Source organism: Neoarius graeffei, chromosome 15, assembly GCF_027579695.1.
Source record: "Neoarius graeffei isolate fNeoGra1 chromosome 15, fNeoGra1.pri, whole genome shotgun sequence".
Lineage (NCBI taxonomy): Eukaryota > Metazoa > Chordata > Actinopteri > Siluriformes > Ariidae > Neoarius > Neoarius graeffei.
The window spans coordinates 23,364,286-23,508,464 of record NC_083583.1 but is presented as its reverse complement, the minus strand read 5'-3'; the positions used below and the strand labels follow the sequence as shown (position 1 = coordinate 23,508,464).

Sequence of the window (144,179 nt, the reverse complement as noted above, 5' to 3'; positions counted from 1 at the left end):
CTTGTCCCAACTTTGAGATGTGTTGTTGTCATTAAATTTAAAATCACCTAATTTTTCTCTTTAAATGATACATTTTCTCAGTTTAAACATTTGATATGTCATCTATGTTCTATTCTGAATAAAATATGGAATTTTGAAACTTCCACATCATTGCATTCCGTTTTTATTTACAATTTGTACTTTGTCCCAACTTTTTTGGAATCGGGATTGTGTGAATACACACACACACATATAAAATACAGCACATGCAGTGCACAATATAAGGTTTTGGGGTTTTTTCTTGTTCTAGTTTTAGCCAAGATATCTTTTTCATCTCTGACCCAGACACAGCACTGTAAATTTTCAATAATCTGTTGCTGTTAAAAGCAGAATAACTTTAACATTTAAGCAAGGACATTTTATCATATCTAGAAATATTGAGGTCAGTTAAGCCAGACCTGTGTACTTCATCTGAGTTGTAGAGTTAAACAAAGGGAGGGAAAAAACAGCAGGAGGCTGCTCTGTAAAAGTGCTGCTTCAGATCAGTGGCACTGTGCCTTTGTTATTGATATAATTTAACATTTTACACAAGCTAGTTGGTGGCTGAGTGCTTCCCTGTATGTGCCTTATTGATAGTTACAGTTCAGCAGTTCACACAGATACGCTGAATCTTTCAGCTTGTAGAGTAAGTGTGTAAATAATATCTGAGTACAAACTAGTAACACGTTCCTGATAAATTTTAATTTTGGCCAATCTCCTGTATTTAATATCCCATATTATTCTCCATGGAAATTACCCCAAAATGTTCATCCCTCTGCAACCTTACACTCAGCAGGCCACAAAGTGCTGACAGCAAAGTCAAGCGTCACTGAAGTGTTATGAAATGCTGAGCACAGGGATTCATAACAAGCTAAACTGCACGGCTAGAGAAAGGCCAAAAAAGTGCTTTCCTCTCTAAATCGTGCATTTGTAAGGTAATGACGTGGACTTGTCTTTCGCGATGAATTTGATGGCACCAGCCCAGCGCAGATGACAGCATTCATGCAGCGCTGTGCCGTCCGCGCCTCAACACTGAAGTGGTGGCAGGTTTAGCATTCCTCAGGGAGGGGTGATAATTGGCAAGGAACATGAAATCTGGCAACCCTGACAGCTGCGCTCTGTCACACTGGCGCGAACAGAAGAGTGGAACTGGGTTCTCGTGACTCTCTTAATGAGGCCATTACACACTTATTATCTCCAAGGGCAGGATGCTGCAGCATGAACATGAATTTTAGAGTCTAGAACAAGAACTGGGTGTGCCTGCGTAACTGCCGTAGTGTTGAACGCGCACAGAGAGAATATTCGCACATGTCTGTTTTTACAAAGTAGGGTTTAGAGTCATAGTTAGGCCAACAATGAGCATTATCAAACATTTAAACTTTCCTTTAACCTGTAAAGGTTCTGTGATGGCACCAGAAACATGAAACATCATGGCTTAGATTTTGCCTAATAATGGGGATCCACTGTGATCTCATTTGATCTCTTGTAGATCTGGTTATTGAGTGATGATTTGCTCTTTAAAGGGGTACCAAATATAATATATACAGTTGCTGATGTGACAAAGTAACGTATTCTTAAGTATTCTATCAAATTTATATACTAGAAAGCAACGAAATATCTTGGTAATTGTAAATATAATAGTCGGTACGCTAAACGGCACAAGAGTCGCCATTTTTAAAAGACCGTGATGTCAGCCCTACCCACTGCACTAGGAGAGAAGCGTGTAATCATGGCGTCGGGCGCATCAAGTGAAAGCAACAGCTTTGTCGAATCATACGAAGAGATCCCGCAAGACACACTGCAAGCAGGCTATGGCTTAGAAGGGTACCAGTTTGAACCTAGGAGAGGTACTCTCGACTCCGGTGATGACGAAAGAAGAGAAGAAAGCTCGAACTCGCTTGGTGTTTTTCAGCGGAAACGAGTGAAAAGACACGTCTGGAGGATCGTTATGCTTTCCATCGGTCCTGTTATTACACCCGAAAGCAACACACTGTGGCATCGTGTAGCCGATCACTTACAATTCATCCTACTTTCCGATTCACACGTGCTATTCCCAACCTCAATGAGCCAACACAACTGGGCACATACATACGTCATGAGTGTTACGCAGAGAAAATGAACGTGCATTCTGATTGGATAAAATTAATATCATGGCGGGCTGTTCAAACTGCGGAAATAGTTTGCTCGAGCTACTTTCAAAACACTATAACTTTCCAACCTTAGAACAAAAAACTTTTGTAAGTCTTGAATAAGGTTCGTTAATGTGTGTTTTATTGTTATATTTACTCTATATATTGCCCTCTGTTCCCCTTTAAGTGATATTTTGAGGTCCTTGAGCACTAAGTCCTAATAGCACCTTTTTTTTGTTGTTGTTGTTGTGCTCTGTTATAGGTGACCTTCACTAAGAGGAAGTTTGGCTTGATGAAGAAAGCGTATGAGCTGAGTGTACTGTGTGACTGTGAGATCGCACTCATTATCTTCAACAGCTCCAATAAGCTCTTCCAGTACGCCAGCACAGACATGGACAAAGTTTTACTCAAGTACACTGAGTACAACGAGCCTCATGAGAGCCGGACTAACTCGGACATTGTCGAGGTGAAGGGCTGCATGTTACACAGAGCTATAAAGTATCAGTTTCAAATATGTTCAGTATGTTCAGTGTGATATCACCTTCCCACTTGGTCATGGCGTCAAAGAAGCAGAAGGTTGGCTAAGACACTAAGGTTTGGACACATGTCCTTTAGATCAGTAGCCCAAAGTCTTAATCTCTGCGACACCAGTGCCTCAGAAATTATATATATATATTTACTCAGTCATCACTGTATCGTCTGCTCAACGGTTTTCGTCTTTCTCTGTTTTTAAACAAAATTGGCTGCTTGAAAAATGTTAACATTTATGTTTTGTCTACAGCGATAAGTGAGTATTTGAGACCACAAAACTTTGTTGGCCTATGACACAAAAAATTATACGGTATGCCTGCCACATTGTACTTTCCATGATGCACCGACTCGGCTTTTCTGTTACGCGAGTTGAAAAACACTGAAATATGACTTGAGCTTTAACTGAAATAGATAAACATATTAGGATGAAGCAGACAGAACTGCAGTGTGTGGGCTTGCAGAATGTTTTCGCTGCTGCTGCAGTATATTTTCTGCACAGTCCGTGCTCCCATTTAGCCCTGATCCTTCAGTAATTAAAGATCAGTCTGTCAGTCAGACTAGTATCACGTCGTTGCATTTCTCTGGCCATCCTGACCTTCACAAGCATTTGCTATTAGCAAATTATCTTGTCCATTACCGTTTGTCCTTGCGAGTGCGGTTTCGTGAGCCAGTCCGCTCTGTGGTTCTTATGCTATTGCTGCTGCTTGTTAAATCGAATAAATTTCACTTACAAGGATGTTTCATTGATCTCTTTTGGAGAAGGAAAACAGTTAAAGTTTGGCATCAGCATCATGAGACCTGTTAATTATTAGCAAAGGACCAAATATTGCCAAGACTGTGTTAGGATCCAGAAGAACTTCAGAAGAGTAGTTTGATTCTGTGCCTTTTTTTTGACCAGTCACAGAGATCATCTGAAGGCTGAATCTGGCAGAAATCAATATGTACACAAAATCAATATGTACTTTTTGTAACGCCTGTTGGGACTTGTGACCAAGACGAGTAAACGGCATCTCTTACCATAAGTCATGTGTTGACAAACACATCGAAAGGAAGTGCTTCTAATTGGTTGACTCTAAAAATAAAGGCGTAGTGCTGTCCCAAATACACACACGGAAACCTGAGCTGCGTTCAGCCAAGAGAACTTGGCGTGCGATTTTGGCAGACCCGCCATGTGCTTGCCCACTGCTAATGGCGCATTTAAAAAAAAAAAAAGGAAAAAAGAGTGACTTATGAAGGCTTTGCAGTTTATCTGTTGCCTTTATTTTCTGTATTTTATTTTAATACTTCAAGTAGAGATTCAATTGATTAAAAAAAAAAAATCACACCAAAGATGATAGAATACAACCGCAATTCCAAAAAAGTTGTGACGCTGTGTAAACTGTAAATAAAAACAGAATGTGATAATTTGCAAATCATGGAAACCCTATATTTCATTGAAAGTAGTACTAAAACAACAAATGGTGAAAGTGAGAATTTTTTTTTGTTTTTTGAAAGATATATGCCCATTTTGGGCGGCACGGTGGTGTAGTGGTTAGCGCTGTCGCCTCACAGCAAGAAGGTCCTGGGTTCGAGCCCCGTGGCCGGCGAGGGCCTTTCTGTGTGGAGTTTGCATGTTCTCCCCGTGTCCGCGTGGGTTTCCTCCGGGTGCTCCGGTTTCCCTCACAGTCCAAAGACATGCAGGTTAGGTTAACTGGTGACTCTAAATTGACCATAGGTATGAGTGTGAATGGTTGTCTGTGTCTATGTGTCAGCCCTGTGATGACCTGGCGACTTGTCCAGGGTGTACCCCGCCTTTCGCCCGTAGTCAGCTGGGATAGGCTCCAGCTTGCCTGCGACCCTGTAGAAGGATAAAGCGGCTAGAGATAATGAGATGAGATGAGATATGCCCATTTTGAATTTGATGTCAGCAACGTTTCAAAAAAGTTGGGATGGGCATGTTTACCACTGTGTTGCATCTCGTCTACTTTTAACAATAATCTGTAAACGTTTGGAACCTGAGGAGACCAATTGGTGTAGTTTTGAAAGAGAAATGTTGTCCCATTCTTGCCTGATATACAACTTCAGTTACTCAACACTTTGGGGTCTCCTTTGTTGTATTTTGCACTTTATGTGCTTCATTTTGCACCAAATGTTTTAAAAAGGAGATCGGTCTGGACTGCAGGCAGGCCAGTTTAGCACCCGGTCTCTTTTACTACAGAGCCATGCAGTTTTAATATGTGCAGAAAGTGGTTTGGCGTTGTCTTGCTGAATGAAGGAAGGCCTTCTCTGAAAAAGATTTTGTCTGGATGGCAGCATATTGCTCTGAAACGTGTATATATCATTCAGCGTTAATGATGCCTTCCCCGTGTCATGTGCACTAATGCACCCTCATACCATCACAGATGCTGGCTTTTGAACCATGCACTGATAATAAGCCAGATGGTCCCTCTCCTCTTTAGCCTGGAGGACATGGTGTCCATGATTTCTAAAAAGAATTTCTACTTTTGATTCGTCAGACCTCGGGACAGTTTTCCACTTCGCCTCAGTCCATCGTAAAAGAGTTCAGGCCCAGAGAAGGTGGCGGTGTTTCTGGATATTGTTTATATCTGGTTTTAACTTGCATTTGTGGATGCAGTAATGAACTGTTTTCACAGACGATGGTTTTCTGAAGTGTTCCTGAGCCCATACAGTGATTTCCACTACAGACACACGTCTGCTTTTAATGCAGTGTCTCCTGAGGGCCTGAAGATCACAGGCATCCAATGTCAGTTTTCAGCCTTGTCTCTTGCATACAGAGATTTCTCCAGATTCTCTGAATCTTTTAATGATATTATGGACCATAGATGATGTGATCCCCAAATTCTTTGCAGTTTTACATTGAGGACCGTTATTCTTAAATTGTTGCACTGTTTGCCCACGCAGTCTTTCACAGAGCGGTGAACCCCTCCCCATCTTTACTTCTGAGAGACTCCACCTTTCTGGTATGCTCTTTTTATACCCAATCATGTTACTGGCCTGTTGCCAATTAACCAAATTAGTTTATTTAATATTGCACAACTTTTTCAGTCTTTTGTTGCCCCGTCCCAATTTTTCTGAAACGTGTTGCTGACATCAAATTCAAGATGAGCATATATTTTTCAAAAAACAAAAAAATTTCTTAGTTTCAACATTTGATATGTTGTCTTTGTACCATTTTCAGTGAAATATAGGGTTTCCATGATTTGCAAATCTTCACATTCTGTTTTTATTTGTTTTACACAGCGTCCCAGCTTTTTGGAATTAGGGTTGTATGACCAATAGTAGAGTGGGTACTCCTAGAACAAAAGGTCCAGGAAGTAATGCCAAAAATTATATCTTAGCAAGTGAAAATATCATAAATATAGGCAAATGCGTCTAATATTTCTAAATTGTGAGATTATTATGCAACAAATACAGTTTAATATCAGTATACGTCATATAAATTGTCTTATTCTATTGCCATATAATTTTTCTTATGCCACAATGTTGTTGAATTCTCGATTCTGTTTGGTCAGAAGGTGCCAATTCATTTTAGCAGCACTGCACAGCAACTCACAGGTTTATATTACTGCACTCGTTCTAATATGTTATTTCTATACTAACAACTTACAGAAGGATTTGTGTGGCAGACACTCCGCATAAACGGATTTCAAAAAGTATGCAACTGATAATATGGTGATGTTTTATGTCCCATTTTTGGAAGGAGTCTCCAGTGTCAGATCTTTGTTAAAGCTGGGAAAAGTTTTCAGGAAGGAGAACTTTGTGGATTTTCAGTAACAAGACAAACTACATTTTTTTTGTCGTTTTAATTTCAAGAAGAGGAAAAGAGCGAGGTTGGTAAGGGAAAGTTCACAGGTACAGATCGGTATGGATGTAGAGGTGGAGAGTCAGAAGGAAACATGATGTTCCAAGTGAAATGAAATTGATGATGTTTGTAAATAATGGTGCATTTGTAATAAGATGATGATAAAGAGATGTACAGATCAGTTCAGTAGTGTTCACTCCTGATACACTCGCTGCTTTTAATTGGTGCCAGCATTTTGTAAATATTGGACCTACTTGCACTGAGTCGTGATAACTCCTACTGTTCATGATTTATTTATTTTTCTTTTTTTCTGCTTTCTTTTTTTTTCTCCAGGCCCTGAACAAGAAGGAGCAGCGTGGCTCTGAGAGCCCAGAAGTGGACACATGCTCGTATGTTCTCACCCCACACACTGAGGAGAAATACCAGAAGATTAATGAAGAGTTCGATAACATGATGCGCAATCATAAAATGGTATGTTCTCTTAGAGAAACCATGTTTCTGAATGATATATTTTGCTCAATTTCATTACGTGGACTAGGAAGCATTTTACAAATCAATAAATGGCACAAGTTGCTAATGATACCACAGCATTATTGAATTCTACAGTACAGTATGGAGCAGAAAGGAGTTGGAGCAGTTTTGCGTTGAGAAATGGGCAAAAATCCCAGTGGCTAGAGGTGCTAAGCGAATAGAGACATAGTCCAAGATACTTGCAGCTGTAATTGCAGCAAAAGGTGGCTCTACAAAGTATTGACATTGGGGGGTGAATATCTATGCACACTCCAGATTTCTGTTTTTTCATTTTAATTATTGTTTGTGTCACAATAAAAAATTCACCTTTAAAGTGGTAGCCATGTTGTGTAAATCAAATTATGCAACCTCCCCAAAAATCATTTTAATTCCAGCCTGTAATGCGACAAAACAGGACAAACACCAAAGGGGATGAATACTTTTGCAAGACACTGTAGTTCCAGCTGCAAGACAGTTACCGTTTCTTTAGTAACAGCTTATACGGGGACTTATATGATGGACACTCGACATAATCTAAGCCTAATAATAATAAACACGTTTTAAAAACATATTGGTTTTATCAAAGAAAAATGGAGATTCGTTGATGGGGAAGCTTTTGTAAGGAGATATTTAATTAATATCTTGTGAAGGAGGCTCCAGGAAGTCTTCAGGACACACGACTAAGCACCGTCTGATTTCTTAGTAACATGACAAGAAGTGTTTTTTTTTTTTTTAAATTAATTTCAAAAGAGAGCAAAAAGGGGCTGGTGATGGAACGACTAATTGAATATGTGCTGTAATGTAAAAATGATAAAAGGAACCAACTTGTACGAGGTGTCATTGTGTAATAAATAAAAATTGTAATTGTTGACAAATTGCTGTTGTATAAAATGACTTTGGGATCTGCTGTTGTAGGAAAATAATCAATCTCAGGATGGTATCAGCAGCTCTGCTTCACTTCAGGCCACATCATACTAACCACGTTGTTGATTATTTTCCTATAAGAGCACACCCTGTCATGTTTATAACTTCCATAGCTTGTTCCAACTGAAATTCTCCATGCCGGTTGTCTGGTAGCCGGCGGTTTTGTCTCAGCAGAGCTTCTCCATGCCTGTGGCACTGCCAGTCTCTGAGCACGGTGTCCACTCCTACAGCAGCATCGGAGCTCTGGGTGAAGCCGGCATGCTGTCTCCATCCTCCAGTACCCTGCAGAGATCTCCAAACACACGACTAACAGGTCAGCTCTACATGAGAGAAAATCTGACTTTGCATAATTTCCTGCTCACTTCAAAGGTAGGCAATGAATCAAAGGCATGTTCAGCGTTTCTTCAGATTTACATGCGGAAACTAAGAGAATGCTAATGTCTTCTCTGAATGTAACAAGTACAAGAAGTTTATAAGCTTTACTTTAACAACTTGCCTCAAACTGTGTCGAGTTGTTCAGTATCATAAAGATTTGCTCATGTGGGTTCTGATACAGGATGACATCTATAAAAATATGAATTAATCTGTAAAGCTGGACTAAAGGATATCACAGAGCTAAAAACAGTAGCCATCTTGAAGCCGAATCGCTTTAGTTCTCAGCACAACGTTTGCAAAGTGCGAAACTGGTGGCTATAATTGTTAGCAACATTAGTCTCATTGCTTCAGTGAAAAACTACTTTTGGACACCAAGTATGTCTTCACTAGCAAACTCCATTTAAGTGAGAAATTGATTCTGTTGTTGTTGTTTGGCTGAATCATTTCTTTAACTTTCTTAAAAACTGTGTAAGTATACAGTAGTGCTTGAAAGTTGGTGAACCCTTTAGAATTTTTCTGCATAAATATGACCTAAAACATCGTCAAATTTATACACAAGTCCTAAAAGTAGATAAAGAGAACCCAGTTAAACAAATGAGACAAAAATATTATACTTGGTTGTTTATTTATTGAGGAAAATGATCCAATATTACATATCTGTGAGTGGCAAAAGTATGTGAACCTTTGCTTTCAGTATCTGGTGTGACCCCCTTGTGCAACAATAACTGCAACTAAACGTTTGCGGTAACTGTTGATCAGTCCTGCACACCGGCTTGGAGGAATTTTAGCCCGTTCCTCCGTACAGAACAGCTTCAACTCTGGGATGTTGGTGGGTTTCCTCAGATGAACTGCTCGCTTCAGGTCCTTCCACAACATTTCCATTGGATTAAGGTCAGGACTTTGACTTGGCCATTCCAAAACATTAACTTTATTCTTCTTTAACCATTCTTTGGTAGAACGACTTGTGTGCTTAGGGTCGTTGTCTTGCTGCATGACCCACCTTCTCTTGAGGTTCAGTTCATGGACAGATGTCCTGACATTTTCCTTTAGAATTTGCTGGTATAATTCAGAATTCATTGTTCCATCAACGATGGCAAGCCGTCCTGGCCCAGATGCAGCAAAACAGGCCCAAACCATGATACTACTGCCACCATGTTTCACAGATGGGATAAGGTTCTTATGCTGGAATGCAGTGTTTTCCTTTCTCCAACCATAATGCTTCTCATTTAAACCAAAAAGTTCTATTTTGGTCTCATCCATTCACAAAACATTTTTCCCATAGCCTTCTGGCTTGTCCACGTGATCTTTAGCAAACTGCAGACGAGCAGCAATGTTCTTTTTGGAGAGCAGTGGCTTTCTCCTTGCAACCCTGCCATGCACACCATTGTTGTTCAGTGTTTTCCTGATGGTGGACTCATGAACATTAACATTAGCCAATGTGAGAGAGGCCTTCAGTTGCTTAGAAGTAACCCTGGGGTCCTTTGTGACCTCGCCAACTATTACACGCCTTGCTCTTGGAGTGATCTTTGTTGGTCGACCACTCCTGGGGAGGGTAACAATGGTCTTGAATTTCCTCCATTTGTACACAATCTGTCTGACTGTGGATTGGTGGAGTCCAAACTCTTTAGAGATGGTTTTGTAACCTTTTCCAGCCTGATGAGCATCAACAACGCTTTTTCTGAGGTGCTCAGAAATCTCCTTTGTTCGTGCCATGATACACTTCCACAAACATGTGTTGTGAAGATCAGACTTTGATAGATCCCTGTTCTTTAAATAAAACAGGGTGCCCACTCACACCTGATTGTCATCCCATTGATTGAAAACACCTGACTCTAATTTCACCTTCAAATTAACTGATCATCTTGGAGGTTCACATACTTTTGCCACTCACAGATATGCAATATTGGATCATTTTCTTCAATAAATAAATGACCAAGTATAATATTTTCATCTCATTTGTTTAACTGGGTTCTCTTTGTCTACTTTTAGGACTTGTGTGAAAATCTGATGTTTTTGGTCATATGTATGCAGAAATATAGAAAATTCTAAAGGGTTCACAAACTTTCAAGCACTACTGTAATGCGTCATTGTGTTCTTGTCGTTTTCTTTATAGCACTTGGAGACCTATTCGTAATTATTTATGTGAGCCAAGTAGAAGAAGATTAAATAATTAATATATCAACACAGCATTTAAATGTGCCAATATACCAACGCAACAGTCTTGCTGGGCGGCACGGTGGTGTAGTGGTTAGCGCTGTTGCCTCACAGCAAGAAGGTCTGGGTTCGAGCCCCGTGGCCGGCAAGGGCCTTTCTGTGTGGAGTTTGCATGTTCTCCCCGTGTTCGTGTGGGTTTCCTCCGGGTGCTCCGGTTTCCCCCACAGTCCAAAGACATGCAGGTTAGGTTAACTGGTGACTCTAAATTGACCGTAGGTGTGAATGTGAGTGTGAATGGTTGTCTGTGTCTATGTGTCAGCCCTGTGATGACCTGGCGACTTGTCCAGGGTGTACCCCGCCTTTCACCCGTAGTCAGCTGGGATAGGCTCCAGCTCGCCTGCGACCCTGTAGAACAGGATAAAGCGGCTAGAGATAATGAGATGAGATGAGACAGTCTTGCTATCTTGTAACCCAAATACAGTGGAAAACGGGCATTTGTTTTATGTTTGTGATCCTGTTTTATGTGTGTTTTTAGCTGGTGGACACCCTTCTTCAGATCACACCCCCAATGGTGTGCACTCCGCTTCAGTAGGTGAGTTCTTTCTTGCCACACTTTGATTGTAAGTGACGTTTTTCATGCGTAGTCATGTATAGTCTTTTTCAGCAGACTTCAACCCAGTTTTAATTTCATGCTCATAATTGACAAGCTGAAATTAATACTTGATAGACAAGATACAGTCATTTTTATGTTTTAACACTTTTGGAAGCCGAAGACCAAAACACAAACAGATGATACTGTTGTAACATTTCATCTTTTGGTAAGGAAACGCCCAACATTAGGCATTACTCAACTTTACATCAATGCGTATCTCAACTATCAGATTAAGCCTAAAGGCCAAGTTATGCTGACAACGCAGTCCTCGCAGACGGCATCGCAGATGGCGTCTGCGTAGCCCCCCCACCTTTGCAGACGCTCTGCGCGCACCTCCCAAAAATTGTGACCACCCCAGAAGCCTCGCAGACAAGAGGGATCTGATTGGTCCACTCTACATCCGCTGTACACGCACTTCCGCTTCCCTACTTTCCCGGTTTGTTTTGTTTTCACGACCGCCATTTTTAAAAACACGAGCGAAGATGGAGCAGCACGAAGAGCGGTTGATCGAGGAAGTGAGGAAGTACGGACATCTATACGACTCCAGTTCTAGTCATTATAAGTAACCGGAGGATAAACACTCCACTAACCACACCCACCAACTACTCCTAGCGATTTCGCGACTTCGCGCCCCCTTGCGTTGTGGCGGTGAATAACATCGCGCACGCCTATTACTCCCTGCTCAACGATAAATTACAATGTCTGCGAAAAGCTGTCTGCGAAAGCCTTGTCGCAAGAGCATGCAGAGGCCCTAAGTGGTGTTCAGTGTACAGCAATGAATGTTATAAAAATTTGCATTTTTCTAAACTCTAAAAATTACATATAGCAGCTTTAATGCTACAACACTGTGGTTGAATACAGCACATACACATAGAATATGCTTATATGCAAGCAGGTACTTTTAGGACAATCTCTTTACATGTGTTAGTCTTGACGCTCAGGGACTCTGAGATTCTAGCAGCCTGTAATGCCACTCAAAATTGTTTCCATTTATTTCATAAAGAGTTGATCTGCACTGCTGTATTTTTGTTCCAGTTGTATTTATTATTAAAGATGTACTGCACAATTAATTGTGATTTTTTTATTTATTTTTGGTTTGTTTGGTTTTTTTTTTAGCTGTAAACTAACTAATATGACTGTACTGTGATGAAACCCATCAATGCTGGTGTTTGATATTGACAAAATGACCATTTCTTTAAATAAAAATCAGTATTTATGGGTTGGGCGGCATGGTGGTATAGTGGTTAGCACTGTCGCCTCACAGCAAGAAGGTTCTGGGTTTGAGCCCAATGGCCGACGAGGGCCTTTCTGTGTGGAGTTTGCATGTTCTCCCCATATCTGCGTGGGTTTCCTCCGGGTGCTCTGGTTTCCCCCACAGTCCAAAGACATGCAGGTTAGGTTAACTGGTGACTCTAAATTGACCGTAGGTGTGAATGTGAGTGTGAATGGTTGTCTGTGTCTATGTGTCAGCCCTGTGATGACCTGATGACTTGTCCAGGGTGTACCCCGCCGTTTGCCCGTAGTCAGCTGGGATAGGCTCCAGCTTGCCTGCGACTCTGCACAGGATAAGCGGCTACAGATAATGGATGGACGGATTTTATGGGTTGAAAATGGCTCAAAACACCATTTAGTGGTTTAAATCATCCTGAACCTTGCAAGGCTGATGTTGATGTAGAGCTGACAATTTGAGACATATCTACGTCATGAATTTTTTTTCTTTTAAACAAGAATGTTGATGCCCTTGTAATCAGAGGTGGGTGGCCCACCTCCCCCAGCCCCACCCTTGAGCGAGCATCTGTGAAACACTCATTTTCAAATATGTGTTGATCGAGACTCAAAGTCGTTATCATCATCATCCCCCCCATAGTCAGTGTGTGTTTTTGAGTGTGCATAATACCCAGTAGTGTGTAATTCAGGGTGTATTCCCATCATGCTCCCAGTGTTCCTTGGACAGGCTCTAGATCCACCATGACTCTGACCAGGATAAAGCAGTTACTGAAGATGAATGAATGAATCATGGTGTATTGGATCACACGCAGGCCATTTATGTGTTTAATTGTATTTGGTCATATACAGTGGTGGCATATTTCTTTCATCTATCCATCCATCCATTATCTGTAACCGCTTATCTTGTGCAGGGTTACAGGCAAGCTGGAGCCTATCCCAGCTGAGTATGGGCAAGAGGCGGGATACACCCTGGACAAGTCGCCAGATCATCGCAGGGCCGACACATAGAGACATACAACCATTCACACTCACAGTCACTTTAGAGTCCCCAGTTAACGTAACCTGCATGTCTTTGGACTGTGGGGGAAACCGGAGCACCCGGAGAAAACCCACGCAGACATGGGGAGAACATGCAAACTCTGCACAGAAAGGCCCCCATCGGCCACTGGGCTCGAACCCAGAATATTTCTTTCACTTTAGCCTAATATTATTTTTATTTCACAGTTATTAGACACACTCGATTAATCTGATTAAGAAGCAGGCTTACGGATTTGACAGTTTATAATGTACAACATGAAATAAAATGCTCTTTTTTGTTGATTAAACTAATTTATATATATACTATTTTGGTCGGGGGGGGCGGCACAGTGGTGTAGTGGTTAGCGCTGTTGCCTCACAGCAAGAAGGTCCGGGTTCGAGCCCCGTGGCCGGCGAGGGCCTTCTGTGCGGAGTTTGCATGTTCTCCCCGTGTCCACGTGGGTTTCCTCCGGGTGCTCCGGTTTCCCCCACAGTCCAAGGACATGCAGGTTAGGTTAACTGGTGACTCTAAATTGACCGTAGGTGTGAATGTGAGTGTGAATGGTTGTCTGTGTCTATGTGTCGGCCCTGTGATGACCTGGCGACTTGTCCAGGGTGTACCCCGCCTTTCGCCCGTAGTCAGCTGGGATAGGCTCCAGCTTGCCTGCGACCCTGTAGAACAGGATAAAGCGGCTACAGATGATGAGATGAGACTATTTTGGTAATAGACTGATTTAAATAATTGTCTTACTCCTGTCCTGCTGCTCTAATGTGTGTTTTCTCTGTGGGTCCTCTCAGTGAATGGTTACATCAGTGCTCAGGGAGAGAACAGCATGGGAAGAGGACCGACAGTGAAATCTGCAGCACCCCCTACAGGAAACCTCGCAACCATTGGACATAAACCAGAGCTCCGAGTGCTCATTCCACCATCCTGTAAAATCTCATCAGCTCTGGTGAGATCCCTAGTGGTTTTGTTTTTGTTTTTTTTCGTTTCTCATGAGAAATCATCCTCCGGAAACCTACCTGCACATCATAAGATTTCCAGAAATCTCTTTGAATTGTGCACAGTTTCTACTTGAACAATGACCAGCAAGTCTTACAATATAGCAGTACATTCTGTAAGGCTGTGCATGATTGCAGCTGAAGAATTATACCCATTTTCTCAGTTAATGTGGAGTGCATTGTATGTAAATGAAAATTAGTTACTGGTTGCTTAGTACAGAACCAAACATAAGATAAGGTCGTCTAGTAAACCGCATTCTTTTCATTTCTTTAAAATATTTGACTCTGTCTTGCAAGCAGCCAGAGGAGGATGAGGGAAATTTGGTAAGTTAAAACGTAATTGGCTTTAACTTATTTTCTCATTAAAATATCTAGAGGTCACAATCGGTCCAGCTTATGTCCTGATCATTAATTTCAGTTTGGTACTTTAGAGCACAAAGAACGTTAAACTGTGCAGTGTAGGGTAATGTCAGGAAAACGACTGGGTCACCGCTTTGCTTTATTCAAGGGGTGTGTAAAGCTTTTCTTCGAGCTATCAGATGAAGGAAAAACACTTTAAAATAAGGAAATAAATAATAGGCATGCTTGATTGCAATTATTGGTCTCCATTAAGTTTAATTTAAGTGAACAGCTTAATAGGTGAGTTTTAAATACTTTCGGCTGCACGCTTGAACAGAAAGATTGTACAGATTTCACTTAATCCAGAGTCCTGGTAAATTAAACACACAAACTTTCTTCTGAATGCGGAACAAAAGACATTTTACCAGCATGACTGAAATCTTTGTTCACTTTGTATTTTTAGGGTGGTTTTTTTTTGTGCCATTGTATGTACCCAAAGGATTGGTACTATTATTGTAAGCTTGTAGAATTAATCTTAATTAATGTTCGGAAAAAGGAAATAGGATGAAAACAGGCGCCGAGCTGTTTTCAGATTTGGTTCTATGTGATGGTGACACCCAGGGACCTTATTTAAACTTTTTTTTAAAGCAGGATGGCTATTTTTATTTTAAAATAACTCACAGTACAGCTTGTACGCCCCTGGTTTATTGTAAAGTGGTCTTTTTTGTTTGTTTGTTTGTTTGTTTGTTTGTTTGTTTGTTTTTGACTAAAAGGGCTCCTAAAGCCCAACAGTGACTGTAATTAATGAGTGTATTTAAGGAACTATTTGGAAAAGTTTCCATGTTGTCAGAAATGACGAACGTGCTTTGTCTCAATAACCTGCACCCTAAACTGCTCTGTTGGCTCTGTAAAATTTATAACCAGCACTGAAAACTTTATTCATCAGTAGCAATTTTCTCATCCAGAGACTTCTTTGTTTTATGTACATTTCAGAGGATAAACAGCCCACCATCTAGCCAATCAATGAGCGCGCAGGTGGTGTCCATGACAACACCCAGTATGCACCCCCATGGCCTGTCGTACCCCACTATGACATCAGCATACAGCTCAGGTGTGTGTACATTCGGCGCCTTTAAGTATTATTGCTTGCCCATGCTCCATGGAGTTCTCTGTACTGACGCCACTGAAGTCAAACAGCTGTTTTTTTTTTTTTTGTGTGTATTTATGTCTAAGCACGAATGTCTTTCAGATTATGGCTTAAACAGCTCAGAGCTCAGTAACATACATGGCTTCAGCATGCCAGACAGCCTGACTTTGGCTTCAGGGTCACCATGGCAACATAGTCAAACATCAATTACTTCTCAGGGGTGAGTGAGTTTCTGTCATTCCATCTCACCCACCCACCCATTCATCCATCTGCCATCAATCCATCCTGACATTCTTCTTTTGGTGTATCCATTATTCATCTATCCAGTTCAATTCTTCATACAGTCATCCATTCATCTGTACTTTTATTCATTCCTCCCTCATCAGTCCATCCACCCATTCACTCATCCATAAATCTATTTAGATGTTCATCCAGCTTCCATTTATTCCTCTCTCCATCTGTCCATTCTTCCTCTGTTCACCCACCCACACAGTTCATTCATTCCTCCAAATAATAAATGCTTGGATGGACAATTGCATGTATACCTGCACTCATCCATCCATCCACAGGGGTGATAGCGTTCCGGCGCCGCGCCGGATTTCCGGCGTACCGTGGCTGGGAAAAAAAAAAAAAAAATCTAGTTCGCCCATTGTCCTGTGTCATTCTGAGATGCGCAGATAGACAGTAAAGGGAATTCCGAATTTTTTTTCCCCAGCCACGGTACGCCGGAAATCCGGCGCGGCGCCGGAACGCTATCACCCCTGCATCCATTCATTCATTCACCCTCCAACCTTCTATTCATGTGTCCATTATTCATCCATCCAACCTTACCATCAGTTATTCCTCCAGTCATCCATCCATGCATATCTATATCAATGTATATTCATTACTCCATCATCATCACCCCAGTCATCCATGGAGCCATCCATTTACCCCTCCATTTATTAATTCACTTATATATTCAGTCATCCATTCATCCTCTTTCCAGCCATCCATGAATTATCCACTGATCAATACACTTGCTCATCCATCCAAAGAATAGATGTTTGCAAGTCATGCAAACACTTCTATCCATCTTTCCATTTGCACATGTATGTATTTATTCTTTCATCTATTCACCATACATCTGTTTATTCATCCTTTCTTCATCTATCAATCCATTCACACATCTGTACATCCATTTATTTAGTCTTACTGTTGCTCCACCATCCATCCATCCATCCATCCATCCATCACTCATCCACCCATCCTTTGATCTTTCCATCATCCATTCATCACATATCCATCGATCCATCAATTCTGTCGTAGTAACAAGACTAATCACAAAAAAATATCCCCATCTTTTCTTTCCTACAGAGTCCCTCGTTCCTTATCCCATGTCTCTGAGCCGTCCTCCAGGTCTTCTCCAGTCATGGATATAAAAGCTGAACCTGTGTCTCCACCAATGGCTTTCCTCTCTGCCCCTCCGTCCTCCTCTCTCCACTCTCCAGCTGAAAGCCTCGCCTCCTCCTGCAGCTCATATGAAGGCAGTGAGCGTGAGGAGCAGCACAGAGACACCCATCCCTCTGTGCCCACCCTGGCTCAGGGCAGTGGGCCATCAGAGGGCATCAGGGGTCCATCACTCAAACGGCTGCGCACAGAGAGCTGGGTAACATAGCACTCAATAGGAATGAGCTGTTGGAAGGAAAGTAAGCAGGGAGCAAACCGTCTGGTCACTATTTATTGCAAGTAACAGTATTGCTGTTGTCCCTTTTTAGTATATGTAGCAAGAACTATAGGGACATAGGATACAGGAAAAGGGTGCGTCCTGAAGGAAAAATCTTCTTACAGGGTTGTACAGGGATGACTAATGGTCAGGTTATTCCTTTTTATCAGCAGAAAATCAAATTTATAAAAGTCTGTAGGATTTTTTTTTTTTAAATCAGGGAATGAAGTTTTGCTTTCAGTGATATTTGTAGTATGACATCAAGCCAAAAGGGTTTGGTATTTATAAATGTTTCTACAGTTTTCTTTCTGGGTCTTCAAACTGAAGCATGAACTTGAGCCAATAATTGCCTGCTTCAAAATATACTCTAGTGCTCTGGGCATAGATTATTTGCAAGAAAGGGCATTTTCATTCTTTTTTGTCATGCTAGCATATGCAAACAAACATGAACATTATTTAAAAAAATCATTGCTCTTTGGAATTTAGAATGAATAAGCTGTAAATGCATGTTGTAATCAAATTTTAGTGCAGGGGAGTCAAACTCAGTATTCAGTTACTCTGCCCTTCCTGAGGTTCAAGTGCAATAAGGAGTTAAGAGTGTTATTGTTCCGTGATCACATCTGTCCCTAATGATGCCATCAGCCATGCTGAACTCATCTAATCTACGCTCTGGTGAAGCGGAAGGAAAGACGAAGCATTTCGGACGCAGTGTTATCACTAACTGAGTGTGACATTACATAGTCGGATGCTTAGAGAAAGTGCCGTCACTATATACTGTATATATAATTATATCAGCTGCTTTAGCAACATTTATATCCATAACATTTTTTTTCTCCTCATTGTTTTGCACAAGAGATCGCTGTTGGGTTTGCATCAGTGTGGCCAAAGGGTGTATTAATGACTCAAAGAGTGTGCACATGAGTACACTTCTGAACCCTAAAATAAGAAAAGGGACATCCTGCAACCTTGTGGATTTCATGGACACACAAAGAAAGTCAAAAAGACCTCAAGTGTGCCATTTGTGACAGAAGGCTGTATCGCAGGAGTTCAGCTCAGGTCAGTTACCTTGTCAGACCATCCACCATCCAGCGTGAGCTCAGTAGGACTGTTTCAGCATCCAAATATTCAGTTACATACTCTATATGGCTAAAAGTTTGTGGACACACAACCATCACACCTGTGCGTGCTTGTAGAACATCCCGTTCTAGATTTAGTCCACATTTGCTGTTATTATAGCTTCCATTGTTCAGGTGTCCACAAATGTATGGCCATACCGTGTAACTTCAGGTCTGCTTTATGATCTTCACATCAGGTTTTTCATTGTTGGAAATTATTTGCATTATTTACCAGTAGACCTCCTTTTTAAAAAAAAAACACATCATGGACATTAGTAATCGTTCACTGAGGCTCTATTTATTAAACTAGACATAATGTATTTGGAATACTGTTTATACAGTGGTGTATATAATGTACATATCGTTACCCTTAGGGTGCTGAATATGATCCATTAAAATATATATATATATATACCATTTAAACCATGGTTGGGTTGTTTTTTTGTTTGTTTGTTTTTTTGGTGTGTTTTTTTTTGTCCTGCACAACCTACCGTGTATTATTACTGATGTACGCTTTTAAGGACTGCTGTTTGCCAAATATTGACTTAAGGTACAGCATTCATTCAGCCGTTTCACCTTGTGATTGCTGCTTATCTTCCCTGCAATTAAACACTCACAGTCTCTCGGTCTCTCTCTGTATGAGTGAGTGTGAGTAAAGGTCTTTCACCACACAAGGAAGTTAGTGAGTGCAGATTAAAATATGACCTATTTAATATTGACTTAAAGTTCAGACAAATAGAAAAGTCAGTTCAATTCACAGCACACCTACACTCATGTGCCGTCAGACGCCCAGCTTGCGAACAGGCAAGGCAGGCAACTGCTTGGGCCGAGAGTCGGGCCTGAGGGCTTATTTACAGTGGGGCAAAAAAGTATTTAGTCAGTCACCAATTGTGCAAGTTCTCCCACTTGAAAAGATGAGAGAGACCTGTAATTTTCATCATAGGTATACCTCAACTATGAGAGACAGAATGAGGGAAAAAAAAAAAAATCCAGAAAATCACATTGTCTGATTTTTAAAGAATTTATTTGCAAATTATGGTGGAAAATAAGTATTTGGTCAATAACAAAAGCTCATATCAATACTTTGTTATATACCCTTTGTTGGCAATGACGGAGGTCAAACGTTTTCTGTAAGTCTTCACAAGGTTTTCACACACTGTTGCTGGTATTTTGGCCCATTCCTCCATGCAGATCTCCTCTAGAGCAGTGATGTTTTGGGGCTGTCGCTGGGCAACACGGACTTTCAACTCCCTCCAAAGATTTTCTATGGGGTTGAGATCTGGAGACTGGCTAGGCCACTCCAGGACCTTGAAATGCTTCTTACGAAGCCACGCCTTCGTTGCCCGGACGGTGTGTTTGGGATCATTGTCATGCTGAAAGACCCAGCCATGTTTCATCTTCAATGCCCTTGCTGATGGAAGGAGGTTTTCACTCAAAATCTCACGATACATGGCCCCATTCATTCTTTCCTTTACACGGATCAGTCGTCCTGGTCCCTTTGCAGAAAAACAGCCCCAAAGCATGATGTTTCCACCCCCATGCTTCACAGTAGGTATGGTGTTCTTTGGATGCAACTCAGCATTCTTTCTCCTCCAAACACGACAAGTTGAGTTTTTACCAAAAAGTTCTATTTTGGTTTCATCTGACCATATGACCTTCTCCCAATCCTCTTCTGGATCATCCAAATGCTCTCTAGCAAACTTCAGACGGGCCTGGACATGTACTGGCTTAAGCAGGGGGACACGTCTGGCACTGCAGGATTTGAGTCCCTGGCGGCGTAGTGTGTTACTGATGGTAGCCTTTGTTACTTTGGTCCCAGCTCTCTGCAGGTCATTCACTAGGTCCCCCCGTGTGGTTCTGGGATTTTTGCTCACTGTTCTTGTGATCATTTTGACCCCACGGGGTGAGATCTTGCGTGGAGCCCCAGATCGAGGGAGATTATCAGTGGCCTTGTATGTCTTCCATTTTCTAATAATTGCTCCCACAGTTGATTTCTTCACACCAAGCTGCTTACCTATTGCAGATTCAGTCTTCCCAGCCTGGCGCAGGTCTACAATTTTGTTTCTGGTGTCCTTTGACAGCTCTTTGGTCTTGGCCATAGTGGAGTTTGGAGTGTGACTGTTTGAGGTTGTGGACAGGTGTCTTTTATACTGATAACGAGTTCAAACAGGTGCCATTAATACAGGTAACGAGTGGAGGACAGAGGAGCCTCTTAAAGAAGTTGTTACAGGTCTGTGAGAGCCAGAAATCTCCCTTGTTTGTAGGTGACCAAATACTTATTTTACCGAGGAATTTACCAATTAATTCATTAAAAATCCTATAATGTGATTTCCTGGATTATTTCCCCTCATTCTGTCTCTCATAGTTGAAGTGTACCTATGATGAAAATTACAGGCCTCTCTCATCTTTTTAAGTGGGAGAACTTGCACAATTGGTGGCTGACTAAATACTTTTTTGCCCCACTGTATTTTGTTTTTTATTGTTTTTATTGTTCTTTACCATTGTATTTTCACATTTGGAATTTAAAAAACTTTGGTTTCATACATTTTTCGTTGGTGTCAGATTATTTATAACATATTGGTGATGAACACTGGTCAGAAGGGCCCCCTGGAAATTTTTGCTTGGGGCCACAACAGATTCTAGAATCGCCTCTGTGTGCCGTGTGGTGGAAGTGTGATCTGACACTGAAGACATGCAACAAAGATGATTTTCATGGTTTTGGTGAATTGCAAATCTCCTCCAAAACTGATCTCAGATATGCATACTTTATTTATCCTCAAGGGCAAATTTGGGTTGGAAAATATACAGGATTAATGAGCAATCTATTTTTGCTGAATGGATCAAATGAAAATAAGGAAAATGACATTAACATACAGCACATTCATAACATTTCTTTCTTAACTGAACTATTTGTTGCTTAATTCTTACCTGTGCTCCTCCAGTTATTTATTGACAGTTGTAATGCTCCAACCAGGAGAATCCGGATTCATGCAGTTTTATATTTCAGCCAGCAGGGGGCAGCGAAGACGTGAGCAAGACACAAAACGCGCCTGCATTACAGTCGATGGGCGTGAGATGATTTCTGAAGGGGCCTTGTGGGAAACTGATTTGACTTAATTAGTAAATTATTAGCTTATATGGCTCATGGGGAAAGTCAGAGAAGAAGCTACATGTGCAAATGAATTCAGCAAAGGCTCCATATGATGACATGTGAACGAGCGACTGTAACATGGGGCTGGTGGATTTACAGTCAAATTTTCAGCTAAAATATTAGTAAAGCAGAATTCACTCAAAGCATAGAACTTTATTAGGAGCCAAATGCCCAACTCTCTCTCTTTCTCACACACACACACACACACACACACACACACACAATTTCATACAAGCTATTGCCAAATACTGATCAAGAAAATTCCTGATAAGTAGAAGTGCTGTGTTTAATATCACTGGGTTCAGTATCACTGAGTTCATGTCACTGGGTTCAGTATCATTGTGTTCAGTATTGTATTCAGTAGCACTGAGTTCAGTAGCACTGTAGTCAGTATTGTTGGGTTCAGTAGTGCTAGGTTCAGTAGTGCTGGGTTCAGTATTGTCGGGTTCAGTATTACTGGAGTCAGTATTGTTGGGTTCGGTATTGTTGTGTATAGTATCACTGGGTTCAGTATCACTGTGGTCAGTATTGTTGGGTTCAGTATTGCTGTGCTCAGTATCGCTGGGTTCAGTATTGTATTCAGTATCGCTGGGTTCAGTAGCACTGTGTTCAGTATCACTGTGGTCAGTATTGTTGGGTTCAGTATCGTTGTGTATAGTATCACTAGGCTCAGTATTGTGTTCAGTATCGCTGGGTTCAGTAGTGCTGTGTATAGTATCACTGGGTTCAGTATTGTTGTGTATAGTATCACTGGATTCAGTAGTGCTGTGTTCAGGATCACTGGGTTCAGTATCGTTGTGTATAGTATCACTAGGCTCAGTATTGTGTTCAGTATCGCTGGGTTCAGTAGTGCTGTGTATAGTATCACTGGGTTCAGTATTGTTGTGTATAGTATCACTGGATTCAGTAGTGCTGTGTTCAGGATCACTGGGTTCAGTATCACTGTGGTCAGTATTGTTGGGTTCAGTATCATTGTGTATAGTATCACTGGGTTCAGTATCGTTGTGTATAGTATCACTGGGTTCAGTATCACTGTGGTCAGTATTGTTGGGTTCAGTATCATTGTGTATAGTATCATTGGGTTCAGTGTTGTTGTGTATAGTATCATTGGGTTCAGTATTGTGTAAAGTATCATTGGGTTCAGTATTGTTGTGTATATTATCACTGGGTTCAGTATTGTGTATAGTATCATTGGGTTCAGTATCATTGGGTTCAGTATTGTTGTGTATAGTATCATTGGGTTCAGTATCGTTGTGTATAGTATCATTGGGTTCAGTATCATTGGGTTCAGTATTGTTGTGTATAGTATCATTGGGTTCAGTATTGTTGTGTATAGTATCATTGGGTTCAGTATCATTGGGTTCAGTATTGTTGTGTATAGTATCATTGGGTTCAGTATTGTTGTGTATAGTATCATTGGGTTCAGTATTGTTGTGTATAGTATCATTGGGTTCAGTATCATTGGGTTCAGTATTGTTGTGTATAGTATCATTGGGTTCAGTATTGTTGTGTATAGTATCATTGGGTTCAGTATCATTGGGTTCAGTATTGTTGTGTATAGTATCATTGGGTTCAGTATTGTTGTGTATAGTATCATTGGGTTCAGTATCATTGGGTTCAGTATTGTTGTGTATAGTATCATTGGGTTCAGTATCATTGGGTTCAGTATTGTTGTGTATAGTATCATTGGGTTCAGTATTGTTGTGTATAGTATCATTGGGTTCAGTATTGTTGTGTATAGTATCATTGAGTTCAGTATTGTTGTGTATAGTATCATTGGGTTCAGTATTGTGTATAGTATCATTGAGTTCAGTATTGTTGTGTATAGTATCATTGGGTTCAGTATTGTTGTGTATAGTATCATTGAGTTCAGTATTGTTGTGTATAGTATCATTGGGTTCAGTATCATTGGGTTCAGTATTGTTGTGTATAGTATAATTGGGTTCAGTATTGTTGTGTATAGTATCATTGAGTTCAGTATTGTTGTGTATAGTATCATTGGGTTCAGTATCATTGGGTTCAGTATTGTTGTGTATAGTATCATTGGGTTCAGTATTGTTGTGTATAGTATCATTGAGTTCAGTATTGTTGTGTATAGTATCATTGGGTTCAGTATCATTGGGTTCAGTATTGTTGTGTATAGTATCATTGGGTTCAGTATTGTTGTGTATAGTATCATTGGGTTCAGTATCATTGGGTTCAGTATTGTTGTGTATAGTATCATTGGGTTCAGTATTGTTGTGTATAGTATAATTGGGTTCAGTATTGTTGTGTATAGTATCATTGGGTTCAGTATTGTTGTGTATAGTATAATTGGGTTCAGTATTGCTCCTCCTGTAGCTTAACACGGAAGTTTCTGCCTTTCCTCGTTGCTCTCTCAACTCTCGGTCTCTCTCTCTCTCTCCTCTGCGTGTGTTTGCACATGTTTATCTGCGGATTTCGCTCACCGCGCAAACACACACACGCGACCAGCATGACTCTGAAGCAGCTGTAAAGGCTGGACCTCACGGAGGCGACATTTAATCCTCTCATACAGACATGAAGGTAAGAGTCGGCTATTTTCTTCCTTTTCTCAAGTCCCCTGTTCGTTCTCTCTCTCTCTCTCTCACCTGGAGGCGGCTGCTCTCGGACCATAAACTTTCCCTCTTCTTTCTTTCTCCTTTCACCCCGATGCCGTTTGTTTTTCTGCTTCTTCTCCAGCTGTGCTGCTCCTGCGCGCTCATCGGCGGTTTGTCTCACAGGCTTTCAGACGAACTTAGCACAAGACAAAAACAACTTTAAATCCCCAGCTGTGGAGTAAAAACTTTAGCTGACCCTTAATTTGTTTTTCACATGCAGAGACCCATACAACCATGTGCTGTCTCCAGAAAACCAACAAACACACACACTTGATCTCCATCTACTGTTCTGTCTCAGACTGTGATCGACAGACAGGTTTATTGGTTTGAGACCCAACAGACAGACAGACAAGTCGTTAAAATTCACAGCCTGCATGACGTCACATTCAGGACCCTGAGAGAGCAGAGGAACTTTTTCAATCATCAGACAGCATCAGTGCAAAAAACCTTGTTCAGGCACTGAAACACTTAGTAAGATAATATGGGATAAATCAGAACAGCAAGCTTTTTTGAGATTTAAGTTCCTGTTTGTGTGTCTGCATTTTTAAGAAACAAAGCACAACTTTATTCATCACACACTTGTGAAATTTCCTCTTGGCATTTAGCCCATCTGAAGCAGTGAACACACACGTGAGCAATGAGCACACACACACACCCAGAGCAGTGGGCAGCCATGCTGGGAGCAGTCGGGAGTGAGGTGCCTTGCTCAAGGGCACCTCAGCCCAAGGCCGTCCCATATTAACCTAACCACATGTCTTTGAGGGAAACAGACACAGGGAGAACATGCAAACTCCACAGCAGCTGGGCTCGAACCCAGAACCTTCTTGCTGTGAGGCGACCGTGCTAACCTCTTACACCACCGTGCCACCCGTACAACCTAAAAGACAGATCATTTACTTACATGTTATTGTACTACTGTGGTATCAAACCAGCAGACAAAACAATTAAAATATTTTTTTTTTTTTAAAAGAACAATTTGTCATAATTGAGACAGAACTGCTGTGCACAGGAGCTGAGATTTCTCCACTACGTTTACTCATTAAGGTGGAACACTGTTCATGACTCAGGACTTTGCCATGCTTTTGAACATGATAGTCCTGTGGAGTTGCTCTTACAGACAGCGAGCCAGCCTGCATTCCTCTCTCACTGTTGTAACCGTGGCTCGTTCCTGTAAACGCAGCCAAACAATGAAACCTCAACCCTGTGTGTGTGTGTGTGTGTGTGTGTGTTGTTGTTGTTCTCTTTCCTGAGGAAATCGGAGGAAAAAACCATCGAGCCATTCATGGAGCACAAGCATGAAGTTTGTTATAAGTGTGCAGATTAGTATGTAATGGATTGTAGTGGATACATCCCAGTGCTTATAAGCATCAACTATTGCAAACAAATGGAAAGGAAACGTAACTGTTCATTTCTGAATATACGGTAAGATAGTCTTTTATTATCCCACAAGGGGAAAGTTTACATCGGGGTCACCAAACTTTTTTCTCTGGGGGCCACATTGTCGTTCCTGACTGTGATGGGGGCCGGGGTCGGGTCAGCTATATCACATAGAATTGTATGACCCAGACAAATACGACCACCAGCAGGCCTCATTGTGTAGTAGAGATTACTAGCCTGGCACAGCCATCCCCAATACTATATCCACACTACTATATCAACACTTGATTCCTGGCACATATTTGTTTATCTTTACTAGTGGTTTGCAAAAGTAGTAATCAAGTCTTCACACTTTGTTTTAATTTGAAATACCACAGATATTCCATTTATTTATTTTCTAATAAAAATAATATCAAAGCTGTCAAGGTAAGAAACATCTGCCTAGTTGAGGTGATTGACACTGGCAAAGGTGAGTGGAAAATTATAAATTGTAGGTAGGCCTGTTGATATTATTAATAATATAAATAATAATTGTATGCAGCACTTAATAAAGGTCAAATAAATAGGCCTATAAAATAAATACATTTTAAAAAACAGTGAAATTATAATAATATGAGCAATAGATCAATAGATCACAGCAGTTGTGCTGTGTCCTGCACGTCATTGCTCTCATCCATGGCCAAAGCAAAAAACTCGAATTCTGACGCTTTCTCATTCAGCTGGTCATACACGTTGTCCCCCAAATCTTCGGTTCGCCTGGTCATAGTAGGTGCGGAGAGACTCACCGCATTGAGCGCATCCTTCTTGTCGGGACACGCCTCCTCGGCCACAGCAAGCATGCATACTTTAACAAAGTCCCCATCAGTAAACGGCTTTCCATGGGTAGCTAGTAGGTGAGCTACCTTATAGCTAGCTCGGACAGCAGCCTGGTTGATCTGGGTTTGGCGAAGGAATACATTCTGTTGTGCAGCCAGTCCGCATTTCATCCTCCGAATCCTGTCTTCTCTTGTTTGCCCTCGCAAACTAGCATACTCTTTGTGGTGGGTTTTGTAGTGACGACGCAGATTATATTCTTTGAAAACCGGCACACTTTCTTTACATACAAGATAAACTGCACGGTCCTTACACTGAACGAAAAAATAATCAGTGGTCCACTGTTCTTTAAAAACTCTGCACTCTCTGTCAGCTTTTCGCTTACCGCTAGCCATTTTGCTGTCCTGAACACTGACAGTTCTCTGCGCATGCGCTGCCTGTCACTGCTTGATCGCGAGCATATGACGAAAATTCGGAAAATATGAATAGTTCATTTTATAACTAAATATCAATTTTAATTGATAAAATCAACAAAATACAAGATGCAGACATGTTATTATTTGCCAAAAAGCAATTTAAAAAAATAGGCCATGACCACTTTTGGGGATTGCCTCATAGGGCCGGTTCAAGTGATGGGGGGCAGAGGGGCTGGGGGGCCGGTCAAAGGGGGGTGGCGGGCCGGATCTGGCCTGCGGGCCATAGTTTGGTGACCCCTGGTTTACATTGTTACTGCAGCAAACTATGGACCCTTTTCACATGACGTCACGACAAACGCGGCCGGCATTTTGGACATGTACTACCAGTAGTTTACCACAGCCAACATTGAGGAATGGCAGCAAAGAAAGTTTTTACTTTCAGCAAGACTTCCATCATGCCACTATATTATTGTGCACCTGGATGTAGTAACCATCAACAAACAAGGCAAGGTTTATCATTTTATCGGATCCCGACGGAGAAGATGGATAGCGGCCATAAACAGGAAAGATTGGCAGCCCTCGGCATACCAACACTTGTGTAGTGACCACTTTGTTGGAGGTAAGACGAATAAAATTAGCCAGAAAAGGCATTACATTGCTGTTAACATTCTGTGGCGGCGAGTGTGTAACCAAATAGGTTAAAATAACCCATTGTAACCTCTTTGTTCTTCTGTAGTAGCTATTGTTGACTAGCTAATGTCAACAACATAGTAGTATGTTACTGTAGCAATGTTTACGTTCAGTCATTTGGATGACTGTTAAAACCTTTCAGTCTCAAGTTTTTCCTTTACTGTATTTACTAGTTTACTGTAATTATGATCCGGCAGCTATTTACACCGGATCCAGTGTAAATAGCTGCCGGAGCCAACGTCCGAGGTTCCGGAGCGCGCTCCGGCTTGCTCCCCCTCAAATTAAGCAGCGCGCTCCGGCTTGCTCCCCCTCAAATTAAGCAGCGCGCTCCGGCTTGCTCCCGGAGTGCTCCGGCCGAGGTTCCGGAGCGCGCTCCGGCCGAGGTTCCCCTCAAATTAAGCAGCGCGCTCCAGCTTGCTCCCGGAGTGCTCCGGCCGAGGTTCCGGAGCGCGCTCCGGCCGAGGTTCCCCTCAAATTAAGCGGCTTGCTCCAGAGCAAGTCAGAGCGCGCTGCTTAATTTGAGGGGGAGCAAGCCGGAGCGCGCTCCGGAACCTTGGCCGGAGCACTTCTGGAGCAAGCCGGAGCGCTCTCCGGAACCTCGGACGTTGGCGTGTATGTGTATGCCGATGGGTTTTTAACGACATAGGTATACAGATCATGTGGGCCGAAGTCAGGTAAAGACGAGGGCTTCGTGTACTTCCGTACGTCAGTGAACAATCCTGGTGGAAGCAGGTAAACGTCGTTCTCTAAGCCTGCTAACCTCAATTTTTGCAAATACCTCTCCCTCTGCTCGCCCTGTAAATGCCCTACGTCGCTGGATAGTGAAGGTGTTTTCTGCATCTCGCTCCTTTTTCTTTTATGTTTTTCGTTTGTCGCCTTCCTCGCATTCAAACTGATTCGAGCCGAAGTCCGCTACATGTCCAAAATGGCGGTCGCGTTTACGAAGGTCACGTGACTGAAAAGGGTCTATAGAAAGAAAAAAGATAAGGCAGTGAAGGAGTAGTGCAAAAAGTACTAAGTATACAAAAAAAGCTATATATAAAAAGAAATAAGCTATAAATTTAAAGATAAAAATGAACAAATTTGCATAAATTAACAGGTTTGCAGATGTACAGTTAACGTAAGTGTATTACACAGGTGGTATTGCACAAGTAAGTCGGTATATTGCACAGGAGCCATTTTAACAGTGTGTAGCTAGCAGTATGTTGTAATGTACTGATGCTGATGGTCAGTGAACACAGTATACGTTCAGAAGGGTCTCTATGGATGTAGAAGTGATCTGGACAGTATTGTTCATTATTGTGAGGTGTCTGGTGCTGTGCTTGGTGAGGTGCCGGCTATACAGTCTCAGAGGAGGAAGGAGCTGCTGTATCTCTCCTTAACACAGCGCAGATGGAGGAGCCGGTTGCTGAAGGAGCTGCCCAGTGCTGCTACTGTCTCCTGCAGTGGATGAGAGGTGTTTGCCATTAAGGATGATCACTTGGCTAACATCTTCCTCTCCAAACAACAGGCTTAAATGAGCCTGTTGATTGGACTTTAATAAAAAATGAAGGTTTTTTTTTTTTCGAGTGATGGCCTGATTAGATTAGATTAGATTAAATTAGATAAAACTTTATTGACCCCTTTGGGAGGGTTCCCTCAGGGAAATTAAGATTCCAGCAGCATCATTACAGATGAACAGAGAAAAGAAATAGCGAAAACTTCTAGATAAATTAAAATAAATTAAGTATTTACATATACAAATATAAAAAGAATAAGATATGGGGAAGGGGAGAAGGGGGGGGGGCGGTATTGCTTGTTGTTAGGCTAGGCTACTGCTCCTTCCCATCCTCCCCCCCAGAGAGGAGTTGTACAGTCTGATGGCGTGAGGGACAAAGGAGTTTTTGAGTCTGTTCGTCCTGCGCTTGGGAAGGAGCATTCTGTCACTGAACAGGCTCCTCTGGTTGCCGATGACAGTGTGCAGAGGATGACTGGCATCGTCCATGATGTTCAATATTTTGTCCATAGACCTCTTCTCTGCCACCGTCACCAGAGAGTCCAGCTTCAAGCCGACCACAGAGCCGGCCCGCCTGATCAGTTTGTCCAGCTTGGATGTGTCCTCCTTGGATGTGCTGCCCCCCCAGCACACCACGGTGTAAAACAGGACACTGGCGACCACAGACTGATAGAACATCCACAGGAGTTTCCTGCAGATGTTAAAGGACCGCAGCCTTCCTAAGGAAGTATAGCCTGCTCTGTCCCTTCCTGTACAAGTGTTTGATGGGACTCCGTTGGTGAGTGATGACCATGGGTAATGCATCCTAGTTGTCTTGGTTGTTTCCTTGGCTGGACCAGCATCGTTTGTGACTGAAGAGACCAATGCGAGAATCAGAGCCGGCCCGTGGCATAGGCAATATAGGCAAATGCTAAGGGCGCTGCGTCCATCCGGGGCGCAGAAACGGGGGGAGAAAAATTATGACTTCCACTATTCTGAAAACGAGTCAGCATTATAATGTCTTAGCCTAATTTAATTGTACAGCAAAGCATGTAGTCAGGGTGCGATTTGTCAAAAAAAGCGGGGTGTGGTGGTGGTTGTTAATCATGAAACAATAAGCGCTCAACAGTGGTTCGCCCTGTCTGTAGTGTGTCTTCGGGCACGCAAGTGCGCATCCGCGGCTATTCTCTGTTTTGGCCATGTAATAGCCTAAGTGTTGTTGGCTAAAGAGTGTTTTTGCATAACGTAGATAACTGACATAGATCTGTTGCTTGTTTTGAATATGGCTGCACTTGGAGCAGTCTGTCGGTGTCGTTGAGCAGTCTGGGCTGAAGTAAAGGTCTTTTATGCACCGAACACGTTTCGCAGCGAGATATTCCAATGGTGCCTGGCACGTTTTTTTTTTTTTTTTTTAATAAAACAAAGTTGCTTTGTTGATGTGTTCTCATTAAAATGACAGTTTAGCAGCTCATTCAAGCAACCATGTTGCGAAGAGCTTCCTGGAGGAAAATATAATAAACGCGTTGAAAACAAGAAACAATCTCAGTGCGTCAAGACTGCAGGGAAACAAAACAAGCACTCAGATGCATAGTCGGCGATTGCTATAGGCAACCTAGGCAATTGCCTAGAGCGCAGTGTGCCCAGGGGCGCCAAGGGCGACCAAAACCCCACCAAAAAGGAGGGATGGAGTTATTGAATGGAGATATTACCAAGTGCATCAGTGGTGTACAGTGTTTTCAACCACTGTGCTGCCGAACTCTAGTACCGCGGAACACTAGTGTGCCGTGAGAGATCACCAAGTGTACCGTGGAAAATTGTAGAATGACTGTATATTGTAAATATTGGCAACAGCGTTTTAGTTTCAGTCAACATTTTCTATTGGTGATGTGCCTTGAGATTTTTTTCATTGAAAAAGGTGCGCCCTGGCTCAAAAAGGTTGAAAAACAAGTGTAGCCTACACAGTAGTGGTCGGTGATTTCCTTATGCCTACTAAAAATGCACAATGATAGGTTATAAGGGGGGCGGGGGGAGCGGTGTTCATCGGGGAATGAGAATGGCTATCCACTGCAAAAAGTAGCCCAGACTACAAGTGCTTAAATGAAGAAATCCAAACTCTCGGGTGGGCAAGGGCGCAAACGAAGGCTACAGGAAGAAACAAATAGAGCCAAGTATAGAGGTAAGTCTGATCTAATCTCTCATATCAACCATTATAGTGGCAAATTAATATTTTAGACGCCTGAATCAATGTCTGCCTAGCTAACTAGATGCAAACAGCAATAGACTTCAATAACAAAGTACCCATAATAGCACTTTTGTTTGAAAATACAGCCCACTGATGTCCTAACAGGGTGCTTAAGTTTGCACAATTTAGAATTGTAGAATTTTTTATTCATTTAATTTGTTAATTCTTCAGAGATGACTTAACTTTTAATAGCAAAAAAGAAACTAAAAATAATTTCTTGTTTATTGTCCATGCACTACACTTTGAACAGGGTGCGGAAGGAAGAGTTTTTGCCCATTATATGGAGATATGTATTGAATTTGTGTGGTCATTTTACTTTGTGACACTTTATGTTAATAATGATAACAATAATAACAATAATGAAAAAGATAAAAATGACTTCTTGTTTATTGTCCATGCACTGTACATTGTTTAATAGTAATAGAATAGAGTGATTAGATTAAAGTGTTGTTTAGATGTTATTAGAGGGTTTTTTTCCTTTTGGGGGGGGCGCCAAAACTCAATCTCGCCTAGGGCAGCCAAAGACCTAGAGCCGGCCCTGGCGAGAATGATGGTCTCTGTTGCAAAGGTCGCAGTTGTATGTATTCTCTGGTAGAGGGGAACCGTCAGGGCCTTCTTGGCCTTCAGAGAAGGCGCAAACATATCAGCGTTTCAAATGTTATATTTAATTTCTTTCATTCTTTAATTTCTTTTATAATTATTCTCTTCTAATTCTAATTTGGCCTCATTTTTTGTCAAATTTGCTTCAGAAATGAAAGGGTTACTGTCCTGGAAACATTAAATTAGAGTTATCCGATGAGATTTTATTTATTTATTTATTTATTTTGTCTCTAGGCTGAGAAAAGTTTAGAGCTGGCTCACTCATTGATTAGGACTTCATTGCCAGGACAGAAGGCCATGGCAGTGTATGCTTATCTAGGAAGTGACAGATGACTTAACCAATCAGATTTTGATTTATAGTGGGAGGGATCAGTGCTGTCGCCTCACAGCAAGAAGGTCCGGGTTCGAGCCCCGTGGCCGGCGAGGGCCTTTCTGTGTGGAGTTTGCATGTTCTCCCCGTGTCCGCGTGGGTTTCCTCCGGGTGCTCCGGTTTCCCCCACAGTCCAAAGACATGCAGGTTAGGTTAACTGGTGACTCTAAATTGACCGTAGGTGTGAATGTGAGTGTGAATGGTTGTCTGTGTCTATGTGTCAGCCCTGTGATGACCTGGCGACTTGTCCAGGGTGTACCCCGCCTTTCGCCCGTAGTCAGCTGGGATAGGCTCCAGCTTGCCTGCGACCCTGTAGAACAGGATAAAGCGGCTAGAGATAATGAGATGAGATGAGTGGGAGGGACCAAAAATGTATCGCCCTAGGCCTTCTCGAAGGCCAACGCTAGCTTATCCATGAGTCAGCGCAGCAGTAAAGTCATCTTTCAGCCAGTGTAGCGCTCATCAGTATCGTTAGCGAATGCTAATAAAGTGGTCAAACCAGTGCTCTCGAGAGCAAGTAGCACAGGTTAACAACCGAGAATCTAAGATTTCTGTCTCCAGACTCTTCTTCCACACACACTCATCACAGTATTCTTCACTCAGATGAAAAACTTTAAGTTTTCATTTCTCTCTGTAATTTACTTGGTTACTTTTAAAATCAACATCAACAACTACACACAACGGAGTGACCTGGCAGCCTACCGCTAATCCCTTGCAAAATCCTTTGCCCCATTGCTTTTTTGGTGTCTGGCTAAGTTTTGGCTGAGCTCAAGTCCCAGCTCTAATAGTAACGGTTCGCCACTGCTCTCTGGTCTATTGAAATTGCTGTGCTCCTTTCTGCGTGCCTGTTTTTCTGCTGCTGCGTTCCTGAGTTTCTCTTCCCTTGTCTTGAGATGTTGGCTCAGGGTTTTTCTTCACCTTGTGCGATCGGCTGCAAGGTCCTCCCAGAACTCCGTGTTAATGTCAAGCGTCTTCATGTCTCTTTTGCAGACATTCTTATAGCACAGTGGTCCTCCTTCCAGATGGCAGTTCTTCATAGAGTTTTTTTTTTTAAATATATATATATAAAGTGGTCAACCTGCTGAATTAAATGTTATTTATCGTCTGATTTGTCATGTTGCCCCGGATGAATAATTGCACAGAATGATGGGGTTTATTGGTCTGGTTGTTGCACTGTGTGCGGTATTGTCAGGTGAAGTGTGTAATATGAGCCACACCATCTATTTACTCCTGTTTAATCAGGCTTTGTGTTTGTTTGACTGCTGAGTTAATGATTGTACATTATGAGCTTCATATAAGTGAAGGTTTTTGACATTTCTATATGTGATCTTGTTTGACTGAAACACTACTAAGTTGTTATTGCACGTATCCCAACTTTCTGTTGACCATACAATAAATCTTCAGCTATTCAGTTTTATTGAGCCTGTACCCACTCTACCTCAGATTGCTGTTTTTGTCTGACAGGAGCAGAACCCAATGTGATGATCTCTGGTTGTATCCCATCCACTCAAGGTTTGGCGTGCTGTGCATTCTGAGATGCTTTTCTGCTCACCACAGTTGTATAGAGTTGTATCAGTCTGGTCATTCTCCTGAGGCCTCTCTCACTAACAAGGCATTTCTGCCTATTCTGGGGTGGAAGCGTTCTTTGTAAACTCTAGGGACTTGTGTGTGTGTGTGTGTGTGTGTGTGTGTGTGTGTGTGTGTGTGTGTGTGTGTGTGTGTGTGTGTGTGCGTGTGTGTGTGAAAATCTCAGGAAATCAGTAGTTTCTGAAATGCTCAGACCAGTCCATCTGGCACCAACATCCATTCCATAGTCAAAGTCACTGAGGTCACTTTTTTTTCCATTCTGATGTTTTGATGTGAATGTTAACTGAAGCTCTTGACCTGTATCTGCATAATTACCTTCACCGACTTTGTTGGAAGAGGTTATTTTTTTCACCTTAATTTGTTTGCTTGACTTTTTCCAAGGTAGCTCAAAAAGTAGTGAACAGATTTTGATGAAAGTTTGAGGAAAGGTGAGCCGTGGGCAAAGGAACAATTGATTAGATTTTGATGCAAATCTGGGTATGCATGCGGATCCAGGATTTTTTGTCTGTTCCCAATGTAACTCAAAAAGTAGTGAACGGATTTGGATGAAATTTGGTGGACAGCTTTAGTATTACCCTAGGTTCAAGTGATTTGATTTTGATGTTGATATGTGGTTTGGCAGAGGTATACACACTACCGAGTGCACTTCTAGTTTTTATCCCCTGCTGGCCGAAAGGCCCAAAGGGGGATTATGTCATGGCGATGTCCATGTTATGGCATAGTTGCCAGCGGGGGATATTGTGCTCTCAGAGCACTCTTACATATGTATTCCACTGGTGCCACAAAGTTGGCTGATTGTAAAATTACATATGTGCTTGTTGAACATCCATTCCAGATTTGGTCCCCTTTGCTGTTATAATAACTTTCAGTCTTCTGTGAAGGCTTTGCATTAGATTTTGGAGTGTGGCTGTGGGGATTTGTGCTCATTCAGCCAAAAGGACATTAGTGATATTAGGCATTGATGTTGGGTGCAGACCACTTGAGTTATTTTATACCAACCTTGGCAAATCATGTCTTCTTCATTGACTTTGTTTTGTGCTATCTATCTGTCTAAACCAAGCAAATCTCCAAACTGCACCAAATATTGCATGTTGAAGGAACCATAGTACCTCCTGTTTTTATGGGTTTAACCACATGTTTACCCCAGAATCATCTGCCCAGCAACACACGTCAGGTGAGCTAATTATCAAAGCATGCATTTCTCCTGTTGATTTTACTGAATGGATTGCTAGCAAAAAGACAGTTTTAAAAGACTTCCATTTCAGTTCAGCATCTTGTGTAGCCTCAGAAGGAAGGATCTCAAGGGACTTCAGCTCAAAGAGGAAATCCTATGCTGGTCTCTTGTGGAAACTGTGTTGGATGAAGGTTTTTTAGTGTAGAGAGGACTTGCCACTATCCAGCAGTTTCTGAAAAAAGTTAGTATTTTGTGAATCAGATCCAGTCAATGAGGTGCACACTTCACTGAACAGCTTCCATTTAAGGGCATAGAAGATCTGTATACTAGCAGCTCAGCTCAGGCCAAACAAAAAACTTTGTTTCCGGTTACCCGGAAACATTCAAATAGAGTGCTGGGTGGGTGGATATTTTATTGTGAAATGGGGGGAAAAGAGTGGTGATAGCCATGGAAACATTTTTTTAAAAAAAAATCCCTACTGACCTACCCTAATTTTTCAAGACATGTAATAGGAAACAAACAATTGTTTTTGTTTGGCCTCAGTAGTGTTTCCTGGACTACTAGATCACAATCGGTGGTGTACAACCCCAATTCCCAAAAAGTTGGGACAAAGTACAAATTGTAAATAAAAACGGAATGCAATGACGTGGAAGTTTCAAAATTCCATATTTTATTCAGAATAGAACATAGATGACGTGTCAAATGTTTAAACTGAGAAAATGTATCATTTAAAGAGAAAAATTAGGTGATTTTAAATTTCATGACAACAACACATCTCAAAAAAGTTGGGACAAGGCCATGTTTACCACTGTGAGACATCCCCTTTTCTCTTTACAACAGTCTGTAAACGTCTGGGGACTGAGGAGACAAGTTGCTCAAGTTTAGGGATAGGAATGTTAACCTATTTTTGTCTAATGTAGGATTCTAGTTGCTCAACTGTCTTAGGTCTTTTTTGTCGTATCTTCCGTTTTATGATGCGCCAAATGTTTTCTAAGGGTGAAAGATCTGGACTGCAGGCTGGCCAGTTCAGTACCCGGACCCTTCTTCTACGCAGCCATGATGCTGTAATTGATGCAGTATGTGGTTTGACATTGTCATGTTGGAAAATGCAAGGTCTTCCCTGAAAGAGACGTCGTCTGGATGGGAGCATACGTTGCTCTAGAACCTGGATATACCTTTCAGCATTGATGGTGTCTTTCCAGATGTGTAAGCTGCCCATGCCACACGCACTAATGCAACCTCATACCATCAGAGATGCAGGCTTCTGAACTGAGCGCTGATAACAACTTGGGTCGTCCTTCTCCTCTTTAGTCCGAATGACACGGCGTCCCTGATTTCCATAAAGAACTTCAAATTTTGATTCGTCTGACCACAGAACAGTTTTCCACTTTGCCACAGTCCATTTTAAATGAGCCTTGGCCCAGAGAAGACGTCTGCGCTTCTGGATCATGTTTAGATACGGCTTCTTCTTTGAACTATAGAGTTTTAGCTGGCAACGGTGGATGGCACGGTGAATTGTGTTCACAAGTAATGTTCTCTGGAAATATTCCTGAGCCCATTTTGTGATTTCCAATACAGAAGCATGCCTGTATGTGATGCAGTGCCGTCTAAGGGCCCGAAGATCACGGGCACCCAGTATGGTTTTCCGGCCTTGACCCTTACGCACAGAGATTCTTCCAGATTCTCTGAATCTTTTGATGATATTATGCACTGTAGATGATGATCTGTTCAAACTCTTTGCAATTTTACACTGTTGAACTCCTTTCTGATATTGCTCCACTATTTGTCGGTGCAGAATTAGGGGGATTGGTGATCCTCTTCCCATCTTTACTTCTGAGAGCCGCTGCCACTCCAAGATGCTCTTTTTATACCCAGTCATGTTAATGACCTATTGCCAATTGACCTAATGAGTTGCAATTTGGTCCTCCAGCTGTTCCTTTTTTGTACCTTTAACTTTTCCAGCCTCTTATTGCCCCATCCCAACTTTTTTGAGATGTGTTGCTGTCATGAAATTTCAAATGAGCCAATATTTGGCATGAAATTTCAAAATGTCTCACTTTCGACATTTGATATGTTGTCTATGTTCTATTGTGAATACAATATCAGTTTTTGAGATTTGGAAATTATTGCATTCCATTTTTATTTACAATTTGTACTTTGTCCCAACCTTTTTTGGAATCGGGGTTGTAGTATGGTAGTGTAGTTGTTAGCACTGGCGCCTCACAGCAAGAAGGTTCTGGGTTCGAGCCCAGCGGCCGGCGAGGGCCTTTCTGTGTGGAGTTTATATGTTGTCCCCGTGTCTGCGTGGGTTTCCTCCAGGTGCTCCAGTTTCCCCCACAGTTCAAAGACATGCAGTTAGGTTAACGTGGGGCGACCTTGGGCTGAAGTGCCCTTGAGCAAGGTACCTAACCCCTGACTGCTCCCTGGGCGCTGTAGTATGGCTGCCCACTGCTCTGGGTCTGTGTGCATGTGTTCGCTGCTTCAGATGGGTTAAATGCAGAGGACGAATACCGCTGTGCTTGAAGTGTGCATGTGACAAATAAAGGTTTCTTCTTTCTTTTCCTTAGTCTGCACTTTGTCTTGTGGAGCCCAACACAGGTCCAGGTGACCTAGCTATGGAAATATGTTCCATCCATCCATCCACATTTAGGATAGCAGATCTGCTTGAGGAAGAAGCCTGCAGGGTTTTCCAACCACTAGAGAAAGTGATGGGAGAAGAGTGTGCAAAGGAGAATTGACCTCAACAACACAGAGCAGTAGTACAGTAGCGCTGTTCTACAGAAAATGTGATAGGACTGAAGAAAAAATATCCTCTCACCATGGCAGAAGAGGTGAGATGACTGGATACTAGCTTTGGAGACCAGGATACCTGGAGCTCTGTAGTCTCAGTATTTCACAGATAGATCCGTATGGTGTAAATGTAGTCTGCCGTGTGTACAAGGAGAGAAGAAGAAAGGGAAAGATGGCTGTATGACAATAATATTTATTGCAAATATTGTACTGTGTCATGCATGACTTCCTGACTTTGCTGGAAGTTTTCGGCATGCCAAAGATATCCAGGCAGATAGGAGGTATGTCTTCTGAAAACATCTCTGGAAGAACATCTCTTGAAGAACCTAAGACCAGTTCCAGTGCTTGGAACATCTCCAGTTCTTGGAACATCATCCCCAAGAACATCTCTTGAAGAACCCAAGAACAGTTCCAGTAATTTCTCTTTATGATAAACTGGTTGTGGAATAAACCACACAGAAAATATGCTAACTGGCTAACGTAAACTCTAGAGCTACCCTCAATCATGGGGAGCAAGTGACCTTTAGTCAGCCTGATCTTGAGAAGGCTTTGAGAAAAGGGATTTAATCTAAAATAAATAAATAAATAAATACTTTTAGTAAACTAATTTTTGTTTTTATCTCACATTCATAATATCATACTTCAAAGGACAAGCTGTGGGTAATCACTATAATCAGCATAAATGGTTCAGGATATTCCATCCATTATCCGTAACTGCTTATCCTGTGCAGGGTCGCGGGCAAGCTGGAGCCTATCCCAGCTGACTACGGGTGAAAGGCGGGGTACACCCTGGACAAGTTGCCAGATCATCGCAGGGCTGATACATAGAGACAAACAACCATTCACGCTCACATTCACACCTACGGTCAATTTAGAGTCACCAGTTAACCTAACCTGCATGTCTTTGGACTGTGGGGGAAACCGGAGCACCCGGAGGAAACCCACACAGACATGGGGAGAACATGCAAACTCCACACAGAAAGGCCCCCATTGACCACTGGGCTCAAACCCAGAACCTTCTTGCTGTGAGGCGACAGTGCTAACCGCTACGCCACCGTGCCGCTTGGTTCAGGATACCATTAACATAATTACAACCAGCTTTTTGTGTTAGCACTGCAATACCGAACAGCAGAAACTCTGTTGCAAATATCAGTATCACTTTAACACTTCCAGCTTGGACCTTCTTGTTGCCGTAAATTGTGTTATCTTTATTTTTACACGTTAAATGGTTTTTATTCAGTCCTTATTTGGGTCATCCTGAAAACAGCTGAATTGGTAGATTTTGAAGTTTGAGAGTCATCCAGAAACATTGTGGCAGCGGGGGCGTGGCCGAGCATCAGTCTGTGAATGGAGGGCAGAGTCAGGGAAGGTGAGTGGTCGTGTCACTACACCTGTTGTCAATAAACGTGTGTTTGTGTGTCTCCTCCAGTGACCGCGCCCTATAAAAGGAGAGTGAGAAAGGGGAGGTTGGCGCCGAGGGCTCGATAATAGCCTGTGTGTGTGAGAGTGAGTTTGAGCTGTGTGCTGAAAAGCAGCAATAAAGAAAAGAATTCAGAATGCAAATAACCGCCTGCCGTGCTTCTGCGCTCCACCTACATCAGGGTCTCATGACAAACATGTTTACCGCTTTGCAGAGACCATTTCCAGCTCTTTGAATTAAAAAAAAAGTAGCATCTCCTGTTTCTCCTTATCATGGCTCATCTACAGGTCCTTCTCAAAAAATTAGCATATTGTGATAAAGTTCATTATTTTCTGTAATGTACTCATAAACATTAGACTTTAATATATTTTAGATTCATTACACACAACTGAAGTAGTTCAAGCCTTTTATTGTTTTAATATTGATGATTTTGGCAAAAAAGTAAAGGAAAACCAAAAATCCCTATCTCAAAAAATTAGCATATTTCATCTGACCAATAAAAAAAAGTGTTTTTAAAACAAAAAAAGTCAACCTTCAAATAATTATGTTCAGTTATGAACTCAATACTTGGTCGGGAATCCTTTGGCAGAAATGACTGCTTCAATGCGACGTGGCATGGAGGCGATCAGCCTGTGGCACTGCTGAGGTGTTATGGAGGCCCAGGATGCTTCGATAGCGGCCTTAAGCTCATCCACAGTGTTGGGTCTGGTGTCTCTCAACTTCCTCTTCACAATACCCCACAGATTCTCTATGGGGTTGAGGTCAGGAGAGTTGGCAGGCCAATTGAGCACAGTAATACCATGGTCAGTAAACCATTTACCAGTGGTTTTGGCACTGTGAGCAGGTGCCAGGTCGTGCTGAAAAATGAAATCATCTCCATAAAGCTTTTCAGCAGATGGAAGCATGAAGTGCTCCAAAATCTCCTGATAGATAGCTGCATTGACCCTGCCTTTGATAAAACACAGTGGACCAACACCAGCAGCTGACATGGCACCCCAGACCATCACTGACTGTGGGTACTTGACATTGGACTTCAGGCATTTTGGCATTTCCTTCTCCCCAGTCTTCCTCCAGACTCTGGCACCTTGATTTCCGAATGACATGCAAAATTTGCTTTCATCCGAAAAAAGTACTTTGGACCACTGAGCAACAGTCCAGTGCTGCTTCTCTGTAGCCCATTTCCTGCACACGCCTGTGCACGGTGGCTCTGGATGTTTCTACTCCAGACTCAGTCCACTGCTTCCACAGGTCCCCCAAGGTCTGTAATCGGCCATTCTCCACAATCTTCCTCAGGGTCCGGTCACCTCTTCTGGTTGTGCAGCGTTTTCTGCCACACTTTTTCCTTCCCACAGACGTCCCACTGAGGTGCCTTGATACAGCACTCTGGGAACAGCCTATTCGCTCAGAGATTTCTTTCTGTGTCTTACCCTCTTGCTTGAGGGTGTCAATGATGACCTTCTGGACAGCAGTCAGGTCGGCAGTCTTACCCATGATTGCGGTTTTGAGTAATGAACCAGACTGGGAGTTTTTAAAAGCCTCAGGAATCTTTTGCAGGTGTTTAGAGTTAAGTCGTTGATTCAGATGATTAGGTTAATAGCTCGTTTAGAGTACCTTTTCATGATATGCTAATTTTTTGAGATAGGAATTTTGGGTTTTCATGAGCTGTATGCCAAAATAATCAGTATTAAAACAATAAAAGACCTGAAATATTTCAGTTGGTGTGCAATGAATCTAAAATATATGAAAGTTTAATTTTTATCATTACATTATGGAAAATAATGAACTTTATCACAATATGCTAATTTTTTGAGAAGGACCTGTATATACACACACAGAGCCAACACCCTGTGTGCCAGTTCACCATAAGCAGGGCTGCCAACTTTTCGAAATTCCTTGGAGTGAGATTTTTTTTGGGGGGGGGGGGTCGATGGCAAAATTTTTCCGCACACCATGCAATAAGTGTGAATTTTGTATTCAGTTTGATATTCACTTGTCCCCCTGCATTCTGGTGTTTTGTTTGTGGGTCGTCCAGCTGGAGATGGACAATGGGGGGGTTGAGATTTTGGATTTAGTAGATGTTCCTGCATTCTGGTGGATTTTTGGAGTGGCCTGCTGTGCCATACCTACATTCTTACACACCCTGACTTGCCAGGCCTTCAGCTTGTGGCCAACAAAAGCGCCAAGTTTTGGCTTAAAAGCCCCCACACTAGAAAACTACAGATGACTGCCAATGTTCCTGTAGCCCTATAGACCTGTGTTTCAGATTTAAAGGCAAGTTCATGTTTGAAAATATTTCATCAGCTAAGCCTAAACACCTTCTGAATTGAAACTAAATGTTAAGTTTTTAATAACTGTTGCAAAAAATAAGATTGTCCCTCACTGACTATTCATTATGCATTTAAGGGCTTTCCCCACCACTGGGTTCAGCAGAAGATTGGCATGGGGGAAAATATCAACAGCAAAAGAACAAATAAAATGCTTAAACAGTAAGCAAAATGTGCATGTGCTACAAGAAACATTAAAATGATTAAGTTTGAACAGTATTGAAACACAAAAAGCTGAACCTTGGCCATAGGTGGGAATGTGCACACAAAGTTGGGCTTAAAAATTTTGGTCATACTTAAATAAGCTATATTGATATATTTCTTATTAATTTATTTCTTATCTATGTTTCTTATTAGTAATAGAGCATTCGTCAGGGCCTGTTATCTGACAAATATTCTCTACCTGTCTTGCCCGCTTTGAAACCCTGTCTCCTCAGTATATTGTTCTCTGTCTTTTTTTTAAATTATTCACAGGTTCAAGTTCTTTGATATTACAGGTGACCATGCTTTATTTACTTTAACTGAGCAATTATATACATCATAAATAATTAAAAATAAATACCCTGTAAATAAACAATAGGTATGGTGGCTAATGGCTCTTCTTGCATTTGTAATATCTCTTACTTGCTTTATTTTACAACATTTCCAGTATGGCTTCAAATAAAGTCATAAAGTATGATAACATACAGTAAACAAACTAAAAATGCTCCTTAATAAACGTGTGCTAAGGAGGTGCTCTCCCGTGCTGCTTGTTGGGGAAGATAGAGGCTGTGGCACGGCAGGAGGCCTATAATGATTTAGCATGCCTAGTACACAGCTCTCGATATGGCATTAAATATTCTCACAACACACATAGGCTAAAACGATTAAGAAACTTTATATAAGTTCATACAACCCCGATTCCAAAAAAGTTGGGACAAAGTACAAATTGTAAATAAAAACGGAATGCAATAATTTCCAAATCTCAAAAACTGATATTGTATTCACAATAGAACATAGACAACAAGCCAAATGTCGAAAGTGAGACATTTTGAAATTTCATGCCAAATATTGTCTCATTTGAAATTTCATGACAGCAACACATCTCAAAAAAGTTGGGACAGGGGCAATAAGAGGCTGGAAAAGTTAAAGGTACAAAAAAGGAACAGCTGGAGGACCAAATTGCAACTCATTAGGTCAATTGGCAATAGGTCATTAACATGACTGGGTATAAAAAGAGCATCTAGGGGGGCGTCGTAGCTCAGGTGGTTAAGGCGCCATACCATGAATGCGGGCGACCCGGGTTCGATTCCGGCCCGAGGTCATTTCCCGATCCCTTCCCGTCTCTCTCTCTCCCGCTCATTTCCTGTCTCTACACTGTCCTATCCAATAAAGGTGCAAAAAGCCCAAAAAAATATCTTTAAAAAAAAAAAAAAAAAAAAAGAGCATCTAGGAGTGGCAGCAGCTCTCAGAAGTAAAGATGGGAAGAGGATCACCAATCCCCCTAATTCTGCGCTGACAAATAGTGGAGCAATATCAGAAAGGAGTTCAACAGTGTAAAATTGCAAAGAGTTTCAACATATCATCATCTACAGTGCATAATATCATCAAAAGATTCAGAGAATCTGGAAGAATCTCTGTGCATAAGGGTCAAGGCTGGAAAACCATACTGGGTGCCCGTGATCTTCGGGCCCTTAGACGGCACTGCATCACATACAGGCATGCTTCTGTATTGGAAATCACAAAATGGGCTCAGGAATATTTCCAGAGAACATTATCTGTGAACACAATTCACCGTGCCATCCGCCGTTGCCAGCTAAAACTCTATAGTTCAAAGAAGAAGCTGTATCTAAACATGACCCAGAAGCACAGACGTCTTCTCTGGGCCAAGGCTCATTTAAAATGGACTGTGGCAAAGTGGAAAACTGTTCTGTGGTCAGACGAATCAAAATTTGAAGTTCTTTATGGAAATCAGGGACGCCATGTCATTCGGACTAAAGAGGAGAAGGACGACCCGAGTTGTTATCAGCGCTCAGTTCAGAAGCCTGCATCTCTGATGGTATGGGGTTGCATTAGTGCGTGTGGCATGGGCAGCTTACACATCTGGAAAGACACCATCAATGCTGAAAGGTATATCCAGGTTCTAGAGCAGCATATGCTCCCATCCAGACGACGTCTCTTTCAGGGAAGACCTTGCATTTTCCAACATGACAATGCCAAACCACATACTGCATCAATTACAGCATCATGGCTGCGTAGAAGAAGGGTCCGGGTACTGAACTGGCCAGCCTGCAGTCCAGATCTTTCACCCATAGAAAACATTTGGCGCATCATAAAACGGAAGATATGACAAAAAAGACCTAAGACAGTTGAGCAACTAGAATCCTACATTAGACAAGAATGGGTTAACATTCCTATCCCTAAACTTGAGCAACTTGTCTCCTCAGTCCCCAGACGTTTACAGACTGTTGTAAAGAGAAAAGGGGATGTCTCACAGTGGGAAACATGGCCTTGTCCCAACTTTTTTGAGATGTGTTGTTGTCATGAAATTTAAAATCACCTAATTTTTCTCTTTAAATGATACATTTTCTCAGTTCAAACATTTAATATGTCATCTATGTTCTATTCTGAATAAAATATGGAATTTTGAAACTTCCAGATCATTGCATTCCGTTTTTATTTACAATTTGTACTTTGTCCCAACTTTTTTGGAATCGGGGTTGTAATTACGCCAGTAACGCCACACATTGGCGTGCATATGTACAAACCTGTCTGAGACACCCGTCTTCAACTCGGATACCTTCTTCTCTCTCCTCTTCCTCTAAATTGACGGTAGGCAATTATCCAACTTCCGGCAAGTGCAGCATCATTAGATGCGCCACCTACCATAGGGGAGTGTGTACAGAAGGGAACACCTCTCTGCCTGTTTAGCCGTGCGTAAGGCGTAATTGATCAATCGCAAGTGGTTGGCGCGACGCAATGGGTAGCCTAGATTAGATAGATAAACTAGATTTTTTTTCTAGCGTGAGAAATCGGAGGTATGGTGTGTGAGCGTGTGAAGACAATCAAATGCGTATGTCTCACGCTCATTGCGTGAGAGTTGGCAGCCCAGCCATAAGTGCTGAATGTTGTGCTTCACTTGCTTCCCGTCATGGACACATCAGCAGGGTTTAAAGCCATAAGAAGCTTAGGCATCATCATTCTCTCTTTTAAATGGACAGAGATGTGAAAAGCATTTCCACTCCGAAATGATGGGCCAGGTGTTACACTGGCATTATGATAATCCAAAACTGTATTCCCCCTGCCCTTAATACCCAGACACCCCTCTCCGCCCTCATGTTTTTAAATGTTAGTAATCTACAGTGGGATGGATTATTGCCAGGAACAGGGCAGGGTGGCACAGCGTACTTGCTTCTGTGGTTTTTAGTGTGTTTTTATATCTGTTAAGATCTTTTGGATACAGTTTATTTTGGTATCAGTTTTGTTAGTCAGCCTTTCTCACATTTCTCACAGTCTCACATTCTATCCAGGACAGAATGAGGAAAACGTGCGGAATCCTACGTCACGCAGCGCCGTTCTCACTTTTGTCTCCTAATACATCAATACATCTGGCTAATCTAGTACGGCCACGCCCGGGGAAATGGCCCAACGGACCGATGTTACAATTTTAACATGTTTTATAAGCTAAACTCCGCTTAATATTTTTCATCTAGAACATCTTGTATTAATGTATAATGATGACATTTCATAACTCTGTAATTTCAAAATTTCTAGGTTAATCGCTTTAAAGGGTTCATTTAATTAATTAGAGTCAAGTGTCCAGGCCTTAAAGGTTCAGTTTGTTAATTTTGGCTTTTGCATTACATCATTTTAATCAGTACTATTATGGGATCTTATTAGGTGTGATGATTTATTATTATTATTATTATTATTATTATTATTATTATTATTGAATAAATTTGAGATTAAAGCTTCCTAATTAATTCGAAACCTGGATGAAAGTAAAGATTTTTATGGCATCTTAAAACTGTTAAGACTGAAAAAAAGCAAGTCTGAGAACAGAGCTGTTAGTGTTACAGTGTGAGAAAAATCTGGCACATATAATGAGCTTCATTAAAATATCCAAGGACTAATTGGCTAAGATAAAACCATAGAGAAGCTTCAGTAGGAAAGATGAAGTTCTTATTGTGTGTGAAATGCTGACACATTTCCATTCACACTATGAATGTACTCAAGGGCTAACTTTGCGGCGGAATGGTGGTGTAGTGGTCAGCACTGTCGCCTCACAGTAAGAAGGTTTTGAGTTCGAGCCCAGCGGCCGACGGGGGCCTTTCTGTGCGGAGTTTTGCATGTTCTCCCCGTGTCTGTTTGGGTTTCCTCTGGGTGCTCCGGTTTCCCACACAGTCCAAATATTCCCTCCCTTCCCCATATCTTATTCTTTTTATATTTCTCATCTCATTATCTCTAGCCGCTTTATCCTGTTGTACAGGGTCGCAGGCAAGCTGGAGCCTATCCCAGCTGACTACGGGCGAAAGGCGGGGTACACCCTGGACAAGTCGCCAGGTCATCACAGGGCTGACTCATAGACACAGACAACCATTCACACTCACATTCACACCTACGGTCAATTTAGAGTCACCAGTTAACCTAACCTGCATGTCTTTGGACTGTGGGGGAAACCGGAGCACCCGGAGGAAACCCACGCGGACACGGGGAGAACATGCAAACTCCGCACAAAAAGGCCCTCGCCGGCCACGGGGCTCGAACTCAAAATCTTCTTACTGTGAGGCGACAGCGCTAACCACTACACCACCATTCCTTCTTTTCAAAACACTGACACTGGAGACTCCTTTCCAAAAGGATAAATAATCATCTCATAAACACACGTTTTTAAATCTGTTATATAGACAATCCACCATACAAGTCCCTGTGAACGAGCTGTTACGAGAGAAATGATAATGAGTACATTAATGGAGTATAAACATGTGATCTGCTAGCAGCGCTGCAGTGTGATCATGACTAATGAGCTGTATTTGTGTCCTGCGTTTCTTACTGTTCGTGAACAAAAACTAGAAGGTTCCAATAATACAAACTAATCGATACAAAGCCAAATCAAAACAATGTAAAATAAGTTATTCGGCGGTGGTGTCTGCTTTCTTCTGTATGCAGACATGTCTGTATTTTAATCTGAAAGCATTTCGTGTCAGGATGCTTCTTGAAAATCATCATTCTGCATGGCACCGGATTGTTAACTGTTTGACTTGTGATCTGTTTTGTCTGAACGCCTGATCAGGACTAGGAGACATTTGTCTGGTGTTTGACTCATTACTTTTTCCACTGAGTAACTTCTGCACTGAATAACCTGAAGCGAAAGGTCCTAGTGCTTTTCCATTGTAATGGCTCTGTCACTAATGTCAATAACGTCACACCTGCAAATACAGGAACAAGTTATGATGTAATGTTTTCGGATTCGATGCGTTAAACAATCCTGGTTCAGAGAGTGATGTTCATGCTGCTTATTGCTGATTTATGAGAATTTTTAAAGGCAAAAATCACAGGAATATTAACTGTTTTTTTTTAAACTGCTTTATAGAGTTGCTGAAGACTTTTATCCCCCCCCCCCATGTAAAGCGACCTTGGGTTTGTGAATATATAAATGTAACTTATTATTTTTTCATATTTTATCAACTTGGATGTTTCTGATTGTTTCTGCATCTGCCCGTATCAAGTTTCTTTTTGCCTCTCACACTCCAGAACTGTCTGACGTCAGTCTTCTTTTCCATTTTTCATGCCAGAAACGCATGAATGAAAGGAAATCAGGAGGAGAAAAAAAACAATCATTATGAAACCTTAGTACAGTAATCACCTGCCATGACATGTAATGCTACAGCTTAGAGATTTTGCTCTCAGAGCTTGAAAGAGCTTATTCTGGTGATTGAATTCCTGGTTCAGCCCTGTTTATATCAAACCCAGTCCAGCTGAAGGATTCCTGGCATTGGAGTAGACTTGCTGTAAACAGGGCGAAACCACAAAACAGGAGGTTTAGCTTGAAGGGAAAAGGAGGCAACTTAAAAAAGGGGTAAACAATATGAGCTACAATACATATCATAATATTTTCCACTATGCACATAATAATAATAATAATAATAATAGGCATCCTTTTTATCATGACGCTACCATGATGGTAGCGCCATGGTAAAAAGTCAGTCCTGTGGAGAGCAGCGTTTGGAATGACTCGGTAGTCCAATTCTTGCATGACAGTCCTTTCCGCACAAGTTACAGGTGAACTTGGAGTGCGGGTTGGGGACCTGGGATTGCTCTCTCTGTTTCCTCCATTGTCTTCTTTCCTCTGACTGTTGGTAAAGCTTTTCTTCACCCCTTTTGAGACCTTCAAATACAGTGGTGTGGAAAAGTGTTTGCCCCCTTCCTGATTTTTTTTTTTTGCATGTTTGTCACACTTAAATGTTTCAGATTATCAAACAAATTTAAATATTAGACAAAGATAGCACAAGTAAACACAAAATGCAGTTTTTAAATGAAGGTTTTTATTATTAAGGGAAAAAAATCCAAACCTATATGATCCTGTGTGAAAAAGTGATTCCCCCCCCTTTGAGAAACAAAGTAATTGAGATCTATCAGTCTGGAAAAGGTTATAAAGCCATTTCCAAAGCTTTGGGACTCCAGCGAACCACATTGAGAGCCATTATCCACAAATGGCGACAACATAGAACAGTGGTGAACCTTCCCAGGAGTGGCCGGCCGATCAAAATTACCCCAAGAGCGTAGTGACGACTCATCCAAGAGGTCACAAAAGACCCCACAACAACATCCAAAGAACTGCAGGCCTCACTTGCCTCAGTTAAGGTCAGTGTTCATGACTCTACCATAAGAAAGAGACTGGGCAAAAATGGCCTACATGGCACAGTTCCAAGACGAAAACCACTGCTGAGCAAAAAGAACATAAAGGCTCGTCTCAGTTTTGCCAGAAAACATCTTGATGATCGCCAAGACTTTTGGGAAAATACTCTGTGGACTGACGAGACAAAAGTTGAACTTTTTGGAAGGTGTATGTCCCATTACATGTACATCTGGCGTAAAAGTAACACAACATTTCAGAAAAGGAACATCATACCAACAGTAAAATATGGTGGTGGTAGTGTGATGGTCTGGAGCTGTTTTGCTGCTTCAGGACCTGGAAGACTTGCTGTGGTAAATGGAACCATGAATTCTGCTGTCTACCAAAAAATCTTGAAGGAGAATATCCGGCCATCTGTTTGTGACCTCAAGCTGAAGCGCACTTGGGTTCTGCAGTAGGACAATGATCCAAAACACACCAGCAAGTCCACTTCTGAATGGCTTAAGAAAAACAAAATGAAGACTTTGGCATGGCCTAGTCAAAGTCCTGATCTGAATCCAATTGAGATGCTGTGGCATGACCTTAAAAAGGGGTTTTTTAGTTTTTTGGAAAAAAATTGTGTGCTCCAAAGTGGCTGAATTACAACAATTCTGCAAAGATGAGTGGGCCAAAATTCCTCCACAGCGCTGTAAAAGACTCATTGTCAGTTATCGCAAACGCTTGATTGCAGTTATTGCTGCTAAGGGTGGCCCAACCAGTTATTAGGTTTAGGGGGCAATCACTTTTTCACACAGGGTCATGTAGGTTTGGATTTTTTTTCCCTTAATAATAAAAACCTTCATTTAAAAACTGCATTTTGTGTTTACTTGTGTAATCTTTGTCTAATATTTAAATTTGTTTGATCTGAAACATTTAAATGTGACAAACATGCAAAACAAAAAAAAGAAATCAGGAAGGGGGCAAACACTTTTTCACACCACTATATGGCATGCCACCAGCAACTGCAATCTTCAGCAAGTAACTCCCAGTTATTTGGGTCAGTTCCTGTGAGTTTCATATCGCGCTTGCAGACATCTTTGTAGCGCAGTGCTGGGTGGCCTGCTGGGCGGTGTCCTGTGGCCAGCTCTCCGTATATGATGTCTTTTGGAATGCAGCCATCCTGCATACAATACACATGCCCCAGCCAGCATAAACAGCGCTGGTAAAGGAGGAGATGTATACTCCAGGAACCAACTTCTTGCAACACGGTAGTGTTGGTGACTTTGTTTCGCCATGTAATGCCAAGAATCCATTGTAGGCATCGAAGGTGGAAGCTTTCAAGACGTTTCTCCTGTCTAGCATAAGTAGTCCAGGTTTCGCAACCATAAAGCGTGGTACTCAGAATGTCTCATCTCATCTCATTATCTCTAGCCGCTTTATCCTTCTACAGGGTCGCAGGCAAGCTGGAGCCTATCCCAGCTGACTACGGGCGAAAGGCAGGGTACACCCTGGACAAGTCGCCAGGTCATCACAGGGCTGACACATAGACACAGACAACCATTCACACTCACATTCACACCTACGGTCAATTTAGAGTCACCAGTTAACCTAACCTGCATGTCTTTGGACTGTGGGGGAAACCGGAGCACCCCCACGCGGACACGGGGAGAACATGCAAACTCCGCACAGAAAGGCCCTCACTGGCCACGGGGCTCGAACCCAGACCTTCTTGCTGTGAGGCGACAGCGCTAACCACTACACCACCGTGCCGCCTGAATGTATGCCTGATAAACTTTGAGTTTGGTGTTTTAATGTTAATTGGTTGTTTTCCCATACTCTTGCTCAGTTTTGCCAACATGCTTGCGGTTTTTGCAATGCGTTTGTCAATTTCTCTGTCAAGGGACAGATTGTTGGCGATGATGGAGCCCAGATAAGTGAAGTGATCAGTGACTTCAAGCACTTAATAATAATAATAATAATAATAATAATAATAATAGCGTTTACAATATCATTTAGAACCAAATCAACAGGTTAATAAGAAACAAAGTCTGCATCCACTATATGGCCAAAATATTGGAGACACCTGACCATCACACCCACATCTCATTCCAGATTTAGTTCCCCTTTACTCTTTTATTAACCTCCACTCTTCTGGGAAGGCTTTCCACTAGATTTGGGAGCATGGCTGTGTGGATTTGTGCACATTCAGCCATAAGAGCATTAGTGAGGCCAGGCGCTGATGGTGGGCGATGAGGCCTGGGGTGCAGACAGTGTTTCAGTGGGCTTGAGGTCAGGGCTTTGTGCAGGACACGCAAGTTCTTCCACTCCTTGCTCCAGCCTCAGCAAACCATGTCTTCATGGAGCTCACTTTGTGCGCAGGGGCATTGTCATACTGGAACATGTTTGAGCGTCTTGGTTGCAGTGAAGCGAAAATTTAATGCTAGTGCATACAAAGACATTTGAGACAGTTGTGTGCTTCCAACTTTGTGCTAACAGTTTGGGGAAGAATCACGTGTGGTGCGATGGTCAGGTGTCCACAAACTTTTGGCCATATAGTGTATTTACTGTATTACTTTTTAATCTGTGTGTGTGTGTTGCCAGAAAATGATTTCACTGGTATTTGAAGCTGTCAGCATGTGTGTGTGTGTGTGTGTGTGTGTATATATATATATACACACACACACACACACACACACACACACACACACACAGACTGGGGCAACACCCAGAGGCAAGTTCCTCTACAAATATACACAGGTCTGTTCAGGTTGATCACACCAGTACACTCCACTGTAAATATTGTGTACATGTGGGTGTATTTTTTTCCAAACTCTGAGCATGGCAAACACCATGATATGCAAACATATTACCAGGACGCAAAAGACACCAACAGGATCCATAGCCACATGTGCATGTACGTACTGCATATACAACTCCCGTCAACTCAGCCAGTTGACCTAATCCACGTATTTGGATTGCGGGAGAAAACCGGAGCACCTGAAGGAAACCCGCACAGGGAGAACATGCAAACTCTACACGGAAAGGCCCAAGTCAGCCGCGAGCTTCGAACCCAGAACCTTCTTGCTATGAGGCGACAGTGCTATATTGTAGTTCAATATGTCTAAACTTTTTATTTATAGACTATTTCAATATAATAATTAAAATTTGATAAAAGTTCCTGAAATGTTATCATGTCTATGAAAATAAAATATACAGTGGTGCTTGAAAGTTTGTGAACCCTTTAGAATTTTCTATATTTCTGCATAAATGTGACCTAAAACATCATCAGATTTTCACAGAAGTCCTAAAAGTACATAAAGAGAACCCAGTTAAACAAATGAGACAAAAAAATATTTTACTCGGTCATTTATTTATTGAGGAAAATTATCCAATATTACATAACTATGAGTGGCAAAAGTGTGTGAACCTCTAGGATTAGCAGTTAACTTGAAGGTGAAATTAGAGTCAGGTGTTTTCAATCAATGGGATGACAATCAGGTGTGAGTGGGCACCCTGTTTTATTTAAAGAACAGGGATCTATCAAAGTCTGATCTTCACAATACACGTTTGTGGGAGTGTATCATGGCACGAACAAAGGAGATTTCTGAGGACCTCCGAAAAAGCGTTGTTGATGCTCATCAGACTGGAAAAGGTTACAAAACCATCTCTAAAGAGTTTGGACTCCACCAATCCACAGTCAGACAGATTGTGTACAAATGGAGGAAATTCAAGACCATTGTTACCCTCCCCAGGAGTAGTTGACCAACAAAGATCACTCCAAGAGCAAGGCGTGTAATAGTCGGCGAGGTCACAAAGGACCCCAGGGTAACTTCTAAGCAACTGAAGGTCTCTCTCACATTGGCTAATGTTAATGTTCATGAGTCCACCATCAGGAGAACACTGAACAACAATGGTGTGCATGGCAGGGTTGCAAGGAGAAAGCCACTGCTCTCCAAAAAGAACATTAACAAACTGCAGATGAGCAGCAAAGATCACATGGACAACCCAGAAGGCTATTGGAAAAAAATTTTGTAGACAGATGAGACCAAAATAGAACTTTTTGGTTTAAATGAGAAGCGTTATGTTTGGAGAAAGGAAAACATTGCTTTCCAACATAAGAACCTTATCCCATCTGTGAAACATGGTGGTGGTAGTATCATGGTTTGGGCCTGTTTTGCTGCATCTGGGCCAGGACGGCTTGCCATCATTGATGGAACAATGAATTCTGTATTATACCAGTGAATTCTAAAGGAAAATGCCAGGACATCTGTCCATGAACTGAATCTCAAGAGAAGGTGGGTCATGCAGCAAGACAACAAACCTAATCACACAAGTCATTCTACCAAAGAATGGTTAAAGAAGAAGAAAGTTAATGTTTTGGAATGGCCAAGTCAAAGTCCTGACCTTAATCCCATCGAAATGTTGTGGAAGGACCTGAAGCGAGCAGTTCATGTGAGGAAACCCACCAACATCCCATATGTAGATATTGCACCAAAAAACAGACATTTGCAGCTAGAATAGTCATTTACCACATTAGCAATGTATAGAGTGTATTTCTGATTAGTTTAAAGTGATCTTCATTGAAAAGAACAGTACTTTTCTTTCAAAAATAAGGAAATTTCAAAGTGACCCCAAACTTTTGAACGGTAGTATAAGCTCTTCACGTTCATTTGTCTCGTGTTTCTTATTCACTGTTTTTGGGCTTATCACAATATCCACAGCATGGTAACATCCCAGCCGTACTCCAAAATAATTTGTTGTTTCTTTTTAAAGAATTTGCTAAAACAGAGACTGTAAAAAAAAGTTTGAAGGTGTATTATGTATAAATTTTGCTTGTGACCTTGCAAAGTAAGGCCCTGTCCACACGGCAACGGATTCAGGTGACTCCGATACAATTGCTTATCGTTTAGGCCTGGCGTCCACACGGCACCGGCGTTTTGGGTGCCCAAAACGCAATCTTTTTGAGAACGGGTTCCAGAGTGGAAAGATCTGGCAACGTTGCCGTTGTGAAGTCGTCTGGATGAGTAAAACGGATTTGTTTACGATGACGTCACAACCACATGACTGTGAGTGCTTCACGCCGGGTAGAAGTGTAACGAATATCACCAGGATAAAGCCTTACAGAGCACTAGTGAGAGTGAAACACGAGCTTGGATATTATTATTATTATTATTATTATTATTATGTTCAGTGTTAGTTCACAATAGTAATGCAAGAAGCAGAATAGTGACAGTAATAGTGAAGCAAAAACATGCAATTGTACAAACACTGCAGCTCTACAGCAAAATATTCATTTATGAAATGGTCTGATTCTTAACACCAGTAGTGCCAATGATCTCATTGCGATGCGATGCGAGTTGTCAACAAATCCTATAACTTGGTTCATGAAACGCGCTTACAAAATATTTTCACTGTGAATATTTATTGTGTAATGGTGCAAAGTGAGAGAGAGAGAGAGAGAGAGAGAGAGAGAGAATAGCCCTTAGGGCAGAGTCAATCCCACCAGCAAAACTAGGGGGAAAAAAGAGCGATCTCACCTCTTCAGATGATGGTTTAAGTCCTAGAATACATTCCTCAAAAAAGCAAATTAATCCATCAACGTGTATATCATTCAATTTATTCCGGACCATTAAAGACGCCGCCTTCCGCGTACGTCATCCTCGCCGCCATATTGGAAAGGTCAAAGTGGAGAATAAAGATTAGCTGCGTTTAACTATACCAACAGGTTTACCGTCCAAACGAGATCACATGGGATTACCTTTCACAGGTGAGAAACAACAAATTAATCCATCAACGTGTAGTATTCAATTTATTCCGGACCATTAAAGACGCCGCCTTCCGCGTAGAATCATACGTCATCCTCGCCGCCATATTGGAAAGGTCAAAGCGGAGAATAAAGATTAGCTGCGTTTAACTGTACCAACAGGTTTACCGTCCAAACGAGATCACATGGGATTACCTTACAGGTGAGACTGGAAAAATACTTTTCATTGTATTTGGTCATTATAATGTAATTTTCCGAACAGATTTTCCTGACTTTGTGGCTAATATGAAGTCTCGCGCATAATAGTTTATGCGCATGCGTCCTTACTTCTTCTATTCCCATACGAAAAAGAACAGTAAAGAACTTATAAGAGTTTACCACTCTCTTAGTAGTAAATCCTTATAAATATAAGGATAAATCCTTATAAGGATTTATAAATAAATATATATGCCATGTATGATTTACTCCTGAAAGTGGCCCATTTTGCATTTTCCTCATACAAATTTTTTATGAAAATCTAGTATGTATGAAGTGAACATTGTGCATGGTTTTTACAGATAATGTGTATGATGAATTACACCGTCTTTGTATGCTTCACGTAATGTTTGTAGTTTTAAATTATATTTTACAGTTTAAAATGTATATGCCTTTTATATGTAAACATATAAAAGGCATATACATTTTAAACTGTAAAATATAATTTAAAACTACAAACATTACGTGAAGCATACAAAGACGGTGTAATTCATCATACACATTATCTGTAAAAAACATGCACAATGTTCACTTCATACATACTAGATTTTCATAAAAAATTTGTATGAGGAAAATGCAAAATGGGCCACTTTCAGGAGTAAATCATACATGGCATATTTATTTATAAATCCTTATAAGGATTTACTACTAAGACAGTGGTAAACTCTTATAAGTTCTTTACTGTTATTTTTCGTAGGGGTTGTTCTGGTGTCTCCGAAGGGACCGTCTTACAGCGCCCCTAGAGGTGTGGCATGTGTATTGCATCGTTTTCAGCAAGCGTTGCGTTGCCATATGGACCCGATATTTTACTGATTGTTGCCCATTTGGACGCGATATATTTTTAAATAACATCTCGTTGCCGTTGTCGTGTGGATGTAGCCTAAGTTAACTGCCTGAAATCTTTTGCACATTGATGTGTAAATTATTCGAGGATAAGCTTACCAGAGACTTGGCCACAGAACCTTTGTTCTAATCTAGCCAGCTAGCTCACTTTAGATCAGACTAGCTAAATAGCTCATTTTTAGACTTAAAAAGTGACGGCTGGTTCTGATATTAAACAGGAAGGTGAAAACATTCTGCTATCTATCAGTAGCTTAGTTTTACTATTATGAAACCATTATGCTTATGGATTTTAGGGGCGGCATGGTGATGCAGTGGTTAGCACCGTCACCTCACAGCAAGAAGGCTCCAAGTTTGAACCCCATGGCCGACGGGGAACTTTGTGTGTGGAGTTTGCATGTTCTCCTGGTGTCTGTGTGGGTTTTCTCCGGGTTCTTGAGCTTTCCCTACAGTCCAAAGACATGCAGATGAGGTAAAACACACAGCCACTGAGGTTGTACAAGCCAGTGCATACTTGGTGCCGGTCCCAAGCCTGGATAGATTGGGGAAGATTGCGTCAGGAAGGGCATCCGGTGTAAAAACCTATGCCCAATCAAATATGCAGAACAGATCTGTTGTGGTGACCCCTAACGGGAGCAGCCGAAAGAAGATAAAGAAAATTTTCGCTGACTCATCATAGGTGTATACCAATTACACATACACATGGGAACGTACTTGGGGAACTCAGATCCATAATCTATGATGATTATCAACAGTAAGCTGTAAGAACAAGGATGGTATCTTCAAGGATTGAATGGAGTCAAAATGAACCCTGAGCATCCCCAAATATATACACCGCAATATATAGCATTGAAATAGTTGCTTCCTGTGCAAATGTTGCCAGGTGGCCCTGAAGTGCTGTTCTCGGAGGTGATGCTCAGACATATTAATCAGATCAAGTCAGGAAATGGCCTCTTTAAAGCAAATGAGTTGTTTGTTTGTGTCCCTTTTGGCTGTAATGGTTCCTGAACTCTCACCCCCAGCCGTGATTTAGTGCAAGCATTAAGACAACTACTCACCTTTTGGAGCTACCACTGTAATAGTGAACAGAAAAGCTGTGCTTACTTTATCCAGCTCTTTTCTTAAACTTACAGTTCTGTTGTTGGTCCCTGTGTGTAGTTTGTACTTTGACTTAAAGTGCTGATGACATGTTTTTGACATCTTTGGCGATGTTTTATAACATAAAAAGTAATTCCCGATGATCCATATATTAATTCACGAAGGCGCCTATTTTACAAGTTATGATAAAAAACGCGGCTATTTGGGCAAATTTGACAGGGCTGCAGCACCCAGGAGACGAATGAGGAGGAGGAGCTATATGACATCAGCGAAAGAACCTTCCTCCTAACTTACCAGTTTGTTGTTGATGCGACAGGTGTTCAGTTTGTCATTATTAGTATTATTATTATACATTATTATACATTATTATACATTATTATTATAATATATATAGTTATTATGCCTTCGCGTTGTGTTGCCGGCTTTTGCTCCAAAACCCACAAGGATGGGGTAAGTTTATTCAAGTTTCCCAGAGATCCCGAGCTGCATGCGAAGTGGGTGAAGCAAGTCAGGCGCACTCATGACAAGTGGGAGCCCTCACCAACATCCGTCCTGTGCTCTGAACACTTCGATTTGGATTGTTTTGACACCCTTCCCAGCTTAAAAGAATCTCTTGGGTGTTCAGTTCAGCACAAACGTGTGTTACTACCATCAGCAGTGCCTACACAGTGTTGCCAGATTGGGAGGTTTCCCACCCAGTTGGGCGGTTTCAAGTGCATTTTGGTGGGTTTTGAACATATTTTGGGCTGGAAAACGTCAGCAGTATCTGTTTCCAGATCTGTTGCCAGATACTGCTGAAGTTTTCCAGCCCAAAATATGTTCAAAACCCACCAAAATGCACTTGAAACTGCCCAACTGGGCGGGAAACCTCCCAATCTGGCAACACTGCCAGTATTCCGGAGGGGGTCTACTAGTAGCTATGCCGGATCCAAAGACAGTCCTCCTGTCAGAACATGTGTTGTGAAACGACATAAGATAAAGGTACGTAGAGCTATAGATTCTACATGATAATCATAAATGTAATCATAAAGTCGGCGTGATATCAGTCATGTATTTGCTTGTGAAAGCTTGCGGCTTTCATGTAACTGCCGCCTAGCAACGAGAGGCAAAGGGTAAAGAGGGTAGGCTATCATAGATTCTATTCGGAAGAGATCAACACAATTCTAGACTTCCAGAAGAGGAAGAGCTAGCACTAGAGAGTTCACCGGAGTTTTCATGCGCCATTTCCATTGAGTAGAACCGGAGTAGAACAGCCAGTGAACCGCAGCGTGTTCTTCCGCTGACGTCACAACATGGCCGTGAGCCACGGACCCAGTTTTCTTGCGCTGTGCAATTAAAAGTTGGATATTCGCGTAACAACAGCTTCTTTTCACGTAATTATAACAGAAATCTAACATGTTTGCCATGTTGTATAGTTTATTTAAGAAATTGCATAGAGTCATGTTCGTGTCATCAGCCCTTTAAGCGTTTAGATTCTACTTTGTTTCCTCTCCAAAGGGATTTTGAAACATCACTGATGGAGAAAGTAATCCACTTTCTTCCATTATTGTATTTCATAGGCACTTTCTCAATGGCTCCCGATGAAGTGTTATGGACATGCCACTGAAGAAGACTTAAATAAATTCACATATCTCAGGGGGGTTTCACTTTGTGTAATCACTTGGCATGACTGTCACTAACAAGCTGTGTGAATCTACAGTTTGGGCTGGAAAGAAATCGGCCCCAGCCTATACTTCATACTCTTTTGTGTATTTTTACTCACAGGTGTTCAAAAAAAAGGTGAATCATCATACACTTTTTTTTAATCAGTTTCTTAATAGCAAAGATGATATAGATGTAAAAAAAAAAACCTGACAAAAATTCATGCATTTATCTCCTTCGGACATAACATGTACAGTTGCACACATGAAGTTCCGTAGCATTGTTCCTTGTGTCCGAAGGGGTTATACACAAGTACGGCGTCTCTTATGGTTAATACGGTAAATCAGACAGGTAAAAGCTTCAGTTCCTTGAGAGTTGATGTTATGTGATTATATTTGCGCTGCCCACATAGAACTCAGGCAGCAAAATTCTGGACTAACTGTAACTTATGAATATTTGAATTACTGGTACCTGAACAGACAGTTGAACAGGAAAAAAGCTTCGTAAAAATAGAGTTAATGATTGTAAAGAGTATTTGTTGGTCAAAAAGGTGACAGATCCTACTTATCTTTGCTAGTTTGCTTATTAGAGCTGCAGCTAGAGTCCTGATATGTTCAACGAACGACAAGTTCTCAGAGGTGGACAGTAACGAAGTACATTTACTTGAGTACTGACTGTAATTAAGTACACTTTTTGAGTATCTGCACTTGAGTATTTTTTATTTTTTTTGGAAACTTTTATGACTTTAACTTCACTACATTTGAAAGGCAAATATCGTACTTTTTACTCCACTACATTTCTGTCAAGGTCCTCGTTACTCGTTACTATGAAGCAGCTTTGAAAGTGGATGTTTTTTTCTTTTCTTTTCTAAAACGTGATTGTTTTTTTCACAGGTGACACTGAGACAGCCTATCATTAATCACTAGGGTCACATCACATCCATAGACTGTATAAAATCAAGTTTAATTATTTCTCAACAGCATTATTTGAACACAATCAGTTGATGTCAGAATGGAAGGAGGCGGTTCTTCTGGGGAATGCACGCACCCATAGCTTTACCTAGAACCCATGTTTAAGTTTTCTGAAAGGATTAAAGATACGTTTCGTTTTAAATGTTTGCTTTGTTTGTCGAAAACAAACCACATCACGGCCTACAAAAACTCGCCGTCCAACCTGCAGGAGCATATCGAGGTATAAAAATGTTTTATTCCAAGAGAAAGCTTGCAATGAAGTTGTCTGTGCTTTTAGAGCTAGCGATAACATTGCAAACATAGCTGTGCAGTCTGGTGGATTTGCCCTCCAAGTTGCCACAGTCTTGTCCAAGGCTAACGTTTACACATAGCTAGTTAACCTGGACACTGTTAGTTAGCATGTAAAAACAGAGTTACGCTAACATGAATAAAGTTAACTTATCTGAAGTTCTTTCAGAAATATGTTTTAGCATAATCTTGCCAAATAAACAGAATGTAGAAATCTTTCTTTTCTAGTAATGTTAGCCACCCAATATGATTTCGAATTTTAAAGTGCCATTCCACCATTGGATGTATTCTTTGGCATAAAATACAATATATTTTATGACAACATGACTAGACAGAGAAATCTTTTAGCTTCAAAATGATATATCACAGGGGTTTTCAAAGTGTGGGAGAGTCAGCCCCCCCTCGGAGAGCAAATAAACAACAGCGCCCCCCCTTACAATTTTTGTTGTTGCTATACTTAATGTTCCATTCGTATTTAAAAAAAAAAGGTTGTTTTACACATTATTTTTTTCTTTTTCACATTTTAAACATCTGTGCTTTTTAAAACATCTTGTTTTACACATTTTAAACATCTCATAGCATAGTTAGCTAGCACCTCTTGGCAGACAACACACTGTGGCAGTGGAGCATCTTCAGATCCAGTCCATGAAAATCCAAACTTTAAATAATTGTGGTCATACCTCCTTCTTTTTCCAGTCCCCCAGGATTCCGCGGGCCTTTTTTGTGATTGTTGCGGGCTAAAATGTCTGATGTTGCGGGGGTTTCCAAAAAAATTGCGATGAAAGTTGCGGTGTTTAGGTTTTTGTTGCGATTACATTGCGGGAGGAAGTGAAAGTTGCGAGAAATTGTTGCGATTTTCTCTTTTTGTGATTAAAATTGAGTGATATGTTAAATATTAAGTTATTACTGAAAAACTATTGATTAAAAAACAAAGACACTGAGAAATGGTCCTATAAACAACTTTACCAATATAAAAGATTATCAGGACTACAAAAATGCAGAAAAATAGGCTTTACTTATCCAAATGCACCTGTTGGTTCAAAAGTTAAAGTGCAGAGAACCTCACAGCACAACATGAAGTTACCTTAAAATAGCTATAATATAAATGCCTCAGCTTTCATGTAAGAAAAAAAAATTATTAATACTAGTACCGTGTGCAGGCAGTTTCTCCTGAAGACTAAATTAAACAATAATTATAAACTAATAAAATAAATGGCTCAGGCTTCATAGAAGGAAAAAAAAACAATTTGAACAGAATCTCACAGTATGATGCTGAAGCTGCCTAAACAATGGAAAATAAAATACCATTTTGGCAAAAATGTTGGCATCCATTAATTTCTTGTATTAAGTAAAAAAATAAAGTGCACACAGTCCTTCACTGTAAACATCACACACTTTCAGTAACAGAATTTAAGCCTACAGAAACACTGACTCACACATCATGCAATGTTGCCAGATACTGCTGACGTTTTCCAGTCCAAAATATGTTCAAAACCCTCCAAAATGCACTTGAAACCTCCAATCTGGCAACACTGCGCGCATGCTGCTTCTCTTGAACATAAACATCCGGAAGTAAGGCGGAAGGTAGTTTGTCGATGTCACCTCAAGACGACGCCAACGATTGGTCAAATTTGCGGGAAAGTTGCGGTGATTGGATATAATTGCAGCACCGCCCTGAATTCGTGGGGATTGGTTGAATTTGCGCTGAAGTTGCAAATCGCAACATCCTGGAGGCTCTGTTTTTTTGCTTGGCCGTCTCCTCACTCCCTGTAGCTTTAGGTACTAAAAATCGATCCATTTTGTCTCTCACGTTGCGCCCCCCCTGAAGAACTCTGGCGCCCCCCAGGGGGGGCGCGCCCCACACTTTGAAAAGCCCTGATATATCAAACATAATTTTTTGACAACGGCAAGTATATTAATTTTGCGACCAAAGTCACCTACCCTTTTAATTTCTGCGCGGTAGTGAAACGTGATGTCATCGGCAGGTTCCCCTTCTTGTGTACCACGTCACGTGTGACGTGGCACAGATTATCAGCAATGGCGGATAGAACGCGATTTCCACTTGTCGATTGCTGTGCCGATATTCACCATCGACCGTCTCCTTTGGGCATCACTTGCTATTTTCCTTCGCTTCTTTTCTGACAATCGCGTTCTATCCGCCATTGCTGATGATCTGTGCCACGTCACACGTGATGTGGTACACAAGAAGGGGAACCTGCCGATGACATCATGTTTCACTACCGCGCGGAAATTAAAAGGGTAGGTGACTTTGGTCGCAAAATTAATATACTTGTTGTTGTCAAAAAATTATGTTTGATATATCATTTTGAAGCTAAAAGATTTCTCTGTCTAGTCATGTTGTCATAAAATATATTGTATTTTATGCCAAAAAAATACATCCAGTGGTGGAATGGCACTTTAAGAGTTTGCTAGCATGTCAGGTGGCGCGTCACTGACTAGCTAGCTTAACGTTAAACCACCATGATGGCACAGCATGCGTTCATTTTGTGAATTCGCATTTCTGTCTTTGGTAACGGCATTCGGTTTTGTAAGTGTTGTGGCAATAATACAACAATGCGTTGACAGAAAATGTACTTTTAATACTTAAGTATTTTTAAAAGCAAGTACTTCAGTACTTTAACTTAAGTAAAAGTTTGACTGTACAACTTTCACTTGTATCGGAGTAACGTTTGACCAGTGGGATCTGTACTTTCACTTAAGTAATGAAGTTGGGTACTTTATCCACTTCTGCAAGTTCTTATTGACTATAACACCAAGGTCTCTAACTGAGTGAACGATGGGTAGCTCCTCCCTCAGGAACTTAACGGGCAGGATAGGTGTCTGACTGAGCAACTAGCTTGAGCCAAACACACAGAACTTGTCTTGTCAGGATTAATCAGCAAAGTGTTCTCATAACACCAAGCAGCCAACCACAGTAGGTCTTGCTTGAGGTCGCTGAGCCCTCCATTGATCTCTTTGTTGGAGCATGTGACATAAAGCTTGGTATCGTCGACATACGACTAAACATTACCTGTCTTGCAAACTGATGGTAGATCATTAATATACAGGTTGAAGAGTAAACAACTGAAGATGGACCTTTGTGGAATGCCATGCTTTAGACCCAAGGGACTTGAAAATCCTTGTTTTTGTGCATTTTGTCTTTTGAAAGATAGGGAGCATGCATAGGAAGCAAGACATGTTCCTAATGTTGTGTTTTTTGACATATTAAATTATTTACGTTTCAGCATATTAAAAATGGTTTAACATTCTATGTTCTGTGGTGCTTTAATCTGATTCTGAATACTTATTGTTTTTAACAGGCCTTGATGACTATCTCAGTCTTGTATATGAGGCTTTGATCACTTCCCCTGCCCACACGTGCATACAAAAATCCTCCGGATGGAACGCAGTCCAGGATCCAAAAAAAAAGTATGGGGTAATCTGCGCCAGAAAGCCAAGCCGTTGATCCACTATGTACGCGGCACCAGTCAAAGACGCATTAAGTCACAGGTTAGACCAGAGGAAGTGTTGGACCATAGGGCGAGCTCTTCAGTGCCTGCTTCCCCATCCCAACCAGCCCGCCATCACCCCGTCATCAGTCCCTCCACACCTGTCAACCAGCCTGAGTTAGAGAGGGGGGGCGGAGCCCAATGTTCTGATTTGGCAGCTGGACCTACAGACGTATCTGCCTGGAGACCACAGGACTTGGTGGACAACGATCTTGATGAGCACCAGGACTTCCTGGATGGTGTAAATGGCATGGCGCTCGTACCAGAGAACTCAACAGAGGTGCAGTATGAGTTAATGTTACTCTAAAGGCAACTTGATCTATGATATTCTGCATGTTATAACTATAGGAATACAGGTTTCTTTGAGAACTTGGTGCCACATGGTGTATTTGTTCTTTATGCCTATACTATCATGTTTAGATAGCAATCACCAGACTGCTGTATGCACTCTATGTGTTCAAGTACTGTAAGGTTGATTATTCTTCTGAATTTCTCATGTGGTCGGTAGACAGGAAATCCTTGTTCACGTGCTGCAAAGGAGTTTGTGCCTCATTTTCTATTAACATCTTATCGATTTATCTTCAGATAAATCCGAGCAGAATTTGGCAATGCAAAGTAAAGACAACCAAGAACTGTACTTTGAGGGGAGGGGGGAAAACAAACAAACAAACAAACAAACAAACAAACAAGCTGCTGTTGGTTTCCCAGCCAATTAATCCAATTAGAGACTTTTTTTTTTAAATAATTTTTTTTTAAATAATTTGTGTAACAGTTGCTTGTTGGTTAAGTACAGTGGAGCTGTGTTAATGAAATTAATAAATACTAATAACTTTGCAAAACATGGCTGCAAGGTGGAAGCTGGTCGGACGGATCCTGTGTTTAACTGGAAAACCCCTTTCTCAGCTGTTATAGCTCTGAATTAGGCAGTTGTAGGGTTTTTGTTTGTTTGTTTGTTTGTTTGTATTTTGTCACAACCTTGAATTAGTTCACTCCTTGTGCAGGTTTGATGATTATGGTTGAAGAAAAGCTTTATTCGTGTGCCGCTTCCTTAAATCTTTACAAAAAATTAAGTATTAGTCAAGATACATTTATGGACTTTATTTACTGAAAGCAGTCACACGTCACATCAGTTACAATGCAACGGAAAGTGAAATTCCTGAGACTCTTTATTTATGGCCCCATGGAGTGAAGGTATTTTTTAATAAAGGACCGATTAAGACTGCAGCTTTGTTGCCTTTTACTGATCAAGTTTTCTGACCCTTTTTTGTAAATCATATCAAAAAACACTTTGCAGATGTGTGTTCTTAATACCGGTGGAGTAGTATAGCTATTAAATTTAATGATCAATATTTTTGACACAACAGAGACACCAGGTTGAGAGCCATGACACCGATTCTCTCCATGACCCTGAACAACATACAGTGAGTAACATCATAAATAACAGTTGGGCATTTATTTTTTGTGCTCGTTATTATCTTGTAATCATGGTGTTGTAAATGGATGACTTAACAGCACCTGATTTGTATATGGACATTGAGGCTACAACGTAAAGTCGCCTTAATCTTGGAATGAATTTCTGGCTGCCTCACATGAACTGATTCAACGCTGAGCACGAGAGCGTTCAGTTCCCGTAGCTGGCCATGAACCTTGTCCATGACTCTATGAAGTCTGCAAAATGTTCACACTTTGACTTGCATGGATTAATGGACATAAGCAGTTATAAGATATGCCATGATAGTCTTCAGTACACAGAGTATTATTATATGGGTCAGTTCAAAACACCTCTCAGTGACAATGATACACAGATTACTATATTCAAATTTCATATCTGGGAATGTTAAGGTCTTAAAGACTCCCCCATATGGAAGGCAGCGTAAATACAGTTGTGTTCTAAGGTTCCTTATTTTCACCAAATTCAACAGCAATATTGCTTGTGTCATACTCAGCAGAGACCGTTCCTAATTCCCTTTCACTAAACAAGTCGTGTGAAAGGCTAGCGTCTGATCAGCAAAGACGGGCAGAGGAGATGTACTGTTTCTGTTGATTAGGTAAAATGATAAAATGTTAGATTTGTATGTTAGCATGGTAAATGAAATGAATGTTTGCTTTATTCTAGCAGGATGAATATAAAAAAAACATCTTGTCCTGTCTTGCTTTGGTTTTAGGCCCTGGACATGGCCGGGGAGAGCGGGAGTGTCAGTGAGAATCATAAGGAACCTCAGAAATCCTACCTGCTCTCCATTAACCTGAAAGAGGGCCGAGGCCTTGTCATCAGAGACCGCTGTGGTAAGATTCAGAAATTACGGACACTTATGATTCACCAATGGGAGTGCTGATCTAGAGGATCGCTCACAAGCATTCACCATTGAGCGAGAAAAAAATAGGGGATAGAATATATGGACTGAAGAAACAAATTGGGCTTTTTTTCTTTGCTGTCAAGTGCAGTTTGATGAAATATCAAAGAAGAAAGTTTTTAAAAATACCATCCAAAAAAAAGCCTAATATGATGCAGAAATAAGAATTGAAATAAACATATACAGTAATAGGAGTCTGATATGTTGCCAAAATCTTGCTGCATGAATAAACCTAGGAGTAATTATCGCATTAATCAAATTGGTTGAATTTAACAGTATGGCTTCCACCATCATTAATCAGTAGCTTATAGCACTTTATCCAGTACATCTTCTATTTTACACAGTGAACTAGAAATACAGTGGGAGAGTGTGAAGTGTGAAGCTTAAACACGGGTAAATACACTGCATCTACTGTTGAAAGACATTCAAAGACACGTGGTTAGGTTAACGTGGGGGCGGCCTTGGGCTGAAGTGCCCTTGGGCAAGGCACCTAACCCCCAACTGCTCCCCGGGCGCTGTAGAATAGCTGCTCACTGCTCTGGGTATTGGTGGGTTTCATGTGACGTCACATCTGCCTCATTAGTTATTCAAAACTTTAGCTGGTGGTCTACCAAAGCTCAGTTGACAAAGCGTTTGTACGAAGAAGCTGTATTGCTCACATGAAAAATGCCTTACGCTTGCATTGTTTTACATTGTTCGAATCGATCAAACCGTGAAACTGATAAGTTTCTTCAGAGTTCCCTGTGAACTAATAAAAAAGGGTGAACGAACACAGGATTTCACAAAAAGACGTCGAGAAAGGTGGCTTTTGAACCTCTCTCCGAAATCGAAGCGAGCCGAGTCGAAGCATGCTCGAGTTTGCAGTGATCACTTGGTGAAAGGTTTGTATCTCCCTCTCAGCTCTGTCCTTAGTGCTTTCCAAGTACTTTTCTTGGTGTGTCTCGTTATTTTACGGTACTTTTTATAGTCACGAAGCGCTAAAGTCCCCAGCTGTTTCTTTGTTTACTCCTCACGAAGTCCATATGCATGAAGGTCGTGACAAAATTCTTACCCAGCCATACAGTTACAATGCGCCGTGATCACTTCTCCGTCCTGTTTAACTAAGATCCAGGTCTTTAAAGGGGTTTCTGATGATCTTTGTGAATGATTTACTTGAGAGATAAGAGCCGACACGAGTGAGAATCAAGCGAACTGTTTGTTTACACTTCAACTTGCAGCACTTCGTTGTAAAGACGTGAACGAAAAGCTTAAAAAAACATACTTACATGGGCAAAAACAATCCAGGATTCATTCGGCAGCGACTTGATCCCGAGGTCCTTTACCCAGCCACATACAAAAAAGTTGTAAGCCTCCATACTCTTCCACGCTTTCATCTGTTTTGTGGTGTAGAAGGACGTCTGCAACACCAGATAGTTCGAGATGTCGGGGAACTCGACTGAAGGGTAGTTTTTGAGATCGTATGACAAATCCTTCTTTCCCAGACTGTAGGGGTCGATTCCATTGCACATAGCAATCTTCTGAATATATCTAAAGCGAGCAGTGGCTTCTAGATTACGAGCGTACTCTGATAACTTCTCGCTAGTTGTTTGCACTACGGCAGCCGTTTAGACCACCAGCTATTTCACTTCTGGTAAAACCGCTAAGAAAAGTCACGTGACTGAAACCCAGCAATGTGTGTGTGTGCTCATTGCTTACTTGTGTGTGCATGCATGTGTTCACTGCTTCAGATGGGTTAAATGCAGAGAATGAATTTCACTGTGCTTGAGTGTGCATGTGACAAAGGCTGCTTCTTCTTCTAAAACGTGTAGCAAGTGACTGGACAAGGCACCAAAAATGTTGGTGGTGTTTTAAATTTTTTATTTTATTTTTCATATTGTGCACTGACAGTTAATTTTTATATCGCTACTACAGTGGTGCTTGAAAGTTTGTGAACCCTTTAGAATTTTCTATATTTCTACATAAATATGACCTAAAACATCAGATTTTCACACAAGTCCTGAAAGTAGATAAAGAAAACCCAGTTAAACAAATGAGACAAAAATATTATACTCAGTCATTTATTTATTGAGGAAAATGATCCAATATTACATATCTGTGAGTGGCAAAAGTATGTGAACCTTTGCTTTCAGTATCTGGTGTGACCCCCTTGTGCAGCAATAACTGCAACTAAACGTTTGCGGTAACTGTTGATCAGTCCTGCACACCGGCTTGGAGGAATTTTATCCCATTCCTCCGTACAGAACAGCTTCAACTCTGGGATGTTGGTGGGTTTCCTCACATGAACTGCTCGCTTCAGGGCCTCCCACAACATTCCGATTGGATTAAGGTCAGGACTTTGACTCGGCCATTCCAAAACATTTAACTTTATTCTTCTTTAACCATTCTTTGGTAGAATGACTTGTGTGCTTAGGGTCGTTGTCTCGCTGCATGACCCACCTTCTCTTGAGATTCAGTTCATGGACAGATGTCCTGACATTTCCCTTTAGAATTCACTGGTATAATACAGAATTCATTGTTCCATCAATGATGGCAAGCCGTCCTGCTCCAGATGCAGCAAAATAGGCCCAAACCATGATACTACCACCACCATGTTTCACAGATGGGATAAGGTTCTTATGCTGGAATGCAGTGTTTTCCTTTCTCCAAACATCTCATCTCATTATCTCTAGCTGCTTTATCCTGTTCTACAGGGTCGCAGGCAAGCTGGAGCCTATCCCAGCTTACTACGGGTGAAAGTCTCCAAACATAACGCTTCTCATTTAAACCAACATGTTCTATTTTGGTCTCATCCATCCACAAAACATTTTTCCAATAGCCTTCTGGCTTGTCCACGTGCTCTTTAGCAAACTGCAGACGAGCAGCAATGTTCTTTTGGGAGAGCAGTGGCTTTCTCCTTGCAACCCTGCCATGCACATCATTGTTGTTCAGTGTTCTCCTGATGGTGGACTCATGAACATTAACATTAGCCAATGTGAGAGAGGCCTTCAGTTGCTTAGAAGTTACCCTGGGGTCCTTTGTGACCTCGTCGACTATTACACGCCTTGCTCTTGGAGTGATCTTTGTTGGTCGACCACTCCTGGGGAGGGTAACAATGGTCTTGAATTTCCTCCATTTGTACACAGTCTGTCTGACTGTGGATTGGTGGAGTCCAAACTCTTTAGAGATGGTTTTGTAACCTTTTCCAGCCTGATGAGCATCAACAACGCTTTTTTTTTTTTATGAGGTCCTCAGAAATCTCCTTTGTTCGTGCCATGATACACTTCCACAAACGTGTTGTGAAGATCAGACTTTGATAGATCCCTGTTCTTTAAATAAAACAGGGTGCCCACTCACACCTGATTGTCATCCCATTGATTGAAAACACCTGACTCTAATTTCACCTTCAAATTAACTGCTAATCCTAGAGGGTCACATATCTGTAAGTAGCAAAAGTATGTAATATTGGCTGATTTTCCTCAATAAATAAATGACCAAGTATAATATTTTTGTCTCATTTGTTTAACTGGGTTCTCTTTATGTACTTTTAGGACTTGTGTGAAAATCTGATGATGTTTTAGGTCATATTTATGCAGAAATATAGAAAATTCTAAAGGGTTCACAAACTTTCAAGCACCACTGTATATACTAATTCCTAATTGAGGCTATGAAATCATAATGTGTGCTCTAGATGTAGGAAATTTCGAGTTGGATTAAGATAATGATGCAGTATTTCTGCTCATTCAGCATGGTAAAGGATAAGCTGACCTTGCACTCATGTGCTACACTTGTAGCTCACGTTATTAATAAAGTTAATAATTTCTTTCTGTTAAATTCAGTCCTCAAGATAAGTCGTTGCCTAAGATACTGTATGTAAATGAGACCCTGGCCTACATGAGCAGCTCGTGGTTTAACAACTGTTCAAGTAACACACAAGTCTGTCGTTACTGTGGTGTGGATACGTCTTCAAGCTCAAGTCTGAATAGTTTGCAAGATGGCACTATGATTTTACTTTGTTACCTTGTTGGCTTTTTACTTTCAGAGCTCTTGGGCAAAATGCAACTTTTTACACTGGCTATATAAGTGGGAATTTTGAAGCATCATTAATATAAGGGAGTTTCTGTTGTAGGAATTTTACTTTAAAGGTCAAATGTTCTCTGTGTTTATCAGTCGGTGGCTGCTGAATCATTTCAGCACTTCCTTTAGAGCAGTTTAGAGATGCTATTGCTAAATATTAAGCAGAGGTTAAGTAAATAAGTGTCATGGTGTTGAAATATACAGGACGTCTTGCAGTAATACTTACTATTAATTCATTTTAATTTGTAAATTGGTAAAAATCAGTATTTATTTTTGCTGTGTTTGATTCCTGAGCGTGCATAATTCACTGGAAACAGAGTACATCATTTGTACCCCTAAAGGTACACGGCTTGTCACCGGGGCAGTACTTTCTAAGGTACTTATTTGTACCGTTTATATACTGCTTAGGAACATGTATGTACCTTTTTGACCTTGAAGACCAATAATGAGCCCAAGGGGTACATTAGTGTAGATTGTACCTTGGGGTACAGAACTGGACTCCTACTGTACCCCTGTTTTTGACAGTGTGTGGGATTGAGCATTGTTAGAGAAAATGCAAACACATACTTCCTTTTCATCGTCAGCATTCCAAGTACAGATCAAAACTTGTTTGAGTACACACCCATGGAGTAGAGACACACCTTCCTTATGTGGCCTCACCCCTGGTCCTTCTGTCCCAGCACACAAAAGCACTACCTTGTTCGAAGTTCGCTTGTCTTGCCTGGTTGTTACTGCAGCGCAGTCATTTCTCCTTTTCATTAAATGAGTTTTCTCATCAGGTTTTCCCCTTTTAACCCACGAAAAACGAAATATGTTCTTGTAGTAAATTTTCCCACATGTGCTCACGTATATATTCTGTGTAAATTGTTGTGGTTATAGGATGTGGTTTTTTTCTCTTCACTTTGTCTAGTTTACTCTGTGAAGAAGAAGAAGCCTTTGTCACATACACACTCAAGCACAGTGAAATTCGTCCTCTGCATTTAACCCATCTAAAGCAGTGAATACACGCATCCACACACACAAGTGAGCAATGAGCACACATACAGTGCTCAGCGTAAATGAGTGCACCCCCTTTGAAGAGTAGCATTTTAAACAATATCTCAATGAACACAAAATTTCCAAAATGTTGACAAGACAAAGTTTAATATAACATCTGTTTAACTTATAATGTGAAAGTAAGGTTAATAATATAACTTATGGTAGATTACACATTTTTTTTTTCAGTTTTACTCAAATTAGAGTGGTGCAAAAATGAGTACACCCCACAACAAAAACTACTACATCTAGTACTTTGTATGGCCTCCATGATTTTTAATGACAGCACCAAGTCTTCTAGGCATGGAATGAACAAGTTGGCGACATTTTGCAACATCAATCTTTTTCCATTCTTCAAAAACAACCTCTTTTAGTGACTGGATGCTGGATGGAGAGTGATGCTCAACTTGTCTCTTCAGAATTCCCCAAAGAAAATAATTTCTTTACACCACAAAGGTGAAGGCTAATTAGGTGAAGGCAAAGGTGAATTAGTCATTACACAGGTATCCAGCAGACAGTTGACTATAAAAGGGTGTTACTTAATGAAAACCCCTTCCCATTTCATGCTGTCAGCAATGGCACCACATGGAAGAGAAATGACACAAGACCTGAGAAAAAAATAATTTCTTTGCACCACAAAGGTGAAGGCTACAAGAAGATCAGCAAAGCTTTACTCATCAGTCAGAATACTGTAGCAAAAGTGGTACAAAAATTTAAGAAAGATGGAACTGCAACCATCTCACAGAGACGTCCAGGTCATCCACGGAAGTTAACACCTCGACAGGAGCATCTTCTGATGAGAAGGGTTGAAGAAAATCGGCATGCAAGTTCACTGCAGTTATCTAAAGAAGTAGAAAGCCAAACTGGGGTGACTATTTCCCGTGACACAATACGGCGTATACTGCAGAGGAATGGCATGCATGGATGCCGTCCACGAAAGAAGCCTCTCCTAAAGCCCAGGCACAAAAAAGCCTGCCTAGAGTTTGCCAGGGCTCATGCTGACAAAGGTGAAGACTACTGGGACTCTATACTCTGGAGTGATGAGACCAAGATAAATGTTTTTGGAACTGATGGCTTCAAAACTGTATGGTGTCGCAAAGGTGAGGAATACAAAGAAAAATGCATGGTGCCTACAGTGAAACATGGTGGTGGCAGTGTCCTTATGTGGGGCTGCATGAGTGCTGCTGGTGTCGGGGAGCTGCATTTCATTGATGGCATCATGAATTCACAGACATATTGCTCTATACTGAAAGAGAAGATGCTACCATCACTCCGTGCCCTTGGTTGTCGTGCACTTTTCCAACATGACTAAACACACATCTAAGGCCACTGTTAGATTTCTGAAGAAGAACAGGGTGAAAGTGATTCAGTGGCCAAGTATGTCTCCTGATCTGAACCCAATCGAACACCTATGGGGAATTCTGAAGAGACAAGTTGAGCATCACTCTCCATCCAGCATCCAGTCACTAAAAGAGGTCGTTGTTGAAGAATGGAAAAAGACTGATATTACAAAATGTCGCCAACTTGTTCATTCCATGCCTAGAAGACTTGGTGCTGTCATTAAAAATCATGGAGGCCATACAAAGTACTAGATGTAGTAGTTTTTGTTGTGGGGTGTACTCATTTTTGCACCACCCTAATTTGAGTAAAACTGAAAAAAATGTGTAATCTAAGTTATATTATTAACCTTACTTTCACGTTATAAGTTAAACAGATGTTATATTAAACTTTGTCTTGTCAACATTTTGGAAATTGTTTGTGTTCATTGAGATATTGTTTAAAATGTTACTTTTCAAAGGGGGTGTACTCATTTACGCTGAGCACTGTATACGTACATACCCAGAGCAGTGGGCAGCTATTCTACAGCATTCGGGGAGCAGTTGGGGGTTAGGTGCCTTGCTCAAGGGCACTTCAGCCCAAGGCTGCCCCATGTATTTGGACTGTGGGGGAAGCTGGAGCACCTGGAGGAAACCCACACAGACATGGGGAGAACATGCAAACTCCGCACAGAAAAGCCCCTGTCAGACGCTGGGCTTGAACCCAGAGCCTTCTTGCCTTGAGGTCATAGTGCTAACCAATACACCACCGTGCCGCCCAAAAAGAAGCTAATTGCTTTACTTTCTGAAACAAGACAATCATGTGAAAACAATCCAAGCTGAAAGAGTTGCTCTTTTTCACTGGATGGATCCAGGATTTTGAGATCAGTCCACTTTGAATATAGAAAGTTATTCAGTTTTGGGGTGGTTTATATAGCTGTCAGTGTGCTTTTTTTTGAGTAAGCTCAAAAGTATTTCAAGAAAGGTATAAAGGTATAGCCTGGGCCCACCCATCCTAAGCGTGATGCAACACGAGGGCCTGTTGCGAGCTTAGTCTGGCCAGGCAAGCTATCTACAGCTCTTCCAAGCTCCGGAAAAATCGGGAGCCAATCAACTTTGAGCATCTCCAACGGGCCTGGGTAGAGGCGTGTTCAAGTGAGTGACGTAGTAGAACTGCGACCGGAAGCCATAGATTGTTTACAGAATCTATGCCGGAAGCACTTCATTCACATCACGAACATGGAGCAGTGGCAAGCCTTTGACACAGCGGTAGATGCTGTATTGAAAGCATTCAACGGGAAGTTCTCATTGAAAACGGAGCAAAGAGCAGCCCTGGAGGTATTTATCTTCTTCCTGTTACTCAAGCAGTTTCCGTCGCATCACATACGTCAGAGGAAAGAGTGATGTGATTGGTTTAAGCTTCGTCACAGCCTTTTCTGGCTTCGACCAGTAGCAAACTGAGGCATTTCAGGGAGGCGGGTCAACCACGCCTTTGGGAAACGGTTGGCCTTAATGTCTTTGCCAGACCAATGCTCGCAGAGCTTTGAAGTCGTGTTAGCCAGACTAATAAAGGTATGGACCTGGAATCAGAAGCAGCATTGAAAATGAAAACGATCAACAATTCAAATGAGTAGTCATGCTCAAGTGGTTCCTGATTAGTTATTCAACTGCATCACGTCTTTAGTAGATGTAATATTCAAATGTTTTGGCTTCAGCTTTCAAATTAGAATGTACATTTGTATACTCATTAGCATGCAAGTAAATATTAAACACTAAATATTATTCAGAATTGTCGAGATAAATTTGCCATTATATTTATCATCGGGGCGGCACGGTTGTGTAGTGGTTAGAGCTGTCACCTCACAGCAAGAAGGTCCGGGTTCGAGCCCCATGGCCGGCGAGGGCCTTTCTGTGTGGAGTTTGCATGTTCTCCCCGTGTCCGCGTGGGTTTCCTCCGGGTGCTCCGGTTTCCCCCACAGTCCAAAGACATGCAGGTTAGGTTAACTGGTGGCTCTAAATTGACCGTAGGTGTGAATGTGAGTGTGAATGGTTGTCTGTGTCTATGTGTCAGCCCTGTGATGACCTGGTGACTTGTCCAGGGTGTACCCCGCCTCTCGCCCATAGTCAGCTGGGATAGGCTCCAGCTTGCCTGCAACCCTGTAGAACAGGATAAAGCAGTTAGAGATAATGAGATGAGATATTTATCATCATTTATATTCAGAGGTGGACAGAAACGAAGTGGGGCGGCACGGTGGTGTAGTGGTTAGCGCTGTCGCCTCACAGCAAGAAGGTCCTGGGTTTGAGCCCTGGGGCCGGCGAGGGCCTTTCTGTGTGGAGTTTGCATGTTCTCCCCGTGTCCGCGTGGGTTTCCTCTGGGTGCTCCGGTTTCCCCCACAGTCCAAAGACATGCAGGTTAGGTTAACTGGTGACTCTAAATTGACCGTAGGTGTGAATGTGAGTGTGAATGGTTGTCTGTGTCTATGTGTCAGCCCTGTGATGACCTGGTGACTTGTCCAGGGTGTACCCCGCCTCTCGCCCATAGTCAGCTGGGATAGGCTCCAGCTTGCCTGCAACCCTGTAGAACAGGATAAAGCAGTTAGAGATAATGAGATGAGATATTTATCATCATTTATATTCAGAGGTGGACAGAAACGAAGTGGGGCGGCACGGTGGTGTAGTGGTTAGCGCTGTCGCCTCACAGCAAGAAGGTCCTGGGTTTGAGCCCTGGGGCCGGCGAGGGCCTTTCTGTGTGGAGTTTGCATGTTCTCCCCGTGTCCGCGTGGGTTTCCTCTGGGTGCTCCGGTTTCCCCCACAGTCCAAAGACATGCAGGTTAGGTTAACTGGTGACTCTAAATTGACCGTAGGTGTGAATGTGAGTGTGAATGGTTGTCTGTGTCTATGTGTCAGCCCTGTGATGACCTGGCGACTTGTCCAGGGTGTACCCCGCCTTTCGCCCGTAGTCAGCTGGGATAGGCTCCAGCTTGCCTGCAACCCTGTAGAAGGATAAAGCGGCTAGAGATAATGAGATGAGACAGAAACGAAGTACATTTACTTGAGTACTGTACTTAAGTACACTTTTTGAATATCTGTACTTGAGTGTTTTGGGTTTTTTTTTAAACTTGTGACTTTAACTTCACTACATTTGAAAGGCAAATATCGTACTTTTCACTCCACTACATTTCTATCAAGGTCCTCATTCCTATGAAGCAGCTTTGAAAGTGGATGTGTTTTTCTTTTCTAAAAGGTGATTGGTTTTTTCGCAGGAGACACTGAGACAGGCGATCAGTAATCATTAGGGTTACATCACATCCATAGACTGGATAAAATCAAGCTCAATGATTTCTCAGCAGCGTTATTTAACACGATCAGTTGATGGTAGAATGGAAGGAAGCGGTTCTTCTGGGTAATGCACGCACCCATGGCTTTACCTAGACCCATGTTTCAGTTTTCTGAAGGGATTAAAGATACATTTTATTTTAAATGTTTGCTTTGTTTGCCAAAAACGAACCACATCACGGCCTACAAAAACTCGCTGTCCAACCTGCAGAAGCATATTGAGCTATGCAGTCTGGTTAGTCAAAGGACTTTCTATGGATTTGCTCGCCAGGTTGCCACAGTCTTGTCCAAGGCTAACGTTTACACATAGCTAGTTAACCTGGACACTGTTAGTTAGCATGTAAAAACAGAGTTACGCTAACATGAATAACGTTAAATTATCTGAAGTTCTTTCAGAAATATGTTTTAGCATAATCTTGCCAAATAAACAGAATGTAGAAATCTTTCTTTTCTAGTAACGTTAGCTACCCAATATGATTTCGAATTTTAAAAGAGTTTGCTAGCATGTCAGGTGGCGCGTCACTGACTAGCTAGCTTAACGTTAAACCACCATGATGGCACAGCATGCGTTCATTTTGTGAATTCGCATTTCTGTCTTTGGTAACGGCGTTAGGTTTTGTAAGCGTTGTGGCAATAATACAATGATGCGTTGACACAAATTGTACTTTTAATACTTAAGTATTTTTAAAAGCAAGTACTTCAGTACTTTAACTTAAGTAAAAATTTGACTGGACAACTTTCACTTGTATTGGAGTAACATTTGACCAGTGGGATCGGTACTTTCACTTAAGTTATGAAGTTGCGTACTTTGTCCACCTCTGTTTATATTATCATTTGTGTTTATATTCTGATTTTAATAGTCCATTTTATGTATAATATTTTTCTATTAATGTGCTTTCACATTCATTGTTGCATTACAGACTGTTTTTAGCATTTGTGACCTCAGGAAATAGTGTGGTTTGAAGTCGTATGGTATCTGATGGATTGACCACATCCTTCTGTGCATGGGTGTTGGGTTGCACATACTATGACGGAGACGTTTCTCTGAACTCAGACACTTCAGCTTCTGTCTGTAGGAAAACAAATTATATAAACTAACTTCTACAACACTGTAGTGATTAGTCAGAAGGTGTTGATTCCTTTTTATCCCCCTGGCATATAATGCGGGGGTTATAGCTATCGCTCTGTCTGTCTGTCTGTCTGTTTGTCTGTCTGTAAACATTTTTGTTTCTGGAACATAACTCAAAAACTATTAGGATTTTTTTTTTTTCATGAAACCTGACAGTTACGTTAAGTGACTAGAGGAGTTGTGCCTTTTGACATTTTGGGATTTCTGTGATTTTTAGTTTTTTCTGTTTTCCATTGGCAACCAATTCAACTTAGGAAAATTTGGAATGGGGTTTCATGCGGGGGCCGGGGGGGGGTATGTTATCTCCTGATGACGAAGGTCTATAACAGCAGCTTTGACAGTAGTTATGGCTCCGAGGCAAATCACAGGTTTAGATTAATACATTTGTTCCAATAGAGTTCCTTTCTATTTCAACAACTTGCACAGTGACTTGTATGGTGGATGTTCTACACAAACAGATTTTTAAAACATGACTCATTTATTGACGGTGAAGATTTCCCTGAGGAGCATTTTTGGAAGGCGTTTTGCTTTATAGCTCTTCAGAAACTTTGGCAGTTCTGAGATTTGGCCTTACATACTTCTGGTCACTGACACAGCTCCTCATCCACTAACCACTCCTATGAAAGTTCTTGATTGGTGCAAACTACCTGTTTTCCAGGTACAAGTGACCCGTATGTGAAGTTCAAGCTCGAGGGAAAGACGTTATACAAAAGCAAAGTGATCTATAAGAATCTCAACCCAATCTGGAATGAGTTTTTCTCCTTCCCTATCCGTGACCTACAGAAGAAACTGCACATCAAGGTATCTCCATATTTTGTATATATATTAAAAAAATTTATGTATTTATTAGAATTGATGGTTGTTGGGTTTTTTTAATTATTAACTGTTTACATTTATAGCATTTGGCAGACGCCCTTATCCAGAGCGACTTGCATTTATCATTTGCTTTAGGGCTCAACAGTGGCAGCTTGGTGGTGCTGAGATTTGAGCTCAATGACCTTCCAATCAGTAGTCCAGCATAACTACTGAGTTACCACTATCACCACAGCACTGTTTAATACCTGTTGTTATTTTTCTCTTTAGGTCTATGATCGAGACCTGACCACAGATGACTTCATGGGCTCCACCAGCTTGCTCCTGAGTGAACTGGAACTTGAGAAGTAGGCAAATAAAAACAACCCAATTGGTGTACTGATGCATGATTCAGAGCACTTTATGCAGTTTATGGCACTTTGTGTGTGTGTTTGTTGTTTTTTTTTTTTCTCATAGAACAATAGAAATGGTGTTACATCTCACTGACCCCAACAGTCTGGAAGATGACATGGGTGTGATTATTATTGATGTTAGTCTGTCAGTCAGAGACGGAGAAAACAAACGAAATGTAAGAGCCAAAAATCGTGAAAACTTCTAAGTATAACAAGTTTTCATTGGTTGAGTTTGAGAATTTATCCAGACTGCCATGGTACTCTTGAATCTGTAACTGAAGTAGTACTTGTACTCTTTGTTTTTCTTATCCTTGTGATAAAGAAGTGGGTTCAGAAGAGGAAACGAAGCATGAAAGTAAGAATGCTGCAAACTGATTTGTTTTAGAATGTGGGAAAAGCTCACATTTCCTTTTTGTTTATGGTACGTGGCGCATGTACTGTAATGATCTTTGCTGCTGTGTTGCAGTTGAGTTCATCCCCACAGACACGGCGTCTTGCCGAGTCTCTGAAGAAGAGCCAGCTGTGGTCTGGAGTCCTGAGCATCACGCTGGTGGAGGGACGCAATCTACCTGACGATGGACCTGGAGACGTGTTTGTTTGGTTCACACTCGGAGAGCAGAAATACAAGAGCAAGGTACTGAAAGGACAGAACTTTGACTTTCTTGGAACATTTTAAATGGAATAAACATTTTTATAGCCTTGCACTATTCGTCAAACGTGGCATCATATTTAGAAGTTGTTAAAGTGCTCACTGAAGGACATCTTCAATGCCATGTTTTACAGGCCGTGGCATAAAGGTGCCAACTTTATGCAGGAAATTGCATGTCAAGTTTGAAGTAGTGCTTCAGTTACATTTAAATAAGATACTAAATACAGTCGTGCTTGAAAGTTTGTGAACCCTTTAGAATTTCTATATTTCTGCATAAATATGACCTAAAATATCATCAGATTTTCACACAAGTCCTAAAAGTAGATAAAGAGAACCCAGTTAAACATATGAGACAAAAATATTATACTTGGTCATTTATTTATTGAGGAAAATTATCCAATATTACATATCTGTGAATGGCAAAAGTATGTGAACCTCTAGGATGGTCAGTTAATTTGAAGGTGTAATTAGAGTCAGGTGTTTTCAATCAATGGGATGACAATCAGGTGTGAATGGGCACCCTGTTTAATTTAAAGAACAGGGATCTATCAAAGTCTGATCTTCACAACACATGTTTGTGGAAGTGTATCATGGCACGAACAAAGGAGATTTCTGAGGACCTCAGAAAAGCGTTGTTGATGCTCATCAGGCTGGAAAAGGTTACAAAACCATCTCTAAAGAGTTTGGACTCTACCAATCCACAGTCAGACAGATTGTGTACAAATGGAAGAAATTCAAGACCATTGTTACCCTCCCCAGGAGTGGTCGACCAACAAAGATCACTCCAAGAGCAAGGCGTGTAATAGTCGGTGACAGGGCCGTCGACAGGGGGGGACAACCGGGTATTTTGTCCCGGGCCCAGGCATGAGGGGGGGCCCAGAACTGGTCCCTTATGAAGATGCCATTAATCATTCTGTTTCATTTCAAAATGTGTTGATTTGGGGGAGAAAAATGTGCTATATTTGCATTCAATGAATGATTTCTGGTTCTTTTGCCTTTATTGTCTTCGAAAATAGATTCAAGAACCCACGTACCACCCCTAATGCAGAAATGGTTTGGTCTTTGATTAAGGCGCCAAATAACACGGCACTATAGAGATCTTGCAGTCACGTGACCGGAAAGTACACAACCGCCATCTTGTCGGTCAAAAACACCGCTGAATACTGCTGCATTCGTGTACAGAATGGATCAATTTCAACCGACGGACTACACGGCTCATTTTTCTAATGAACAGATAACTAGATACATGTCTAAAATAAACGATCTACAGATTTGTGACCCTTATGGCTTTCCGGACGGAGTTTTCACGACCGGATTTTGAACTGCCAGCAGAATACCCGGACGTGTATAATTACCTCATTAACTTTCCCTCGCTGTTCAGTGGTGAAGCACTGCGTGCTTATAAATCTCTGCACAGTTATCTTTACAGAAATTCAGGATTTGTCAGTGACTCAGATGTGGCATCTTGTAAACAAAATGATCCTCACTGGATGGGTAAGTCACTTAAGTATTGAGTATAGCACTGACCAGCCGATTATAGAATAGAATAAGGTAGTTCCAAATCGTCCGCCTTGTTTACATGGATCTGGCGTTGGAGAGGTAGAGGCTTAGCAGTGGAGGTTTGAGTGGCTGTTTGTATGTGTATATGTATGTGGCAATCATATCCAAATGTTTTAGGCATGCTTGCTGAGCTGCGCTGAGCTGGACTCCGGTTAGCTGAAAGCCCGTGGAACGCTGCCTCTTGTTAATTAAACCTTATTTTGTTGGAAATCATCCCGTGTAGATACGACGGCATGTGAAATTGCCAGCTAGATAGAGTTTAATGTAACGAATGGGCTATAAATGGGGTGTTTTGAGGTTAGTCTGTTGCAAAACATTAAACTTTCGCTTAGACTGGATACTCTTCAAACAATTCCCTTGCTCAAGTGAAAAATGATAGGCCTGTATGAAAAGCGCAATTAATGAAAGTAGCCTAATAAGCCCTAAATGAATAAAACAACCTCTGTTTTATTGTTGTTGCTTACACGTTAAGATTTTGAAATCTTCTCGGTCCAGTTCTATATCCAGGGAATGTTGTAATCCTTTTGGTTTATCCGTAATAAACGTGTCAGCCCCCAGGTCAGATAGGCTAATGTTACGTGGTTGGGAGGGTGTCAATTTTTTTTGTAACATTCTAAATCGAGTACGGAAAGGACGTTTATGAAAAACAAGACAAAAAAATACACTGAAAAACTCACTGTACACATCACTAGTGGTGATGCTTCTATGTTCAGATTTCGGGAAAGCCATGACTCCGTTCTCATTGAGGCCCAGTTCCATCCCGTAAACAATCATTTTGGTTTATCAACTACCTGCGCTCAAACATGTCACAGGAGAGGCTCAATGGGCTGGCTATGCTCTCTATAGAGCGCGAACTTGCAAAGAAGCTGGACTTCAATGACCTTATTGACGACTTTGCCACAGCAAAAGTCCGGCGCATTGCATTTCGCACCTGAATAGTTGCAGACTAAGGAAATGTTCAAACTGTAAATATGTTGAAATGTTGAAATAAAATGGTTGACTGTTATAATGGGCTTGGAATACCTGTTATTTAAGGGTTGGAGTGAATGGAGATTGTGAAAAGAGGGGTTGGGTGTGGGTGGTTGCTGTGTGGCGATGTGCGTGCGCGCGTATGTGTGTGTGTGGGGGGGGGGCCCACTCAGATTATTTTGTCCCGGGCCCAGCCAAAGCTGTCAACGGCCCTGGTCGGTGAGGTCACAAAGAACCGCAGGGTTACTTCTAAGCAACTGAAGGCCTCTCTCACATTGGCTAATGTTCATGAGTCCACCATCAGGAGAACACTGAACAACAATGGTGTGCATGGCAGGGTTATAAGGAGAAAGCCATTGCTTTCCAAAAAGAACATTGCTGCTCGTCTGCAGTTTGCTAAAGATCACGTGGACAAGCCAGAAGGCTATTGGAAAAATGTTTTGTGGCTGGATAGAAATAGACCAGACCAAAATAGAACTTTTTGGTTTAAATGAGAAGCGTTGTGATTGGAGAAAGGAAAACACTGCATTCCAGCATAAGAACCTTATCCCATCTGTGAAACATGGTGGTGGTGGTAGTATCATGGTTTGGGCCTGTTTTGCTGCATCTGGGCCAGGACAGCTTGCCATCATTGATGGAACAATAAATTCTGAATTATACCAGCCAATTCTAAAGGAAAATATCAGGACATCTGTCCATGAACTGAATCTCAAGAGAAGGTGGGTCATGCAGTGAGACAACGACCCTAAGCACACAAGTCGTTCTACCAAAGAATGGTTAAAGAAGAATAAAATTAATGTTTTGGAATGGCCAAGTCAAAGTCCTGACCTTAATCCAATCGAAATGTTGTGGAAGGACCTGAAGCGAGCAGTTCATGTGAGGAAACCCACCAACATCCCAGAGTTGAAGCTGTTCTGTACGGAGGAACGGGCTAAAATTCCTCCAAGCCGGTGTGCAGGACTGATCAACAGTTACCGGAAACGTTTAGTTGCAGTTATTGCTGCACAAGGGGGTCACACCAGATACTGAAAGCAAAGGTTCACATACTTTTGCCACTCACAGATATGTAACATTGGATCATTTTCTCAATAAATAAATGACCAAGTATAATATTTTTGTCTCATTTGTTTAACTGGGTTCTCTTTATCTACTTTTAGGACTTGTGTGAAAATCTGATGTTTTAGGTCATATTTATACAGAAATGTATAGAAAATTCTAAAGGGTTCACAAACTTTCAAGCACCACTGTAAACTTTTTGCTTGAGTAAATATATGAAAACAGAAATATACTTTTGCTGTGCTCTTTTTTTTTTTCCGCAGCATTTTTTTCTGTGATTAAATCTCAAATGTACATGTACAACGCTTAGAACACATAAGCAGTGAAAAGGAACTCGGATTAACTGCATGTTGGTGGAGCTTAAAAAGAATATATTCTTCTGTAAAATTTATTAACTGTGAGCTTATGAGGATTTTATTCTGTACATTGCACAATTGCACTTTTATTTAAGAAGAGAATTACATTAAAATGCTTTAGTCTTAAAGTCTTAAATACATCTTATATCTCATATACAGTGCTGTGCAAAAGTCTTAGGCACATGTAAAGAAATGCTGTCAACCAAAAATGGCTTAAAAATAATAAAATGAAATGTTTCAAAGTTAAAAAAAAATACTATAAACAGTATGCAGTAAGCCATAATCAATGAAACAAAATCAATATTTGGTGAGAGACGACCCTTTGCTTTAAAAAAAAAAAAATAGCAGTCTCGGGTACAATGAGTGCAGTTTGATAAGGAAATGAGTTGTAGGTTTTACTGAGCATCTTACAGAACCAGCCACAGTTCTTCTGGACACTCTGACTGCCACACTCGCGTCTTCATTTTGCGCCAAAACTCAGCAGCCTTCATCATATTTTCTTTTTTAATCTGAAAAGTGCTCTCTTATGTAATATGCTGCTCAGATAGAAAATTTTTTTCCCGTGTAACATTTAATTTTGTGCTGGAAAACGAACGTTTGGAACTCTAAAATGCTTTTGTACTGACTCGATAATGTAGACGTCATAAATAAAATAGAAATCTGTAGCAAATGCTGTATGGAAAAAAAAAATAGGGTGTCTAAGACTTTTGCACAGTACTGTATCTCTTATATGATCATGATATTCTCCTGTTTTATTGTGTTATTGTTTTTTTTAATCCATACCACACTGTAGTGATGAGTAACTCTCTATTCTTAAAATGCTAGTCCCCCTGTGTCGTAATAAAGAAATGCTTCATTTTCTAATTTAATTTTTGTAGATATAAACCATGGTTGTCCCATCTTGCTCATGGTGATCTGTTAAGTTTAGTTTAAACTCTAATCTGACCAGATAAACATAGTTTAGACTTGACGAAAGACTAACAGCCAGTTGAATTAGGAATGAAATTAAACTTCTTTCAGACTGACTTATTGATGTTTTCTGCTCATTATCACAGAGTCAATGCAAAAAGACCAACCCTCAGTGGAGAGAGAAGTTTGACTTCAACCAGTTTTTGGATGGGCCAAACTTTTTGAAGATAAGCATCTGGGCCAAAGAGGGCCGGAAATATGAGGAATGTTATGGACAGTGAGTGTCAGAAATTCTTATGTGCTAAAGAGCTGCTGGTGGTTAAATGAACACAGTTTTCCCAGATATGGAGTCTGAAGTTTGGTACTGAATCTTTGAGGCATATCTAGCTATTATATAGGGAAAGACTATAACTACCACAGGGCTCGACATTAACTTTTAAACCCACTTGCCCTGGGGGGAAAGTGAGGGGAAATTTCCATTTGCCCCCCAATATTATCACTTGCCCCCTATTTTGTGAGTACTACGGTACTTTTTTTTTAGGAAAACCATAGAACAGTTGTGAATTGCAACATAAAATGAAGATCCCACATTGAGTTGAAGTTTGGTTATTGATTAAGTTTATTATTAAGTTTGGTTATTGGTTACATTTTACTTGTAACCAACAATAACAATTTTATCCAAAATAATTTTTCCTGCCTTAGTCGATTTATTTCCATTTCACATGCATGCAGCTGTTGTAAAGTTCAGTGTGTTTGTGTAGAACTCTCTCAGACTGTAGGGTCATTACTCGATAATGTAGAAATCTATAACAAAGTTTGTATGAAGAAAACAATAGGGTGCCAAGACTTTTGAACAGTACTGTGTTTGAGAATATTTATGTATCTTTTTTTTTTTTTTTTTTGTTATATCATCCACCTCTAGATTTGGAAAAAAAAAAACCAACAACCCTGTGCTGTGTCATGACAGACAGGAGAATGTTTGAGTTTAAAATTATTGTTTAGTGTGTAGGTTGTGGGTGTTTATACAGACCTGGCAACCTGTAACTGTATCAGTGCAGCCGATCTGTCATGACACAGCGTGGTTTTTTTTTTTAAATAAAGAAACCTGGAGGTGGATGATGTAGCAAAAAAAGATGTGTGTTATTTACCAGCTGGGAGGTCCGTATGGTGAAATACCGGTGAATGGTGAATGGTCCGTATGGTGAAAAATCTTCTTCCTCAGGGTAGTAAAACTCGCTTTCGCTGTGAAGACTGTCGTTATCACTATCCATGCTGTAAAATTAATGCTATTATGCTGAGAAATGCTGGCAAAAATTTATAAGATTTTTGATAAAAATCTTATAAATAAATCTTAGATAAATGTTGACAAAAATTGCTACTATGTATGTTGTTGTTGTGAATGAGCGAGTCGCCAGAGGTCCGTAACTGGGGTCTGTACTGTAGGATACGGACCCGCTCGCCAGCCAATCAGAGCGCAGGATTTGATGGAAACCGGACCGCAAAAAAAAAAAATATATTTTGCACAGGACGGTGTTCCTCTGAGAACAGAAACAAAGCTCCAGCTCTCTCTGCTCTTAATCTGTTCTGTTCTTTCAGGATTTATCGCGCAGGTCACTCCTTGTTGAGGTCTTTTATGCCCGAGTTGTTTGAAACCAAGCTGGGTTTTCTGTGTCGAATAAGGAAGCGGCTTCACCTGTAAGAAAATCAAACACTTTCATGAAGGCGCTATAACTCGAATGCGAGCAGAAAAAAATAAAATGAGAGTCTGAAGCAAACTCTTCCATCCTCACTTCCAACTTTCTGTTTTTGTAAAATACATTTTAAATACAATTGTGAATTTCTCTGGAGGAGTTTTCAGGCTGAGCTCCTCTCCTTGTATTCTTTAACCACTCATTTCATCATTGTTCTTGAAGCATTTGCTTCTATTTGTTAACGTTATTCTTGATAGCGGGGAGACGGTAATGCCTTTTATCCATTTCTCTGTTTGAACAAACAGAAACAGCGCAAAAATTAACCATATTGAAGACAGATTAAGCCTTGCTTGCATGAAAGACGGTGTCTGTCTGACCCCAGCTGTAATTATCACATGATGCGTGACGTCATGCACAAGGGGTCTGTAAACAGTACATGTACCATACTACAACAGCGGGGGTATATAAAATAACTCGCAAAGCAGTAAATGAAACCGAGTCTAAGAAAACAGCCAAGACATAATGGCGGATACGTAGTGAGGGACGCTTTTAGGAACTGAAATAAAAGATCAAAAAGCCTCATTTTTATGGTGCTAGTTCATAATATATGCTTATTCCAATTTGCCCAGTCGGGTATGTCAGGGACATCCCACTTGCCTGAATGCATGTTTCACTTGCCCCGGGCAATCGGGCAGTGCTTAATGTCGAGCCCTGTACCAGTTTAGCATCATGCAAATTATTTATATAAGTCTTTGCCTCCAGGGACACTGTTGGGCGACATATACTGTTTGTACAAACATTGTTTCATAGGTTTTTATTAAAATGGAAATCAAAGTAGAGCTTCATCATCAGATCTTTAGGTCTCAAAATGAGCACTTTTATATTCTTAAAAAGTTCCTAAAAGGTTCTTTGGAGAACTATGGTTCTTATTTTCCTAAAGGGGGTGGCATGGTGGTGCAGTGGTTAGCATTGTTTCCTCACAGCATGAAGGTTCCGGGTTTGAACCTCATAGCCGATGGGGGCCTTTCTGTGTGGAGTTTGCATGTTCTCCCTGTGCCTGTATGGGTTTCCTCCAGATGCTCCGGTTTCCTCCCAGAGTAGATTAACTCTAAATTGCCCATAGGTGTGAATGGTTGCTTGTCTGGTGAAGCCGTGATAGGCTTAGCAAACCAGCGGTGGATGAAGCATGCTGAAGATAAACACAGAAATCCTCGTTAAAGGCTGGCAACTGACAGACATCATCTGATGGCCTACAGGCATGAGAGAGATTGATTTTCCTAAAGGCTCCATGTGTTTTGGATTTTTGTGATCAAGGGATAAATGGGGAAACCCATAAAACAACTATCCATCCATCCATCCATCCATCCATCCATCCATCCATCCATCCATCCATCCATCCATCCATCCATCCATCCATCCATCCATCCATCCATCCATCCATCCATCCATCCATCCATCCATCCATCCATCCATCCATCCATCCATCCATCCATCCATCCATCCATCCATCCATCCATAACCGCTTATCCTGTGCAGAGTCGCGGGCAAGCTGGAGCCTGTTCCAGCTGACTATGGGCGAGAGGCAGGGTACACCCTGGACAGGTCGCTAGATCATCCCAGGGCTACCACAGAGAGACAAACAACCATTCACACTCATGTTCACACCTACAGTCAATTTGGAGCCACCAATTAGCCTAACCTGCATGTCTTGGGACTGTGGGGAATAAACCCACGCAGACACGGGGAGAACATGCAAACTCCACACAGAAAGGCCCCCCTCAGCCACTGGGCTCAAACCCAGAACCTTCTTGCTGTGAGGCGACAGTGCTAACCACTACACCACCGTGCCGCCCATAAAACAACTAAAGATCCAAAAAAATGAAGGATGAAACCTTTGAATTTTTCTAAAAGTTTATGTAATGTCCATTTGTCAATATTTGTCATATAAACTAAGTCTCTTTTACAGGCTAAGTAACTCCGTTTACACAAAGCTAAACTGGTAGCTATAAGTTCCTTTGTTTTAATAACATTAGCCTTGTAGCTCCAGTGCAAAATTAACGAAGCAAACTTTGGACACCAAAGACCAAAAGATGTCTTTGGCAGCTTATTGGGGAAATTATATAAATTTTGCACTTTTTTTCTCCCATAATTTTAGATTTTCCATGAGAATCAGTTTGTGACTCTCACGGCATTATTTATGAAATGTGCATGATCTGTTCAGGTGTGAAGTTAACCTGTCTGGGTTGAAGGTGAACAAACGTCAGTTGTTCACGTGTAGCTTGGACCAGAGTCGAGCCAAAGTGGTTTTCCTCATCACACTGACGAGGTGCAGTGGTGTGTCCATCACTGACCTGTGTACACCCCTACTGGACGAGCCACATGAGCGAGAAAACATGATCAACAAATATGTTAGTTTCTACTCAACACTTTCTTTCCTTTTATTAGCATATATAGAACCACTCCATGAAGTATATTTATGTCCTTTATAAGTATATATTCATAACTCTGAATGTACTTCCTTAGAACTTCAGGAACTCCTTGAAGAATTTAAAGGACATTGGCTTCCTTCAGGTCAAAGTGTTCAAGGCTTTGGACCTCATGGCTGCAGATTTAAATGGTATAGACAGTCCTCATACCCTATCTTTGGTCAACTGTCAAGTCGTGAATGCTAAATATCTCCATTTGTAGGGAAGAGTGATCCATTCTGTGTGCTGGAGTTGGGAAATGACAGACTGCACAGTCATACACTCTACAAAACTCTTTACCCTGAATGGAATAAAGTCTTTACATTGTAAGTGGCACTATTCATGCTTTCATCAGCAGTTAAACATTGAGTCAAGCATGAATGATCTCTAATGGGGTGTAAATTGGGAACAACAGCTCTAGGGTATGCTGTTGTAATAAGATAATCAATGACAGCATGGTGTGGTGCTGATGAAGATGATTGTTTTTCCGATAAAAGCACGACTCGGTGTTTAATTCCTCTTAAACCACAGCAGTTTGCCAACAAGGTCAGCATTTAATTTATTAAAGTATGGCACATTATACCACAGCACGGTTGTTAAAGTCTATTATAAATCCGTTTGTGTGTTTAGTCCAGTCAAAGACATCCATGACGTTTTGGAAGTTACAGTCTTTGATGAGGATGGAGACAAGGCCCCAGATTTCCTGGGAAAAGTGGCCATTCCTTTACTCTCGGTAAGTAGCGGAAATGTCTCTTAGTTCACACGCTCTTGCTAAATGAAAGTCAAGACGTGAAGAATGGATGTGGGTGTACCACAGTAAATTAGGTCAGCGGTTCTCAACCTTTTCATACTTGTAATGAGTCAAGGCCCATTAAAAAAGATCCCCAATTATTTTGGCTTATCTATTCTTTTAGAATCTAATCATCTTTAATAATTGTAACGTGTATTAATGGGATGCAACATCACTCCCTGTTACAGATGGGAGCCCAGGAATTAAATAAATGCAATAAAAACAATTTTTAATTGTAGGTATTGTATCTAAAACTGTATGGATGTGCCAAAAGCCAACATAAAACCATTCATGCAGGGCGTTCTCAGTCAAAATGATCTAAAAGTGGAGTCTGGTCCATTAACACAAGAACTTATAGCCATGTTTGTGTACAGCAAACAAGCAAGTTATTAAAACCAAGAAGTACACTCAAAAGAAGTGGATATGGAAACCACTCAGTGGGATTAGATCCTTACACGCTAACAAAAAGGATTTTTCCCTTTGAGTTGGAAAATTATCCATCCGTTGAGTTCCCTGATATCTCAAACTACCTGGTGCTGCAGACATCGTTCTACACGGACACACAGATGAAAACCTGGAAGAGCATAGAGGCGAACAACTTTTTATATGTGGTTGGGTTAAATATCTTGGGATCAGGACACAAGATAAATCCTGTATTGTTTATGCCCGAAGGAGGAATGTTAGAACTTTTTGTATGCGTCTTCGCGATGGTTGCTAGGACGCTACAAGTTTCAGTATCGAGTGTAAACAAGCCACAGCCACACAATTCTCAATCCTTCCTGCTCTTTAATTCCAGGTAAATCATTCACAAAGATCCATAGAAACACCTTTAAAGACCTGGGTATTATGCATATTATATTGTTGTTAGTTTACATTATACAGTGCTCAGCGTAAATGAGTAGACCCCCTTTGAAAAGTAACATTTTAAACAATATCTCCAAAAAGTTGACAAGACAAAGTTTAATATAACATCTTTTTAACTTATAACGTGAAAGTAAGGTTAATAATATAACTTAGATTACACATTTTTTCAGTTTTACTCAAATTAGGGTGGTGCAAAAATGAGTACACCCCACAACAAAAACTACTACATCTAGTACTTTGTATGGCCTCCATGATTTTTAATGACAGCACCAAGTCTTCTAGGCATGGAATGAACAAGTTGGTGACATTTTGCAACATCAATCTTTTTCCATTCTTCAGCAATGACCTCTTTTAGTGACTGGATGCTGGATGGAGAGTGATGCTCAACTTGTCTCTTCAGAATTCCCCATAGGTGTTCGATTGGGTTCAGATCAGGAGACATATTTGGCCACTGAATCACTTTCACCCTGTTCTTCTTCAGAAATCCAACAGTGGCCTTAGATGTGTGTTTAGTCATGTTGGAAAAGTGCATGACGACCAAGGGCACGGAGTGAAGGTAGCATCTTCTCTTTCAGTATAGAGCAATACGTCTGTGAATTCATGATGCCATCAATGAAATGCAGCTCCCCGACACCAGCAGCACTCATGCAGCCCCACATAAGGACACTGCCACCACCATGTTTCACTGTAGGCACCATGCATTTTTCTTTGTATTCCTCACCTTTGCGACACCATACAGTTTTGAAGCCATCAGTTCCAAAAACATTTGTCTTGGTCTCATCACTCCAGAGTATAGAGTCCCAGTAGTCTTCATCTTTGTCAGCATGGGCCCTGGCAAACTCTAGGCGGGCTTTTTTGTGCCTGGGCTTTAGGAGAGGCTTCTTTCGTGGACGGCATCCATGCATGCCATTCCTCTGCAGTGTACGCCGTATTGTGTCACGAGAAATAGTCACCCCAGTTTGGCTGTCTACTTCTTTAGATAACTGCAGTGAACTTGCATGCCGATTTTCTTCAACCCTTCTCATCAGAAGACGCTCCTGTCGAGGTGTTAACTTCCGTGGACGACCTGGACGTCTCTGTGAGATGGTTGCAGTTCCATCTTTCTTAAATTTTTGTACCACTTTTGCTACAGTATTCTGACTGATGAGTAAAGCTTTGCTGATCTTCTTGTAGCCTTCACCTTTGTGGTGGAAAGAAATTATTTTTTTCTCAGGTCTTGTGTCATTTCTCTTCCATGTGGTGCCATTGCTGACAGCATGAAATGGGAAGGGGTTTTCATTAAGTAACACCCTTTTATAGTCAACTGTCTGCTGGATACCTGTGTAATGACTAATTAGACTCACCTGTGATTGTATTCTTGTTAAATTAGACATTTGTAGTCTTCAATTTAGCTTTGCTCCAGAGACTTTCAGTGGGGTGTACTCATTTTTGCACCACCCTAATTTGAGTAAAACTGAAAAATGTGTAATCTAAGTTATATTATTAACCTTACTTTCACGTTATAAGTTAAACAGATGTTATATTAAACTTTGTCTTTTTAACATTTTGGAAATTGTTTGTGTTCATTGAGATATTGTTTAAGATGTTACTTTTCAAAGGGGCTGTACTCATTTACGCTGAGCACTGTAGCAACCATGATCAAACAGAAAACAAAAACACATCTGAGGACTTAAGCGTCTCCTGAACTTCAAGACATCACAAAATAACAGAAAATGGTCATTTGCGAATCCAGACGAAGTAATTCAGAGGAATTTACAAACCTTTCACGAAGTGATCACTGCAAACTCAAGCGTTCTTCGACTCAGCTCCCTTCAATTGCAGTGAAATCAGAATCAGAAGCACTTTATTGCCAGGTATGTTACACACATGAGGAATTTGACTCCGGTTCGACTTAGCTTTCATAGTACAGACAGAAAGAAAGTATAGAAAAAAAAAAACCACACACTCAGAGTCTCACTGTAGTGAACTCCAGGGGGAGAATCGCGTTTCTACAGCAACGGCCTTGAAGGCAGTGCTGGCTGGGGAAGCCAAGATAAGATTGGAATTTATTTAGACTTAAGATGGGTAGACGTGTCCTTTTCCGCTTAACCCGCTTGTCCATTCTGGCCACCAAAATGATCCATTTCTCTTTGCAAAGCCATCAACTTCTCCATGATGTTATCAATGTTGCGACTCAAGTTCTGAACAGCCACAGTCTGAGCGCCAACAGCTCTGCCCACCGCCTCAATCATGTCGGGCAGCTTTGTGGGGCTTTGAACAGCTGCCGCCGTTAACTGATTTCCTCGATACACCAGGGCAATGCCAAGTCCAATCAGCAAAAATCCTGTGATCATGGTTCCAAATAGGTAAATATCCTCAATGTCCTCCACGGAAAGAATCGCCAAGCACACCACACGCCACTTCTCCCAGGCATCCATGGTGTATCCGGCTGCAAACGTTCCGGCAGGACAGGCAGGTTCCCCCGAACCTCAGACTTCTCATCGAGAAGATTGTGTCAATTGCGTGAAGTGACCAGTTGATCAAATCCATAATTTCGATTCGTAGAACAGTGCAGGAAGGGTCTCTCAGACGAGACGAGTCCGCAGAAGCAAAGCAGGAGAGAGGCTTGTCAGGAAGGGAGAGGCTGAGAAATGAGAGATGAGAGGAAAAAACACCCACACATTTCGCTCCTATCAGGACCGGAATGTGTAGGCATTAAAAAAAAACCCTCAGCACAGCATTCCGTGAAGCACGGAGAAGAATTAACACAACAATTACACAAAAACATAGAAAGTACGAGAGAGCAAAGTCCCGTGGCAGCCGTCTGCGGCGCCATCTTGGATGGAAATCTTGAAAGGTTCAAGAGCCACCTTTCTCATCGTCTTTTGATAAAATCCTTTGCTATTTCACCCTTTATCACTTCACAGGGAATCTGGAAGAAACTTTTATCAGTTTCATGGTTTCGAACAGCCCAAAACAATGCAAGCGTAGGGCATTTTAATGATTAGCAAGGCACTCCAGCAATGAACAGTGAGCTTAGCTGACCACCACTTCATGTCTTGCTTATCTAATGAGGCGGATGTGATGTCGGATGCAACCCAGTAATTGTGCCCTACTAAAAATTAGCTTCAACTTGGAAAAAAAAATTGCGGCCCACTAGATGGTGCTTCACGGCCCAGTAATGGGTTGAGAAACACTGAATTAGGTCACATTGTACGTATGTATACATATACAGACAGCATCTTCCTATCATGTCGTTAAAGAGGTTTTTAAAAACAGTAACAATGGATTAAAGTTTATAATCATTGATTTAAAAAAAAAAGTGTTTGTCTGTAACAGATACGTAACAGGCAGCTGATTTCTTACCCACTGAAGAAAGAGGACTTGGGAGGATTATCCAAAGGATCCATTTTGTTAGAGCTTGAGGTCTTCTTTAATCCAGTAAGTCAGATTTCCTCCAAGCATCTCTACCCGTGTTGGTTAATTTACTTCGATGCAGACTGATGTTTTCTTTCCTCATTTATACATCAATTAGATCAAAGCAAGCATTAGGACCTTCAACCCAAAGGAGAGGAAATTCCTTGAAGACAATTCTAAGTTTTCCAAAAAGGTGCAATAGAAAATATCGAGGCAAACTGTCAGGGCTTTGGTCTGTTAGCACTTTACAAACCTCTCATTTCTGTTAGATCCTGGCGAGAAATGTTCTCCGTGTGAGGAACATCTATAGATCAATCAGACAGATCTTGCAGTATATCAAGAGCTGTTTCCAGTGGGAGAGTGTTCAGCGGAGCATCTTTGCATTTGTGGTGAGTCCAAAGTCATTGTGAAGCAGAAATTATTTTTTCCAAATTTTTCTGTCTTGGAGTTAATAAGACAAAAAAAAAGTACCTTGTCATGTTCTAGAGAGATGTGTAATAGGAAAGCTTCTGTCCTGACACTGGAGACTCCTTTAATAAATGTTCAACAAACATCCAGAGAACTTCACCATGGTTGACTAAGTTGTTACTATCGAGATGGTAACGTATTAGAAGAAGTGCATTAATGTAAACTTATTTGCTTTACAGATATGGTACTGTCAGAGCTGCTGCTCTAGAAAATTATTCAAGCACCTTCTGACCAATCAGATTTGAGAATTCAACAGCACTGTGGTGTATATTTAACAATTGTACCACGAAATCAAGTTGAATATGAGCTGATAGCCGACGAGGCGCATAGTGCAGAGCTGGTTATAAGCCATGTACGACGAGATTGAGTGGAATAACTGTTTTATTCTATCCACATTCACTGGATTTTGAGAAACGGAGCATTTTTATTTTTTTGCAAATCTGATAAATAAAAACTTTGTACAAAATGTCCGACAAAATAATTTCCGCTTAGAATGTAAACAAACCAGCGAAATGACAGTAGCAATTTGTGAAAAATGCTACAATAATAATTCTTGAAAAATGAAAGATACATTCTTGCCATCAAATACTTTTATTCCATGTTTTATTTTTTGGGGTTTTGTTTTCGCGTAGAGTTTTTATTTGATCCTCAGTTGGTTCAGCAACACACTCTGCCATTTTGTTTTTCTCTACTCATGGTATATGAGCTGAGAGCCTAGTAGTAGAGTAGCCAATCAGAGCGCACGATTGTTCATATCCAGTGAATATAGATAGAATAATATGTATTAGCAGATGATCAAAGCTTTCATACTGCATACATGAAAATCCCTCACCTTTCGGCGAAATTCGCCGTTTTGAAACCAAAATGGGTGACCTACGTGAATCGTGTAGATCCGATGAGAAAAAAAATTGGGGGGGGGTTTGATATTGACCCAAAGGGCAAGGAGGTCGCTTCACACCCATAGACAGTTCGTGCCGGTTTGCGCCTCCTCCTCCTGCTTTGATATTGACGCCATAGCGACGAGTACATCTCGCTGCGAAGGGCAAGCAGCATCATTTCGCGCCTCTTCTCCTGCTGGCCAGAGCGTGCACACATCAGTCAGAGTGCTGACCAGACCACCAGAAGCTGGAAGCTGGATTGAGTCATCGGACTGAATTTCCTACTTTTTTCAAACTTTCCTGATTGCTATCAAAACAAACAAAACTTCCGGCTTGATTACGTCAGCATTCGAAAGAGGGCGCGCGTGTCTTTTGACAATCCCTGTGTCCGAAATTGCTCGCTACTCACTATATAGGGCACTGTATAGTGGAGACGCCATTTTGTAGTGCTGTCCGTGCTGAAAGAAAATCAAATTAAAAGTCTCAAATTTGATTTAATAAAAGACAGCAGCAAAGAAGAAAGTATTCAGCCTTGATTTAAAAAGAACTGAAAGCTGCAGGTACTTCCATATCTCGGCAGGCTGAGTGGTATGCTGGGGCACCTCTTGCCAGCAGACCAGGATATCCAGAGGGAACTTGTGCGGTTCAGTGTTGACCTGACCATCCCCAGCTTCAAGGAGGGAGAGAGCATCGTGGAGTGGTGGGGTCATGTCTTCGACAAACCAGACAAGTACCCCTCCCTGGGTGCACTGGTTAAGTGTTGCCTCTCCATCTTTCATGGACCTAGAGTCGAGTCCTCATTTAGTCTGATGAATGATGTAATTGATCAAAGGAGTGGCAACATGAATGTGGAAACCTTTAATGCAATACAGACGGTCAAGTACACGCTGATGTCCAGGGGGAAGACAGCTATGCAGGTCTTTAGAAGGGAGGACGTGAAGTTTGGGGAAGTGGACAGAACATTGTGCAAGAACATTAACTCTGCAGCAGCCACATACAAACACCAGCAGAGGGTGAACAAGGAGGAAAAGCAGCAGCAGCAGAGCAAGTATGGCTCTCAAGCAACTTGCAGTGCTCAGCAGGCCAAGAAACAGACTGCTGAAGGAGAGAAGCGGGCAAGGCTGAAACATGTGGCAACTCAGTGAAAGCGGAAGGTGGTCCAGGCAAATAAAAGGAAAAAAAGATCACTATTCCTTGTGTGTTCTCCACTTTCTTCGTTCTATTATTCGCATTTTTTTCCAGAGCACAATTTCACTATAACTACATGTATTTGAATTTATATTTGTACTGTATGTCCTTGTGCAAATGTCAATACAGTATACTTAGTAAGGAGGCTATAATATTTATTCTGGGGGAGGACCGCCCGAACAAAATAAAACAACACCAGAGGCCACGTCACCACTCGCGCACCCTTCTCACCTTTTTCACCCCGACCCGTTTTCATGCCTGATACTGGTATTGCATAGAAACTAGTGCTGTCAAAAATGTCGCGTTATTAACGCGTTAACTTGACTCAATTTTAACGGCGATAATTTTTTTTTTATCACGAGATTAACGCTCTGTGACATGATGTAGGTTTTTCATAAGCTTTTGAAACTGCCAGGAACTTGGAACAGAGACTTTGCTTAGAAAAACGATAGCAGCTAGACTGTAATGCCATGCCCTGCACAGCCAGAGTCCTCTGCCCTCCCCCGAAGAGCCACGGTGCTTGGCTTAGGTTTCGTTTTCCCATCGGCGGTCCAGCCCGACTTTGCAGTGGCTGTGACAAGACGTGTTATGCTCTGCAATAAAAAAAAACCCAAAAAAAACATTGGTACAACCAGTGTTCGAACTATGCCGATATTTTCGGGGGGGTCCCTTTTTTTCCCTTGGGGGGGGTGCTTGCGCTTGTCTCAGAGCGCGGCTCTCCATCGCGCGCTCACTTCGGATATGCAAATGTTTCCCGTTACACACGATTGCTATGTCAATAAACATAATTTTGCCAATATTTTAGAGACCCCCCAACATTTCCCAAATCATGTTTTCAAGGGATCTCATGTCTGTTTCAGGGGATCTCGGATCCCCCGTGTACCCCCGTAGTTCGAACGGTGAGCAAGCCCATTCACTTTTTTATGCTGATAAGAGAATTACATGGTTTTTCATGTGACAAAAATGTGCGATTAAATTGCGATTAATCGCGAGTTAACTATGACAGTCGCGACATTAATCGCAATTAAATATTTTAATCGCTTGACAGCACTAATAGAAACTGAAGTGAAAATATGTGACCAGGGCATCCCTAGTTATATAATCACTTGTCACATTGCAATTATTCACAGATTAAAAAAAAAAAAAAAGGAAATTACACGATTGCAAGTTGGCTACAGGGTTTGTTGTCACTGCGTATGCCGTCATCGTGCTTCACTATGGCTCTGTTTGTTCACATATACATATACAGACAGGAGTGAAAACATGAACTCATCACCTGTGATAGCTGATCCAGTCACTGTTTGTCGTCTTTCATTTTACCACAAGGCCACTTCCACTCGATAGAGTTTTATGTGTGATCATGATTCGGTCAAACAGGAAGGGAGGTTTTTGGGGTTTTTTTGTTTTGTTTTACTGGAAAAGATGTTCATTATGCCTCATTATGACAAAGGCTAAGGAGGAACCACGAGCTAATCAATGTCTGTACACACTCATTCATTCATGCCGTCTGTCTTCTACTCCAGATCTTTGTGCTCACCGTGTGGTACTGGGACTTCTACATGCTACCTCTGTTCCTGGTCATACTGCTCCTGTGGAACTATACTCATGTCGCCTCTGAGTGGGGAAGCCAGGAAATGGTGAGTGCCAATGTCAGGACCATAACAGGCAACTTCACTACACTCACTGAGCAAAGATTAGCATCTTTTATACATACTAAATGTATCTCATAGTTGTCAAAAGCTTATGAAAAAATTAAATGATGCATCATATCCAAGACTGAGAACTGCTAAAAAAAAAAAGAGTATTAAATAAATAATTAATGAAGAAGTACTCGTCACATTTTCTGTAATTGGAAAACATAATTACAGTGTATATCCCACTGGAGGATATTTCAGCATGTTGTAGTGTGTTACTGTGTTTAGCCTATGGCTCTTGTGTGCACAGGTCGTATTGCTTTGCCTGGTTTTTGAGTCAGTCTAAATTTACTTTGACTTCTTGTATTTCATTGCAGATAGTATGAACCCATATTGTATTTCATGTTTGTTTGTTTTTTATTCTGGCCAACTTCGTTTCATTTGTTAATATACATCCAGGTGGCACGGTGGTGTAGTGGTTAGCACTGTCGCCTCACACCAAGAAGGTTCTGGGTTTGAGCCCAGGGGCTGACAGGGGCCTTTCTGTGCGGAGTTTGCATGTTCTCCTCGTGTCTGCATGGGTTTCCTCCGGGTGCTCTGGTTTCCCCCACAGTCCAAAGACATGCAGGTTAGGTTAACTGGTGACTCTAAATTGACCGTAGGTGTGAATGTGAGTGTGAATGGTTGTCTATGTGTCAGCCCTGTGATGATCTGGCGACTTGTCCAGGGCGTGCCCCGCCTCTTGCCCATAGTCAGCTGGGATAGGCTCCAGCTTGCCCGCGACCCTGCACAGGATACAGTGCCTTGCAAAAGTATTCATACCCCTTGAACTTTTTCACATTTTTCCACCTTACAACCACGAACTTAAAAGTTCTTTATTGAGATTTTATGTGATAGACCAACACAGAGTAGCACATAATTGTGAAGTGAAACGAAAATGATAAATGGTCTTCAAAATTTTCATTAGTATTCAGCCCCCTATCCTCTGATACCTCTAAATACAATCCAGTGCAATCAATTGCCTTCAGAAGTCATCTAATTAGTTAATAGAGTCCTACTGTGTGTAATTTACTCTCAGCATAAATACACTTGTTCTGTGAAGGCCTCAGTGGTTTGTTAGAGAACACTGAAGAACAAACAGCATCATGAAGACCAAAGAACTCACCAGACAGGTCAGGGATAAAGTTCTGGAGAAGTTTAAAGCAGGGTTAGGTTATAAAAAAATATCCCAAGCTCTGAACATCTCAAGAAGCACTGTTCAATCCATCATGCAAAAATGGAAAAAGTATGGCACAACTGCAAACCTACCAAGACATGGCCGTCCACCTAAACTGACAGAGCGAGCAAGGAGAGCACTGGTCAGAGAAGCAGCCAAGAGGCCCATGATCACTCTGGAGGAGCTGCAGAAATCCACAGCTCAGGTGGGAGAATCTGTGCACAGGACGACTATAAGTCGTACACTCCACAAATCTGACCTTTTTGGAAGAGTGGCAAGAAGAAAGCCATTGTTGAAAGACAGGCATAAGAAATGTAGGGGACACAGCAAACATGTGGAAGAAGGTGCTTTGGTCAGATGAGACCAAAGTTGAACTTTTTGGCCTAAATGCAAAGCGCTATGTGTGGCAGAAAACTAACACTGCTCATCACCCTGCACACACCATCCCCACTGTGAAACATGGTGGTGGCAACATCATGCTATGGGGATGCTTTTCTTCAGCAGGGACAGGGAAGCTGGTCAGAGTTGATGGGAAGATGGATGGAGCTAAATACAGGGCAATCCTGGAAGAAAACCTGTTGGAGGCTGCAAAAGGCTTGAGACTGGGAAGGAGATTCACCTTCCAGCAAGACAGTGACCCTAAACATACAGCCAGAGCTACAATGGAATGGTTTAGATCAAAGAATATTTGTGTGTTAGAATGGCCCAGTCAAAGTCCAGACCTAAATCCCATTGAGCATCTGTGGCAAGACTTGAAAATTGCTGTTTACAGACGCTCTCCATCCAATCTGGCTCAGCTTGAGCTATTTTGCAAAGAAGAATGGGCAAAAATTTCAGTGTCTAGATGTGCAAAGCTGGTAGAGACATACCACAAAAGACTTGCAGCTGTAATTGCAGCAAAAGGTGGCTCTACAAAGTATTGACGCAGGGGGGCTGAATACTAATGCACACCACATTTTTCAGATTTTTTTTGTTTAAAATTTTGAAGACCATTTATCATTTTCGTTTCACTTCACAATTATGTGCTACTCTGTGTTGGTCTGTCACATAAAATCTCAATAAAGAACTTTTAAGTTCGTGGTTGTAAGGTGGAAAAATGTGAAAAAGTTCAAGGGGTATGAATACTTTTGCAAGGCACTGTAAGTGGTTACCGATAATGGATGGATGGAATATACATCCTTTCCTGCGTTTCAGGCCTGAAACACATTTCAAAAAAAGTTGGGACGGGGAAATTAAGGCTAGTAATGATGTACAACAATTAAATAATGATGTGATTTGAAACAGGTGATTGTCATGATGATTTGATACAAAATCAGTATCCAGGAAAGGTCTAGTCTTTGAGGAGTAAATATGGGCTGAGGATCTACAGTTTGTCAACAAAAGCATGAGAAAATTATTGAAATATTTAAAAACGTTCCTCAAAGAAAGATACGAAGGGATTTCGATATATGACCTTCAAAGGTATATAATATCATTAAACGATTCAAGGAATCTGCAGAGTTTCAGTGTGTAAAGGGCAAGGGCACAAGCCTAAGCTGAACACCTGTGATCTCTGATCCCTCAGACAGCACTGCATCAAGAACCGTCATTCATCTATAGCTGATATAACCACATGGCCTCGGGATTACTTTGGCAAATCTTTGTCAAGCTCTACAATACAGAATTACATCCACAAATGTCAGTTAAAACTTTACTGTGCAAAGAGGAAGCCTTATGTTAACTGTGTCTGGAAGTACCATCGACTTCTCTGGGCTCGGTGGCATCTGGGATGGACCATCACACAGTGGAAATGTGTTTTGTGGTCAGACAAATCAGTATTCCAGGTCTTTTCTTGGAACAAATGGACGTCGTGTGCTCAGGAGCAAAGACGAAAAGAACCATCCAGATTGTTATCAGCAATAAGTCCAAAAGCCAGGGTCTGTCATGGTATGGGGTTGTGTTAGCGCCCTTGGCAAAGGCAACTTACTCTTCTGTGATGTCAGCATTAATGCAGAAAAGTACATTGAGATTTTGGAGCAACATATGCTGCCTTCAATACGACATCTTTTCCAGGGAGATTTCAACAAGACAGTGCAAAGCCACATTCTGTTCGTGTTACAAAGGCATGGCTGTGGAAGAAGAGGGTGCCTGTCCCTTCTGTCCCCAATAGAGAATGTGCGGTGAATTTTGAAACGAAAAATATAACAACGGTGACCCCGTACTGTTACACACCTTAAGACCTGTTAGCAGGATGAATGGGACAAAATAACACCTGAAACACTTCATCACTTGGTGTCTTCGGTCCTTAAAGGAACAGTCCACCGTACTTCCATAATGAAATATGCTCTTATCTGAATTGAGACGAGCTGCTCCGTACCTCTCCAAGCTTTGCGCGACCTCCCAGTCAGTCAGACGCGCTGTCACTCCTGTTAGCAATGTAGCTAGGCTCAGCATGGCCAATGGTATTTTTTGGGGCTGTAGTTAGATGCGACCAAACTCTTCCGCGTTTTTCCTGTTTACATAGGTTTATATGACCAGTGATATGAAACAAGTTCAGTTACACAAATTGAAACGTAGCGATTTTCTATGCTATGGAAAGTCCGCACTATAATGACAGGCGTACTAACACTTTCTGCGCGCTTCGACAGCGCATTGATACAGAGCTCAGATATCAATGCGCTGCTGAAGCGCGCAGAAGGTGTTAGTACGCCTGTCATTATAGTGCGGACTTTCCATAGCATAGAAAATCGCTACGTTTCAATTTGTGTAACTGAACTTGTTTCATATCACTGGTCATATAAACCTATGTAAACAGGAAAAACACGGAAGAGTTTGGTCGTATCTAACTACAGCCCCAAAAAATACCATTGGCCATGCTGAGCCTAGCTACATTGCTAACAGGAGTGACAGCGCGTCTGACTGACTGGGAGGTCGCGCAAATCTTAGAGAGGTACGGAGCAGCTCGTCTCAATTCAGATAAGAGCATATTTCATTATGGAAGTACGGTGGACTGTTCCTTTAAGGGGTCATCCATAATTTTCATCATTATCACGAGCGTACAAACCGTACACGGGGGGGAGGGGGTTAATGACCAGGCGTACACTTTTTAAAAATGAAAAAATGATGATCCGTCAATGTGCGAATCGGTGGTCGCCATGTTAAAAATTTCGCACCACATCGGTGTTGCCAGCTAGCTCTACACGCTTTCTTTCTTCAATACAACAATGGCTGGCCCAGATTTTGACTGCATTTACAAATTTGTGAATAGCAGAAATACCGCTATTCACAAGACTCCTTCAAACGAGTACGAGCAGTTTTTAAACGTTTATTGTTTCCTGCATTCATCTGAGAAGCGGCAGGAGGCAGTTAGGGCAGGACAGGCTGCTTGGAAAGAATCAAAAACGAACGTTTCAAAGCAAGCTGAGCTGAGCTGTGCCGGCAAGCGATCGTCCGGATGGAAAAAGTTAAGTCGACTTTTACAATTCGGGATTATTTCTCTCATAAAACGGTACGTAGGATATCATATGGGTATTTTGTACTTGCGTCAGCAGTCAGTTGAATTTTATACAGTCAGTCTTCTTTTCTTCCATTTCAGAATGAAAGTCCTGCACGACCAGCCCCAGCTCCAAAACTGGCTTTCCTATTGTTCATGAGGAGCCAAAAGGCAACAGCTCCCCTTAAAAAGACTGTCCCTAATTTTAAAAAATGAATCGCCTGCTTTCTATGAAAATTTCTGGACCCGTCTTGTGTCTTCTTTTCTTCTCTTGTGAATCTTTGTATTGTCCTGTCATCCGATTTTAATAAAAAGTAATACAAGACATGGTTTTATTTTGAATTCCTATTCCACGTAGATCCATCATTTTTTGTCCGCTAATGTACACTTTTTTTTGGGGGGGGGGGGGGTGTTGCTCAAAAGTCTACTCTTTGTAGACTCATGATAATGATAAATTATGGATGACCCCTAAACGTCTTTTAAGTCTTGTCAAAAGGAAAGGCAATGTTATAGAGTGGTAAATGCTTTACTGTCCCAACTTTTTTTTTTTAATGTGTTGCAAGAATCAAAATTGAAATGTGTTTCTTTTGAAAAAGAAAAACAGTAAAATTCATGAGGTAAAGCATCAAATAATGTGCTGTTGTATTGTTCTGAGTGCAATACAGGGAAAAGATTATTTACAAATCATTGTTTTCAGTTTTAATTGCAATTCCAGTGTACCGTCCGAAGTTTTTCTGATTTGGGATTGTAGAAAGCTTACAGCTTGTCCAGCAAGTACTGTATGCAGAGATGTGACCTAAGCACTGCAGAATGCATGTAACAAAAGACAAATGTGGTCTGAAACCACCGAAACCTAAATTAATGCGTCTTTTGACATTTTCAGGAAAAATGTAAATTTCAACCACAAGTCTACGGTTAACACTGTCTACGGTTACAGTTAACTGATGCATCGTATTGACTGACTTGCAAATAGCAACATTTACATTTATATATTTGGCTAATAGTTTTATCCAAAGCAGCCGACATGTGAAGCAGAATCCAAACTAAGCTAAGAGGCTAAGGGTTAAAAGCCTTGAGCTTTTAAAAACCACTTGGGTACTGCTGCCCCCTAGACATCACTTATGATGTCTAGAATTGTTTCTGAATTGCATTTCATAGTTCTTTAAAATGTGGCACAAAACTTGATTTAACACGTTGTATTGTCTAACCTTTCATTTTCAGGACGGTACAGACAGTGATGATGAGGATGAAGATGAGAGGGTAGGTCATTTTCCTCTCTTACTCTACTGATGTATTAATAATCGACAATGGCGATACATAGACTTATAAATAGTTCGTTTGAACACCATTTTTAAAATAAATACCAATATTTTTAATATTACTTTAATTATTTATTGTTTTTGTTTTTTTTAATCCCCCGCTGGCCGAAAGGCTCGAAGGGGGATTATGTCATGGCGATATCCATCTGTCCGTCCTGGAAAGGGTGCTCACGTTCTGAAATCAACTCCTCTCACAATTGTTGGAGGAATTTCACGAAACTTGGCAAAAGGCATTGTTATATGTCGGTAGTACGCATATTGTAATTTCGTTCAATTCGGTTGCATTTTACCAGAGTTGTGGCCCTTGATGAACAACCTTGTACTTTCACAATTTTGTGAAGGTGTGCTCGCCTTCTGACATCAACTCCTCTCTCAATTTTTGGATGAATTTCTCAAAGCTTGGCAAAAGGCCTTGTTATATGACGTTAATACGCATATTGCGATTTAATTTCGTTTGTGAAAATTTTACCAGTTTTGACCCTTGATTAAATAACGTGTACTTTGACAATTTCATGAGGGTGTACGTTCTTCTGAAATCAACTCCTTTCACAGTGTGTGGAGGAATTTCACCAAACTTGGCAGGATTCTTTGTTATATGTTGGTAATACACATATTGTAAGTTCGTTCAATTCGGTCACATTTTACCAGAGTTACAGCCCTTGATTAACAAAATTATACTTTGACAATTTCATGAGTGTGTTTTCCTTCTGAAATCAACTCCTCTCACAATTGTTGGAGGAGTTTCACGAAACTTGACAAGAAGCATTGTTATATGTCGGTAGTACGCAGATTGAAATTTCATTTAATTTGGGCAAATTTTACCAGAGTTATGCCCTTGATTATTAACAAACTTGTACTTTGGCAATTTCATCAAAGTGTCCTTGCTTTCTGAAATCAACTTCCCTCACAATTTTTATCCCCCACTGGCCGAAAGGGGATTATGTCGTGGTGATGTCTGTCCATCCCGGGAACAGTACTCACCTTCTGAAATCAACTCCTCTCACAATTTTTGGAGGAATTTCACGAAACTTGGCAGGATTCTTTGTTATATGTCGGTAATACGCAGTTTGTAATTTCATTCAATTCAGTTATATTTTACCAGAGTTATGGCCCAGTTGCCAGCGGGGGATATTGTGCTGTCAGAGCACTCCGTTTATTGTGCTTTTGTAAGCTTTATTTACCACTGTTAATTGTTCTATGGGGTATGTTGTATATGATGTGTATGTGGGTAGGTCAATTGGATACACACTGATGCTTTTCACATATGAAGTTCCTCATGGAAAAATAGTTATTTTAATTGAATTGAAGAGATAGATACGTACATACATGCATACATACAGCTTTGTCATTGTACAGGTACTCAGCAACCAAATTCAGTTTAACATCTACCAGAAGTGCAAACAGTAGCATTGTGCAAATTTAAAATCATACTTTTAACCATTTATAGCTACATTTCATGTTGTCTGCAACACAAGTTATTTCCTCTTATCACTTTTGTTATAGAAGTTATAAATAGTCATTTCTTGACCAGCCTCTTTTCCCTCCATAAGTTATACTAGATAATAAAATGCAGCTTCTTGTGTTACACGTCATAATGTGCAACATGTGCAAAAAGTCCTCTCTCCTGAAGACTTTTGGCCTAAAACTTACTGATCATCAGAAAACGCCGACACTGGAGACTCCTTCCATAAACGTTGAATAAAAGTCTCCTTTACTGAAAACCTCACCATATCAATGATTACATGTCACACACATTCTTTAATTTGGCTTTTTGTTTATCCATGTCAGAGTATATGTACGATCTGTGTAACTTGGACAAGTCCCTGTAAACGAACTGTTACTATAAAAACCATTGCATTTTAGAACAAGTCCATAAAGCTGTGATGTGGATTACAGCCAGCACTACTGTCAGAGCTGTTATAGAAAATTAATCAACACCTTCTGACAAATCAGATTTGATAATTGAACAGTGCTGTGGTATAAATGAGTTTAAACCGTACTAGATATTTATTTTGTTATTTTTAAACATCATAAGCATATATTTTTGGACAGGAATCTGAGAGAAGAGGTTTGATAGAGAAGATCCACATGGTCCAGGATATTGTTGTCACTGTGCAGAACTTGTTGGAGGAAATCGCATGCTTTTTTGAGAGAATAAAAAAGTAAGTAATGATTATTTATCTCTTTATTAAGATTATAATAAGATTATAATGAGATTACATTCTCTCGAATAAATTGAGGCACTTAATAATAATGTGTACAGTTCAGCATCACAAAGCATTTTTCTGTTTTTGTTTGTTTGTTTGTTTGTTTTTTGCTTTTTGTTTTCTCCAGCATGTTTAATTGGTCTGTGCCGTTCTTATCAAACCTGGCCTTCCTGATTCTCATCGTTGTCACAGTGATCACATACTTCATCCCGCTGCGCTACATTATTCTGATTTGGGGTAAGATATAAAGGAAGTAAATTGCTTTCTGTAGTTTCTGCTATATGAACTAGCAGCGTGTGGTTTAAGTTTCAGCGTTTTGGGAGGTTTCAGTATGAGTGTCGGTAAAAGTCAGTGCATCACTTTTGAACTGTTGTATGGAACTTTCAGTTTCTAAGTTTCTTTTTTTTAATATTATTATTATTATTTCCATTGTGAGTATAAACTCACTGAAATTTTGTCATTTATAAATGATACTTAAATCAAATAAGTCACATGATATCCTCCTTAACCAGTGAAATTAAAGGATATTTTCTTTAGTCAGCATTTGATCTACATGGATGTAAAGACTGTGGCATATTTTGGGCTAAATGCAGGGGAAAACCTCATTTTACAATGGTGCTTGAAAGTTTGTGAACCCTTTAGAATTTTCTGTATTTCTGCATAAATATGACCGAAAACATCATCAGATTTTCACACAAGTCCTAAAAGTAGATCAAGAGAACCCAGTTAAACAAATGAGACAAAAATATTATACTTGGTCATTTATTTATTGAAGAAAATGATCCAATATTACATATCTGTGAGTGGCAAAAGTATGTGAACCTTTGCTTTCAGTATCTGGTGTGACCCCCTTGTGCAGCAATAACTGCAACTAAACGTTTGCGGTAACTGTTGATCAGTCCTGCACACCGGCTTGGAGGAATTTTATCCCATTCCTCCATACAGAACAGCTTCAACTCTGGGATGTTGGTGGGTTTCCTCACATGAACTGCTCGCTTCAGGCCCTTCCACAACATTTCCATTGGATTAAGGTCAGGACTTTGACTTGACCATTCCAGAACATTAACTTTATTCTTCTTTAACCATTCTTTAGTAGATCGACTTGTGTGCTTAGGGTCGTTGTCTCGCTGCATGACCCACCTTCTCTTGAGATTCAGGTCATGGACAGATGTCCTGACATTTTCCTTTAAAATTGGCTGGTATAATTCAGAATTCATTGTTCCATCAACGATGGCAAGCCGTCCTGGCCCAGATGCAGCAAAACAGGCCCAAACCATGATACTACCATCACCATGTTTCACAGATGGGATAAGGTTCTTATGCTGGAATGCAGTGTTTTCCTTTCTCCAAACATAACGCTTCTCATTTAAACCAAAAAGTTCTATTTTGGTCTCATCCATCCACAAAACATTTTTCCAATAGCCTTCTGGCTTGTCCATGTGATCTTTAGCAAACTGCAGATGAGCAGCAATGTTCTTTTTGGAGAGCAGTGGCTTTCTCCTTGCAACCCTGCCATGCACACCATTGTTGTTCAGTGTTCTCCTGATGGTGGACTCATGAACATTAACATTAGCCAATGTGAGAGAGGTCTTCAGTTGCTTAGAAGTTACCCTGGGGTCCTTTGTGACCTTGACGACTATTACACGCTTTGCTCTTGGAGTGATCTTTGTTGGTCGACCACTCCTGGGGAGGGTAACAATGGTCTTGAATTTCCTCCATTTGTGCACAATCTGTGTGACTGTGGATTGGTGGAGTCCAAACTCTTTAGAGATGGTTTTGTAACCTTTTCCAGCCTGATGAGCATCAACAACACTTTTTCTGAGGTCCTCAGAAATCTCCTTTGTTCGTGCAATGATACACTTCCACAAACATGTGTTGTGAAGATCAGACTTTGATAGATCCCTGTTCTTTAAATAAAACAGGGTGTCCACTCGCACCTGATTGTCATCCCATTGATTGAAAACACCTGACTCTAATTTCACCTTCAAATTAACTGATCATCCTAGAGGTTCACATACTTTTGCCACTGACAGATATGAAATATTGGATCATTTTCCTCAATAAATAAATGACCAAGTATAATATTTTTGTCTCATTTGTTTAACTGGGTTCTCTTTATCTACTTTTAGGACTTGTGGGAAAATCTGATGTTGTTTTAGGTCATATTTATGCAGAAATATAGAAAATTCTAAAGGGTTCACAAACTTTCAAGCACCACTCTACATGTTGATGTTTTTAATAATTAAGATTCTTAATCTCCTAGCTTTATACCTCTTAGTCTTAAGTACGATTCGCACGGGATAAGTATTACCTATGGACCTCTGGTAATTCGCAATTACCCCCGCACCTCTGTGTTATTGTGTGGCGCATTCGGACAGGATAAGCAAAAGTCTGTAATTCACTGAATTTACAGACATTGTGACCGGATGTGTCGTAAGTTCACAGCATCCTGTTTCGTCTTGTAGACAGTAGAGATGGGATTTATGGCTCTTTGATGGGATCCGCATCTTTGTGATCCGTTCTTTGAAAAGAACCGTTCAAAAGACTGGCTCATTTGGCTCTTTTTAAATATTTATTCAGTTTTAAGAAGACAGCGTCTAAAGAAGCCAGATCCCTCTGCTTAGGCAGTGACATCAGTATTTCTGGACATACCTTTTATATAAAGCAACCTAGACTTACATTATTGTAACCCCTAAACGCTCATAAATAACCATTAAAAAACAATGAGGGCTTCAATGAATGTCCATGCAGAACGGCTTTTCTGTAAAAAAAAAAAAAAAAGAACCCACTCAAGAACATAGTTATCAAGAACGCAAGAATATTTTATAGAAAAACACTTGTTTTACAAAAAATATTTAAGTCTGAGATACAAAATAGATAAAACTACAATAAATAATACAAGAACTAGTTATCACACAAGAACATTTTAATAGAAAAAAACAAACTTTCTATATTAAAAATATTGAAATTGTAACAAAAATAGATACAACTAAACAGTCAGATAAATAGATAAAGTTATAACAAGAACACAAGATTATTTTAATAGGAAAAAACAAACTATTAATGCAAAAAATATTATTAGAAAAATAGATACAACTAGACAAACAGATAAATACATAAAATACACAAAAATAGAACAAACAAAATGACGATAGAATAAATTAAATGAACGTCCGTGCAAAGTAGTTTTCCCACAATATTATCATTAATATCACACAACAACATTATAAACTATATACAAAACAATTTGAACTATTAGGCAAACAGATAAAACTTGAATAAATAAAAGGCAAATGCTGTTTAGCCTACTTCTTGTCCTTGGGCAAAAGCTTTTTCATCTGAAACACAGTACAGAAAAAGAACGACAGAAAGAACGGCTCCCCCAGCTCGAGACTCGGTTCTCATCGTTCATGCCTAGGAGCCGTTCAAAAGAATCGGTTCGTTCGCGAACGTCACAACACTAGTAGACAGGAGTTCAAAATGCTTATCTGGTTCAAATACGGGATAGGCCTACTACCACTTGCCCCTGAAATGCTATTTATCAAAATTTCGCCCGTATCCTCCATTATTCACTCCAGAAAAGTACAAGAGACGCGCGTTTAATAATTACAAACACAGACATGCGCATTCACATGGGACTTGTATTACCACTGGATGTCTGTGTTTTGCCGAAACACAGTAGGTAATTCGCGGCGGAATTATTACTTGGCAAATTACGGACATGGCGCATTCGCACGGGACTAAGAACTCAGACATTCTCTGTAATTATTCCGAATTACCAGAGGTCCACAGGTAATACTTATCCCGTGCGAATAGGGCTTTAGACTCTTAACCCATGAATAAATCCAAGTCCTATTAAAGCCACTTGTCAACTTATTTTCATAATTAACTTATTACTATTAGATACTTACAGCCTTTTTTTAATGCTGACTTTACTCCTAAATGCAAAGAACAGTGAAGTTTTTTTTCTTCAGCTGAGATCTCTGAATGTCTTTTCTTTTTCTTCCTCTTCTTAGCTCATCTGTCCATAAGGTCGATGAGCCGTTGCCATAGCGTGGCATCCGTCGTCCACGGTTCAATTAAATCATATCTCCTCCGTCAGTTCTCCATGGATTTCCATTCCGATTGTTTTGTTTGAAAGAACTCATCACTCCGCACAAAACTCGGTCTTTGTTTTGTCAAATTATTTTCTAACGAGTTGGCAATTAGGCCAAATGAACAAATTTTCCAGGCCTCTCAATAGAATTGTATCTCCTCTCTCATTTCTCATCCGATTCCAGTTCTGATCGATGTTTTGGGTAGATTTTCCCTTGAGGAGCAAAACTTGCTCATTTGTTTGTTGATTTTCCTATTGTAAACAATTTGTTGACAACTTTTATTTTCTGTTAAATCGTGTCTCCTCCCTCAGTTCTCAGTGGATTTCAGTTCTGATTCTTTTCTGTGTGGAGTTTGCATGTTCTCCCCGTATCCGCGTGGGTTTCCTCCGGGTGCTCCGGTTCCCCCCACAGTCCAAAGACATGCAGGTTAGGTTAACTGGCGACTCTAAATTGACCGTAGGTGTGAATGTGAGCGTGAATGGTTGTCTGTGTCTATGGTGGTGTTTACATTAGACCGTATCAGCGGATCATCAGATTAACGTTTTTAAAACGATTCGCGTGCACACAGCAACGCCAATACATGATTCGCGTGCACACAGCAACGCTAATACACGGATACGCTAATCACATGACTAATTAGACGGCACGTAAGTTGAAATGTGTCAGTGCAGCTCAGCGCTTCCTCCTCAGCGGCTGCGCTCCAAATCACTCCGCCCTGAACAGCGAGTGCCCTCTGGAGGGTGCGCACTCCGGCCCTGCGCAGCTCACAGAGCGCGCGAGCAGTGATTCGGGACTGAGCCGCTGTGTGTGTGATCCCAGTGCATATCGGGCATGCGCAAGTCACTCACCACTTGCAAGTGGAAGGATGGCAAGCCTAAAGACAATCATAACTACACAATGGGCAGTATTTGCATCTTACCATGAACAACATTAAGAATGACAAAGCAAAGCATTATATTCATACTTTTATACTCTTTAATGAAAAACAAAAAGGTGATACAAGGTGGAAACAATAGCAGGAAGTGAAGTCCGCGCCGTTTTTCAGCAGTCGCATCACATGACCAACGTGGCATGAACAACGCCAGCGAATCAGGAAGGTGGATGTCACAGTGACGTCGTCCAATGACGACGTCAGCTAGAGCTCAGCACTGCGTTTCCTCGTATCTCAATGTTTACACAGCACCGGATCAGATACGAACTGGGTTGAATACGTGGGCCCTCGCGGATTCAAGTTGTTCCGCCTGTGGAGTCGTTTCCCGGCGTTTTAAGGTGAACGGACAGTGCATCCGCGACGAAAACGAGACGGATATGGTCTAATGTAAACACCACCTATGTGTCAGCCCTGTGATGACCTGGCGACTTGTCCAGGGTGTACCCCGCCTTTTGCCCATAGTCAGCTGGGATAGGCTCCAGCTTGCCTGCGACCCTGTAGAACAGGATAAGCAGCTACAGATAATGGATGGATGGATGGATGGATGGAACTTCTGCACAACACTCAGTCATTGTATTGTCAGTTTTTTCCTAACAAACTGGTAATTAGGTCGCCTTAAGTTTTGGGACTTCTCATTAGAATTTTATCTCCTCTCGCAGTTCTCACCTGATTTCAGTTCTGATCGATGTTTTGGTAGAGCTTCCTACAGGGAACCAAACTTGGTCGTTTGTTTGTTGATTGTTGTTTACAACTTTGTTTATTTTCAGTTAAAGCGTGTCGCCTCCCTCATTTCAGATTGTTTTGTTTGAAAGAACTAGACCTTCTGCACAAAACTTGGTCATTGTATTGTCAAATGTTTTGCTAACAAATTAGTAATTAGTTCAACTTAAGTTTTCTTCTCACTAGAATTGCATCTCCTCTCTCATTTATCATGCAAATTCAGTTCTGATCGATGTTTTGGGTAGATCTTCCCTCAGGGAACAAAATTTAGTCCTTTGTTGATTTTCCTGTCGTAGACAATTTGTCGTGGAGGTTGGTCCTCGCTCATATTGTCACATTCAGTTCTGTTTGAGGTTTTGGTCGTCATGGTTGTTTTGATGGCAGGCCAGATAAGCTACTACGTACTTGATGTTCTGGTTTGTTTTTGGTTTTTTTGGGAAGGGGTTCCTGTTTTCTTCTGGCTGATTTGAGTTGTACGGGTCAGATCTCCAAAGTAACAATCAGAATTAACGATCTGCTTAGCTCGGCTCCCCCTTTACCACAAGTACAGAAACTTGTGATGTATTTCCTGCTTATCCAGCCTCCTTTTTTAAATGAGTAATGGGCAATTCCATGTAAATGTCAACCTCACCATGCAAAAATAAAGCAGCATGTAATACATCAAAACCACTCCCAGAGATATCACCTAGGCCTGTATTTTACAGATGTGAATAAGTTGAACCAATTTGTAACCAACCTAATATGTCACTGTCAGTCTTTCTTATAATGTAAAACCCAAGCTAAAATCAACTTTGATCATGTACAATTCTATATTATTGCCACAAGCCACAGAAATGTATGCTAAAATCCACAAAACAGCAAAACAATAGCCATTCTAAATATTATTTAAGAACTTTGATAGTTTTAGCTGATATTTAGAGAGTTTTTCAAAGGGTTATGGTGGTTAAATTGCTGATTTTCTAAACATACGCCATGTCTATTTCAGACGCGTCACATCCATAACGGAATTTCGTCACATCCATAACGCTGACTTTTCCTTCCGAAACTCTGCATGAAATACAAAATATTTTAAACAAAGATTTTTTTAATATTCACCTTGGACCCCTCTATCAAATGGATATCTCCATTTCGACATTAGGTTTACAATTTCACAGAGTTTGATAAAAATGTACAGTCACCCAAGAAAAGTGATACTTTTTCTGTCACATCCATAACGCATCTTTTATTGGCGTTTTCTGGCATGCCCTAGATGTACTATGGGAATTGTTCTTGTTCTATCACTTCTCCAGTATGGTACAGCCTTAAAATATGCAACACCTGTTTAAATACTGGGAGACAATAAAACATGCACTGGGTCATTTGTTGCCATTTTGAGTTCAAGTGTCACGTCCATAACGCTGGAATTGCTCTAATACTGTATCTGGCCGCATTATTTTATCACTTTGTGTGGTTGTGGTGAGTAGTTCTGCCATGTGTTTTTTTTTTTTTTGCTTTTTTCTTTCTTTTTTTTTTAAGAAATGAACAGCAAAGTGACTGCAATTACATTTCACACTCCATACCTAGTACTGTAAAAGGATTGACTTTTTTTTTTTGGTCCAATTACTTTACAACCCTCCACGCTCTCTGTTCTGCTTTTCTCACACTCACACTGTTGATGAGATGTTTACATTGCTGGTGATTTGCTAATCAGTATAAACCCTGACACAACCTCACAGTTCAGGCGGATCAGAAAACTTTTCATTGCAGCTTTTAACCACAACTGAAATGTAATTAGGATCTATAGCACTGTATAAAAGTCTTAGGCAGCACAGGAAGTGTTGGAAAGTAAAGATGCTTTCAGAAATAATGCATTTAAATCTTTTATAATTTCTATTTTAAAAACTTTGATAAAGAGCAGTACTCAAAAATAAACTTAAAGTCAATATTTGGCATGACAAGCCTTCGTCTTTAAAAATGCATTAGTGCTCTTGGGGACATTTTGTGCCAGTTATTAAGAAAATTGATCGGTAAGTTTTTCCTAAACAATCTTGAAGAATTTTGGTGCAGCTCTTCTGAAGACTCGGACTGTTGCGCTTCTTAGTATTATTGCAGGTAATACTTGAAAAGTGGAAAGTGGTCTATTATGTAATATGTTACCTCCTTTACTGACACGGATAACTGTAACACTATTTCTGTCACGTTTAATTTTGGTTGGAAAAGTAGTGTTTGGAAATCTAATAATAGTAATTATTATGGGCGGCACGGTGGTGTAGTGGTTAGCGCTGTCGCCTCACAGCAAGAAGGTCCGGGTTCAAGCCCCGTGGCCGGCGAGGGCCTTTCTTTGCGGAGTTTGCATGTTCTCCCCGTGTCCGCGTGTGTTTCCTCCGGGTGCTCCGGTTTCCCCCACAGTCCAAAGACATGCAGGTTAGGTTAACTGGTGACTCTAAATTGACCGTAGGTGTGAATGTGAGTGTGAATGGTTGTCTGTGTCTATGTGTCAGCCCTGTGATGACCTGGCGACTTGTCTAGGGTGTACCCCGCCTTTCGCCCGTAGTCAGCTGGGATAGGCTCCAGCTTGCCTGCGACCCTGTAGAAGGATAAAGCGGCTAGAGATAATGAGATGAGTAATTATTATTATTATTATTATGATTATTATTGCCCTAATAATGCACAATTCATAAAAGAAACATCTCCGACACAATTAGGGTGCCTAAGATTTTTCCACAACGCTGTATATTATTTTAAACTGGCACTGAGCAATGCTTCATAAATGACTAATCTGGATTTGCTATAAAGATTTGTCCCCATGCTGTCAGCAGGACTGCTTGTGGCTCACTGACTGGAGCACTGAAGTGCGCACTTGCTCCCTCTGCTGGACAAACTGGATTATCTGTATCTGCTGATCTGTATTTCTTTTATTTAGGTATAAATAAATTCACAAAGAAATTACGGAATCCATACGCTATCGATAACAATGAAGTGATGGATTTCCTCTCCAGGGTGCCTTCAGACGTCCAAAAGGTAAGACTTTCAGTGGATCAGTTACGCACTCGGTTATCTGAAGCCATGCCAAAAATCTCAGAATGGTTCATTCAGTCTCACTGCAACAGAAATCATTGTTCTAGGATATAGTATGCTTCTGCTGTTTCTGATTCATTACATATGCCAATATTTAAAAAAAAAAAAAGTTTTCATCAGCTATTAGTCACTGACAACTTGGAAAATTAGTGTCGGTGCAAAAGCTGTTTAGGCCTATTTCAGTCCTGCATTTTATTTCTTAATGATTTATTTCTTTAATATAGCTCATCGTGTACTCAAAAGTTCCTTTTCACTAACCACAAATACTATGATATTGTGTGAGCTACTGAACCACAGAGTGCACAGGGGGCTGCAAAAGTAGGTATACAGTAATGAAAAACAAACCGTTTGTATAAAACGTTAATATTAAATGAAACCTAGCACCACTATTATAATCCTGGAATAATCCTTGCTGTATACCTACTTTTGCAGACCCCTGTATTTAGTATCACCTTTGGATTACCATAATAAATGGCATGGTGTTGTTTCTGGTGCATGGCATGCAGTGTCAGACAAAGGAATAAATATGTATTCGTAACCGCGATGTGTATCTCATTGTTGATATCATTGTCACAAGACAATGCAGAAATGTATTGATGCGCAGTACATTACACTACACAATTCAGTGGTTCATATGCTGTAATATTATTATATTCAGGTTGAGTTTGTGCCCTTGAAAATATTTTGCTCATACACTCATCAGGAGCTCCGCTTTTAGACACTGCCTATATGTACAGTGTGTGTGTGTAATATATTCTATTCACTGTATATGAGCAATCGCATGCTCTGATTGGCTACTCTACTACAAGGATATCAGCTCATATACCGTCAGTACAGAAAAACAAAATGGCGGCTTTATCAAGTATTTAAATGAAACAGAAATAGCTCAAAGAATATAGGTTCTTCTCTTCCCCCCCAATATCGCCTGTTCAACACTCCAGCCCAGTTGGTGGCAGGAATACACCTTTTTTTTTTTTTTTTTTAAGATTTTTTTGGGGGGCTTTTTCCACCTTTATTGGATAGGACAGTGTAGAGACAGGAAATGAGCGGGAGAGAGACAGGGAGGGGTCGGGAAATGACCTCGGGCCAGAATCGAACCCAGGTCCCCGGGTTTATGGTATGGCGCCTTATCCACCTGAGCCACGACATCCCCCAGTAATACACCTTTTAAGTGGGTTTGCCAACCACCAAAAAAAAAAACCAACCCTGAAGAAGGAAAAACAAAATGGTGGAGCATGTTGCTGAACCAACCGAGGACGAAATAAAAACTCTATTTGAAAATAAAACCCCAAAAATACAAAAAAAAAGCAACAAAACTTCATGCCACTGTGTAGTGTTCTTTATATTATAGGGACACATCCACACACACACAAAAAAACCCCAAAACAAAATGCAGGTTAATCAAAAGAATTTTAATTTTGAACCGGTTCGCCATTTTGACAACACGCGTCTAGTCAGCGGGAAAACACTGGGTGTGACATCAGAGTGAAATATCAGGAATTATTGTACGTACAGGACACTTTTTCGATGGAATAAAATCATGTGTTCTATTCCCTTCTAGCGGGTTTCATTCATTTGTTTTGATAGCATGCAATATTCTTAGCATATTGCTTATCCTACGTGTATTACATCACTCTACCCAATGGAGAATGAGCGTTGAATATGATTTACAATATTGCATGGTCGTCAAGACAACATGACATCACACATTGGAGATGTAAAACTTCCACGCTAGTGAGCGACACTGACAGTTTGTAAACAAACATGGCCTCCAGGTTTGCTTCGTTAAATACGGAAGATTTTGAGAGAATTTTGAAAGAGAAACGCGTTGAACATCCAAAAGGAGTGTGTATATATAATTATAATATAGGCTGGCTTTTTTTTCTCATGGTATATATTCCATTTAGCTAGCATGATATTGAACGAGTCGAAGACGAGTATACCATTCAACACCAGCCAATATTATTTAAATATGTCACTCAGATCCGCAATGTGTTTTGTATAAAAATGTGAGTTTTTCAATACAAGATAAACTTCATATCTTCAAGCTAACGTGTGATTTTTCTTTTTATTATATAGACACATTCACAAACAAAAAGTACCCAAATTTATCAAAACAAATCATTGATTTTTCTCACAAGTGGCGTATAGAGATTTATGTCAGGGTTTGGGTTCTCCATGTCCTGGATGTAGCTCGTATGAAAAATACATATATGTGCTGGGAGGTCCGTATTGTGAAATACCGTGACCGAGGTCTTGAGGGCCGAGGTCACGGTATTTCACCATACGGACCGACCTTAAGCTGGTAAATAATATATTTATTTTTTTCTTTACCAAATTCTAACAGAAAACGAGAGCACCCGAAAGGGAAAACCGAGCCGAGCCGCCATTTTGAATCCTCATTCACAGCTGTAATGCAAATTGCTTCCTACAAGTGCACTTCCATGGCAGGGGGAAAAAAAACCTACATTTTGCCACCTATGTAGTCCCTTATTTATACAAGTAGGAGTCATTCAGGATTCAGCCATGTTTTTGCTCGGCGTTAGCAAGTTAGAGGTTTTTAGCTTTCTCCTGAAATGTTTTATTTTATTTCTTCTTCCTCAGGGTAGTAAAACTCGCTTTCGCTGTGAACTGTCGTTATCGCTAACCATGCTGTAAAATTAATGCTATTTTCCTGAGAAATGCTGGCAAAAATTTACAAGATTTTTGATAATCTTATAAATAAATCTTATAAAGAAAAGATAAATGTTGACAAAAAAATGCTACTATGTTTGTTGTTGTTGTGAACGAGCGAGTTGCCAGAGGTCCGTAACTGGGGTCCGTACCGTAGGTTACAGACCCGCTTGCCAGCCAATCAGAGCGCAGGATTTGATGGAAACCGGACCGTGAAAAAAATAAAAGTAGTATATTTCCCAGTAAAACACTCCTGTCCATATAATATATATATATATTTTTTTAAAGATATTTTTTTGGGTTTTTCCACCTTTATTGGATAGGACAGTGTAGAGACAGGAAATGAGCGGGAGAGAGAGAAGGGGAGGGATCGGGAAATGAACCCGGGTCCCCGGATTTATGGTATGGCGCCTTATCCACCTGAGCCACGACGCCCCCATGTCCATATAATATTATCCATGAAACATGCACATAAAATGCTCTGAATCATCATGGTTGATTTCATGGGCATTACTGAGAAAGTGTTCGGTTTGATAAACAATAATGCTGACCTCATGTTGTTTGTCCTTCCTTCCTTCCCCTTGATTCTTTAGGAACAATATTCACCACCTAAACCTGTCTACGTTCCCAGAAGAAAGAGAGCTGTCCAGCATAACCAGATCTGAGCTCATCTTCAGAGACTCTGTTCATATCAGTGACACTAAACATCCACTCATTTCTCCCTGCTTCATGTAAATGTATAATTTTATAAATCCCAGCATTTTTATTTTTAAACAGTTTCAATGTTTTATTCATTTTGAAATCAGTTAATTGTGTTTAATTCTTTATTATTCTGCATGCTGTGCAACGTTTTAAGTGACTTAAAATCAAACTTAACCCTACTGGTGTCGTTAATAGTGGGTTCGTACCAAAGAAACTATTTCTTGGAAGGATTTTTAACAATATAAGCAGACTTCGTTTGTGGTGGGGTTTTTTTCTTTCTTTTTTAATTTCGATCAGTGTATTGTATATGCAGTGGATACTCCACAGGAAACCCTGATCTAAATTTGCTTGATGGGGGACACTATGGGCTACATCCTACACTGTATAGTGTTTGGCATGTACTATAGATGTAGGCACAGTTTCAGTGTACATTGATATGACGCAATCTCCGTGTTGCTAATTCCTGAATTCTAAGAGAGTGCAATAGACTGCAATACCGGATGTGTGTTGGGCCAGGATGCATTTTGTGGTGTCGCAGTACATGTGTATAATGTTTGCAGATTTCACAGTAAGCCTTATTGGTGGTCTTTTAAACTATTCATCAGTGACAGATTATTGTAATTTAAGGGATTTACACTTCAAATGTAGATGTATTTTTGTACTTTTAAGCCTTTTATAATGATTGTGTTGTCATTATGATTGTAAAAAAAAAAAAAAAGAAAAAACACTTTAAAAACAGAAGTGCCTTCTGTGTATGCTGTATAATTGTAAATAAAACTGATTTTAAGCTGCACTTTTGAAACCAAATACAGCTACATGTGTTAGAGTTGTACTGGATGTTACTGATGACATTGACAGTTGTATTCCTTGTTTACCACTGGCCATACTTTTTAATTATTTTCCTTATGTGTAAAAAAAAAAAGTCTGCAGCACATTACAGACTCACCTTGGTTTCTTATCAAGGTGTAACTGGGATTAATGCATGCACAACATCTTGATCCTTTGCACAGAGAAAGTTCACTAAATTTGACTCACTGTTCAGTGGCCCAGAACACAATAAACTTCGAGTCAAACTGCAGAAATTCCTTGTGGACCTTGAATTTGTTTTTAGATGAATGTTTAAATGAATCATACACTGTCAGGAATAGGGTTACAGTAGGAGTCCATTTCTGTCCCCCAAGGTACAATCTACACTACTGTACCCCCTATTGGACTTCAAGAAGAAGAAGCAGCCTTTATTTGTCACACATGCACTCAAGCACAGACTTAAGCACACAGTGAAATTCCTCCTCTATATTTAAAGCAGTGAGCACACACAAGTGAGCAATGAGCACACACACACACATACCCAGAGCAGTGGGCAGCTATGCTACAGCGCCCGGGGAGCAGTTGGGGGTTTGGTTCCTTGCTTAAAGGCACGTCAAGCCATAGCTGCCCCGTATTAAAGGGATAGTTCGGGATTTTTGACATGAATCTGTATGGCATCCCCATCAATAGTGTCGTGCAAACACACTGACTTACCCCTGACAGCATCCTGTGAGTCCAGTTCTTGTCCAGTTTTGGTCCAGACGAAAGTAGTCCGGCAAGTTTGTTGGGGTCACGAAAGTAAAACGTTTTTCGTCTCAAAACAGTATGTGTTCAAAAGAGTGATATATTTGCATCACAAAACCATTGCCAAATAAAAAGTCAGACCTCGAAATCGCTTGGCACTATTTTCTCTCCCTTCTTATCACTGCGTGCTGCCTGCTTCATCCAGCTGTGGCTCCAGCTTCAAGGATAAGCTGGAGCCGCATAAGTAGGAGTCCCGGCGGGTGGTTTGTATTCGATTCGTTTATATCCCGACCTTGTCAGCTGTCAGATTTATGTTCATGGACCCGGTAAGCTGGTAAATAATATTTTTTTTTTCTTTACCAAATTCTAACAGAAAACGAGAGCGCCCAAAAGGGAAAACCGAGCCGAGCCGCCTCATGGCTGTAATGCAAATTGCTTTCCTCCTCAGTATACAAGTGCGCTTCCATGGCAGGGAAAAAGAAACTACCACTGCTGCCTATGTAGTGCCCTATTTATACAAATAAGAGTCATTCAGGATTCAGCCATGTTTTTGCTCCGTGTCATTTGCATTACAGCCATGAGGCGGCTTGGCTCGGTTTTCCCTTTCGGGTGCTCTCGTTTTCTGTTAGAATTTGATAAAGAAAAAAAAATTATTTACCAGCTTACCGGGTCCATGAACATAAATCTGACAGCTGACAAGGTCGGGATATAAACGAATCGAATACAAACCACCCGCCGGGACTCCTACTTATGCGGCTCCAGCTTATCCTTGAAGCTGGAGCCACAGCTGGATGAAGCAGGCAGCGCGCAGTGATAAGAAGGGAGAGAAAATAGTGCCAAGCAATTTCGAGGTCTGACTTTTTATTTGGCAACGGTTTTGTGATGCAAATATATCACTCTTTTGAACACATACTGTTTTGAGACGAAAAACGTTTTACTTTCGTGACCCCAACAAACTTGCCGGACTACTTTCGTCTGGACCAGAACTGGACTCACAGGATGTTGTCAGGGGTAAGGTCAGTGTGTTTGCACGACACTATTGATGGGGATGCCATACAGATTCATGTCAAAAATCCCGAACTATCCCTTTAACTTAACCGCATGTCTTTGAACCGTGGGGGAAACCAGAGCACCCAGAGGAAACCCATGCAGACATGGGGAGAACATGCAAACTCTATACAGAAAGGCCCTCGTTGACTGCTGGGCTTGAACCCAGAACCTTCTTACTGTGAGACGACAGTGCTAACCACTACATCACCATGCCACCCAAAAGGTACATATATATTCCCAGTTAGTATATAAATGGCACAAGTAAGTACTTTAGAGGGTACTGCTCCACCAACAAGCCATTGTACCCCTAAAGGTACAATAATGTACTTTGTTTTCTGAGAGTGTAGTGTGGTTGTTTGCTTTATATATATACAAAGTATATCAGTAAAATCAGAATATAATATTGTACAGGGAATATATTTTTCATACATGTTCATGGGGATAGTCATTTAGGTTGCCAATCAAACTAAGGATGTGAAGGATATGACGATGAGATTTCACTTATTTCAGGTGACCATGAGTAATCACCCGTACTGCAGACAAATGACAATTGTCTTTAATAGCGGTGGAGTGTAATACCACTCTAGATCATTCCTTAGCTCTGTCACCTCACAGCAAGAAGGTTTTGGGTTTAAACCTTGTGACCATCTGGGGCCTTTCTGCCTGGAGTTTGCATGTTCTTGGAGTTTGCACATGTTCTCCCCGTGCCTGTGTGGGGTTCATCCGGGTGCTCTGGTTTCCTCCCATAGTCCAAAGACATGGATTACTCTAAATTGCCCATAGGTGTGAATGTGAATGATTGTTCATCTCTGTGTTAGTCCTGTAATAGACTGGCAACCTGCCCAGGGTGTACCCTGCCTCTTACCCAAAGTCAGCTGGGATTGGCTCCTGCTACCCCGCAACCCTGATGGATAAGCAGTATACAGTGTCTTGCAAAAGTATTCATCCCCCTTAGTGTTGGTCCTGTTTAGTTGCATTACAAGCTGGAATTAAAATGGATTTTGGGGGGTTAGCACCATTTGATTTACACAACATGCCTACCACTTTAAAGGTGCAAATTGTTGTTTTATTGTGACACAATAAGATAAGAAAAACAAATCTGGAGTGTGCATAGATATTCACCCGCTTTAGTATGAAACTCCTAAATAAGAGCTGGTCCAACCAATTCATTTCATAAGTCACATAATTAGTTGCGTAAGATCCACCTGTGTACAATCAAAGTGTGACATGATCTGTCACATGATGTCTGTATAAATCAACCTGTTCTGGAAGGACCCCGACTCTGCAACTGAGTCAAATGAGACTAAAATTGATCTTTTTAGCCATCGTGGGAAATGCCATGTGTGGTGCAAACCCAACACCCTGAGAACACCATTCCTACAGTGAAGCATGGTGGTGGCAGCATCATGCTGTGGGGATGTTTTTCATCTGCAGGGAAAGGAAAGCTGGTCAGGACTGAAGGAAAGATGGATGGCACTAAATACAGGGCAATTCTGGAGGAAATCCTGTTTGAGTCAGCCAGAGGTTTGAGACTGGGACAAAGGTTCACATTCCAGCAGGACAATGACCCTAAACACACTGCTAAAGCTACAGTGGAGTGGTTTAAAGGGAAACATTTAAATGTCTTGGAATGGCCTAGTCAAAGCCCAGACCTCAATCCAATTGAGAATCTGTGGCATAACTTGAAGATTGCTGTACACCAACACAACCCATCTAACTTGAAGGAGTTGGAGCAGTTTTGCCTTGAGGAATGGGGCAAAAATCCCAGTGGCTAGATGTGCTAAGCTAATAGAGACATACCCCAAGAGACCTGTAGCTGTAATTGCAGCAAAAGGTGGCTCTATAAAGTATTGACTTTGGGGGGTGAATACCTATACACACTCCAGATTTCTGTTTTTTCATCTTAATTATTGTTTGTGTCACAATAAAGAAACAATTTGAACCTTTAAAGTGGTAGGCATGTTGTGTAAATCAAATGGTGCTAACCCCCCAAAAATGCATTTTAATTCCAGCTTGTAATGCAACAAAACAGGACAAACACCACAGGGATGAATACTTTTGCAAGACACTGTAGATAACGGATGGATGCTAAGTTGCTGTCAGTTTATTTAGATTCAGTGGGGTGTGGGGTGTTTCTCAAACACTATTGATTGTGTAAAATCAGTAAAACATTTCAAAATGCTGTAACTTTGGCATGCTGTTTTTAAATGGAAATACATCAACATGAATCAATTCATGGCTCTTGAGCCACTTCATGGACAATTAAAGGCCTTTAACAAAACTTGTGAAACAGTCTGAGAAACATAGTAAGGCATTTGCTCTGAGAAATATGCTCTGTAAACAAATCCATCCATCCATCCATCCATCCATCCATCATCTCTAGCCGCTTTATCCTTCTACAGGGTCGCAGGCAAGCTGGAGCCTATCCCAGCTGACTACGGGCGAAAGGCGGGGTACACCCTGGACAAGTCGCCAGGTCATCACAGGGCTGACACATAGACACAGACAACCATTCACACTCACATTCACACCTACGGTCAATTTAGAGCCACCAGTTAACCTAACCTGCATGTCTTTGGACTGTGGGGGAAACCGGAGCACCCGGAGGAAACCCATGCGGACATGGGGAGAACATGCAAACTCCACACAGAAAGGCCCTCGCCGGCCACAGGGCTCGAACCCGGACCTTCTTGCTGTGAGGCGACAGTGCTAACCAGTACACCACCATGCCGCCCACAAATCACTCATAGAACAAAATAGAATTTCACTGCTTGAAGCAAAGCTTTCTGGAAAAAGCTCTGTGATTAACACTGTGTTTGGAAAAGATCTGTTTTCAATGGGTAGAAGGACAGTTTACTGTAAGACTCTACAAAGGGAATATGCATGGAAGAGAGCTGATGCGAGTCGACACTCCTGGCTGATGGATGGGTTTCCCACTTTCTGACACGCCAACCATTGAAACAGGAGCTTTTCAATGGAGTTTCTTTGTGCAAACCAGGACCTCTTGTAATCCTTCTTGTCATAATGGTTGGCCTTCCATTTAAAGAGAAACACAAAAAATCTATAGAAGATCATATTAGAGTTCTTGGTGACCAAATCTGGGCTCATGTCCTTGTGTTTATCACATGTTTATCAGAAGTCACTCACCAGGTGCAAAATCTAAAACAGTACAGGAAGATGTAAAAACTTGACAAATTGGTGATAGAAAAAGGGAGACAAGGTTAGAAAAAGGGAGACTTTGGTGGCATGGTGGCGTAGTGGTTAGCACTGTCGCCTCACAGCAAGGTCCTGGGTTCGAGCCCAGTGGCCGACAAGGGCCTTTCTATGTAGAGTTTGCATGTTCTGCGTGGGTTTCCTCCGGGTGCTCTGGTTTCCCCCACAGTCCAAAGACATGCAGGTTAGGTTAATTGGTGGTTCTAAATTGACTGTGAGTGTGAATGGTTGTTTGTCTCTATTGCCTCTTTTCCACCAAATCAGTTCCAGGGCTGGTTCGGGGTCAGTGCTGGTGCTGGTTCACAACTCGTTCAACTTGCAAGCCAGCTGAGAACCAGTTTGCTTTTCCATCGCTCGCGGTGCTAAGGGAAGCCACGTCATTACATCGCTGTATACGTCAGTTACATCATTGTATACGTCATTACGTTGCTGTATACGTCAGTTACGTCGCTACGTTTGCATAAACCTTGGCGCGAATATCGAAGCAAAAACAATGTGGAAGAAGCAGCAGCAGCAACAACAACAATAATGGATGACTTCGTGTTTGTACAGCTGCTGCTTCTCGTCGCTTAAAAATGGCGATCTTTCGCGGTCTTGTTATTGTTGTTGGTCTTAACAACTCCGCCCCCCCCCCCCCCCCCCGCTGACGTAAGCGGTTCTTTCCTCTGGCCCAGCAGAGAGTTGGTGTTAGCCTGGAACCGGTTTTTCTGGCCCCAGAGCCAGTTCTTTGTCAGTGGAAACAGAAAACCCGGTTCCAAACTAAGCACTGGCCCCGAACCAGCCCTGGAACTGCTTTGGTGGAAAAGGGGCATATATGTCAGCCCTATGATGACCTGGCGACTTGTTCAGGGTGTACCCCACCTCTCGCTCATAGTCAGCTGGGATAGGCTCCAGCTTGCTTGTGACCCTACACAGGATAAGCGGCTACAGATGATGGATGGATGGATGGATATCACTTCTTTGATGAAAAATTCGCAGATTTGTCTGAGCACAATACATGTTTCCACTGTGTGATGGTCCATCCTAGATGCTTCCGAGCCCAGAGACATCAACAGTGCTTCTAGACACAGTTAACATAAGGTTTCCTTTTTGCACAATAAAGTTTTAACTGGCATTTGTGGACATAACTACATTCTGTAGTGCTTGACAAAGGTTTACCAAAGTAAACCATGTGCTTATACACCGATCAGCCATAACATTAAAACAACAGGTGAAGTGAATATCATTGATGATCTCATTACAGTGGCACCTGTCAAGGGGTGGGATATATTAGGCAGCAAAAAAACAGTCAGTTCTTGAAGTTGATGTGTTGGAAGCAGGAAAAATGGGCAAGTGTAAGGATCTGAGTGACTTTGACAAGGGCCAAATTGTGATGGCTAGATGACTGGGTCTGAGCATCTCTAAAATGGCACATCTTGTGGGGTGTTCCTGGTATGCAGTGGTTAGTACCTACTAAAAGAGGTCCAAGGAAGGACAACCGGTGAACTGGAGACAGGGTCATGGGTGTTGAAGGCTTGTTGATTCACATGGGACACAAAGGCAGTTCATATGGTTCTACAACACTCTCACATGCAATTTGAGTACTTTAACATACAATAAAAATTGCTTCTTTACACCTGTCCCAGAAAGTCTTTCTAGCACACTTGGTAAGTTGTGTTTTATGGGGGACACAAGGTTTTTTTTTTTAGGACATTGCAAAACATCCAATTAGTTTACAGTCATCTAAATCAGTGTTTCTCAACCACTGGGCCACAGCCCATTAGTGGGCCACTAAGTAATTAATTCGTTTATTTATTCGTTTATTTTCAAGTTGAAGCTAATTTTTATTTGTACAATTGCTGGGTTGCATCCGATGTCACATCCACCTCATTAAGCTATGGTCATGATGCTTTGCAATGGTTTATTGATGAAAATGAGGCATTTTGGTGGCAATGCATGGCGATATACACGTGAGCTAAAAGTTTCACAGCAAGTGAACATTTGACCGTTGTGTCTTTGCGTGCTTGAGTGTGCCATAGCTCAAGTGGCCATGCTCACTCACGGAGCGCGTTGTGCGTGCACTTAGGACCCAGTCGTTGTGGGAAACGCCTGATACTGATTTGAGCGCAATCAGCACGCACAGACACGGATGCTATTTTCATAGAGACTTTGAAGTATTATCACTGTCACGTTTGTTTCTAGCCATGTTTATAACGCTGTTTAAATACTCTGCTTTATGATTATGCTTTCATTTGTGTTTTGTTTTTGTACATATCACACCTACCGTACTAATAAATACTCTTCCTGCACTTGGATCTGTCTACCGCCATCTATCTTGTAGTGTCTTGATCCCCAAATCTTTAACCCAGCCCCATATAAAAAGTTGTACACCTCCATGCTCTTCCAGGTTTTCATCTGTGTCCCCGTGTAGAACGATGTCTGCAGCACCAGGTAGTTTGAGATGTCGGGGAACTCAAGGGATGGATAATTTTCCAACTCATAGGGAAAAATCCTTCTTTGGTAGTGCGTAAGGATCTAATCCCATTGAGTGGTTTCTGTATCCACTTCTTTTGAGTGTACTTCTTGGTTTTAATGACTTGCTTGTTTTCTGTACACAAACACGCCAATAAGTTCTCGTGTTAATTGATCAGACTCCACTTTTGGATCATTAATCCCTTTTGACCAGGGCTTTGAACCAGAATTTTTTTCCTATTGGTTCGTTCCGAACAGAAACGGAATTTTAACGTTTCCGGTTTTGGGTTCCACCATTAAATAGACGTTCCCGAACCGGTTAGAACAAAAAAATTTCGTTCCCAGAACGGTTAATTACGTTCCCTGTCAGCTGTTTAACAAATGGCTATAAAATTATGTCTCTGTCTCATCCAGCTTAAGCCAAATGTAGGCTAATTCTATTACAACCTTCATTCAATAAGACAAGAAATAATTCAAAACAATTATTATTTCAAATGTTGGCGATTTGGATTCTCAGTATGTCTTCCCATCTACACAAACAGAAAAAGTGCCAAAAATGAAAGATAATTCGTTTAGTGTGTTACCAAAGGCTAGTCAGGCCCTATAGAGGGCTACCGCATGACGTCACCGCGCCGCGAGATTTTGTTAGGCGCCATATTGGAAGACCAAGTACACATCTATGCAAGTACATACATACATAAAACAAACTACACCTGAAATGTAGCCAGGGCCGGTTCTGCCCTAATCTGGATCCGGGTGCAACATCGCGTAACCCCCCCCCCCAAAAAAAAAAACACAAAAAACAAAACACCAGTCTAAATCAGGACAACCATCACATAACTATAAACATTTTATATCAACTATTTTAACTAAATGGGCTATAATAAATAAGCCTGCAGGCAGCCACGGCGGGCTGCCTCAGAAAAGTAACCATTCAATGACACAACTGAAAGCCTGCAGCCACGGCGGGCTGCCTTAAAAAGTAACCATTTGTCCTACCTTAAAACTTGTTTTGCATTTTCTGCCTCCTTTTTTGTATTTTTGACCCTCCGTTTATTTTCTTTCCTTTTCTGAAAACCCGATTTGTGTCCAGACATTTTGTTCTGCTACCAACGAACTAACTCGTCAGGTCTCGTCTCTCGAGCCCGCGATGATTCCCATGGGAAGGGCAACAATTGATACATTTTTGCAAACAACCAATAGGGAGGTTGCATCGTTCAGGCTCTTCTTTGCTCAGACACTCAGTAATGCACTTACTCACTTTATCACGTGGAGACGTGATAGCAGTCCACCTTCCCGCGCTCTCCATTCAATCAGCGAACGTCACACAGGAAGTGAACCCCAGCGGGTCATAGAAACTTGTGCAGGAGAAGAATGACTTTTTTATTTGTAGGCTACGGAAACTTTGAGGAATGAAATAAAAACCGGTATTAACCGGTTACCATTATTTTTAATAAGCGTTTCTGTTCCGGAACATAAAAAATAATAAAGTTTCTGGTTTCGTTTCTGTTCCATGTGAAATAGAAAAAGTTCCCGGTTTTCGTTCCTTGAACCGGTTCAAAGCCCTGCTTTTGACTGAGAATGCCCTGCATGCATGGCTTTATGTTGGCTTCTGGCACATCCATACAGTTTTAAATACAATACCTACAATTAAAAACAGTTTGTTTTTATTGCATTTATTTAATTCCTGGGCTCCCATCTGTAACAGGGAGTGATGTGTTCTATTAGTATGCGTTACAATAGATTATTAGGTTCTAATGGAATAGATGAGACAAAATAATTGCGGATCTTTTTTATTGGGCCCCGACTTGGTACAAGAATGAATAGGTGGGCCTTAAAGTAGAAAAAGTTGAGAACCCCTGATCTAAATTGTATTAAATAGCATTTCATTATCTTAGGACTTTGGATTAGACTTATTTTTCAGAACTGGAAACTAAATTGTGTCCAATTGCAATGGGAAATTCTGCTTCTGAAAGGCCAAATATATGTAGACTTACCACTCTCAGAGGTCAGCTATCACAGTCGTTCTCAAGCTAGCCCATTTTTGCTTTAATCCAACTTAAACAACACAGGGGTTGTGTAAAAATGTGGATTTCTGAGAGGCTCTGAGGACTGGTTTGAAAATCACATGAGCCAGCAGAGCAGGGGTGGTCAATCAGTGAAATATTTCAGAATAATATGAACTGAGCACTGGAGAAAATACTGTAGCATACCAGATAAACTGGCCATAATTCAGTGGCTCTAGTTTCCTAAATATGACCCATTGTGGCTTCTGTAGATACTCTGTTGCAGTTTATCTAATCTCATGCATTTACATCAATCTTTTAGCAGAAGACAGATAGCTCAATGGCCCAGACCCTAGCTATAGAGAAAGCTCGGGAGATTAGAAAGCAAAGTTTGGTCAATCAACACCTTTGACAATGGAGAATGGGCGAGATATTTTTGAATGAATTTCACATTTAAAGTCCAACAGTAATGTGTTCTGAGTTCGTCACATCACACACAAATGTGTTATTAACCACCCAGCCAAATCTCAATGATTTAAAAAATCAGCAAGTGTATAAATTTAGGTTTCAAAATTGTGAGCTCAAAAAGTGCTCTCAGACACTGGGGGCGTGTCCGCTGAAGGAGCGGAAACCCAGCCCAATCATGGGAAAGGTGAAGGCTCTCTCAACTGTCAAATACCACTACAACCTGAAAAATGAATGAAAAATAGAGCAGCTTTATTTGATTTGTACAGCTGTACCAGAGACAGAATCCAGTTCAGAGCCAGGGGACACTGACCTAGGCTATCAATAATTAACATGGAACCAAACGTATTTTGTCACTTTACCAGATAGTTTTATTTGTCTGTGTAGTCACAGATCAAACTAGCAACCATCCTCTTCACTCCACCATAAAATTTTATTTTTATTCATCCATTTGTTCATTGATTTATCTGAAAAGGCTAAAAGCTGTAGGGACCGGGAGGCTGGTGCATGGTTGAGTAATCTGTGATATCACTCCACCACCACCCCTCTCCCCTCATAATACCCCTGACACCAACAGCTCCCTCCGCACACCACATCACCCCCCTCCGCTCCCTGCCAGACCAATCCACACACTCCACCCTGACCTCACTCTACAGGAGTCACGCCTCGGCTACACCCCTCGCCTCTCCATAACAGCTGATCAGGTGATGATGATGAATGAATGATGAATGAACCCTTTATTGTCACAGTCACAAGTACCAGCGAAATTGGCCGTCAACCCGTCTGTACATATACGCATACATACAATTGACACAGGGGGAGTAGACAGGACAGGAAGACAGGGATGAAAAATACAGAGTAACATGATGGGAGGGGAGGAGAAAAAAGCAACCCCCACACTATGCTCCTGTGGGGAGTACAGTGTGGGAACATTAAAAAAAACACCTCAGCACATAAGCACAAAATAACACAGTACACTTCTCTCTCTCATTATCTCTAGCTGCTTTATCCTTCTACAGGGTCGCAGGCAAGCTGGAGCCTATCCCAGCTGACCACGGGCGAAAGGCAGGGTACACCCTGGACAAGTTGCCAGGTCATCGCAGGGCTGACACATAGACACAGACAACCATTCACACTCACACCTACGGTCAATTTAGAGTCACCAGTTAACCTAACCTGCATGTCTTTGGACTGTGGGGGAAACCGGAGCACCTGGAGGAAACCCACGCGGACACGGGGAGAACATGCAAACTCCGCACAGAAAGGCCCTCGCCGGCCACGGGGCTCGAACCCGGACCTTCTTGCTATGAGGCGACAGTGCTAACCACTACACCACCGTGCCGCCCTAACACAGTACACTTTACAACATGAAAACTCGGGACTCAAGGGGGAAGGGGGTGAGGGAGGGGGCGATCATGGGAGGGGGTAAGGGGGGAGGGGCAGAGGTATAGGTAACCCAGTGCAAACAAGCAGTCCAGTCCTGCAGGTGTTGAAGGAGCTGAGGAGGATCAAGATGAGGAAAGCTGCTGGCCCTGATGGTATCAACTCCAGACTGCTTAAGGACTGTGCAGATTAGCTCTGTGGGATACTTCTGTACATCTTCAACCTGAGCCTCAGTCTGGAGAAAGTTCCACTTCTGTGGAAAACATCATGTGTGGTTCCAGTTCCCAAGACTGCACACCCCAGGGAGCACACCCCAGGGAGCTCAACCACTTTAGGCCAGTAGCTTTAACGTCTCACCTGATGAAGATCATGGAGAGGATTGTTCTCTCCCATCTCCAACACCTGGTGAACAATGAGATGGACCCCCTGCAGTTCACATATTGACCGGGCATTGGTGTGGATGACCCTGTCATCTACCTGCTACACCGGTCACTTTTACACCTGGAGGGCACTGTGAGCACTGTGAGAGTCATGTTCTTTGACTTCTACAGTGCTTTCAGCACAATCCAGCCATCACTGCTTAGGGGGAAGCTGGAGGGAGCTGGTGTCGACTGCCACCTGGCTGCATGGATCATCGACTACCTCATTAACAGACTGCAGTATGTGAGGCTCCGCGACTGTGTGTCTGATGTGGTAGTCTGCAGCACGGGGGCTCCACAGAGTACAGTGCTCTCTCCTTTCCTCTTTACACTTTACACATCTGACTTCAGCTACAACACGGACAGCTGCCACCTCCAGAAGTTCTCAGATGATACAGCCATCATTGGACGTGTGTCAGAGGGGGACGATCTGGAGTACAGAGAGGTCATTATCAACTTTGTCACCTGGTGCGAACTGAACCACCTGCGCATCAACGCCAGCAGGACAAAGGAGGTGGTGGTCGATTTCAGAAAGATGGCTCCTCAAATTGCACCAGTGCACATCCAGGGTTTGGACATTGAGATAGTGGAGGAATACAAATACCTGGGTGTTCACCTCAACAACAAACTGGACTGGACAAGCAACACAGATGTCCTGTACAAGAAGGGCCAAAGTTGTCTCCACCTCTTGAGAAGACTGAGGTCTTTTGGTGTGTGCAGGACACTGCTTAGGACTTCTTATGACTCTGTGGTGGCATCAGTGATTTTCTACGCTGTGGTCTGCTGGGGCTGTGGAAGTTCAGAAAGGGACAGGAAGAAACTTAATAAACTGGTCAGAAGGGCTGGCTCAGTCTTGGACTGTCCTCTGGACTCCATTGAGGAGGTGGGTGAGAGGAGGATGTTAACCAAGCTGACATCAATCATGGATAACCCCTCTCACCCCCTACATGAGGCTGTGGGGGCCTTAAGCAGCTCTTTTAGTAGTAGACTGCTACACCCACGATGTAAAGCCTAGGTCACAACCGAACGTACGATTTTTTGGCCGTGCGATTTTTGGCGTTTCCCAAATCGCTGCATTTTTTTTTGTTCGTGGAGAAAGACGCACGTTGGGCGTAAGTTTGTCTTGCAACCTGAAAAAAAACGTAAGCGCCCATAGAGTTTGTTTGACATGACAAAGAACCTCTGCGGCCGGTCTGCGGCCAGCTTACGGCTCGAAAATCAGCACATCACACGCGCGCCCTCCGTGCGTTTCACGCGCGCCCTCTGTGCGTTTCTTGTGTTTTTTGCACGTAGACCAGCCGTAGGAGCACGTACGGCCGGTTGTGACCGAGGCTTAAGAAGGAGAGATACCACAGGTCATTCATACCTACTGCTCTCAGACTGTATAACACCCACAGCTTGTAATGTAGCACCAATAACCTGTTTGTCATTATATTTGCACTACTTCACCACTACTACCTCTGCCATCTCTCATAAATGCAATTATTATGTGCATTAATATAGGTCTTAAACTATTTTTATACATACTTGTGTATATATATTATACAGAGTCTACCTGTAATGTGCAATTTTTCGGAGCCTCTCAATAAGGCAATATTTCTATACTTTTTCACAGTAGATAATGCAAATAGCCCTCTGTATTTAATCTTTCGTTTGTCTAATTTTTATTTCAGTTTTATTTTGTTATCTGTATGACATTTTCTTGCTACTGTAACACGTGAATTTCCCCGATGTGGGATCAATAAAGTGAATCTAATCTAATCTAATCTAATCTAATCTAATGCTTATGAGACACAGGGAAGACACACTTGCAGGAAAGCATATCTAGCTAGCAAACGGTTGGCTATACTATGTGTCATAACCTGCAATCGAGCGGGATAACCAATGATACTAATGCAGCTCTCATTTTTTATAAAGTTATAGTGTTATGGGAGGGGTTACTCTAAATATGGCTCCAGTGCATCACTAGGCCATGATTTCTGACCCACTCAAAAAATCCTGAACACAAAAATGATGAAAAACTGATCAATGTTCTAACTCCACAATTCAGTACGACATAGTTCAGAGTCTTTTCATATGTCTTCAGCAGTTATCTTCTAACATGAATAATGTGTTTAGAAACAAATCTTGCCATTTGCTTTACATGGACTTTAATGCTTTGTGCAAATACGTCTGTGAAGGTTCTCAGTCATCCAGGTCATAAACTGTAGGTGCTAAAGAAGCCAAATGGACTTGCTTGAAATTCTTGAAGACGTTTCACCTCTCATCTGAAAGGCTTCTTCAGTTCTGTCTGACTAGTGGGGCGTTCCAGGTATTTATCCTCTCGTGGATCAAAAGCAACCCTAAGGAGAGTCGTTAAGGTCACCTGGGTTGTTGAGTCATCCTGTAGGTGTAGGTCACTGGGGGCCGGGTGTGAACGGTGAACCACAGCACCTTACCGGACAAAACGAACCTCACCATGGACCACATTTTCACCCTGCTTAACCTCTGCCTGACCACCACCTATTTCCAGTTCACCAATTGTTTCTACAGACAGAAGCATGGATGCGCCACGGGCTCACCGGTATCCCCTATAGTGGCCAATCTATACATGGAGGAAGTGGAAAACAAAGCTTTGACCATTTTTTCAGGAATCGCTCCCACCACTGGTTCAGGTATGTGGATGACACTTGGGTTAAAATCAAAACCCATGAGGTGGAAGCCTTCACAAAGCACATCAATGCAGTGGATGTCAACATTAAGTTCATTCAGGAGGACGTCAGTGGAAACAACCTAGCCTTTTTGGACTGCGGCGTGCACATCAAACATTACAGAAGCATTAGCATCAAGGTTTACCGGACCCCCCCCCACACACACACACACACACAAAACAGTACCTGCTATTTGACTCTCACCGCCCATGAGAATACAAACTGGGGGTCATTAGGACCTTACATCGCAGGGCTCAAAACATTCCTACAATGGTAGCGGGAAAAGAGAAGGAGCAAATACACATCAAGGAAGCACTTCAGAAGTGCAGGTATCCCAACTGGGTTTTCGTCAAGACCAGAAAAAGAAACATAATGGACAGGGAAGAAAACAGCAACAAGCACAAGAACATTGTCATTCCCTACATTTCTGGACTATCTGAGAAACTCAGGAGGATCTTCTACAAACACAACATTCCTGTACATTTCAGACCCAGCAACACTCTGAGGCAGAAATTGGTCCACCCTAAGGACAGAATACCCAAACACAAACAGGACAATGTAGTGTATGGAAATTCAATGCAATGAGGAATGCACAGACCTGTATATTGGGGAAACGAAACAACCACTTCACAGATGCATGGCTCAACACAGTAGAGCCAGTTCCTCAGGCCAGGACTCTGCAATCTCAATAACAAAGCACACTCATTTCAGGACTGCAACATATGCATTTTAGCCAGAAAAGACTGGTGGTTTGAAAGAGGAGTAAAAGAAGCCATCTTTGTTAACCTGGAACGACCATCACTGAACAGAGGAGGTAGGCTGAGACACCACTTATCAGCCAATTACAATGCAGTCCTTGGCACACTTCCCAGAAAACTGAATACACATCCACACCAAGACTCATCTGAGGCCCTGTCCACATGGCAACGGATTCAGGTGAATCCGATAAAATTGTTTATCGTTTCGGCCTGGCGTCCACACGGCACTGGCGTTTTGGGTGCCCAAAACGCAATCTTTTGAGAACGGGTTCCAGAGTGGAAAGATCTGGCAACGGTGCCGTTGCGAAGTCATCTGGATGAGTAGAACGGATTTGTTTACGATGACGTCACAACCACGGGCGCAGATAGAGGGGGGGATTCGTCCCACCCAGATTTAAATTCACCTCGTTCGGTCCCCCCCACTTATAGGGAGGAAACAACGTCTATGCTGTCTGTCTTTGCATAAGGCAAACCTCACGGAAAAATCAAAAGGCTAATTACCATTCGGTTTATTGAGGTGCACAGCAGCAGGGGCGCCGCTAGGGGGGGAGTTAGGACGATTCTAAGGGCCTGGCACTGACGGGGGGGCTGTGAGGGATATTAATATTATTTTAATACTATTGCCTTGTGTAAGTTTTTGAAATAAAATATTTCATTTCATCTGTTAAAATATGCAAATTATACATGGTTATGATTTGCTATAACATTTTTCTTGAATTATTTATGATATTGTCATTTCACCCCTCCACCCTTTTTACTAATGGTATAGTCTGATTCTGGGAGCGGGACACGTGAAATGTGTAGCTCCGTGTGTGCACAGCGCCGCTATTAGCGCAGCTTAGAGCAGCTGGAAGTTTTTCTATGTGCGCAACAGAGCTCTACATTCTAGAAGTTTCTAAGCAGGAGCAGGTGTGATGAATTATGAAGTCCGGATATCACACTGTGTGTGAAAAAAAAAAAAATCACCTTTTTTCATAGGTATCTTTATTGTATAATTAAGTCTAGGTGTTTTGCCACTGTTCATGTGTGGATTTTTTGTTAAGTATTTAACTTTAATATTTTGCACATTAGCTGTGGTCAGAGATATCATTGCTATTGTTCATGTGTGGATTTATTGATACTGTTGCTAAGTGTTTAACTTGAATATTTGAACATTTGCTGTGTTTTCTAATAAATGTGTGATGCCTAAAAGAAACCAAAAGCACTTAGTGGATTTCTTGCAGTGCACTATGTAATTGTATCAAAAACTAGTGTAGTTATTCGTCAAGGCATACATTTGATCACATACAATAAGTCAATAAATGGAGGAAACAAAGGAATACATTTTGTAATCCTGATTATTGATGATGTTTGCTGGAGGGCTCTGGAGTATCCATAATGTGCATACAGAATGTTATAAATCCATACTGATACAGTGATGCATGCAATTTCTCTCAATACAAACATTTGGATTGAATGAACTCCATAGGCTACTGAGTGGCCTAATAATAGTTGCTCATAAAAGAAAAAAATATATCTTCCATATATATCATGGAATTTTCATTTGAAGGCAACAGTCTATTCAGTCTAATTCTGACAGTTCTGCATTTAAAATGTTCATATACCAAATAATTGTATCACCTAAACTTACTAGGTAGCTGATCATATGCATAGTAAAGTAGAAGTGCCAGCCAAAAACAGACTTCAAATTCAGTTGCTTGAGCTTGAAAATTTTACCGGGGGGGCCCTAAATTGTAATCTTTCATAGGGCCCAAGATTTCTAGCGGTGCCCCTGCACAGCAGTACATACATAGTTGCAACTGCGCAGACTGCACGGGTTGCGAGCTCGAGCTTGGTTGCTATGGTTACCCACAAGAAGTTTGACAGGCATGTCGGGGACAGCTCCTCCTAGTTCAGGACCCCAACACGGCATGATGAAGGGTGCCAAAAGGCAGAAAACGATTGCATCATTTTTTCAAAAAAAAAAAAAGACTGTAAGTAAACTGTGCCTTACTTTATCATATCACCTTGCAATTTTTTGATAGTCTGTTCAAAGTAATGTCGTAGTGAAAGTAAAATCGTACGGAGTAGAGATGCCTTTCTGGTAGCCTCCTTCTTTCGGTAGCCTGTAGATACAGTGCTCAGAAGGCAGTTTTAATGTTTAATCTGTTGTTCCCTGCCATAATTTCAGCGAGCATATTGTTTCATAAGGAAACTTTGCGAAGAGTTGTTGACTGACTGCCGCTCACGCAACACACAGGCAGAGTTAGAAAGTCAGGATGCACTGGTTTACACTTTACACACACGTAGCCCAGCCTCTCGCTATGTTTAACAGTTGGAACTTAGCGGTTTTAAAACTAGCTTTGCAGTTTTGCAATTTCTGTGCGTGATGATAATGTGTAAACTTTGGATTTCCATAGGCTATGTTAAAATGTTATCATTGTCCTGGCCTGCAGGTAGTTCTTGGTGATGGCAGTGAGGGAGGTGAAATAACATGTATACACACTACCATTCAAAAGTTTGGGGTCACCCAGACAATTTTGTGTTTTCCATGAAAAGTCACACTTTTATTTACCACCATAAGTTGTAAAATGAATAGAAAATATAGTCAAGACATTTTTCTGGCCATTTTGAGCATTTAATCGACCCCACAAATGTGATGCTCCAGAAACTCAATCTGCTCAAAGGAAGGTCAGTTTTATAGCTTCTCTAAAGAGCTCAACTGTTTTCAGCTGTGCTAACATGATTGTACAAGGGTTTTCTAATCATCCATTAGCCTTCTGAGGCAATGAGCAAACACATTGTACCATTAGAACACTGGAGTGAGAGTTGCTGGAAATGGGCCTCTATACACCTATGGAGATATTGCACCAAAAAACAGACATTTGCAGCTAGAATAGTCATTTACCACATTAGCAATGTATAGAGTGGATTTCTGATTAGTTTAAAGTGATCTTCATTGAAAAGAACAGTGCTTTTCTTTCAAAAATAAGGACATTTCAAAGTGACCCCAAACTTTTGAACGGTAATATATATATATATATATATATATATATATATATATATATATATATATGTGTATATATATAGACACACACACACACACACACATATATATACACAAAATGGAATCATTTGCTGACAGCTCAGTCCCCCCCAGTTCAAAAATCCTATCTGCGCCCCTGGTCACAACCACATGTGCTTCACGCCGGGTAGAAGTGTAACGAACTCGATGCGCAGAGCCGGCCCATGGCATAGGCAATATAGGCAAATGCTAAGGGCGCTGCGTCCATCCAGGAGCGCAGAAACGGGGGGAGAAAAATTATGGCTTCCACTATTCTGAAAACGAGTCAGCATTATAATGTCTTAGCCTAATTTAATTGTACAGCAAAGCATGTAGTCAGGGTGCGATTTGTCAAAAAAAGCGGGGTGGGGTGGGGTGGTGGTTGTTAATCATGAAACAATAAGCACTCAAGCGCAAGTGCGCATCCGCGGCTATTCTCTGTTTTGGCCATGTAATAGCCTAAGTGTTGTTGGCTAAAGAGTGTTTTTGCATAACGTAGATAACTGACATAGATCTGTTGCTTGTTTTGAATATGGCTGCACTTGGAGCAGTCTGTCGGTGTCGTTGAGCAGTCTGGGCTGAAGTAAAGGTCTTTTATGCACCGAACACGTTTCGCAGCGAGATATTCCAATGGTGCCTGGCATGTTTTTTTTTTTTTAATAAAACAAAGTTGCTTTGTTGATCTGTGTTCTCATTAAAATGACAGTTTAGCAGCTCATTCAAGCAACCATGTTGTGAAGAGCTTCCTGGAGGAAAATATAATAAACGCGTTGAAAACAAGAAACAATCTCAGTGCGTCAAGACTGCAGGGAAACGAAACAAGCACTCAGATGTGTTCTCTTTACAAATAGCGTAAATGGCACACTTTCTCTCCTGTAAAGGAAGAAGACACAAAAGCAACTCACCGAGCAGGTGGTGAGAAATTCAGTTAATAATAATAATAAATATTATTATTATTATCATCATCATCATTAATAGACCTGTTACTTTCCCAAGGCGCCCCCTCTCATCCGACCAGGCTTTACATATGCTAGACTACTACTTGGGGAGGATGGTCGTGCTTTAATGCAAGCTGAAAAAATGTCAAAACGTCCAAAATTGTCAGGAGCCCAGGGGAGAAAGAAAAGGAAAGAAGAGGAGGAAAAACGCGACAAGGACAGAGGTAATGTCACACTCAGTAAAGATGATGTCGATATTATTTTTCTGTTGCAAAACCATGATTGATAACGTCATTAACCACTTGTTTTCTAGGCTATGCAGCAAAGCAATGGATAACATTATATCAGTGTACGTAATTAATGTTAGAGCATAACTTGGCATGCTCACATGCTATATTATACTACAGTTAACTAATTCTTTGCCTTCTGCTAATTTGCATTTCACTGTAATAAACAATTAGACAATACAATTGATAGCCTACCATTACTAATATACAGTATGAATTACTAATATAATTTGCATAATAAAGAATGCACTGTATATTAGTCTAAGTTCAAGTTCAACTTTTATTGTCAATTTCCTCACATGCACCAGTCATACAAAGGAGCTGAAATTACGTTTTTCACTCTCCCATACGTGGACAGAGACAGGACAGACATCAAAGTGCTGAGAAAAAAAAATAGGAAAGCAGCACAACATATAAACATATAGTAAACTAGTATTTCCCTTGTACTATATTCAATATCAACATATACACATATAGTTGGGCGGCACGGTGGTGTAGTGGTTAGCGCTGTCGCCTCACAGCAAGAAGGTCCGGGTTCGAGCCCCGTGGCCGGCGAGGGCCTTTCTGTGTGGAGTTTGCATGTTCTCCCCGTGTCCGCGTGGGTTTCCTCCGGGTGCTCCGGTTTCCCCCACAGTCCAAAGACATGCAGGTTAGGTTAACTGGTGACTCTAAATTGACCGTAGGTGTGAATGTGAGTGTGAATGGTTGTCTGTGTCTATGTGTCAGCCCTGTGATGACCTGGCGACTTGTCCAGGGTGTACCCCGCCTTTCGCCCGTAGTCAGCTGGGATAGGCTCCAGCTTGCCGGCGACCCTGTAGAAGGATAAAGCGGCTAGAGATAATGAGATGAGATGAGATGAGACACATATAGTTACATATCAACAGTTTTTTCCCCCCGTTCTACATTTAGTTTTTCAATAGTTGAAGTTGAAGGCAGTACCAAAAAACACCACTAGAGGTCTTTTTAATATCTCATCTCATTATCTCTAGCCGCTTTATCCTTCTACAGGGTCGCAGGCAAGCTGGAGCCTATCCCAGCTGACTACGGGCGAAAGGCGGGGTACACCCTGGACAAGTCGCCAGGTCATCGCAGGGCTGACACATAGACACAGACAACCATTCACACTCACGGTCAATTTAGAGTCACCAGTTAACCTAACCTGCATGTCTTTGGACTGTGGGGGAAACCGGAGCACCCGGAGGAAACCCACACGGACACGGGGAGAACATGCAAACTCTACACAGAAAGGCCCTCGCCGGCCCCAGGGCTCGAACCCAGGACCTTCTTGCTGTGAGGCGACAGCGCTAACCACTACACCACCATGCTGCCCCTTTTTAATATCACAATTTTATATATTTTTTTATTTTTATTTAAATCCTTGTATTTTTCATGCACACTGGTTTCTTTTATATCTTATTTTGTGCAATGCCTTATTTATATTGCATTTACGAATTACAACACTTGTTTACATTTTTTATTTTGGGAGTACTGTAAATGTAATACTTTATGTTATATTATGTTTCATATATTCAGTTCATATTTTGTATTTGTTTCTTTAATTCAGTATTAAATATTTTGAATGTGCAATTTCTTTATTTAATGCCTTTAATTAAGTATTTTGAACGTGCAATTTTTTTGTTTAATCAATCAATCAAGTTTATTTGTACAGCGCTTTTAACAATAAACATTGTCGCAAAGCAGCTTTACAGAATTTGAACGACTTAAAACATGAGCTAATTTTATCCCTAATCTATCCCCAATGAGCAAGCCTGTGGCGACGGTGGCAAGGAAAAACTCCCTCAGACGACATGAGGAAGAAACCTCGAGAGGAACCAGACTCAAAAGGGAACCCATCCTCATTTGGGCAACAACAGACAGCCTGACTATAATATTAACAGTTTTAACAGGTATAACCCTCAACTGTCCTCATGGGGCCGTCCTTCACAGGAGTGGGGCGATAAAACTCTGACCAGACACAGGGCACCAGGATGGATCAAGCAGGTCCGAGGGGCAGAAGAGGCCAGCATCTCAATCCCAGGATCAACATGTAACTCAGAGGGACAGATTGGGGGGGGGGGGGGGGGGGGGAGAAAGAAAACATGTTGTTAGGTATGCCCTAAAAATGACAAGTATTAAATCTGTGTGGTAGGCTCGCAGAGACAAGAGTCTTTACATCAGGCATGACTGGATGCTAGATTGGGTGATGGGAGCACACTCCTCAGCAATGATGAGATGCAGATGGGACCCTTAGGCCTGGCCAAGACAATTCAGTTACATTTAAATAAAAGAATGTTTTAAGACAAAGCTATTCCATTTCTTGTTAGTATAGAGACACTATCAGTGGCTTTAACTGGTGTTGGGGAGGGGGCGCCACCTAAAATCTTGCCTAGGGTGTCAAATTGGTAAGGGCCGGGCCTGTCGATGCGAGTTGTCAATAAATCCTATAACTTGGTTCATGAAACGCGCTTACAAAATATTTTCACTGTGAATATTTATTGTGTAATGGTGCAAAATGAGAGGGAGAGAGAGAGAGAGAGAGAGAGAATAGCCCTTAGGGCAGAGTCAATCCCGCCAGCAAAAATAGGGAAAAAAAGGAGCGATCTCACCTCTTCAGATGTTGGTTTAAGTCCTACAATACATTCCTCAAAAAGGGCATAGAAGAACAAATTAATCCATCAACGTGTAGCATTCAATTTATTCCGGACCATTAAAGACGCCGCCTTCCGCGTAGAATCATACGTCATCCTCGCCGCCATATTGGATGGGTCAAAGCGGAGAATAAAGATGCCTCATTCATGTGCTGCGTTTAACTGTACCAACAGGTTTGCCGTCCAAACAAGATCACATGGGATTACCTTTCACAGGTGAGACTGGAAAAATACTTTTCATTGTATTTGGTCATTATAATGTAATTTTACGAACAGATTTTTCTGATGGGGCGGCACGGTGGTGTAGTGGTTAGTGCTGTCGCCTCACAGCAAGAAGGTCCTGGGTTCGAGCCCCGGGGCCGGCGAGGGCCTTCCTGTGTGGAGTTTGCATGCTCTCCCCGTGTCCGCGTGGGTTTCCTCTGGGTGCTCCGGTTTCCCCCACAGTCCAAAGACATGCAGGTTAGGTTAAGTGGTGACTCTAAATTGACCGTGAGTGTGAATGGTTGTCTGTGTCTATGTGTCAGCCCTGTGATGAGCTGGCGACTTGTCCAGGGTGTACCCCGCCTTTCACCCGTAGTCAGCTGGGATAGGCTCCAGCTTGCCTGCGACCCTGTAGAAGGATAAAGCGGCTAGAGATAATGAGATGAGATGAGATTTTTCTGACTTTGTGGCTAATATGAAGTCTCGCGCATAATAGTTTATGCGCATGCGTCCTTACTTCTTCTATTGTTCCGGTGTCTCCGATGGGACCGTCTTACAGCGCCCCTAGAGGTGTGGCATGTGTATTGCATCGTTTTCAGCAAGCGTTGCGTTGCCATATGTACCTGATATTTTACTGATCTGTTGCCCATGTGGACGCGATATTTTTTTTAATAACATCTCGTTGCCGTTGTCGTGTGGATGTAGCCTGACTTCAATGACTCACATGATGGCAGAGAGAGCCAACGACCCACAGATCACCCTAATGACCCTCTAGGCTGTTAACACTGTTCACACCTGGCCTCCAGTGACCTACACTTACAGGATGACTCAACGACCCATGTGACCGCAACGACTCTCCTTAGGCTACATCCACACGACAACAGCAACGAGATGTTATTTAAAAAAATATCGCGTCCACATGGGCAACGATCAGTAAAATATCAGGTCCATATGGCAACGCAACGCTTGCTGAAAAAGATGCAATACACATGCCACACCTCCAGGGGCGCTGTAAGACGCTCCCTTCGGAGACACCAGAACAATAGAAGAAGTAAGGACGCATGCGCATAAACTATTATGCACGAGACTTCATATTAGCCACAAAGTCAGACAAATCTGTTCGTAAAATTACATTATAATGACCAAATACAATGAAAAGTATTTTTCCAGTCTCACCTGTGAAAGGTAATCCCATGTGATCTCGTTTGGACGGTAAACCTGTTGGTACAGTTAAACGCAGCACATGAATGAGGCATCTTTATTCTCCGCTTTGACCCATCCAATATGGCGGCGAGGATGACGTATGATTCTACGCGGAAGGCGGCGTCTTTAATGGTCCGGAATAAATTGAATGCTACACGTTGATGGATTAATTTGTTCTTCTACGCCCTTTTTGAGGAATGTATTGTAGGACTTAAACCAACATCTGAAGAGGTGAGATCGCTCCTTTTTTTCCCTATTTTTGCTGGCGGGATTGACTCTGCCCTAAGGGCTATTCTCTCTCTCTCTCTCTCTCTCTCTCTCTCTCTCACTTTGCACCATTACACAATAAATATTCACAGTGAAAATATTTTGTAAGCGCGTTTCATGAACCAAGTTATAGGATTTGTTGACAACTCGCATCGAGTTCATTACACTTCTACCCGGCGTGAAGCACTGACAGTCATGTGGTTGTGATGTCATCGTAAACAAATCTGTTCTACTCATCCAGACGACTTCGCAGCAGCAATGTTGCCAGATCTTTCCACTCTGGGACCCGTTCTCAAAAGATTGCGTTTTAGGGCACCCACAACGCCGGTGCCGTGTGGATGCCAGGCCTAAACGATAAACAATTGTATCGGATTCACCTGAATCCGTTGCCGTGTGGACAGGGCCTTAGGGTTGCTTTTGGTTGACTAGAGGATAAAATACCTGAAACTCCCCACTAGTCAGACAGAACTGAAAAAGCCTTTCGGATGAGAGGTGAAATGTCTTCAAGAATTTCAAGCAAGTCCAGTTGCCTTCTGTAGCACCTACAGTTTGCTTTGTGCAAACATTTGCATGTATCATACATGACTGCCTCATCACAATTTTTCCAGGCTGCATAGATTTGTTTTGTTGGTATTGTGGTGGTTTTGTGGAGTCAGAGGCTATCACATTCTCGTCCATTTATTAGCTGCATGACAAGGATTTCAGAATTAACAGAAAAATGGCATGTGAGCATTTATACCAAGATCAGGTAAGTCAAATTCAGCTTGATTTTGACATAATTTTCTCGAAAAATTCCCAGCGTCTGGCTCCAGCGTTTTTATATTTTCTCGCCTAGTTTGATAACTCCTATGACCTGTCCCTTGATTGCCATAATTGACAATTTCTTGACCCTCCTCCCCAATGACACGTAAAGATGTGAACAATGATTGGTTGGGGTCAGACTTGTATTGTTGCCAGCCTCCTAACCAAGACATGGCAAGAATTTATGGCACTATGATTGTCTAATCTGACCTGGTGACCATTGTCTCATCTCATCTCATTATCTCTAGCCGCTTTATCCTGTTCTATAGGGTCGCAGGCAAGCTGGAGCCTATCCCAGCTGACTACGGGCGAAAGGCGGGGTACACCCTGGACAAGTCGCCAGCTCATCACAGGGCTGACACATAGACACAGAAAACCATTCACACTCACATTCACACCTACGGTCAATTTAGAGTCACCAGTTAACCTAACCTGCATGTCTTTGGACTGTGGGGGAAACCGGAGCACCCGGAGGAAACCCACGCGGACACGTGGAGAACATGCAAACATGCACATTTTTCAGTTTTACTCAAATTAGGGTGGTGCAAAAATGAGTACACCCCACAACAAAAACTACTACATCTAGTACTTTGTATGGCCTCCATGATTTTTAATGACAACACCAATTCTTCTAGGCATGGAATGAACAAGTTGGAGACATTTTGCAACATCAATCTTTTTCCATTCTTCAACAACAACCTCTTTTAGTGACTGGATGCTGGATGGAGAGTGATGCTCAACTTGTCTCTTCAGAATTCCCCAAAGAAAATAATTTCTTTACACCACAAAGGTGAAGGCTACAAGAAGATTAGCAAAGCTTTATTTATCAGTCAGAATACTGTAGCAAAAGTGGTACAAAAATTTAAGAAAGATGGAACTGCAACCATCTCACAGAGACGTCCAGGCATGGATTAAAGTTTTCCGTCGCTACGACGGATTTCCGTCAACCGGGAGCGCTAAAGATCAGTAATGAGAGTGATGCAGATCCGAGGAAGAAAAAAAAAAGGGGGGTAGGCCCATAGGTCTGACACCAATGTGATTTAGAACTTCACAAAGCTGCTGTGATTGCCTGTTGTTGAACCCTTTCTTGTGCTATGTTTGAGTATATGTAAAGGAATAAGTTGTTGCGCTAGATAGGCCTAAATAAATAAATACAGCCTCCGCTACTGTCTAGTCCCGGGGAGGCTCGGTGTAGGCAGCGAGCAACGGTGCTCGGCTTGAGTTTCGTTTCTATTGGCGGCTCCAGCCCGGCTTTGCACGCTCGTAACTCGGCCAGGGGAGGTCCTAGCCTCTCCAAACTTGGCAGCCAGCGACCTCTGCCCTCTCCCCAACGAGCCAGCGCTGCGCGCCTTGGGACGCGATTCACCCCGAGGCGAGCCGCGGCGCTCCGCATCAGTTTCCTTTTAACGGCGGCTCCACTGATGAAACAATCTGGCTGTCCTTCTACTAATACTAGGCCTATTGTAGTAGTAGTAGTAATAATAATAATAATAATAATAATAATAATGATATTTGCCTATTGAAAGGTGATCAGGTAAAAAATCTAAACAGCCCTGTTGAAGCCGCAGCAAGATCTATGCTATTAAGCCTTTTGTAGGTTAAACAGGCTTCGGCAGACAACGTTCTGGAAAGGCTGTGTTTTTCTTTGGTTTGATTAGCCTATGATTTAATCTTTAAACATTATGGTTTCAGCAGTTCGCTTAAACATTGGAGGCTGCAGAGTCGGGCTGCAAGATTTCCCGACACTTGTTTAAGATGCCAAACTTCATAGTAAGGAAAAAATAATTCCACAGTATTTACTGCCTCGTCAGTCTCAAAAATTAATAGTGAAGGACCAACGCGAATTAAGTCCCAAAAAAACATCTCGTAGGCCTATATTTTACATTTTCAAAAAAGTCCGGAATTGGAAGTCGGTCAGTGGAGTGTAATGAAGTGTCTCATTCACTTAGCACAAAAGGTCAGAAAACAGTGGAAGCCAATACTCCGAAGCTCAAAATTCAGGAAAGTGGCTCCGGTGTCGCAAGTGCACAAGAGCAATTATTTGAAAGTTAACCTGATGAATTTGTGCGTGCGCGTGCGATTTCATGAAGAACCGGGACAATTGGCATTCGGTGAAAGATTCACACCTATGACTCATTATATGCGCGCGCGCCCTCTCGCCCACTGCTGCTTCGTTTTCCCGGTTTACACGCGTGTCTGAAGATGGAGTTTTCAGAAATCTCCACTCTGCCCAGAGT

At 41.4% G+C, this 144,179-nt stretch overlaps 2 protein-coding genes across 10 annotated transcripts in view; both read left to right on the top strand.

The window, feature by feature from the left end:
• The window catches only part of LOC132899289 (myocyte-specific enhancer factor 2A-like), a 69,424-nt gene extending 50,437 nt beyond the window's left edge, over positions 1–18,987 (top strand). For 6 of the 7 annotated variants that reach the window (XM_060941049.1, XM_060941050.1, XM_060941052.1 and 3 more), the window contains 8 exons: positions 2,410–2,613; positions 6,814–6,951; positions 8,068–8,227; positions 10,979–11,035; positions 14,138–14,292; positions 15,674–15,791; positions 15,930–16,047; positions 17,184–18,987. In XM_060941049.1, the coding sequence (XP_060797032.1) occupies positions 2,410–2,613; positions 6,814–6,951; positions 8,068–8,227; positions 10,979–11,035; positions 14,138–14,292; positions 15,674–15,791; positions 15,930–16,047; positions 17,184–17,484 (1,251 nt within the window). In that variant the 3' untranslated portion in view covers positions 17,485–18,987. The remainder of the gene's footprint in view (positions 1–2,409; positions 2,614–6,813; positions 6,952–8,067; positions 8,228–10,978; positions 11,036–14,137; positions 14,293–15,673; positions 15,792–15,929; positions 16,048–17,183) is intronic. The other variant, XM_060941053.1, reaches the window with a different exon arrangement.
• A 5,168-nt stretch (positions 18,988–24,155) lies between these two features.
• mctp2b (multiple C2 domains, transmembrane 2b) lies at positions 24,156–117,650 on the top strand. 3 transcript variants are annotated; one of them, XM_060941046.1, is made up of 23 exons: positions 24,156–24,342; positions 62,685–63,153; positions 64,238–64,294; positions 65,039–65,159; positions 76,755–76,897; positions 77,180–77,256; positions 77,366–77,477; positions 77,627–77,656; positions 77,768–77,935; positions 82,947–83,077; positions 86,713–86,899; positions 87,015–87,108; positions 87,180–87,282; positions 87,587–87,689; positions 91,929–92,030; positions 92,125–92,199; positions 92,276–92,395; positions 96,064–96,177; positions 102,084–102,122; positions 104,234–104,343; positions 104,516–104,625; positions 113,039–113,136; positions 116,460–117,650. In XM_060941046.1, the coding sequence occupies exons 2-23, from the start codon at positions 62,764–62,766 to the stop codon at positions 116,529–116,531; spliced, it is 2,556 nt and encodes an 851-aa protein (XP_060797029.1). In that variant the 5' UTR covers positions 24,156–24,342; positions 62,685–62,763; the 3' UTR covers positions 116,532–117,650. The 3 variants fall into 3 exon arrangements, with proteins under 3 accessions (XP_060797029.1, XP_060797028.1, XP_060797030.1); XM_060941045.1 differs by having other exon boundaries at positions 24,157–24,342; positions 77,624–77,656; XM_060941047.1 differs by lacking the exons at positions 24,156–24,342; positions 62,685–63,153; positions 64,238–64,294 and adding an exon at positions 64,831–64,921 and having other exon boundaries at positions 77,624–77,656.
• The last annotated feature ends 26,529 nt before the right edge of the window (positions 117,651–144,179 follow it).

Bases quoted from the DNA above. Each gene is read 5' to 3' on its own strand.
- mctp2b (XM_060941045.1), top strand. From the start codon at position 62,764: ATGGAACGCAGTCCAGGATCCAAAAAAAAAGTATGGGGTAATCTGCGC. The intron at 77,257-77,365 runs GTAGGCAAATAA...TTTTTCTCATAG, and splicing joins AGTGAACTGGAACTTGAGAA to AACAATAGAAATGGTGTTAC. The intron at 87,283-87,586 runs GTAAGTGGCACT...TTGTGTGTTTAG, and splicing joins TGGAATAAAGTCTTTACATT to TCCAGTCAAAGACATCCATG.